The following is a 131,928-nucleotide window of genomic DNA, read 5'->3' on the forward strand; positions in this document are numbered from 1 at the left end:
ACCTAAGTCCCAGCCCTCAATTCTAGACAACACACCCAGAATTTCTTGCTCAACAGCCCAGAATCTACTTCCAGGACCCATATTAACCCCTTCTCTGGGTCTTCTCTTCTAAGGACAGACCTGCACACAAGCAAATAATCTCCAAACCCAAGGGGTGGGAGACCCACATGTGCACAGGTTCCTCACAATGCAGAGCAGAGCCAAGGTGGGAAGAGAATGGGGCTGGGTGGTATAGGGCCTGGGCATGCATTCCCTGGACTGCCATGTCCCTGTGCAGAATCCTAAGAAGTCCAAGAATTTTCTATTTGAACCTGACTTTCTAGGTCATTATATGAAAGTATATGTGTCATGTATGTGTTATTCTATTAAGCAGTTCACTGGCTTGATGTGTAGCTTCTAAAGTTGTAGCCACAGGCTGTGTGGGCCTTCATTCTTCTCTCGCTCCTACAAATTTGAGGGCAGGGCTTGGGCCTCACCTGCACCCCTCTCTTCTACATGCCACTTCTAGGGAGCACAGTGTTTTCAGTTTGCCCTTCTCCCTTTTACATCTAAGAAGTAGGTCAGCTCATCCTTGATCTGCAAACTGTATTCCATAGGTGAAAATACTTAAGCTAAACCATTAACCCTCAAGTTAACTGAACTGGGCAAGAGGACCATCACTTTCTTCGGGAGGAGTAAACAATTCAGTTGTGTCCTGCATGAGTTCAAAAGTAATGAAAATTCCTGCCGCTCTTGGAGTAGTCACTGTTGATCTAGAAGCAGAGAAGGGAGGTCAGTCTCTCCTTCGTGAAGCTGGGAAGCAGCCCTGCCTTTATTTATTTATTTATTTATTTGTTTGTTTGTTTGTTTGTTTATTTATTTATTTTATTTCTAAAGGAAGATACATGTGGAAGGCACCTGTTGGCTGGGAGCTCAAAGCATTTCCCTTTTTCCTGTCCCTAGAGAACCAGCCCCAGAGGAAATGGGAGGTAAATTGCTCAGAATAACAAGCCGGGTGAGGCTATCTAAATGGGCACTAGCCTGAGCTCCTTATGGAAGGGAAGTCTGGCCAGCTGTGCAGATTAAGGCGGGCTTGACAGAGCAGTCTGCTGTGCTGAGTATGCCGGGAGTGCGCCAGGCCAAATCTCCTGCGCACATTTCGTATAATCTGGAAGGTCTCAAAACGCTTAAGAAGGGCACCTAGGTAGGGTTACTGACATTCAGGGTGCAGAGGGATAACAGAAAGGAACTGGGCTCGAGAGGAAGGAGCAGTCAGCAGGGAGGTGAGCCCCACATCAGGCCGAGCTCAGCAGGTGGCCTCAGGATGGCAGTAAAGATCAAGCCTAAGGAAGGCTGGCTCCTGACTTCAGCCCAGCAGCTGGAAGAGTTGCTCCACAGGGAATGGAGCCCCTGGCCAACTCCAACAGTGGGCACCTCCTTAAACTCCATGCCTTAAGCAGCCTGCTGGCCTGCCCTTACCAAGTCCAGCAGGTGTTTCTGGGGCCCTCTGCTGACCACACACCCCAGATGTGCCCTGTCCCATGAGAGGAAAAGGAAAGCCTGCGGCAGGAAAGCGGGCCTCTGTTGGCCAGCGGCTCCCCGAGCCAAGCAGGCCTGGCTCCCTTTCCCCTGGGAGAAGTGGGGAGGGGCATCCCACCACAGCCTTCTATGGATTCAAGCCTGCTTTCCCAAACTGACCTCTTCCCTGCCCTCAGCTGTCTGCCCGGTACTTCCACTGGTCTTCTCTCCCCTGGCGATTTGATCCTGGCCCCAGAAACTGCCAGCAGGTACCTCAAGTAGTAGGTTTCCTGAGCAGAATAAACACAGAGGACTATCTGGACCTTCCAACCCAAAGTATTGACTTCCGGGTGCTGGGCATGGTGGGGTCTCATCAGAGATACACTCCTGGGATATGTAGGGGGCCTTTGGCATCTCCCAGGGAGTTGGTATGGTCAAAGAATCTATGGGTAGGAAAGAGTGGCTTCAACTAAAATATGAAGAAGCCTGAGCTGTAGGGCTCCACAGAGTCGATATCAGGCTCTCACAGACCTCTGTGCGGACACATTCCCAGAAGACAGACCCAGTAAGACTAGAGTGTCTTCAGGCTATGAAGGAAGCCAAGTGTCATTCTACAAGGTGGAGAATTTCACCCCTATTGCTACCTTCTCAGCCATGTTTACTGAGAAAATCTTTCCTTTGTTCTGGTTGTCCTCAAAAGGTGCCAGTATCACTCTCTGCTCATAGGAAGAAGCCACTTCTGAGCATATCCTTCCCCAGGAGACTCAGGGTATGGGTCATAAGCATCCAAGAGCTGCTAGGACAGTCATCCTTGCTGTTGCCAGGAGAACATGGGACTTCTACTGCTTATGGGACAATTGGTGTGATTGACAGCAAAGCAGAAATAAAATTAACAGGATACCCCTAACCATGCACCTTCTCCTATTCTTGTTGGTAGTCAGAGTTTTCAGAGTTCATTCTTCTACTTTCACCTTCACCAAATGCCATTTTAAAATTCTACTTTGACCTCTCAAATAAAACCCAACTGGCCTGCTCTAAAAACTCACTTCCAGAGGTGCCTGGGTGGCTCAGTCAGTTGAGTGTCTGCCTTTGGCTCAGATTATGATCCCAGGGTCCTGGGATTGAGCCCATGTAGCCTCGCTCACTGCTTCTCCCCCACCCCCACCCCTGCCCCCACTCATGCTCTCTCACTCTCTGTCTCTGTTTCAAATGAATAGGTAAAATCTTTAAAAACAAAAAAATCATCTTCCAAATAATGGAAAAGAGAATAGGTAAAGATAATTGTGTGTAACCACAGAAAAACCTTTATAACAAAGGCATTATCAATAATCATATTTAATACATACATGTTATTTCCATAGCAAGAGTGTGATGTGAGGGCAAAAACTATGACTCTGTATGTCCAATAAAGTGTTTTAAGAATACTCCGAACAGACCCTGAAACATGAGTATGCCACCACCTAATAAAGATTTTTCTTTCTAAGTTTCAAAATCTGTGCAGCTGACATGTTCAGTGTGGCTTTTTTAAGGACTGGCAAAACTAGAGGCACTTCCTGCTCCTGTCTAGATGGTCCTTCCATTTCCATTTATAGTAACAAGATAGGCATTAGAGGGACTTGAGACCAAGACTGACCGAAATGCATTGAATGCAACATCCATAGTGTTCCCTGTCTTCTGCCTGACCATGGGATTCTTCTATTACCTGCATGGTCCTTGGCCCCAAAACTAGGCAAATCACTGGGATTGAGGACAGAAGGGGCAGCCCATCTCTGTAATGAGGGGAGATGGTCTGCCTCTACTTACTACTTTCCTCAGTACAGAAATTGTCTTCCCACAGTGACATCTGTCTCTATTCTCATACCACACTGGGACCTGAGAAGATACGAGTCTCTATTCTACAATACACAGCATGTATGATTCCTAAACTTTAACAGGAAATTTGTGAGGTGTTGTTTGTTCTCTTTTTTTATTGCACCTATCAGCCTATCTCCTGGGAAGGCATTGAGCTCCTGGAGTTCCATGTTCAATTACAGTAGGCCAGCACCATAACATGATGTCTAAACCACACGGACTCTAAGCCTTATTAGACTGACTTGATTCAGATCCTGGCTCTGCCATTTACTGGCTATGATATTTTAGGAACATCACAACCTCCCTATGCCATAGCTCTGTGGAACTCATGACAGTCTTGCCTCAGAAGGCTGTCAGAGGCTTGCATGAGCTACCATTCATACAATACTCAGCATACAGTTAGTACCATAAAACAATTTGTAAAATTAATATATAATTACAAGTCTATTCATCTTACATGCCTCCCACGAGAAGATTAAAACCATTTCTTAGTAATGTTAGGAGGTCTCAGGCCCCATAGAAGATTTCCCAAGGATCTCACATAAAAGAAGCTTGAAGACTTACAATGTCAGCACCACAGAGCCAAAGTCACAGAACTGACACACCTGACATAGACCTTCATCTTAGAAAAAAACTACATAAAAATTACCCTCAAGTAAGCCCAGTTAAAATTGAATTACTCCCTGAAACTACTCTAAACAGTAATTATTTCAACAGAAGAGATTTAAATTACTTATACTTTAGAGGTGGGTTTTACAGATATCCCTATATTGATTTGGACATGGACACAACTGGTTTTTTAAAATAATTTATTGAGATGAAATTCGCACAATTGTTTTCTAATATTTAAACCACCTAGTTGAGAAAATGGCTGGAAAAAGTATCTCAAGCTTTCAGTTGCTTGCAAAGCTATGCCCAGTCTACCCAACCTGAGCCCTCCAGGCAAGATTTCACCACCTCACTGGGTAAATGAGAATGTCCTCATAATATAAATATACTAATTCCTACTGTATGAATTGTATGCTTTCTATGTGGTTATTACTATGTTGTAATAGGCAGATTTTTACAAGACCCTTCCTTGTGTTTCAGGACTTGAATGAATCATCACAAAATGTTTCTAGAGTAGAGCCAAAGGCCTTAAGTAAGAAGGGCTTAAAGATGCCATCAGTATTACCTGACAGCTCAGCTGCGAACTATGTGTGCCCTTATACTAACTTGTACTAGAAGGGAATGAGAAGCTTCCAGAGGTGCCAGAAGGTTGAGTTTTAATGGAGCTGGAGTTTGTCCTTACATGGAACCAGATATATTTGTTGGACCAGCTTCCCTGGACTAGGAAACAATATGGCACCCAGAGACCACATAGCTAAGTGCAGACAGAGGGATTGGGAGGATAAGAAGTCAGAACAAATGCCCACAAACTGATTCTAGGGCCTTGAAGAATTAGCATGAGGATTACCTGGGCGGATCAGTGGTTGAGCCTTTGGCTCAGGTCTTGATCTCAGGGTCCTGGAATCAAGTCCCTCATAGGGCTCCCTGCATGGAGCCTGCTTCTCCCTCTGCCTATATCTCTGCCTCTGTGTGTGTGTGTGTCTCTCATGAATAAACAAATAAAACCTTTAAAAAAAAAAGAGCACAAAATTATTTCAAGAACAGAGAAACTTAGAGCTATTACAGATCTTAGATATTTTCAAAGAATTTTTTTAGAATAAGAAGCCAGACATGGGTGGCTTCTTTTTAGTGTTGTATTCTCAGACATTATTTTCTTTATATATTCCCTTGTTTCTTAATAAAAATTTTCATTAATGCTAACTCTTTCAGCTCTATTAATGGAGTTTGTCCATGTTTTCCTTGGAGTGAATAGGGATATTTTATCCCCAGAGCCTTGAAAAGTAGGGAAGGAGCAATTAAAAATGAGGGAAGTTAAAGGAAAGACAAAACTCAGGAAGGAATCTGCTTATCACATCACCTAAGCATCTTACTCTAGGTACTTACCTGGTTCAAATCTCAGAAAACTCTCAATTCTCAGAAAAGAGCCTTATCTCTGCCTTCTATGACCCTCTCTTATTCAAAATTCATCTCATAACCAAGACCTTTTCAGTTGTCCCCCATTTGTTCAGTCTCTCTCAGTGCTCTCATACATGTTTCTTTCTTTAGAAAAAAAATTTATTATTATTTATTTATTTTAGAATGAGAGAGTGAGTGTGCAGGAGAGGGAGAAAGAATCTGAAGCAGACTCTGAGCTGAGTACAGAGCCCAAAGAGGGGTTCCATCCCACCACTGCAAGATCACAATCTGAGCCAAAAGGATACTCAACCAACTGAGGCACCCACGTGCCCCTATACATCTTTCTTCCTTCTTGTATCCTCAAATGTTTTTTAAAGCTGCAGTTTGCCTCTAAATTTGTGTTTTCTCTATGTTGTTTTTATAAGCATTCTGTGCCACATACATAATTTCTACACTGTCCTATTAGATTTGAAGGTGAACAGCTTCTATCTCCTTTGTAAGCCCCTGCCACATCATTTATATTAAAAAGTTCTTCAAAAGTGAAGTATCTTATTGTGCTTTTTAAAAATGCATCACTCTAAGAAAACCCAAACAGTGCATAAAAGAAGAAAATTCATAATTCCATCCCAAAGAGATACTAACCTTCAATGTTTCAGAATGTATCTCCTTGGTCTTTGCATATATAAAAATTGACAGAAAAGGTGTCTTGCTTCATATTCTGTTTTATGGCTTTCTCCTTTTATTTTTATGCTGCTACACAGACCTGTTTCAATCTTCAGAAAAGCCATATAATATTCCAAGGCACAGATGTTTCATAATATTATTGGATTACCAATAGATATTTCAATTGCTCCAAATGGACTTTTAAGTTGTACGAAAGCTGTCAAGAATGACTCCCTTGTTACAAGCTTAAATTTCTGGATAGATGGTTTTAACGACAATTAAGATAGAGAATACCAGAGAAGTAGCAGGTTTGGGGTAGATAAATCGTTTCTTTTTGCTGATTATTTTCTCTTTAAATATTATAACCATTAAAATCAGAAACCAACATGAACACATTACCATGATCTAATTCTCATACTCCATTCAAGTTTCACTAATTGTCCCAATATCATCCTTTATAACAAAAGGACTTAATCCAGGATCATGCCTAGCATTTAGTTATTGTGTCTCTTCAACTTGCTTCGATCCGAATTTTTTCCCAAGTGTTCCTGGTCTTTTACAGACTGGAGACTTTTAAAGATTATAGGCTGATTGTTTTCTAGCAAGTTACTTATTTTGGGTGTGCCTGATGTGTCCTCATGATTAGATTTAGATTGTGCATTTTCATCAGAGGTATCACAAAAGAGATGCTCTATGCTCCTGATTGCATTCTATAAAGAGGGACTTAATGCCCATTTGTCCCATTACTTGTAATGGGTGGTAATCTTGATCACTTGATTAGGTGATGTGTGCAAGACTTCTCTACTGTAAAGTTACCCTATTTTCTTTCTTAATCATCAAATTTTTGTTCGGAGATAGTTTGAAGTGATGTAAATATCTATTCATCATTTAACTTTCACCCACCATGCATCTCTTGATGGTTCTTGACTGGATTATTTTTATTATTTGGGTTGCCAAAGTGATTTTCTAATTCCATCATTATTTTACATTCATTAGTAGACATTCCATGGTAGAGCTTTTTGCTCTCTCCATTTATTATTCATTTACCTATTTCAGCATAGACTCATAGATTCATTCCCATTTTATTAAATAGGTTATGGTCTATAATTATTATTACTTATCTTGATCCTCAAATTATCCCAGATTTGGCAAGTAAGCCCCATAAAACTGGCTTCATATTCTTTTAACGTGTCTCCATTATTCTTCTAGCACTCCTTAATTTCTGACACAAAAATATATTCCAGACTCATATTGTACTTTCTCTGCCTTAGTCCCTAAAGTAATAGGGACTAGTAATTAGTAATTTCTCCAAAATAGTAATTAGTAATTTCTCCAAAGATCCCAGGTTTCTTTTAGTGGAAAATGTTATTTAGAAGCCAAGATCTGGCTACTAGGTGTGCTCACTGCTATTGGAATGTTACTCCTCCCAGAACCTCTCAGAGGATAGAAGCTAGAGATTTATATTTCTATATCGATTGAAATATGTGAAAACTGTAAGTTTATGTGTTTAACTTCCATTCTATTCTAACAAAACAACATCCATTCATTTTAGTTACCTCCCTCTCCATATCATAATTTCTTTCTCTGACAGGAGACACCTGTCTTTCAGTATTCTCAATATGTTTATTTATTTTATTAAAGCTCCATGTGTAACCAACCTTCTGTTGCTACCATCACACCCCTGTACAGATGCCCTCATCACCTCACCTACTCAGGCCCACCCACCCCTGTACACTGGCATAGAGCCCCTCCTCTCTCAACTCAGACCCTGACAATCCTGTTGGGCCATCACCACCCCAATTCACTAATGCTGCACCCTGTTTGCACTCCTATATCTGTGACAGATCACTGAAATTCCCACTCCCCACTGATGCATACTTTGTTTGACACAAGCTAATGGCTTTACACTAAATTATTCAGAAGTATTGAAAGGAGAGAGGAAAAAATTTTCCCTGATTATTTCTTAATTTAAAAATTAATACAAATATCATTAAAAATAAAGAAAGACTAAGGAAACTTTTTTTAAAAAATGAAGGATACTAAGGAGACATGTCAACTAAATGCACTATGGAATCCTAGGCAAAAATAAGACCATTATTGGAAAGTGGTAAGATCTGAAGAAGATATATAAATTAATTGTTAATAATATATCAATGCTAATTTCTTGGTTTTGGTAATTATACTATGATTATGTAAAATGTTAGCTAAGGAAATCTGGGTGAAAGGTATAGGAACTCTCAGCACTGTTTTTGCAATTTTTCTGTAAATAAAATATTATTTCAAAATAGGACATTTTTTAAAGCATGCATTCTCTTCAGGAAAAAAAATCCAAAAATGTAGAAATATTCAAACTAAAAACTGAGGACAAAAATAAGGCAGAAATAGTACCAAGTTCACAAAAACTCTCTCAGTAAAGAGGAGAGAACACTTCTCATTTCATTATCCTGCTATCAAAATCAGAAAAAGACATTTCAAGAAAACTGTGAGCCAATATCCTTATGATCTAAACATGACAATTCTTACAAACAAAAATTATTAGCAAACCAAATCCAGACATATTTAAATATCTATATAGCCCAGCAGAGTTTATTCCTATAATGCAAAGTTGTTCAACATTCAAAGAAATGAACAGTGTAAGTTACCATATCAGCAAATTGAAAAAAAAAAACTATATAGTTATCTCAATAAATTTTTTTAAAAAGCATTGACCAAAATCCAACATCTTTCTGTAATAAAAACACTCAGGTAACTAAGAATAGAAGGTAGCTTTTTCAAACTAATAGAGTACTTAATGGTGAAAAACTGAATATTTTTCCTTTAAAATTGGGAAATGGTGAGATGTGTATTCTCGCTGAATTAGTGTTCCTTTGATAGTGTGACAGGCAAAAATAAAGAAATAAAAATTAACTCAAAATGAATCATAGACCTAAACGGAAGAGCTAAAAGTATAAAGTTCTAAGAGAAAATATAAGAAAAAAAGTCTTTGTCACATTGGGTTAAGCAAATAATTCTTAAATAGGACCCAAAAAGGAAAAACTATATATATATAAAAAAAGAGTAAACTACATTTCATCAAAATAAAAAACTTTGCTCTTCAAAAGAGACCATTAAGAAAAATGGAAAAACAAGTCATAGACTGAGAGAAAATATTTTCAAAAATAACTCTAATAAAGAATTTCTATCCAGAACATATTAAGAACTCTTACAGTTCAATATTTTTTTAAACGATTTTATTTATTTATTCATGAGAGACACAAAGAGAAGGCAGAAATACAGGCTGAGGGAGAAGCAGGCTCCATGCAGGGAGCTGGATGTGGGACTCAATCCCAAAACCCCGGGATCACTCCCTGAGCCAAAGGCAGACACTCAACCGCTGAGCCACTCAGGCATCCCCTTACAGTTCAATATTAGAAAGATAACCCAATTTTTTAATAAACAAGAGATTTGAAGACACTTCACTGGAAATAATATACACATGGCCAACAAGCACATGAAGAGATGTTCAATATTATTAGTCATTAGGAAAATGCAAATTAAAACCGTAACAAGGTGGGCACCTGGGTGGCTCAGTGGTTGGGCATCTGCCTTTGGCTCAGGTCATGATGCTGGGGTCCTGGGATCGAGTCCCGGATCGGGCTACCCGCAGGGAGCCTGCTTCTCCCTCTACCTGTGTTTCTCTCATGAAGAGATAAATAAAATCTTTAAAAAAAACAAACATAAAAAGGTAACACTACATACCTATCAGAATGACTCAAATCTAAACAACTGCCACAAATAAAGCTAATAAAGATGTAGAGCAACTAGGATATTCATGGTGGGAATGCAAAATGGTCCAGCCACTTTGAAAATTTCTTTGCCAGTTTCTTATAAAATGAATCATACACTTAATATATGACCCAACAGTCTCACCCCTAGGTATTTACCCAAGAGAAAACTTATATCCAGAACATATTAGACACAATGATTTGTATGAAAATGTTTATAACAGCTTTATTTATAATTGCTAACAGCTGAAAACAAGCCACATTGGTGAATGGATAAACTATGGTGCAGTGCAGTCATCGATGGAAAGGATCAAACTACTAGAAGCAACACCATTGTCAAATCTCAAAAGCATTATGCTACTTAAAGAAGCCAAAATCAAAAGCTACCTGCATACCCTATGATACCATTTATTGACATTAAAAAATAATAAGATCAATGGTCCTTTGGGGCAGGGAGTAAGAGCAGGACATTGCAAAGATGCAAAAGAGAACTTTCCGGGGGTGATAGAAATGTTCTATATCTTGATTGTGACAGTGGTTACATGGCTGTATAGGTTTGCCAAAACTCATCAAATCATACAATTTTTTTTAATTTTTTTTAATTTTTATTTATTTTATGATAGTCACAGAGAGAGAGAGAGAGGCAGAGACATAGGCAGAGGGAGAAGCAGGCTCCATGCACCGGGAGCCCGACGTGGGATTCGATCCGGGGTCTCCAGAATCGCGCCCTGGGCCAAAGGCAGGCGCCAAACCGCTGCGCCACTCAGGGATCCCAAATCATACAATTTTTTAAAAGATTTTATTTATCTATTTGAGAAAAAGAGAGAGAGAGAGAGCGAGAGCACAAGTGGGGTAGAGTGAAAAGCAGGCTGCCGATGAGCAGGGAGCTTAATGCAGGGCCCAATCCCAGGACCTTGAGATCATGATCTGAGCCTAAAGCTGATGCCCAACCAACTGAGCCACCCAGATGCCCCCTAACCCTACACTTTTAAAACAGTGTTTTTACTAATATACATGTATGATTACTATCTAATTATATGTAAATTTAACTTCAATAAATCTGACTTTCAAAAAAATGATATTGTAATAATTACCAAAGAATAGTGGGGAAAACAGCAATGCATTCTCTTTAGGAAAAATTCAAATAATAACCAAGGTATACTTAGTCAAAAGTGAAAATCTCCTCTCTGCCTTCTTCCATCCCACTTGTATACATTCTTTCAGATAATTTACCCATACTCATTTGTTTGTAAAAATGCCAAAGTGTGATATCATGTTACGTATTGTTTTGTAACCTGGTTCACTGGTGTCCCTTTCCACTGTGGACGTCTTCCTGTTGTTCATCAACATATAAAAATCTCGATCCTCTCCCACCTCGGACATCTCACTGTCAAGGATGGAGTGGGCTTTCCATAAATGTTATTGACCTTCTCCACTTGCCACATGCACCAGTTGACTGGCCAAAGAGGGTCAGCCTGACTGTCAAGAAGAAGAGACTTTCTCCAGCAGCTGTCAGTATCCAGAAGACACTGTGTTCTTTGAACCTGTTACCAAACCAGCCAGGTCAGTTTCTCCTCCTATTTCAAAGCAAATTTCCTCTCATTCTCCTTGAATTGCCACAGCAGTTGGCCTGTAATCCCACAACAGAGGTGGGGGAAGAATATCTTTCTATAAATACAGAACAATTGTTCACATATTATCATTCCTTTTTATTTTGATCAATATGCTTATATCTTGAACTGTTCAACTGATCCTCAAGAGACTTGTTCAAGGTCACACAGGCCCTGGCAGTGGCGGGAAAGAAGAGTAGGAAGTAGCTGTGTTGTCTTCAGCCAGCAGACAGGCTGTGCCAGGCACTGCCATCCCTACCAAGCCCAGAGCAGAATGCTAGAGGCTCGGGGTTCAGTGCAGGCAGTTGGGAGAGACCGTCAGATATTGGAAAATTATCTGACAGCTTCAGCAGTGTTTTCCCCACTCACCCTTGGAAAGAGCATCTGAGTGCTCTAGACACTTTTAGGTCTACTTTGTAGCCTCAGGGAACCAGCATCTCTGACTGCTGCCTTTAGTTACCCCGACACCCCCTGAACGCCCACCTTAGTCAAGTGCTTGACAACCTCAGACTATGCTGACCACACAGGAGTCTCAATCCACACAAGGAATTCCCAAGTCCGGCTTCTCCAATTCACTGTCCTACCAAATGGAGCAAGCAGGGAATAACTAAATAGAGATATAACAGCAACTATGCTATCGTTGATCAAAAGGAGTGATTTGAAAACAAACAAACAAACAAACAAACAAACAAAAGGAGTGATTTGGGGTCATCTGACTAGGTCCTTTCCAAGCTTTCTTTGCATTCTAAGGCTTTCCCTTGTGTTTCTAACCAAGGCAACCCTGCCTGTTATGGTGAAGAGCCACATTTCAGCATCTGAGAGACTTGGTTTCAGATCCTGGTTCTGCCACCAACCAGCTAAGTGACATGGGGCCAGTTACTTGACCTTGCTCTGCTCCAGCTTCTTCATATTCACAGGGCTATCAGGAGACTTCTATGATGCCATCCAGGGCTTAGTACTGCACCTGGCACAGCTCAGTCCTGTGCTATCATTATTTCTTTTTTTCTTTAAGATTTTATTTATTTATTCATGAGAAACAGAGAGAGATAGAGGCAGAAACACAGGCAGAGGGAAAAGCAGGCTCCATGCAGGGAGCCTGATGTGGGACTCAATCCCGGGTCTCCAGGATCACACCCTGGGCTGAAGGCGGCGCTAAACCGCTGAGCCACTTGGGCTGCCCCTCATTATTTCTATTACATATTAAGAGCCTTATCTTTCTGAGAATACACACAGAAAGCTGTTCTAGCTCCAAGGATTGTTTCTTCTAAAATTATTACTGGGTAGAATAAAGGAGGATGGTATAATCTGAAGGAAAGGACCAGTGAAACAGTTCTTTTTACTTTTTACCTTAAGAGATCTGAATGATGGCCGTAAGGAGCAGTTCTCAGAGGTAATCATGAAGATAAGTGAGAAGGCATGTTCAGGCACTGCTCAAGATCCCAAAACTAACTAATTTGACAATCCATTCTTTTTTAAAAAAAAATTTTTTTTTATTTATTCGTGAGAGACACAGATAGAGAGGCAGAGACATAGGCAGAGAGAGAAGCAGGCTCCATGCAGGGAGCCCAATGGGGAACTTGATCCTGGGACTCCAACATCATTCTCTGGGCATGAAGGCAGATACTCAACCACTGAGCCACCCAGCATCCCTGACAATCCATTCTTAGCCTCAAATTTCTCCCATATCTCAGCCAAGAATCCCTTTTGAAGTACCACATAGCCTAATTTTAACTCTGCTCTGAGAAACCTTGATGTTAGAAGTGTCACCTATAGTCTCTCTGTTGTATCAATAGTAAGTTGTCACTTATTAAGCACTTAATGCTTTGCCTAGCTCTGGGCTCTAACCATTGTTTATTCAGTCTTTAAAAAACCTTGTATCACTTCCCTATTTTATGGGCAGAGAAACTTAGGCACAGAGAGGTTAGTTGCTTGCCAAAAGTCACACAGCCAGTAAGTGATAATTCCACAGTGAATTAATTCCATGGGTCCGAGGGTCAGAATATGTGATCTTAGAGTCCCTGTCAGCTCTAAATCACAGCTTTCTGGATCTTAGGATTCCTAGACACTCTGAGGCAACCAACATTTGGAACACAAGATGATCCTACTAACACTCTTCCTCCTTAGGCTTCTATATGGTGGCAGGAATGTATCGACATCCAAACAAGAGCTGGAGAGGAAGAACCAGCTCCAGTTCTTGGCAGCAGATTCTCAGCCAGACCTTCTCAAACTGGAAGGGAAAGGTCATTCCATTGGACTTTCCTACATTCAATGGCGAGAGGTTTTCTTCCCAGAATATTCTCCAAAGAAATGACGTAGACTTAACAGCACAATTTGAAGGAAGCTGAAAAGGTTGAGAGCAGAGGACTGAGGCCGGTTTGGATGGGAAGAACAGTTACAGAAAAGCCCAGAGCTGCTGTGCACAAAGCTTGAGTTCTGCCCAATGTCCCTTGGCCCTGGTTTTTTGTGTGCAAGTAAAAGCAGAACGTAGAACCTCATGAGTGCTAATAATTAATAATTATAAGGAGCTGAAAGACCAGCACAGGGGAGCAGTTTTAAGGGTCCAATGTCTGGAATCTATCACACCCGGATTCTGTTCCCTGTTAGTTCCCTTTTAAGCTGGGTTGCCTTTACTATGTTTTTTTACCCTTTCTGGGCCTCCTATCCTTACCTGTAAGGTGGGCTAAGAACAGAGTCATTGTGAAGATACAAATAGATCATGAAATCCAAGGTTCAGAGCATGGTAAGTGCTCCATAAATGTCTGGTAGTATCAACTGTGATCATAAATAAACAATATTCTTTGCAGCATTGCTCCAAAGATTCAGTAAACATTTTCACTAATTTCCATGGGTTTTCCTGGCTCGTTTGGCAAACAACTTAGAGTTCTCTCTAAGTTGCCCCTCTCGATCCCGGGAAAACTGCTATCTATGTGCTTTTATAAATGATGTGTAGACATTTTTATTTTTCAAAATATTGTCACAATACTAGTACATTGCTAGTGGGGATGCAAAAGAGCACACCCACTTTGGAAAACAGTTTGGCAGGGGCAGCTCAGGTGGCTAGGTGGTTTAGTGCTGCCTTCAGCCTGGGGCGTGATCCTGATTCTATGAATAAACAAATTTTAAAAATCTTTTTTAAAAAAAGGAAAACAGTTTTTTTGTTTGTTTTTGTTTTTTTTTTTTGTTTTTTTATTTATTTATGATAGTCAGAGAGAGAGAGAGAGAGAGAGAGAGAGAGAGAGGCAGAGACACAGGCAGAGGGAGAAGAAGCAGGCCCCATGCACCGGGAGCCCGATGTGGGATTCGATCCCGGGTCTCCAGGATCGCGCCCTGGGCCAAAGGCAGGCGCTAAACCGCTGCGCCACCCAGGGATCCCAGTTTGGCAGTTTTTAATACACTTACACATACACTTACCATAAGACTCAGCAATTCCCCTTGTAGGTACATATCCAAGAGAAAGGAAAACTTATGTTTATACAAAAACCTGGCTACAAATGCTGGTCAAAACAGGAAACAACCCAGATGTCCTTCAGCTGGTATAAATAGCTAAACAAACTAGTATATCCACCAATGGAATACTACCCAGCAATCAAAAGAATTGACCAGTGACATACTCATGAATGAGTCCCAACTGCAAAGCAAAAGAAGCTAGACCCAACAGGCTGTGTACTGTATGATGTCACTTCTGTGACTCTAGAACAGGCAAAATTACAGGTATAGAAAATAGGTCAGTGGTGGGTTCCAAGGGCTGAGACTGGCAGGAGGGGTTGACTAGAAAGAGACACAGGAGAATTTTAGGGGGTGAGGAAACTATTCTATATATCAAGTGTGATGTTAGGTTGCATGACTATATGCATTTGTCAAAACTGACAGAAATATACACTGAAATGGTCCCCTGGTAGCTTAGTCAGTTGGGCAGCTGACTCTTGGTTTCAGCTAGGGCAGTGAATCTCGGGGTTGTAGGACCGAGCCTGGCCACAGGCTCCCCACTCAGTGCAGTCTGCTTGTTCCTCTCCTTCTGCTCCTCTCTCTCTCTGTCTCTCCATCACCCCATAAATAAATAGATAGATAAATAAATAAATAAATAAAATATTTTAAATATATATGTATATATACTCTAAAAAGGATAAATTTTACTTTATGGGGATGCCTGGGTGGCTCAGTGGTTGAGTGTCTGCCTTTGGCTCAGGTCTTGATCCCAGGGAACTGGAATCTGCCTCTGTTTATGTCTCTGCCTCTCTCTCTGTCTCTCATGAATAAATAAATAAAATCTTTAAAAAAAATTACTTCATGTAAATTACACCTCAATTAAAAGAAAACCAAAAGAAAAATATTGGTGTGCACATAATCTCATTTTCTTCCAATATCCCCATCACCGAGGGCAAGTTCTCTCATTTCTGCTATGGGGAGATGAAGCTTGTAGAGGGAAGTGGCACTCCTGCAAAACCAGTACCCCAGGTTCCCTTGCTTGGAGCTACTTCCTCTCTGAATCTTCTTCAGACAAGCCAGCATGGTAGCCCCTGCAGCCACTTCTCTCTCCCATCTTCCCTTTCCTATGAATGTCTAAGGTTTTAAGCCATCAGCTTAAATAATACCATTAATTAATCAATTAATTTGTTAATTAAAAGTTTGGCACTAGGTATCTGAGTTCCACAAAGCTTCAGAGAAACATTTTCCTCCCAACGTCTCTAATTTGTTATGGAGAGGAGACAAAGGACCCTTTTGGAGGAACCACACACCCTGGGGCAGTCATATTCCTCTGATGTAATATTTGTCGGTAAATGTTCTAGCTACAGTAGGAAGGAAACTAGATCAAAGCTGAGGAATCTATCACACTAAGCACTGACTTCCACACTGCCTCTTGGAATACATTTTTGCCTTTTGGAGAGCGATCACAATGGAGACTGATTAAATTATTATTTAAAATAAAAGTTATCATCCCATTCAACCTCAAACATCCTCGTTAAAGATCTGTGATTTTTATTTGCTTTGTAACTTGGGCTTTGATTAGATGATGAAACAAATAGCACATGCAAAATTGTTTCCTTATATTCAAATTTACCCTACATAATATAAACACTACTGTATACCACTAACGGTCACCAAAGTGATCAATGGAACAAATTCCATCAACAAACCTCCAATGTCTATAAGGGAGCTAACCCTGGTGCTAACGAACAAAACATCCCCTGCTGGCTCTTTCTTATAAAAGCTATGAACCAATGCCTTTGGTTTCCTGACAAAGGAATCAAATTAGTTCAAGGACTACAAGAAAAGTATAGGCTAAACACAGATTGGCCCTTGACATAATCTCCTCCTCTCCATCTTGACCCCTAAGTCCTCAGAATTGTTGAAACACATTTTGAGAAGAATTCAGAGCCAGGCATTATTAAGCGAGGACTGCCCTGCCAAGCACACTGCGTGAAGCAGAACCCAAATAGTCTCTTCATTTTCCATCAACCCAGGGATGTTTAGGTCAGAGAGGGAAGCTCTACTCAGCCCCCAAGGCAAAGATGAAGCAATCTTCATGATTTTTCCCCCAGATACTTCTAACAGTGTTTTAACATTCGTCCATGCAGTCTATAGAGTATGATGGGGTTGAAATAAATATTGCAAAGTTCAGTCCCACACTATTGATTGTACACCACACCACATGCCAGCTATGGTGCTGGATGCCATGGATATGAGTAGGAGCAAAATGGGCATGGTCCCTGACCCCATAGAGTTTATGGCCTGGGAGATGGGGGTGCTGGTTCATATATAAATGAACAAATACCAAATCGAAACAGATGGGGATTGTCTTAGTCTATTTGTGCTAACACAAAGTACCATGGACTAGGTGGTTTATAACAACAGAAATTATTGTTCCCAGTTCCGGAGGTTTAAGTTTCAAGAGACTGAATAGTACTGTCTGCAGGGAAGAAAAACTATGGGAGGAATACTCTGGCATTCCTACTCCCTCTTTTATTCCCCCTGGGAAGAAGAATGACTCATGGGCTTGCAAATTGAGAGGAGAAACTGGCTCCCTGTGGTTCAGCCCAGGCTCCTTAATCCAGTTTTGGAGAATCCAAGGGGTCTTCCGGATTGAGGTGATGGCTAAGCCTCAAAGGATGAGAAGGAAAGGGGACAGGGGAGTGGGAGTAGTTTGGGAGAGATAACCCTCAGGGCAGGAGGAACAGCACCTGGAAACCCCTGGACACAAAAGAAAACATGGTCCTTTGGAAGAACGGCAAGAAGTTCTGCATGGCTGGATTTGTAGAGGGAGAGAACAGGAGCTAAAAGATGTGGCTGGCAAAGGAACCAGATCATGAAGGACCTTATGTGCCAAACTATGAATTCGAAGTTTTATCCTGAGGGCATTCAGAGGGATAGAAAGTTTTAATGGAAAGAGTGAAGATACTTCATTCCTGATAGATCCCTCTGGCTGCAAGGTGAACAGGCAGGAGAAAGATTGGAAGTTCCAGCCTTCTCTGAAATTGTGAGAGGACGAAACAAGGATCCTTTGCAGGGCCATAAATCTTCATCTTGGCCTTCCAGATCCAATTGTCCTGGGCCCCGGGTCTGAGCTCCTTTCAGAGGGCCCTCCTCATACAGCCTCCAACCCAACTCTGTTAACTACTCATTCTCTCTCTTCTATAGGCCTGGGTGGGCACAGAGTCCCAGGGGTGCTGTGGAATTCCTTGTAGTTTCTTTGTTTTTTTTTCCTTATAGTTTCTTTACACCCTGCCCACATATTTGTAAACAACCCCGTTATTAAAAACTCCATGAATGATCCTAATTTTAGTGTGCCAGCTGGTTCCTGCTGAGCCTTTCATGGTTACACCCCCGCCCCTAAATAAGGAGAAAAGAAGCATAAATGACACAGGAAAGGGATGGGACCATCTTCCTATGGATTATGGCTTGAGAAGTTTGCTGTTTAGGAAAGATAAAAGACTTACTGAGATAGTGGTTGTCTTTTAATAGCCCTACTGTTTGCTTGAGAATGATGTTGCTCACTTAAAAAGAAGAGAAAAATCACTGGAAGTCCTACCTCCCAGAAACAAATGCTATTAAAGGTCTACTGGTTATCCTTCTACATAATTCTCTACATATATATAATACTCATACAGATGTGTTTTATTTTGAGTGGCTCATACTCCAAATGCTATATCAAACCCACTTTTTCTCATTCATCCATAAGCCTCAACTTTGAGTTGCTGGTGGAATAATACAAGTAGATGTGCCTAGAAATAAATGGAATATAACAATCTAGAGTCTAAGAGACTCAGTCTTGGGGTCACCATTAGCGACATGGCCATGAAAGCCTCAGGAGGCAGAGGCTCACCCTAGGTAGAGGGTAGGAGGGTGAAGAGGCAAGAACCACCACAGAGCTGCTGGAACTCAAACCCTGACAGGCAAGAGTAATGAGGGGAAGCAGATAATGAGGTAGGAGGAGCATGGGAGTCCTTGGCCTTCGAGAAAGAGGAGTGGTCAACAGTAAAGAAAGCCACCACTGGGTCCAATAAGATAAGGGCTTTGGATTTAGCAATACAGGATAGCTGGTGCCCTGGATAAGAGTGATTTTAGCAAAGTGGTGGAGAGGAAGCCACGCTGTGGGAGAACTAAGGAGAAAATGGAGGTGGTGGGCCTGCCCTCCCCACTTGCTGGCCCCTCGTGTAGATGAATCATCTGGGCATTTTGTCATATTGCAGATCTGATTCAGTGGGTCTGGGGTGGGACCTGTATTCCTAACAAGTGCCACAGGATGTCGATACATACCACTGGACCAAACTTGAAGCAGCAAGGGGTTAGATTAGGTTGCCCAGTGACAATGCCCAGTCTCGATAAGCTCACAAAGGGCTTTACCCCAGACACTTAAGCATGCAGAGATGAAAATGAATTCTTAGGATCCTGGATTATTATTCACATCAGAAAAGAACCAAAAAGGAAAAGTAGAGGAAATTTCTTGTTCTTGTACGTCTAGTTCTTCTCTAAGTATGCACCTTGCTCATGAAAGTCCCTCTGTTTGGGTTACTTAATAGTGTTTCTTAAGTTCCAAACTTAGACGGACTTTTTAGTTATCTTTTTCTTTTTCTTTTTTTTTTTAAGATTTTATTTATTTATTCATGAGAGGCACAGAGAGAGAGAGAGACAGAGACACAGGCTGAGGGAGAAGCAGGCTCCATGCAGGGAGCCCGATGTGGGTCTTGATCCTGGGTTTCCAGGATCATGCCCAGGACCGAAGGCGATGCTAAACTGCTGAGCCACCCGGGCTGCCCATCTTTTTCTATTTTCTGTCTAGTTACTATATTTTTCTATTTTCTTTCTAGTTACTATCTCTACTTTAACCACATTAGGTTCAGGAACACACTCTGAGATCACAGTCCTCTGAAAATTGTCTATTTTATAGCTCAGAACATGCTCAATTTTTGTAAATGTCCTATGAGTGCTTGAAAAAATCATATTCTATTACTGTTGGGTGCAGTGGTTTATGTCTCTTAGGTCAAATTTATTTGAATAAAAAATATTGACCTAATTATATAAATAAATTTGACACCTGGGAGTGGGGCATCTGGGTGGCTCAGTCAGTTAAGTGTCTGACTCTTGATTTCAGCTCAGGTCATGATTTCAGGGTCATGAGATTAAGCCTTATGTCAGGCTCCATGCTGGGCTTGGAGCCTGCTTGAGATTCTCTCTCTCTCTTTCCCTTTGCCCCTCCCCCATGCATGTGCATGAGCTCACTCTCTCTCAAAAAAATTTTATTAACTGGGTCTTTTTTTAAAAAGATTTTATTGGGCAGCCCAAGTGGCTCAGCAGTTTAGCGCCTGCCTTCAGCCTAGGCCTGATCCTGGAGGCCCAGGATCGAGTCCCACGTCAGGCTCCCTGTGTGGAGCCTGCTTCTCCCTCTGCCTCTCTCTGTGTGCCTCTCATGAATAAATAAAATCTTTTTTTAAAAAAAATATTTTATTTATTTATTCATTCATGAGAGACAGAGAGAGAGAGAGAGAGAGAGAGAGAGAGAGAGAGAGGCAGAGACACAGGCAGAGGGAGAAGCAGGCTCCATACAGGGAGCCCGATGTGGGACTCGATCCCAGGACCCCAGAATCATGACCTGAGCCAAAGGCAGACACTCAACCACTCAGCCACCCAGGCCCCCATATTAACTGGGTTAATGGGTCTTCATATTCTATCAATTACTAAAAATAAATGTGTTAAAATCTGACTGGAAAGCCTTTCCTCTCCACCTCTCCTATGGGCCCAGGCCTTCGCCTAGCATTTGGGATTCATGGTGACCCAAATCTGACCTGGTCTCTGCAGAACCAGTTTCTGCCCCAATGGAGTTGACAGCCTAAGATTTACCTGATCACCAGCGTCTTCCCGCTTCTCTCAGATCTGGAAATATTTCTCCCTTCTCTGAGCTCTTACAGCATTCACTGCCTGTGTAACTAATTTAACATCTACACAGTCTGTTTTCATTGCAATTATTTGTGTTCATAATTTACTCCCCTATCAGTTTTTAGATTCCAAATGGACAAACACTATCCTATTTTTTGTATAGAACTGTTCTATTGAAATATAATTTCAATAAACTATAAAATTCACTCTTATAAAATGCACCATTTAGTGGAAGACTGTCTTATTTATCTTGGCATCCTCTGCAGCAGTGGTTCTCCACTTTGGCTGCACACTGGAATCACCTGGAGAGCTTTAAAAAAAATTCTGCTACTTGCTTCTTGCCCCCAGAGGTTCTGATTTAATTGGTTTGGGGTGAAGCCTGGACATTAGAATTTTTAAAAGCCCCAGAGTGATTTTAACTTGTAGCCAGTGTCGCCCTATAATGCTTTGCACATAACTGGCACCAATAATTGTTTGTCCTAGTTTCTAATATGAGTTAGCTCTAGTTTCTAATATTCAGCTAATTAACTCACCCAGAACTACTTTCCTGTCTCCCTGACAGCCCCTCAGCTCTTATAATGATCTGCTTATGCCTGTATCCCCAATTGGAAGTAAAAGGAAGACTAGGAGATAAAAGTATTTAGAAAAGGTACGTTTACTTGCAAAGATGGGCAGACTTCATTAGGATTGTATCGCTGAGTAAAAATTACAAGATACTTAAAGGAAAAGATGTAAGGGGAAGATTACCGTGGTTTACATTGGTCTCTTCAGCCCTGATGATATGCTCACATGGGAAGATTTGTCACATATACCAAATTTCTGTCCTGAAAAATGAGTGATAAATGGTTTTCATTAGGGAACCTGTAACTTAAGGGAAAAGCCTGAAATTTCATTCACGTTGGACACCAAATGTAAAAGAGTAGTTCAGTTCCTTTATCTCAGGGTTGAAAGTATCTTATTATTTTGTTTTTTTCTTTCTGTGGGGCTTGAGATACACTCTTTTTTTATTTATTTTTATTTTTATTTTTTGAGATACACTCTTAGAATGATGGCTGTGCAGTATCATTTTTGTTTCGACAGCTGTGAACTGCCTGAAGTCAGGGACCGGTCTAGTCTCCTACATTTTGGTATCCCCGTGCTGGTACACGACAGGTATTCAATAAATATTGATGGAATAAATATGTTTTAACTGGATAGGGAGCTGCACAAATTTCCCGTCTTGATACTTTTTGCAATTCTTAATTATGGCACTCTTAACCCCTGGGCACTTTCTCATCTACCTGGGCTACAACAAACTCAGAAGGGGTTTTACTTCCAAGTAAATGGTTGTTGAGGACCTGGGATCCATAAACCTAGGGGCCTCACGGGGAGCAGCAAGGACAGTCACCTCTAGACGAATGAATGCAAGATTCTCCTGGCTGGGAGCGGTCCGTCAGCGAGGCCGGTCATCCTGCCAGTCCTGTAGCGCCACTTAACACCTGCTACTGACACCTCCCCACTGCCAGATCCCAAAGGTTCGCGTGGGCATTCCGAGCCGCGCCCCCTAGGTCCCCCGCAGCAGGATACCCCGCCCGCACCCCCCCCCCCGGCCCAAGCGGGTTACGCCCCAGGGCGCAATGCAGAGCGACTCAGGCATCAGGAAGACAAAGTAAAACCAGTCGCACCAAGGAGAGGCAGCGTTATTTAGGCAGCCAGCTACTCCCCCAGAGCCTCCACCCTGTCCCCTGGGCCCGGCGCCCGGCGCTCAGACAGTGCCGGGCTCCTGGAGCCCCAGCTCCCTCCACGTGTCCTGTCTTCCCAGCAGCCTCCTCTGCAAGCCTCTGGAAGAAAACCTTCTGACAACTCGCGGTCTGCGGACTACAACTCCCAGCAGACACCGCTTCGCTTCGCTGTCCGCCCCCCTCCACAGGACACGCAGGCGCTCTGGGCTCCGTCAACAGGCTGGTCAGGCGACGGCCGTGTGCAGCTCCTTTTGGGATTTGTAGTTTTTCCGGAGCCAGCCGGGCCGTCAGTCAAACGGAAGACAACTACAAGTCTCGGCGGCCCCAGCGTGACGGACCCGGTCACGTGGCAGGGGGCCGACCGGGCGTGCGTGCCGCCGTTGATCCGGTGCTGCAGTGAGGAGGTGGTTCTCGCCCGTGTTGTGTGTGTGTGTGTGTGTGTGTGTGTGTGTGAGTGAGAGAGCGAGTGAGTGAGTGAGTGTGTGTGTGTGTGTGTGGGGGGACTCGGCTTGTTGTTGTCGGTGACTTCCCCCTCCCCTCCACCCCTCCCCCCTTCCCCGCCGCCGCTGCAGTGGCCGCTCCCTGGGCCGTAGGAAATGAGCGATAACGATGACATCGAGGTGGAGAGCGACGTGAGTCCCGGGGCTTCTTCCTTCCCGTGCGGGTTGTCAGGCGGGGACAGCGGCCGGGGCTCTCAGCGGGGCGACGGCGGCAGGGGGCCGGGCAGCCGCCTCCTCCTTCCCCTTCCCCTTCCCCTCCCCTCCCCTCCCCTCCCCCGGCTGGGACCGCCTCCGCCGCGCTCCCGGCTCGCTCCCCTCCAGGCTCCTAGCCGGAGCGGCCTTCTGGGACTGGAGGTGGGGTGGAGACACGCGGCCTTTGGGACCCCCCCACCTCCCCCGGTGGAGGAAGGTGCTGCTGCCTCCGGCTCCCACCCTATCCCGCTCAGGATCCGGGGGTCCGGGACAGGGTGCGCCCGGGATCCATTGTCCGCTCCCGGGGAAGGGGACGCCGCTCGGGACCTGCCCCCCTCGGTTGCGATCACCCTCTTCCCGTGACCCACGGATCCCGGGGGGTGAGGGGGGGCGGAGAGGGGGTGGGAGTGCCCAGATGCCCAGAGCTGGGTGCGAGGGGAGGAGACAGTGCTCTGAACCCCCTCCGGCCGGAGTCGGATCCCGGAAGGAGGGGCGGCGCTCGGGACCCCCCTGCCCGGCTACCGGATCCCGCTGGGGGATGGGGGCGTGGGGTGAGGAGGGAGGGAGGGGGGTCTGGCTGACTCCCCACCCGCCGCATCCTCCGCCGCCGGCATTTTCTTTCTTATTATTGAATGTGAAGTGTAAAAATAACTTCTATATTTTCTATTTTTTTTTTCTCTCTTATTCCAGGAAGAGCAACCGAGGTTTCAATCTGCGGTACGTCTCCTACTCTCCATTTCATTTTCATTTCCGTTCAGTTCTAGTCCTTTTTGGGGTCAGAGAGAAAAAGATTGTCCTATTGTTTTTAATACTGTAGTAAACTCTTCTGTAACCGCTAAGGTGAGGCGGGGCAGTTTTCTGGGGTTCTAGGTGGGGGGCGGGGGGGCGGGTTTTCAAATCTCCTCATCCTAGACTCTCAGGTGTTTCAGTGAGTGTAGGTGAGAGAAAGGAGCTGTTTGCAGAGAAATGACTCTTTCTGTAGTTTCCAGGTGGGGGATCTAGATGTCACTATGTAAGTGTAAAATGAGAAATGTCATTCTGAAGTAAATTGTATTATTTCGGGGCAAAGTGGTCAGATTTCGTTTGGCACAAGCAGATTCTAAACCATACATGCACAGTTATGTGAAGCTGAAGCCACATGCAAAAAATCATCTTTAACCAAAAGTCACGTGGTCATGTGACTGCTGTAGACCTATAGAATCTGGCACAACCTGGTGTCATTCTAATGCAGAAATTAGAAATGTAGAGGAACCAAAGGTTGAATATGAAAGCGTCACAAACTGCTTATTTTGGTCTGATTGAGTTGAAGGAGAGGTATAAAGAAAATGGAAAAATTGTCAAGGAAAGGTGGCATTGCAGAGATAGATTTGCTAAAAGGTGGTGGTTGAGACCATACAATGTTATCAGTAAATTTCTCAGGGTTTGGTATTAATGTTGTCAGTAGACGGTTCTGTGGATTTGGATAGATACTACTCTCGTGCCTTTCCAGTTTGGGACAGTACCATGAATAGATTAGAGAAAAAAAAAATAGACACAAAAAAAATCAGAGTCAGAGAGAGGAAGAGAAATACATCAGAGTGTCTAACATTTGACAGATGGGAACAGTACGAAGTTTATAGAATGGGGGTCAAAAATTCAGATGCCTCTGGGGGGCCCAGGCAGTAAGATCGTTGGGAATAAAGAGTGGAGGTGAGGACTGGTTCTGGAATGCACATGTCTCATCTGAAAAGGCAATCACTAAACTCCGGTGGGGTGTTGTTATGTGGGAGTAAGGGCTCACTGTTGCCAGATCTTATTTTTAAAGAAAGTCTAGAAACCCAGATTTTTATGTTATTTTTCTGATTTTTGAAATGATGTTTGGGACAGCCAGGTTGTTTGGGAACTTGTTAGAATATGCAGGATGACACTTTGGTACCTCTGGTATCCCAGGATAAAAGCAAGTCCTCTTCCTTATATCTGTTCTTTTTTAGAGCAAGCAAAGTTTCTGTAGGTTGTCCATGCAGATAGGCATTAAGAAAAAATATTGTTTATTGAGAGCTGATATTTGCTGTAAAATCTAGAGTACGCAGTTGTTCCAGAAGATTTTAAAAATTATCCCTGGGTAAAAGTCACCATAAAAGGTTTGTTTTATCTTTCCTTGATATATTGTCAGACACTTACCTTTACACGTTTATTTGGAAATTCAGTTCTTTTTTTCTAGTCACTGTGATCCTTATTGTGAACGTGGAGTTTCATGTTTGGGATCCAGTCTACTTAAAACATTTTTTTTTCCAAGTCTCCAGTTATAAAATGTGCCCCAGGGCTTGATCAGGATTGGAGGATAGGGATTGGTTAGGCATGCTTTGCAGAATCATTATTTGACTTGGAATTACATTGGCTTTCCAGTGAGAGAAAGTTTTCTTTGTGAAAGTTTGGCTTACAGCTCTTGAAAGCTTTCTGCTTTTCAAAATATTCATCCACAAGGGTATTGATGTAAATTGCTTTATTAAATTATTAAAATGTTTCCACTCTCCTAGAATGCTAATGTCATTGTTTTTTCTAGATATTTTTAGTTTGGTGGTAAGGTGCCTAGGTTTTTTTTCTCGTTGATTTTGGGAGGTGGGCAGTGGGAGTGAATTTGACCCTCTGTTTTTAATTTGACACCTCTACTTGCTGAGACTTTTAAATATTATCTGGCATAAAATAATCACCATAGCATGGAGAGAAGAAGCAATAGATAAATTTTATAGTATATCAAACAATTATCGTGAACAAGTGGGGTAAAATGGATTTTGGGTTTTTTTCCTCTGCGAATACATCAATTTCCCACCATTTAGTATAAGTAATAAATATATTTTTTAAAATTTGGGGTAACTATTCTTAAGCTTTGTATTAGTTCAGAAAAGGATGGGAACAACCAAGTATTTAGGACTATTGGAGAACTTTAAAAAAGTTGTATGGAAAAAGGTTCTGTGAGTCCTAATGGAAATAGAGACACTTATTTATGTTTTATGATGTCACTACAATAGGTACAGCCTTGCTGTGTGAGAAATATAAGATTCTCAGCAAGAACAGTTAGGAAGTGAGGCTAAGTATAACAGAAAGTGAAACTGATTTGACGAATATTTTTTTCTCTTGCCTCAGTGCAAACGGAAAACAGCTTCTCCGGTGACCAGTAAGCTTTGTTGAAGGAAATAATCCCAAACAATATTTTTATTACTAAATTTTATACATCTCACAATCCCACCAATGCTGTCTTACTGTGTTTTTGGAGGGAAGGGGTTACATTTTGAAGATAATTTTCTGGGACAGCTATGTTTCATACAAAGTGATTCTTTTGTTTTATTTCTGTTTGGGAAATTTCTTTTGGGAAAAATGAGAATATATGAGAAATGTAGGGTTAGTGTGTTAGTTGGAAAACCCAAGGCCTTTTTTAGCCTATTCTCCTTCATATCAGCTAAATGTGTTGGCAGTTACAGTATATTTGTTAACGGGTATAAAAAGAGATTTGTGCAGTTTCACTTGTGGACTTCCCTGATATGAAATATTTTTAACTTCTCAGCACTCTTAAGCAAAGAAGCACTTTAGGAATTGTAATCTCTTTAGAAGGGAATGAGCTTGGTCACCTTTGAGATTGGAATTTACTTACTCAGGAAACGACTCTCTGTTTTATCTAGAATTAAGTTGTGTGGCAGAAGTGCTGCACGCTGCGTATACTTTGTGTGTGCTTCAGAATGTTGACAGTGATGCAGAAATGCCAAGTTTGCTTCCTCAGTATGCCTGTTTGTTACAGTAAAGGGTGATCTTACGTTTTAAAATTCTTTTTCAAGATGCCCATAATAGGGAAATAGTTGATCATGGAATCCAGCTTGGTTTTCAATTAAAATTTCATGACCAGGGGATTTTTACTTTCTTAAATAGCTATAGTTTGATAGCATATTTGCATAATAGCATTCCCAAATTCTTTCAGGCCCAAATTATACTAGAAAAAAAAAAAGCCTCAAAAACACACATATTAGTAGATGTTAGGAATACGTAGCAGGCAGTCAGCTTCCAGCAGGAAAGGTGTTAGAAAGTTGAAGTTTATATCCTTCTTTTTTTTTTTTTAATTTTTATTTATTTATGATAGTCACACAGAGAGAGAGAGAGAGAAGCAGAGACACAGGCAGAGGGAGAAGCAGGCTCCATGCACCGGGAGCCCGAGGTGGGACTCGATCCCGGGTCCCCAGGATCGCGCCCTGGGCCAAAGGCAGGCGCTAAACCGCTGCGCCACCCAGGGATCCCAGTTTATATCCTTCTGTTAAGGACGTTAGTGAGTTTCTCATCCTAGCTACCTGTTATTTCATATTGTAGTTTTTGTGCTGATTAAAATGAATTAAGTTGCTAAGAAATTCCATTTTATTTATTCTGTCTGCTTGCCATCAGAAGTAATAAACAGATCTTTTCTGATGAGACTTTTGAACCTGTGTATTTTCCGCATTTGTGTTTAATAAGAGTAGCTTATTCAAAATAAGTCAACACTCTCTCTCCTCTAAAATGCAATCTTTCAATTTCTTAAAGGCAGTAAATGTTTAGTGGGCAACTCTAATTCAGTATATGCTGTGCATTTTTTATATGGGAATTAAGAAGATTCTCCCTGTAGATGGGGTTAGATGTCAAGTAGCCTGAAAGAAATAGCATTGTTCTGGAGAACCTTTTGCGTCCTTGAATAATGGAGTATTTATTTCCCCATGCTATTTGCCTACCTAGAACTTGCAGGAAATGAGGTTGCTAACTGATGCAATGCCTTGAACGAAGCTGTATTCTCTATGCAATAAGTTGGAAGGAAATAATTTAGAGAGATTCCCCTCAATTTTGAACAGACCTCCTTAGCTTGAATGACCTCCTGCCGGTTTAGCAACTTCTTGGCCAACAAAATAATGTTTGCTTTCAACATATAACAACACTTAAGATACACGTGCTTGTTAGTGTCAGAGGTGGACAAATTATAGGTGAAGATTTGTACTCTGGCTGCCAGTGTGGAAAGTTTGGTGGAAATAAAACTAAGAGGCTGAGTAAAAACCTTGGCAGAGATGTCAAAGCTGGAAGCGATTTGGTGTTGGGAGTTCCTGTTGAGCATCTGTGGGCCACGCTTCAGTATCACACAGCCCTTTAGGATTTCTGTTAGCCTGGGATGCCCTGAAGGAAGGGGTTTTTGGCAGAAACTGCAAATGGAGTGAAGTGGAAGGGTGGCAGCATCCAGTCACAGCTCCTATAGGATGTAAGGATGGAGGTATTTGAGAGCTTGCTGTGTAGACTCAAAATACTTCTGCTGTCTTCTAGAATTTTTTTGGTACCACTTGTTTTCATTATCAAACGTCTTTTTCAGTACAGGCGACAGAATACTGGCTAATTTCTGAGTTGAGTTTTATATGTTCAAGACACACAGTTCTTTGGCCCTTCCCCCAAGCCCCCCCTTTTAACTAGTTTTGAGTTTGTGGGAATATCTCAGATGCTTTACATTGAAAGTCTTTATCCTGTTTTTCATTCTCAACTCTGAAATCTTGGCCCTTTCAAAAAGGGTTGCCAGCAAGTAGAGACCATTAACAAAGCAATGATAAGCCTGGCAACTGGCCTTCCATTTGGATGATTTGGAGTGGGGGACAGGGGAGCATTATTATCAGGCTGGATGGATCTCTGAGGTTTGGAAATGTTTCCTGAACAGAATTCTCAACTTTGTGTAAAGGTTTTTCATATGCTCTTTCAAGCTTAGAGGTATCATTTAGTATAGAGTTACTTGGAGTTAGCATGTTAATTCTGCATATTTTTAACTTGCTCTTTCAAATGAGGCCTAGGGAGGAGAAAATACATCATTGCCATTGTCTCTGAGAGCTTTGAAATTGACTCTGGTTAAGAGAAGCAGCTTGAGGATGAACATGGCAGCAGGGATTGGTCTAAGATTCTACTCTTCTGCTAGTTAAATTGGGCCTGGAACCACCACAGAAATTCCATCCACTACTTCAAGAACAACAGTCCCCAGCCCAGGCTTTCTACCAGGCAGTGGACTGCTGCCTTTCCTTGTTGAGCCAACTTCTCAAACTTGGCTGGCTCCCTAGATGAGAAGCCAAGATTTCTGCTGATGGTCCACAGCCAAGTTCACTTAACAATCCTCTAACCAAAAGACTTGTCCGTTTGAGTCCTTTCAGGGCTCAGTGAATGGGAAGGGGGTAGTGCATTGTGGGGATGATTTTGGTGTTAGGTTATACCTAGCTCCACCCCTGTAGTGCAGGCCTGAGTGAAACCAAGTCCAACTTGATTCTAACCTTTTGAGATTTGCAGGACTCTCCCAGAAAGAAAACAGACAATTAGGATTTTATTTGTATCAACAAGAGGAATTGTGGGTAACTCTGCTGTCACTGCTTCTGTGCACAGCTCTTAAGCTGGGAGGAGGGCCAGGAATTAGGATGATTTAGTAGACAGGAGTATCTTGGGCTGCTGCTGGAGACCAAAGCTGGGCAATTAATTTGCATGTAAATAAACCATCTTAGGGAGTATGTAGCAAATGCTGGAATAGCTGATAGATGCCAAATGCCATCTCCACCTTCTCAGCACTTTAGGTATAGTCCAGGTTAGAGCCCAGCCCACTTACCTGTGTAGGTGACTAGAGGGGACTGTAAGTTAGGAAAGGACTAGGTACTTAAATATGCTTAATTCCTTCAAGTTTTTTCATCCTTATTGTTAGAAGGCATTGGCATTCTTCTTTTGATGCTGTGTGATACCGTGCGTGTACCTCTAGTCTCAGGTTATCTAGTGTCCAAACTTGATCACTCCCTCAGTTTCTCCATAAATTCCATGTGTTACTGAGTTCAGCAAGCACTTTGCCATGAATTCAGGCTTAACAAGATTAGGAGAGTTTTAGAAGTGTCCAGGCATCTGCCCTGAAAATGAGTTGCTATGCTATGTAGAGTTACGGCCACGATGGAAACCAGGTGTCCTTTTCAACAAAGCTATAGGTGAGACTTCAATTACCACAGCTGCTCCCAGCTGCCTCTTTCTAATATCTCAGACTTAGGATTAAATAATAGAATTTCAAGTCCTTTCATTCCCATGACTCTTGTCTTTATAGAGTTTTGTCTGTACATCTTGTCTAGTACAAGGATTCATTTGAGGCATTCTTGTGCTAAGCCAAGTTATTTACTCTTGTTGCTTCATATCTAAAATTCCTGGTGTCCTGGGTAGGTTAAAGCTACCCAAACTTTCCATATACACACTTGCTCTCTAGGTTAGCTCAGTACAACCTTGTGTATTCAGGGTCAGTTCTCAGAGTATATTATTTTCCATAATTCCCAAAGTGTGAATGTGATAAAAGTTCTTGCTTTTGACGAAGTTAAGCATCTGTGTTCCATTTGGAGGGAATGCCCTTTTTCTAGGGACCTGCTGAAGCTCTCTTGCGGCGCTCTCCAGCACTCTTGCCTGAAGCCAGAGTATTTTGCCATTGCTGATTTTGTGGCTAGTAATCATCCCTCTCCAGCTGATAGTTCTTTGTGATTCTAAGCCGAACAGGATAAAGACTTTGGTCCATGGCTATTTAGATACTGCCAGATAAGCTTGACCTGCCACAGGTGCCTGAGGAAGTTTATTCAGACCTTGTGGGTGTCAGATGATTTGCTAAGAACAAGCTTTCTGGCATAGCCTGTGTTGAAGGGAAGCCCTTGGCAGGATCACGGCGGTGGATCCACTTTTTAAAAAAACAGGAATTCAGAATGTGGTTGGTGTCTTTATCAGCTCTGTCATAATCTCAGATTCATGTATCTCGGGTCTCTAGAGGTTTTAGTTTCTATTGTATGGTTTGGTGAACAGGTCTTCAATTAGTCCCTTTTAGCAAACTGGAGACCTAGAGCAGACTTGTGGTGATGGGTTTCACATTGAAAGAAACACTGTACCAGTGACCTTACTCCTTCCCTAAGCATCCACCATAGGGAATCTTTTACAGTGGGGGTGTTAACATTTTATGAAGGGCCCCCCAGAGCTTTTCCCTGGTCACTTCCCAACCATGGACTGGCGGCTGTTTTAGCACATCAGTAAGTTGTGGGAGAAGACTGATGCTGCAGGAGAGTTACACTTTGTCCCTGTGAATAACTTTTATTTTACTTATGCATGAGCTGGATGCATCGAGCTACTTTGGATGTTCCTGTCGCAAGCCTTGCTCACCCCTTTCTCCCCCTTTAGCAGATCCTAATTCTGGAGACTCCTAACTGCCCACCTCGACAAATCCTTCCCAGCCCAATCGCCAGGGACAGCGCTGACAGCATATACTTCCAGGCTATTACCCGCCTACCTATACCAAGCAAAAGGAGTGACATGGCTAATGTGCTCTTTCTCCCATTCTTCTAGGCTGACAAACGGGCTCATCATAATGCACTGGAACGAAAACGTAGGGACCACATCAAAGACAGCTTTCACAGTTTGCGGGACTCGGTCCCATCACTCCAAGGAGAGAAGGTGAGTTTATTGAGAAAGCCGATGGCCACCACTACCTTAAAAATTGCTGTGGAGCTTACTAGGTATTTACATGTCTAGAAAGAAATGGAATCAGAGATATTCCGGTATTGTGGTTTCCTTCATTTTTGATTCTTTGGAGTATCATTATACACCTACTCTGTCTTTAGCAAATAATGACAGATGTGATGGAGCTGCTTATAAGACATTAGTAGGCATTATCGTTTAAAATTAGAATTATTTGTAATAAATTACTCATTCAAGAAATGATTATGACTATCCACTATAGTACAGAGAGTAGCCCATAGAAGTTTGGGATAACACGAAGGATTTCTGAAGTCAGTGACTCTCCATGAGAATTTCTTTCATATGGTTCAGAGTTAATATTTATTTCAAATAGACCTCTCAGGGAATGTATGTGAACCAATCTGGGCACCAATGATCTCCCATTTCCAACAGCTGTTATTTCAAGGCATATAAAGAGCATTTTAAATTATGAGACAAAAGACTAAAGGAAGGAGACATGTTCATATGAAATGGAGGGGAAAAAATGACTGGTCTTATGCTTCCCTCCACCCCACTGATGGCCTTCCAGAAACTAATGTTTTCCCTGGAGAGGTAGGCACCAGCTGTTTCTACATTTGAAAAACAAAGTTGGAAGCTTTGAGTAAAAAGCCTATGGGTTAGGGTCACTTCTTGGAATTTGGAGAAAACATCTGTTTGCACAGTTATATCCTTAACACAGAATGTAGCCAGCTGCTCTCCACAGCAGTTCACTTGTATGAAGGACCGACTGCAAAGAGGACCTGTGTTTTATTGGTCCAATGATCTACTGTTTAAAACAGCTATTTTAAGAAAAATCATTGCTCTCAGGTAGCTTTGAATGGCTCTCTTGATTTAGCTCTGTGGGTGGGAGTCCTGAGTTTTTTAGGTTCTCCAGAATTAAATTTAGAACCACTATAGTTGCACTTTGTTTATACTGCTGCTCTGGTAAGTCATGTGGTTTATACCTTATCTAAGGTGTGGCTTTCTATGTGACTGAAGCTTGGGGTAGGTCTGACCTTTATGAAAAAAACAAAACAGGCCATGTGAATACCTAGTATTGCAAAACCAGAATTTGCCATGGGTTAGGCCTACTTAGTGTGGACTTGGTTTATTGGCTTTGAACTAAGATGTTTACCTAGAATAACAACATTCCTGGGCACGACATTCTCTAAGCAGTATAGGAAATCCTTAGGATGGAGAGACTCATCCTTTTAGTCAGGGTACACACATGCAAAGGATTATCTCTTGTGCTTGTCTGAACTGTTGGTACTCAGTGCTTATTCATATGCCATGGCATCAATTTAAATGGCTTTGGTGAGCTAAATGGACAGAGCTCCCTTCTTTTAAGTCTCTCATCTAACCAGGAGCAGTACCAAGGCAGTGTTTCCCAGGAGGTGGCTTATGGCTCACTCCAGATTCACTACTGACTGCCATTCTGGAGGCAGGCATGAGAATATATATTTATAACAAGCAGTCAGGTAATTCTTAAGCATTCTTAAGTTTGAGAACTCTTTGGGAGAAGCTTGTCATAGGTGCTCAAGTATACTTTTTTCCTTATCTAGCTGATTCTGTGCTGCCATAACATTCTTCTTTAAGTCTTTAAAATCACAGTATCGTAAATCCTGCTGTCTGCTTTCTTCAAGGAAGTTGATGGTTTAAATTTGGTAGCCTTACAAATTGAATAGTTTGTCATTCATTGTGGCCCATTCATTCAGTCCATTCATCAGATGTTTACTGAGGCTCTGCTGCATTGCCAGGAACTGTTCTAGATACTAGGGAAACAGCAGTGAACAGAACATACAACTAGAAACTTTTATTTGGGTGAGGAAAAGATAGAAAGTGAATTAATAGTGTAAAATATATATAGCATGTTAGATAAGTGCTATGGAGAAAATTAAACTGGGAAGGAAGGGTTGCAGTTTTTAGTAGGGCAGACAAGAAAACTCACTGGCAAGGCAACATCTGAACAAAGGTCTGAAGGAAGTGAAAGGAAGAACCAGGCATTTATCTGGTGATGAGTATTCTAGGCCAAAGGAAGGCAAGTATAATAGCCCAAAGGTAGGAACCTGGTAGCATTGCTGGACCTGTCAAGAACAGAGGCCAAGGTGGTTGGGATGGAATGAGTGAAGGGAAGGTGACAGGAAATAAGATCAGAGAAGTAGTAAGACGAGGGGAGAGGAGTGGTCGAGGGGCCAGCTTATGTGAAGCCCATTAACAAAGCCCGAGGGTAGAAATTGACCAGGTGCCTTTCTGATTTCAGAATCCTATCTGTGTTATAATCCAGATATTTCACACTAAATATGAGTAAAGTAGCCGTGAGCCCCTTCCCATCTGAATTCCACCATCTGCATCATTTTCCTTGTCTGTCAGCATTGTTTCACAGATGCCGTAGGGAGTCTAACAGAAAGAATACTTTGTCTCTCAGTCTTCTTAGTGCTCACTAAATGTAGCAATTTTTTAAAACCATGGTATTTAAACCAAAGGAAATTGGCTAATTCTTGATTTGGATTGCGGTAATTAAGGTTGCGACATTATGTAAATAATCGTGAGTTGGGGGAGCTTTGATCTAATTTCTTACAGGGAAGGCCCTCTAGTCTCCTTTGATTTGAGCATCTTTTAAGTTCCAAATGACTTCTCACTTAATATTTGAATCATCTGTCATACATGTCCCAAGCTTTTTGTTTTTTAAAGCGAAACCAGTACTGAGTTGGATTCTAACCAGGAATGAGGGATACTTGTATAAAAAAAAAAAAAAAATAGCTTTAAATGTGAGAGCCATACTCTGCTGTTTTATTTTTACTATAACATAAACGTTATAAAAAGTGGTCACCTTTTACATTAAGTAAAAAGAAAAAATCAATAATAACCAACATCTCTGTTGCCATATAAAAGTAAGCACAATGGTTCTGTAAAGTTTTATACTAATAGAATTGGACATATGCTGTTCCTGCCATCATTACTGTATCACAGATGAGGAAGCAAGCTTGAGATCCTGATCCCTATCTGCAGATGGACAGGGACTAGAATTCAGGGCTGCTGATTGCTGAGGTTGATCTTTATACCACACTGGAGAGGTAAACAACTTGAGGATATTTTGAAGAAATACTGCTTAAATACTTAGATCTTTTTATTGGGAGCTCCCCCTAGGTAGAGCCAGTAATCTTGGCAGTATGTCATACTGGGGCTGTTATTACTAGCATACTCTTTCCTGAGGTGGGATACTTAGGTGACACTGAAGTACAGACAGTTGAGGATCACTTAAAGTCTTTAAATTTTTCTGAATCCACTTAGTTTCTCTGAGAAATAAACCTTATTGTTGGTGGTCCATTTGGGTTTTGCCATAGGTCCCAGCGTATGCAAGCCGACTCTCAAACTCTGTTGTTTGAGTCTCTTTTTTCTCATGTAGTTCTTCCACTGGACATCCCACAGGGAAAGATAGTATGGAATTAAAACCATCAGCCAGTCAACCAGAGTAAGGGAGTAAGGGCAAGAACAACTGTTCTAAGGGCTTGTGGGTGGCTCAGTCAGTTAAGTGTCTGCCTTTGGCTCAGATCAGGATCCTAGTATCCTGGGGTCCTGGGATTGAGCCCCATATTCGGCTCCCTGCTCAGTGGGTAGCCTGCTTCTCCCTCTCCTTCTGCCACTCCCCCTGCTAGGATTTTGTCTCTCTCTCTCAACTAAGTAAATCAATAAAATCTTAAAAAAAAAAAAAAAAAGAGTAACTGTTCTATAGGAAGACATTTCTCCTTTTTTAAACAGAATTATTCGTTTTAAGGGTGCTCAGTTGGGTACTAGAGAGTGTTGCCCTGTGGGTTGCTGGCACTGAGCTCATTCTCTTTATATGGATTCAAGACCTGGTAGCCAGCCAGGTAAAGTTTGCCTTTACATGGGAATATAATTTTGCCCTCTGCCCCATAAGTTAGCCCCAGCATCCAATCACACTATCTCCTTAGCATGGTTGACTTTAGTGATAAAATGTTCTATAGCAGCATTGCCATTTGTATAGTGGGTTATAGAAATTTCTCATCTTTTTAGTCTGTTCCTAAATACCTGCTTATCTAAATGGTTAATTGCTCTCTCAGGCAGTTGTACTATGGATTTCTCCTTTCTGGGTAGAGCTGTGTTAAAAAGAGATAATATAACCTGAGATGAAGAAGAAAACCAGGGTTTCTTCTAGTGAGCATTAAGTTCAGTATTCCTTCCTTTTGGGTGAGAACATGAGGGCCCTGCCGCAGTCAACTCCTACCACAGACTCTGGCATGTGGTAGTTCACAGTACATAGCTGTGGATTGAGAACACCAGAGGAAACCGTGGGCTTACTCAGTCCTTGAACAAAACAGCAACAGCTAACATGGTTGTATGCACCTGTTTAATTAAGACCCAAGACCTATGTGAGCACTGTAGAGGTTTAAAATATGTAATAGATAGTGTCTCCTCTTAAGGATCTTGTTCTTGTTGAGAGAGGATTATACCTATTACATAGCATTAATAAGGTAACATGCTGAGCATCAAATAAGAGGTTAAAATTCTAAGCTAATCTGTTTCATTTCCATTAAAGCCTACTTTTCTTAACATGTTAAAGTGTTGCTAACCAAATAGCTCCCTTATACCAAGGAACCTGATGATTCTTACAGCTAAAGGTCAGTCTCCTCTTCAACTCACTCAGCACTGTGACTGGAGCACTTACCCCAGTTTTAATTGTACATATGTCTGTGTGGTTACTTGGTGACTATCTGCCCATCTGCCACCCTGCACTAGAAGAAATATCATGAGGCAGGGAAAACATCTTCTTTTGGTCTTATTTCTTCCCTCAGTGCCTGGCACACAGTAGGCTGCAGAGCAAGTATTTATTAACCAAAGGCAGGAAGCCCCCTGTCCACCTAGCCACGTATACTGGGAGAGGCTCATCCCAGTGGACACCTTTTATGATATGCCATTCATTCAGCAGCACTGTTTCTGTGTAATATCTGGGCTGTTGAAGTGATTATCTTTTAAATGAAATGTAAGCCACAGCCCTACCCATTTCACCTCATTATTCATTAAGGTTATTTCCTAGACAGACTCCATCCAGCCTAGGCAGTTATTTTCTTCAAAATTAAGTTTTTCAATGGGGAACCTGGGTGGTGCAGTTGGTTTTAAGTGTTCAACTTCTTGGTTGTGGTTCAGGTCATGATCTTAGGCTTGTGGGATCTGGCCCCGCATTGTACGCCATGCTCAGCGTGGAGTCAGTTTAAGATCTGTCTCCTTCTCTGCCCTCCCACTGGTGCATGACCACATGTGCTTGCTCCCTCTCTTTCTCTCTCAAATCTTTTTTTAAAAATAATTTTTTCAAAAATTTAATATTCTACCTTAAATGTGTCGTCTCCATTGACCCCTGGGCTTAGCAACTATGAATGTATTGATTTATTGAATTCTTTGTACACTGTATTTATGTGCTACTGAAAACCTTCCCAGGGCTTTTCAGTGCCCATCGAGGTAAAAACTGGCATTCTGTGTCCTCTAAATAAGGTACTCACGTTGCCAGCCTTCTTTCTTTTCTCCTTCCCTTATTGCGGAGCACCCTCCTCTGTTTCTCCAGGAATGTCATTTATCGGAGCTGTTCACCTTCTCAAGGTCCAACTCCAGCCATATCACCCAGAGGACATCAGGGTTTCATAGTGAAGAGACCCCCCCCCCCCCCTGCCATGAGGGCCTCTTTCCTGCTGAAGCGCCTCCATGTTTCTCCTCACCTGGGCCTCCCTTGCCTGCCTGTCTGCCTGCTGGCTTCAAGACTCATATCTCGCAGTTCACCGCCCAGAGAACCCTGCGGTATTGGTCTCCTATCAGCCCCAGTGTGCACGGGCTTCATTCGCCTCTCCTATTCTCTCTTCCCTCTGTGGCAATCTTACCACCTAACTGAAGGGTATGCTCCTTGAGGGCAGAAGTCTTGTCCATTCTTCTAGAAGTGTCTGCAGTGCTGAGCAGGGGAGGGCTCATGCCTATGGAGAGGACTAGAGAGCCAGGAGGCTGTACTAATATTTTCCATCTTGAGATTTGGAAGGATACTGGATTAGGTTCCTAGGCTTTCCCTTCAGCATTTTTCTTTTTTCCCTGTAGCAAAATTGCAAAAAATTTAGGAAAATGGGAAGAAGAAAACAGTGTGTACCCCCTTTCTCTAACACAACTATAGCCTTTCCTTTATTCTAAGATTCTAAGACAAGTGTTGCCCTGTACATGTTTAATGTGAGCCACAATGCATTTTCAATACAGTTAAAATTTTCTAGTTGACACAATAAAAAAGTAAAATAACAGATGAAGTTAATTCTAATGATACATTTTATTTAACCTAATATGCAAAAATAAGTATGATTTCAATGAAATCCATGTATTTTATACTTAATAGCGCAGCTTAACTCAGTCTAGTCACATTTCAAGTGCTTATCAGCCATTTGGACAACAGTGCAGTTCAGACATAGCTCCCTGCTCCATACCCCATGTTAATGTCTAAAACCGGGTGCTGTCTTACAATGAGTGTCAAAAGAAACTTGCCTCCTTTTTTTTTCTCCCCTAAAAAGCTTCTGTTGCTAAAGTTCATGGAATAATTGATGGAATCTAAGAAGCAAGGAAATGATGGTATTTTCAATCTGTATATTCCCTTCTGATTTCTTTGTATGCGTGCTTTACATGACTGAAATGTTACAGCTTGTTAACACATAAGATGCTTTTTGCCCAATGATAGAGTGTTTGTATTTAGTCATTAGGCATGTTTCTTCTGTTGGCCAGTTACATTGCTTCCTGGTTTTTAATTATATAAATAATGTAGTGCTGACCATCTTGGTTGTAGGTGACTGTTTCCATAGAATAGATTCCTAGAAGCTGGGTTGCTGAGTCTATGGTTAAGAACATCTGGTTTTTGCTGTGTTGCCAAAATGCTTTCTGAGAGGATTGTTTTCATTCTTTCATTTCTTTTTTTTTAAAGTAAATGCTAAAGACTAGTCTTTTTTTAAAAAAATAAATTAACATATACTATATTAATCGTTTTAGAGATAGAGCTTAGTGATTGATTCATCAGTTGCATACAACACCCAGTGCTCATTACATGGTGTTCTCCTTAATGTATATCACCCAGTTACCTCATCTCCCTACCCATCTCCTCTCCAGTGACCCTCAGTTTGTTCCCTAGAGTTAAGAGTCTCCTACAGTTTGTCTCCCTTTCTGATTTCATCTTATTTTGTCTCCTTCTCCTATGATCCTTTGTTTTATTTCTTAAATTCCATATATGAGTGAAATTGTATCATATTTGTAAAGATTAGTCTTTTGACAGTATTTTGAGAGTTCCAGTTTTACCATCACTGGAATATTTTTGGAGGAGGAACTAATTTAGTCGGCAAAAGGTAGTAATTAATTTTGTATTTTATTACTTGTAATATTAAATCCTTTTCCACATATTTACTAGTGTATTTCCACTTTGGGGAACTGTGTGCCTCTATCCTTCATGGTCAAAGTTTGATGACCAAGTGTCACAACTTCATTTCAAACTGCCAAGGGCACAAGGAAAAGACTACAGGATTTGAAATAAGATTTTTGTAGGCCCTTAAACTAATGTCTAACTCCTAGCTTTAACTAAGCCCCTTAGAGGGCATGATAGCTCTGCCTTCCTGTAGTAATCAATAAAATGGTCCTTTAGGCTAGGGAGGGCTTGCCAGCAGGATGCTTTGAGGGGCCACGTGACTGTGCTGGCTCTGACCCCACAGCCTTCCAGCCTTCTTTATTGGCATTGATAGGAGCTCCATTTTGTAATGAATACTTTAATATAGACCCAAATTTATTGTGCAAATTCTTTAATTTTTATTTTCAGAAGATGTCTTATTCCAATGGAAATGTATGTCGGTTTTTCTGTAGCTTCCTCTTAACCTTAATATGTATAAAGCCTTGTGCAGATTTCAGAAAATATTGGTTTTATGTTCCTTAAAATATGTAGTGCAAAACAGATGTCAGTTAGTGAGGCAGACAGTACTATTTTCATTCCCCAGGATATGGCATTTTGGTTCTTAGGAGTACAAGGCAGTGGTATCATCTGCTTGGTAGGGTCTTATTTTGACAGTGAGGAGGAAAAGTGATAAATATGACCAAGATGATTACTTCTCAAGTCAGAGCTAGAACCCTAGGGAATAGCAGGGGCGTTCCTAACGTGAACATTCTAGGAGTACTTCTCTTCCTCACCTCTCTCCACTTGCTTTCTAAAACAATGTGGGTTTTTACACAAATCCAGATTACTGTAAGGAGATTTACATCTCCACAAACGTGTGAAACTCTTGCCTTAAATAAAAAATTTTGAGAGCTACTCTGTTAAGTGGGATTTAGTAACCTTGGATTTTAATTTTACCCTAATATCAGTGTTAACTACTTCAAGAATCATGTGGGACCTTTAAAAGGGTCTAATTAGAATCAAACTCTTGGGTTTGGGTCCTTTTGTGAACTATGTTCATTTCCTGCTGCAACACATGAGTTGCATTCCCTCTGACCCCAAGTACAGTTCCATTCAAGTGGGTGCCTCCGGAGGCTGGGTTGGCCCTTTCCTCCCCTTGTTCTTTAGGCAGGGATGTCATCATGCCAGTAGTGGTGGCACGAGCCAGAGAAGGGACAGGAACCTGTTGGGCACCTTGGCTACACCACACTGGGTCTTCTGTGTTGATTTTGGACCATTGTTAGGTAATGAAGCCAACAGCACTGTTGGGAGCCGGCATCTCCCCTCTGCTAGGGCTAGGGTCAGTCTGTTCTCTCATGCTGTCTTGTATCCTTAGGCTTTTTCTGTTTGCTGCTCTTCTGCTAGAAGCCTGTTTGGTTTTCACCAGTCTTTAAGAGAAAAAAAAAAAAATCTTCCTTCAATGGCCACTATTATTTACCACAAGCTACTTTTTTTTCATTTCTCATTTTTTCAGCCTAATTCTAAAAAACTAGTCTTCAGCTTCAACTCATCCCTATGCTCATTACCTCATCCCTGAGGATGATTTACCTAAACTCTGACTCCTCCAAGGAAACCATCCTCACCTGGGGCTTTATTGACCTTGTAGACAAATCCTGTGACTCTTGGATTGTCCTTTCCCTCCTGCTCAGACTCCTCTCTATGATAACCCTGTTGGTGCATTTCTGTTGATCTTTTCCACAGCTTCCTCTCTGCTCCCAAAGTAGAGGTGTCCTGGAGACCTGGCTACAAATCCTGACTCTATTACCTAATAGTAGGCAAGTTAGTGTACTATGCCTCAGTTTCCTTAATTATAAAATAGAGGAAATAATACATCAGAAGGCGGTATGAAGGTACCTGGCATTTAATAAGTAAGTACTCAGGAAGTGTTAGCTGCTGCCATTATTGTCATCATCATCATTCATATTGCCATAATGCATCCATAACTTTGGAACAAGACCTGGCAAGGCTGTCCAGGGAACTTTTGCATGGCTCCCAGAGGTGGAAGGAGAGGCTGAAGAGCCACTTTGCATTAACTCACACTGCTATGTTAGAAGCCTAGTACCTCTTTCATCCCCTCAGCCAGTGTGTGCTGTCTCAGGGCTGTGTCGGTTTCTGCTTAGGCAGAATCAGAATTGGTGCCTCATGCTTGTAAAAATTAGCAGGAAAAAAATTATCCAGGTCCTTACTAGGTATCCAAAGGCAGCAGTCCATCTGTGGATACATTGGTTTACCAAGTTCTATCTGCTCAGTCACACACACACACACACACACACACACACACACACACAGAGAGAGAGAGAGAGAGAGATTACTGATCAGCCAAAGTGCATTTCAGAAAACAGAAACTGAAAGCCTGCCCAGGGCCATTCCATAGTCTGTGCCATAAAGCCTGAGGCCACTCCACAGTCCAAACCATAAAGCCCAAGGTTCTTGTCAGGTTTCTTGTTTACTGTTCACATAGTAGAAACTCCTGAAGGCACGGAAGGGCCTGCCCACACCTTAATCCTGTGGCTGGGCACATGATCTCATATGGTTTAGAAAGCCAAGAAGAGGGGATTTTAGATGTCTAGCATTTTCTAGCTTCAACAGTTTGCTTCTACACCCTCACCCCCCTGGACTAGACATGCATGTAAATTTGGGGCAATTCTGTATTTTGTGCTTGAAAGTTTTTCTTGTTGTATTTTAGTTGGTGAGTACTCTGGGAAGGGCAAAATAAAGTTAATTGGACTATTCTTTTGGACTTGCCAAGGGGTGGCCTGGGATGCTTGTGCTCTCGGCAGGGGGTGGAGGAAAGGCTGTGCTTAGTGTTTTGGAGGGTTTTTTTGCTGGGTTTATACCAATCCAGCCTTCTTTGGGGACCTCTGTGTTCTGAGCATCTGTGAATTTTATCTTCATCTGAAAACTGGGCTGAAATGGAAACTCCCATTACTGGAAGGATCTTTTTTCCCCTCTTTGGTTTGTTGTGCTATACTTACTCCTCACTTTCACTTCATGGTTTCATGTATAACTATGTGAGGAAGAGACTGGTAGCACACAGGCTGCTACTTAGTGTGGTCATTCATTAGTAAGAGTCATCGCTGAACATTTGCAGTCTTGTTTTTTTGCTTTTTTTCCTTTTCCTGCAAATGAGTAGTTAATAAGAGCTAGTGTTGCTTTCTGGGAACTGTTAGCTGAAAAAACAGGCAAACTCAAAGAGCCTGGGATATAAATATACATAGCAACCAGGTCATTGATGAGGTGCATAGAATTTGGAGGGCTAGGTGCAGTCTGAATTTCTAGAATTTCTAAGAAATAGCCATGGAGAAAAAAAAATTATGTCTGTAGTCATAGAGCCCAGAATGTACCTGTCTCCTGGGTGCTTATAAACTTCCTCACTACTCTGCCAGCTATCCTACAGTACTTCTTTAAAATTCCATCTCTAGTATCCAGAGAAGCAGAGTATTTTAATTAGTCCTTTCTAATTATGTGTGTGTGGGGTGGGGATGTTCTTCCATTTTATCCCCTAATAATTACATCCTAGTAAGTTCCCTTCGGCAGAAATGGGAAAAGCATCTATGCAGCCAGAGTTGCAAGCCTGCATTGCTGGGTACTCTCATTCTTCCAACATAAGCTGACTTACTCAGGAAACACACCTGGCTCAGTCTCCACTCTTGTACCCTTGCTGTGCTATTCTCTCTGCCCAGAGTGACCCTTTCCCACAGATGTCACCTCAGTTGTGTGTTTGTGCGCTCGCGCCTGCACACACACACAGCAAAGGCCAATGCCTGGCATACAGTAGGTAATTGCCCCAGCCAGAAGCCATCTTTCCTGTGGCCTTTCTAATCTGTACTACTCAAGTTACACTTGTCGGTGCTGCCTTGTGATTTGCCTGCGTATAGATATATTTATCTCCTCAGCTAGATAGTAAGTAAGCTTCTGGGCCAAAGAAGCCATGACTAATACATTTTGTTTCCCCACAGTGCTCAGTACCTTGCACATAATTTGCAGCAGATAAAAATGGTTAAATATGAGCAATTTCCTTTTGAGGAAATTGCCTTAAGCATGCTATAAGAGGAAAGCCTGAAAGTTCTAGTACTTTTGAGGACTAGTAAATAAATCCAGGCCTTGCAGTCTTCTCTGATATGCTGCCCAGCCTGAGGTATAGACATTGAGGTTGTCAGGGTTTAATACAAGTGGATTTAGCTTTGCTGTCCTGAGGGTAGATGTTTTCCTTGCCCTTTTCCCCCTGTTGTGTTCTGGTGGTTTGGGACATGCTAGAAGTATGACACAAAACTGTCCAGTATTGCCCTACCCTGAGTAAGAAGTTTTGCTGCTACTGCTCAGAATCCTCAGTGGCATGAATGCCATACTCAGAACCTAGAATACCCTGCCTTGGGTATCAGTCCTCTTGGCTTTGTACCATTCTACCAGTTTGGCTGGTTAGCTGCCTGGCCATGAGTAACTCTGGCCATGTTTGCAGCCTGGAGGGACTCTTTGAGGCATGTTTGACCTCCAGGGGCACAGTAACCTGACATCCATTTTAATAGCTTATCAACCTCTTCCCCTAACAGGGCAGTGCCTAGGCTGCCCATGGCCATGGTAAAGGTGCGGTTGCTTCCTGAAATGGCCCAATCTCCTGCCCTTCCTGTGTTGACATCAAGCTCTGACAGCTTTCACTCAAGTCTCTTCAGTCAGGAAGGTTGAAATAATGACACAGCAGCACGTAGTCAGGGTTAGTCTGAAGTCTAGGGACATTGGTGAAAAGCTCTGCACCTACTCCGATTCTGAGCTGGCTTCCCTAAGAGCTTGTTCTTGTCTCTCTGGCCCAGCTGCCCATATCACTCCCTAGCAGAGAATGAGTAGTGCAAGCTCTCAGCTAAGTAGGATTTTAATGTTTTCAGACATAGCCAGGCTGAAGACTTTGAAAGCAGCCTAAATAACCAAAGGGGGATGGGAGGAGTACAAGTTCAGGAATTGGATGGACCTGAGCTTGAATCCAGGTTCTGCCAGTATCTAGCTGGTGACTGAATACACCAGTAAACTCTGAGTCTCGGGCTCCTGGTGGAGCTGCCTCCCAGTGCTGCCATGAGGTAAGCTGTGTAAAGCACTTACACATAAGCACAGCTTGACCGGCACAGAGACAGCTTCAACAGCAGTTCCTCTCCTCTGTCAGCCCCGGCCCACCTCACCCTCCTGTCCTGCTCTTGCAGAAAGGCATGGATTCCTCACTGCTTGGACGAGGTCCTTACTTTGTTCCCTTTGCTTTTTCTCCTGTTGCAACAGGCATCCCGGGCCCAAATCCTAGACAAAGCCACAGAGTATATCCAGTATATGCGAAGGAAAAACCACACACACCAGCAAGATATTGATGACCTCAAGCGGCAGAATGCCCTTCTGGAGCAGCAAGGTGAGCACCTGAGCTGGTGGGGCAGCTGGCCCTGCTGTGCTCTGGCCAGGTCAGGGCTTCGCACCTGGGCCTACAGAGTCAGAACCAGTTACGGAGTGTGTGCTCATAAGTGGCTGCGGCCCTGCTTCTTGGGCCTGAATAGTTGAGTGTTAGAACCATCCTGAGGAAGGACCTGAGCTGCCAGTGAGGGAACAGTGGAGTCTAGGGGTTGGACATTTGGAGACTTTTTTCTGACCTGATCTCTCCCCTTCTTGGGGCTCAGGTGGTCTGCCTGCAGTAGGGGTCACACCTGGCATCAGGTGTCTCAAAAGAGAGGTCCTTGGATTGGAGTGTGCTGTGTAAGTACCAGAAACTCCAGGTGTTCAGGGACAGTGAGCCCTCCCCATTGTCAATGGTAGTCCAATCAGGGCAGCCTATGGGCCAGGCCCATGCTGTTCTCCAATGCTCACACCCGCCTTTTCCTACAACCACAGGGGAAAGCGAGAGCTGATCAAGTTCTTTGTTCCTGGGGAATTCACTTCTCTTCCTCCCTCATGGAAGATGCAAGTAAAAGGAAATGCAAGTAACCACCTGGGTTAGAACATCTCAAATAAAATAAAATAAAATAAGATAAAATAAACGGGTTGACCTTCCAGGCTCAAGATGAGCTGATCCCCAAGGGACGGGCAGTGGGAGGTGGCAGTGGGTTGGTTACTGGGCTGAGCAGCCTGCATGTAGGGGCTATGTGTCAAAAGGCCCAGGTATTCTGTGTGTATTGGTGACTTGCTTCCAAGTGTCCAGCTTGTCTTTCCAAGTGGATCTTGTACAAGAGAGCTAAGCCAAAACTTTTCTTTGGCTGACACATCTTATGTCATCCTTTCCTGCTGCTGTGTGGCCTTCACACCCTTGTTGAGCCTGGCATGGCCAGGCCAGCTTCTCCTCTGTCATTGCACTGCTGGTTCCCACAGGGAGCTTATGCTCCTGTCTCTACACTCGGCTTCCATGGCAGGACGGTGACATCACAAGCCTTCTCTTTAGGGTTGGGTGGCATCGCAGAGTGGCTGGCCATGTCCACTGGGCCCCCAGGTCTGGCTGGGAAAGGAGGGAAATGAAGTGTGTGGGTGGAACAGCCACCAGAAGGGACTGACTTCTAAGCTACCCTGAGCCTCGGGGGCCAGCAAGCCCTTCGGAAGAACAGGCTGGACCCTGAGCTGAGACTTGGTTACTCCCCCAGTCTCCAGAAGACTGTAACCCGCTCGTTTGGTTGCCTTTCAGTCCGTGCACTGGAGAAGGCGAGGTCGAGTGCCCAACTGCAGACCAACTACCCCTCCTCAGACAACAGCCTCTACACCAACGCCAAGGGCAGCACCATCTCTGCCTTCGATGGAGGCTCGGACTCCAGCTCGGAGTCAGAGCCCGAAGAGCCCCAAAGCAGGAAGAAGCTCCGGATGGAGGCCAGCTAAGCTCCGCGGGGCAGGCCAGCAATACAAACTGTCCGTCTCCTCCATCGTCCCGTCCTCCTTTCAGTTCATCCTCAGAACCCTCACAACCATTTAAGAGACTCTTTTTTTTTCTCTCTCTCTCTCTTTTTTTTTTTTTAATTTTATTTTTATGTAGAAGCTCTTGGACAACAGCTCTCCTTCTCCTTCCCCATTTCCACAATTTTTTTTTCTTAATGTTTCCCTTCAGGGATTCCCTGTCCCCACCAGGAATTTTTAAACCAAAACACCCCAACTTGGCAGCTTTTTCTGTGGAGGATAGACGGCCGGCCGGACCTCTGAGCACATGGTGTCCCGACCAGCCACCAGCTCCTCCAGCCCTGCCGGGCACTTGCCCGGAGGACTCCTGCCCCTCCCAGGCCTTTCCTCCCAGGCCACCCTCACCTCCGTTTGATAGACTTTGTGAATCTGTGGACTGCTCTACTTTAAGAAGATGACCGGTTTGGAGTAATCAGAACTAATCCCCTTTCTTTTTTAAGGATTTTTTTTTTTTTTCCTAAAAAGCTATTTATCGCTCCTATTGAAAGACCAGATATTTGAAGAAGTCTGCGATATAAAAACAAGTGGGGACAGATTTGCAGCACAGTCTTTGGCCTGTTTCACTCCTGCTTCTCTCAGCCAGCCATGGGGAGGGCCGCATGACACTCGTGTGGTATGTGTAGGGGACAGCCGGCAGCAGTGAAGTGGTAGCCGCCAAGGGGTGGTTAGGGGGTGGGACAAGGAGGGAGAATCGAGTCGGGTAGAGGTTTTGTATTGAGGGCCAGTGATGATGTTTTGATATTTATTTCCTGCTACTGAAATTTGGATCTGAGTGAATTGTCCCTATTTCTGATGATGTCGGTATTGCAAAGCGACAGATTCATAAAGTAATGATCAAATCTTCCTTTCTTTCCGTGTGTATTTCTAAGAAATAGAGCCAACTGATTTTGTATGTAAATACCAAGAGCAATTTACCTGGTACTAAACCCGCACCCCAGTGCGGACCCTTCCCCACCCTCACCCTACTCTTGTTCCAACTGTCCTGGAACCCGTTCCCATTGTGTGATCCAGCCCTGGTCCTGGCTGCGGTCAGCAGATCCCAGTGAAGGGTTTTGTGTGTTTAGGCCTCATTTCTTTGTCTTTTTCCTACTCTGTTCCTGGCATTTGCTGATTTCTAGTGTGTACTCTGTAGTCTCAGTCCGTGTTTGATTCCATTCCATGGAAATAAAAAGTATGTTGTACATACTGCCCAAGAATTGTCTTGCAAGTTAAGGCTTTCCCCTTTACTATAAGACTATAAATAAAAACTTATTTTATCCTTCTTGGTGGTGGTGTCTTCTTGCCCTAGCAGAGGCCACGATGGTTAAGGGAAGGAACCCTCTCTGGAAGCCACAGGGCCTATGGGGAGACCTAACAGAAGGGTCACTTACCTGGGCTTACAGAATTGGGAGCTCCTGGAAGCCACAGCAACCCTCTTGTTCTAAGGGCTCAGATCAGCTGGGCAGGCCAGGGGATGGGTGAGCCAGTGGTGGTGACTTTGCTCATTGAATAGAAGTTTTTAAAGTTCAGCAGGGATGTGGTTATCCAGGGCAACATTTCTAGATACAGTTCCTGCTAAATAAATGACCCTTGGAGAATTGGTAGCCCAGAGCTGTGGATTTGGGTTTCTCTTGGTAATGAATGCCCAGTTCAGAGGTGACTGGTAGTCTCTAGGTCCTTTGAGTTTCTAGAGAGTTCCACCACAGTAATAGGAGGCAGCAGAGCTGCCAAGGGCTGGAGGTAAAGGAGGTTCGTTCAGCAGCATCGTGTTAGCTCCATGCGGCCTTAGGGACCAACATTGGCCTGAACTTGTTTAACCTTGAGAATTTATGGCCAGAACACAGCTCAGCTTTGGTTTTCCTGTCTGGCTGACAGGAAATACTGCTATTCCTAGACCAAGGGAGGGAATGAAGTTAAATCATTTCTTTGATTTGCCCCTCTCTTTAGAATGGTAGTGCTGGGGGTCCTGTCAACCAGATGTCAAGTTCAGAGGCTCTCTTTTTGGCTAATGGGAGTTGATAGGTAGGCCATGTTTCTACAACAGGCAGTTTGGAACCTGATCAAACCAAACCACCCCCACCCCCCAAAACTGTGATTGCAATCAGGAAAACAAGGATGCTGGGAGAACAGCATCCCATTTATTAAAGGCACTCCTTTCCAAGACAGGAAAGAGACAATAAGAAAATAAAATGGGCGGGACGCATGGGTGGCTCAGTCAGTTAAGCATTTACCTTCCGCTCGGGTCATGATCTCAGGGTCCTGGTATTGAGCCCCGTGCTGGGCTCTCTGCTCAGTGGGGAGTCTTCTTCTCCCTCTTCCTCTACCACTGTGCTCTCCCTCTCTAAATAAATAAATAAAAATATTTTCAAAGGGAAAGAAAAAAAATGGGAGTGAAGTCCGGTGATCTTTAATAAGCCCTCAAAGGCAGCATGCTTTCCTCTTTTTTGTTGCTCTTTACTGTATCTCTTTGTATATCTGGCCTTAATTATAAGTCTACACAGCTGGCTTGGGAAGCGTGGGCCTCAGAAGCAAGCTGCAGGTGAGGCCATGTGTTTGAGGTGGAAGGAGTGTGCAGCTGGGCCACAGGAGGGGAAGAGGGTAGTTGAGCCAGCACAAGGACAGATGATGTCCCCAAGAGCCAGCTGTGGCTCCAGGACATTGGCTGCACAAAGGGCTTGAGTTTTCCACTTCTCAAAATTTCAAGAAACCAGTTGGAAGAAAAGGGCCACAGTGGATAACTGGTTCCTGGGAAGATCTGAACCACCAGACGAACATGCTGTGATGGAGCAAAGCTGGTGCCACGGGGAGCAGCTGCCTGGAAAGGAAAACAAGGTAGGAGACCCACGCTGGAGATGGTGTTCACTAAAGGGGACAAATGAAAGTCACAGCTAAGTTTTTTCTGGTCTAGGAAGCCAATGTATGTATCCCCCGGGACCCACAGGCCTGCAGGAAGCCAGAGAACCTGGTGATTTGCCTGGTCACTGCAGCAGGTGGCTTCACTGAGGGTCCTGTAGAAAGCCACCTTGATCTCTTTTGCAATGGTAAGCTTGATACTTTCCTACCTTTGTGATTGCCCCAAGTGCAAGGGTGTTTTAAATGGTCTGGTTTTTTAATTTTTTTTTTTTAAGATTTTATTTATTCATGAGAGAGAGAGAGAGAGAGAGAAAGAGACACAGGCAGAGGGAGAAGCAGGCTCCATGCAGGGAGCCTGATGTGGGACTTTATCCAGGACTCCAGGATCACGCCCTGGGCCAAAGGCAGGCGCTAAACCACTGAGCCACCCAGGGATCCCCGTGGTTTTTAAAATTCTTGATACGTAGATCCAGTATATAGAGTTCCTACAAGTTCAGCAAAGAATTAGCTCAGCTCACAGAGCTCCCATCTTAGCTGGGGAAGGTTTGAAAAACAAGACTGAGTAGATGATCGGAGACGGACATAAGAGAATTCTGTTTATAATAATAGAGCGTTTTATGCTTGGATCCTGAAGTCAGACTGCCTGAGTGCAACATCCTGGCTCTGTCACTGGCTGCTATTCTCATGGGAGCCACTTCTCCCAGTCCCAGTGTCCTCATCCATAAAACGAGGGTAGTAATGGTACCAGCCCTTATAAGGTGGCTGTGAGAGTTAAATGAAATACTGCTTATAATGTGCTTGACCTCAGGCCCGAGTGAGCACCCAGGTGCCAGCTATCATGATCTGCACAGAGGACATGACCAGGGCTGATGCTAAAATGGAAAAACCTAGCTTCTTCAGCCAGCCTTCCCTGAGTATGTGAGGGTGGACACCTCATTGTCCCACGATGCTTCCACCCCTGAGATGTGTCCTATCCTTACAAGGCACAGTGAATAAAGAGGCACACTCTTTAAAACCAAAAAGGCACCTGCAGGTACCTCAGATCGAGTGTCAGCCCATGTGAGGCTCTGCTATTCCCTCCTCCTGTTCTTCAGTGGCATCTCTGAACTTTGGACACTTGGTGTTCTGTCCATGGTGTTGTTACTCCAAGTCGAGTCTCCGAGGCATGCCCAGGGGGATTGTTTAAAGGATTTCTGGGGGATCCCTGGGTGGCGCAGTGGTTTGGCGCCTGCCTTTGGCCCAGGGCGCGATCCTGGAGACCCGGAATCGAATCCCAAGTCGGGCTCCCGGTGCATGGGGCCTGCTTCTCCCTCTGCCTGTGTCTCTGCCTCCCTCTCTCTCTCTCTCTCTCTCTCTCTCTCTCTCTCTCTGTGACTATCATAAATAAATAAATAAAGATTTAAAAAAAAAAAAAAGGATTTCTGGACTCCTGCTCCTCTGACCTAAAGCATACGGTAGGCCCAGCAGCCAGAGTCCGTCTCTTCAACAGGCGCTCCCACGTGGTTCTCATGCACTCAGGTTTGACCCCCAAAAGTAAAATAATCCAGAGAACAAAAAGAAGCTGTAGGAGATGGGCGGCCTGGGTGGCTCAGCGGTTTAGCACCGCCTTCAGCCCAGGGCATGATCCTGGAGACCCTGGATCGAGTCCCACGTCCAGGCTCCCTGCATGGGGCCTGCTTCTCCCTCTGCCTGTGTCTCTCATGAATAAATAAAATAAAATCTTTAAAAAAAAAAAAGGCTGTAGGAGAAAGGGAGGCACAGGTGAGCTGAATTAGCAAAGTGGGTGTGAGGTCAGCCTTTTAAGGCTGCGCTTGGGGGAAAGGGGAGAGGTTTGGTAAGCCATCCACTTGATAGGACTGCCTTGGTGTTTCCCTTTTCCCCGTGGGGCTCTAACCCTTGAGGCTTACTTCGCCGCCCACTCTCAGAGCCCCAAGCAAGGGTGGATGGCATGGAGCCACACCCGGTTTTATACCACACTGGTGTCCTTGGGTTTCCAGGCAGGTCTATAGGCCAGCCAGAGCAAGGCCGTCTCTGTTGGCCGGGGCTCTGTTCTGGACAGCCTCCAGGAACGTGAAATGAGAGCCTCTCTTCATTCAAACCGTTTCTCTAGCCTGAGGAGGAGACCCAGGTAGGGAGAAGGAGTTTGCCAGCTTCTGCATTGGCCATACAATGGAAAAACCATGGTAAGGACCAGGACCCTTCTGAAGCACTGTTAGATCATGAATGGGCAAAGCCAGAATGTCCTCCAGTATTTGGGGTTACTAAGGCATGGACTAATTAAATTAATACAGCGCCGGCTTTCCTTGGGAAGGGGATAAAAAAAAAATATTTTCTAGTTCATTCCTGAGGTAGAAATCAAGTTGGCCTAATACCCCATTCCTGGACAAGCTGGGATAAGCAGGCTCAACTGTGTGTAGGACTGGGGTGATGGCATCAGGCAGGCCCCCACTTGAGTTTTGGAGGCTCTCCCGGCCAAGCATCATCCCCAGCTGGGGAGTGTCGTCACTGCTTCATCAGGGTCAGGGTGGGGCAGGGGGCTGGGACAGCGTCAGATCTAGCGCCTGATTGGTGAGGCCTGGAGCTCTGAGCTTGCCTGTCTGGATGGGCTCTGGGTGACACTGCTCTGGTTTCCTGAGGCAGAACACGAGGACAGCAACAGCACAAAGTGCCATTGTGAGCCGTAAAGGCCTAAGTGTGAAAGTCCTTCAACTGAGCCTGGCACTTGATCAGTACTCGGATGTTAGCAGTTCTTAGATCTGCCTGCCATCAGAGGTCCTGGGCTATGCAGCCATTTCTGTTTAAGTTTTGTTGAAATACAGAGTGAGTAAATCCCATCCTTCAGTGCATTTTAATCCTTAAAGGAAGTAAATACATGTTGAATACAAAGGGTGGTAAGAGATCCGCTTTACTTGATTTCTGATGGAACTCAAGCAAGACCACAAGTCTTACTACCTTTTGCTAAAATCTGGACTTGGGAAATGAAATAGACCTTTGCTAGCTGGATCAGAACTACTAACCATTACCATACTGGTTACTTCGCCCTGTTCCCCATCATGGTTTTAATTCGGATTTCTGCATTGCCTCGTGGCCCGTCCTGTGCCATGCATAGAGATACTGCAAAAGAGCCCATCTGTGACAGCTGGGTGTTACCAGCCAGGGCCTGCTTCCAGTAGCGCTCGAACCCTTGTGTTTCAGCCTTTCCCCTCTGGGCCCCTTGAGCTGAGCTGCCTTGAGAGGTGAGGTGGGGACAGACTAGCCTGTTGTCTCCATGTGGTCTGATGACTAAACCCCACAGCCCACATACTCTAGCTCACTCTGGCTGATGTGTGTGTGCACCTTGTGCACGCACACACACCCAGCAGAATGGGCGTGTCTAGAAGAGAGCTGAACAGGTGGCCCTGGACAATTCACAACCAGCTGGGCAGGCTCCCTCCTGTGCCCTGTGCTGGATGCCAGCTGCACCAGCAGGCCTGTTCTGACTGCCAGGGAGGGCCCATTTAGGATTGTTTTCCTCTGATGTCCATGGCAGAGTGAGGCCTTTGTATACCTGTAGCCTTCTCTGGGAAAATTTGTCCAGCACAGTCTATTAATTTTTCTCAGTAAATTAAAGGCCAGAGTTGAGAAGTGGGGGGAAGAAATCAAGGATCCAGTGTTAAAAAATCTGTGCCAGAACCTTCCACTCCAGTGCTGAACATGGTGAGGGTTTGATCCTCCTGCAACAAAAAAATAGATACCTGACAGCTACCATAGCAGGCTGGTAGAGAAAGGTACATATTCCGTAAGCTGGCTCTTGCAAGGGCCCAATGAGCCATGCAAAGTCTGGTTCAAGAAATAACCAAATGGGCATGCAGAGCTGCCACCCACACCCTCACTCACCACCAGCTGGAGGAGTCCAGCTGGCAGTGGGGCTCCTACGCACAGGCTTCCTTGAGAGCTTCATTGTTTCGTATCTCCTGGTGCCATCAACAACTCAGAGGTGGCAGGAGCAGATCTGGGGCTAAAGGGCAGCAGCTGATGGCTTTGGGCCAAAGGCCACGGCAAGGCCAGCCAGCTGAGAGAAGGAATGTCACGTCCACAGCAAACACCTCCCACAAGGCAAGGGGCAGACTTCAGGTAGAGAACTTGACCAGATTTCCCACCCAGGAAATGAGTGCAGGACTGCCCACTCTGCAGAGAGCTGCTATGAACACTTCGGCAGGCATTTCTGACTGGAAGTTCCCCCGAGGCCAGGGATTGGTCTCAGTGCTTGCTGCTGCATCCCTGTCACAGTGCCTGCCTATCACCAGGTACCCCACAAGCATTTGTGTGTGCCACGGGACTCTAGCCTCCACTGTACATGCATTTCTGTGCACTTTTAAGGCACTTCCAGGGTTGTCTCTACAGGAGTTCAACCCACAGGTTTCTGAACACTTGGACCTTTAGCCCAGCACTGTGTGAGGCACTGGGGAGATTCAAGGCAGTTAATGAGGCCTGGGCCCTGCCTTTAGGAAGCTCAGAGGAGATAGAGACCAGACTCGAGCACATGGCAGAGATGTGCACGTCTGCACTCCAGATGCCAAATGAGTTCTGAAGCTACGCTGTCCATGAGAGACAGCTGGTGTTGGGAGAGTGGAGGGGTGAGGCACGAGGCCAGGCCATTGCTTCCCAAGGTATGGTGTGCCCGCCTTCCTCCCTCCCTACGATCGCCCAGTGGAGGTTTGGGTGAAGAGAAGGCGGGCCAGAGCCTCCACTCTGCATGGACAAGATCGCCCTTCCCATTCCAGCACATTCATTGGCAACCTTGCTATCCAGGCCATGACAGCTGCTGCTCCCAAGATGGAGGGCAGGGACCTAAGAGCCCAGCAAAGCATCCACCTTCCTGGGAGCTTGGCATAGCATTCCTGGCTGCTCTCTCCATCATTGTGATTGTCATCCCCCTCACCCAGAGGGGCCACTTGCAGGACCCTTACCACTCTTCTGCCAGGTACTGGTCAGCGTGCCTGGAGGGCAGGGCCCCCTGCAGTTCCAGGGTCCCCCAGCCTTCCCCTTGACAAGGCTGTGACATCCAGCCTACTCTGACTCGGAAGCTGAAATCCTAAGCTCCTGTCACCACCTTTGTCCCATCAGCACAAACCATCACAGGTACAGCAGATGACAACTTGCATGTAGTCTCACATCCAAGATCACTGGCATGCAGTACTTTTTATTTTGGAAAGAAGTTAATGGTTATCAAAAATTGAGAGAGTAGTGTACTGAATGCTAATGTACCCATCAACCAGTGTCCATGATCAACATGCCATACTTCTTGGAAGAAGAGGGATGACAAGCATTATTATTTTGTTATTTTATAAGTAAGGAAATATGGAGATGTCAAAGGGACACGGGAACTGATGGAAAGAGTTAATGGCCAAAGCTGGAACAATCTGAGCAATAAAATAACAGTGCGGAACACAACCCAAAGCATAAAATAAATACTCGTGAGTCCATACCGATATAAACAAATGGTTAAATAAATAAATGGAGGAAAGCTAAACCTCCCACAGAAAAATTCCAAATAATCTTATGTAGATACTCCACCTTCAAGGATGTGGGGCATAACTGTCCAACCCTCTCGTGTGGGCAGTGCGCATGGACTTCCTACTGAAGGGTACGGTCTGGAAGGTGGAAGAAAGAGGAATCTCAGAGTTGGGTAACATGACACACACTGTCCAGTCAGGTGACCAAGGTTAACAACCCAGGGATAAGCCATGTGGACCACACGGGCCCTTGAAAGGACGTGAGGAGAGGGTGCCTGGCCTCTGTGCCCTTCCTTCCAAAACCCACAGCCCCAGCATAACTGTGAGAAAATTTCCACACAAATCCCAACTGAGGGCCATTCTACAAAATCCCTGACCGGTACTCCTCATTACTATCAAGGTCATTCAAAACAAGGAAAGTCTGAGAAACTGCCACAGCCAAGAGCAGCCTAAGGAAAGACTTGACTAAACGTAATGAGGTATCCTGCGTGGGATCCTGGGACAAACAGGCATTAGGTAAGAACGAAGCTCTTCAACCCCGCTATGGACTTTAGTTAATAGTAGTGAATCAGAATCGGTTCGTTAGTTGTGACAAATGTTCCCTTCCAATGTGAGATGAGATGTTACAGTAGGGAAAACCGGCTTAAGGAGTATATGGGAACTCTGTCTACTATCCTCCCGATTTTTCTGTCAATCTAAAACTACCCTAAAATAAAAAGATGGTTTTTAAAAATGTGTTCTTGTTATTATTTTGCAGGATTCGTGTTTATGCAGGAGGGGCAGAGGGCAGGAAAAGTTTTCCATTTAGCTGGGCTGGCGATGAGCGCTCTGTCCCCTCCTGCCTGGTTGTTCTTGGATGTACCCAAGAAGTGGGAGGGGACCATTAGCCACCTGGCCTCGTTCTCTGATCCTCCTGCAGCAGCTGGTGAAAAGCAGAGGGGAGGCTGTTGCCGGGAAGTGAAAGAGGATGTCCAGGAACCAGTTAGGCAGGCCAGGCCAGGCTGCAGAGGGTGGGCTGTCTTCAGTGTTGTGATCAGCTCCGAGAAAAATGATTCACCATGACCTCGCTTGGGAGTCACGCGGCGTCGCACTCTGCACTGGGGTGGCACCCATTTGGCGCAGGGAGCCTCGCTCTATGCCGAGGCCCTGGCAGAGCAGGAAAGGGCTTAAGAAGGTGAGGTGAGCCTGCCCCTGCTGGTGGCTGTCCTTGTCCTGGTAAAAGATGAGGATGGGCATTTGGGGTCCCAGTCATCCTGTTCTGGAGGTGACCCATGCACATTTAGCTACTGCCCCTGTTGCTGAGACCATCCATCTCACCTTCCTTTAGACACCTGCGGGGATGAAAGCCATGGACTTGGAGGCAGCAGATCTGGTTTCAGGTTCAGACTCCACTACTCAATAACTAGGAAACTTGGGTGATTGACTTAAGCTCTCTGCCCTGTTCCTACAGTTGTAAAACGCAGATAATACACCTGCCTCACCCACTTCATGAGGCTGAGTCAAGGATCAAATGAGGCGAGGCAGTAGAACTCTCCTAGGGGTTATTCTTTGGGTAAATGTGGCAAAGGTAGTCAGTGTCCTTCAGGCAGTGGGTAAGGACTTTGATGACCCAGAGGCCAATATGGGATGAACTTTTGCATTATTAGGAGCTGTAAGTCAGGGAGTCTGTGTGTACTGGCTTCTAAGAGTGGCTTCCTTCCAGGTTGGAAAATGGTTGGAGTTCCAGGCCACACATTGTGCCATCCCCAACAGGAGAGAGGTGCTTTTCCTCTATCATATAATATCCAGGGCTTCTCTCTCTTTGGTCCATTTTTGGCCACATGCTTGGCTCTGCATCCATCAGTGAAGCAAGGACAAGCCATTTGACTGGCTTCACTTGGGTCATTGCCAAACGTGAACAAATTCCTGAAGCAAAGACTGATGGATTAAAATAATTGGCTTAGGCCAGTCAGGGCCTAGACCTGGAGGGAGGAAGGGGATCAAATCGACACAAGCCTATTGGCTGCCACAGTTGGGTGAGGGAGGGGAACGGATGCCAACAATGTCCACCACAGGTTTCTATCCTAGTAATAATCCACTGTCATAGAGAGCAATGGTGATTTGTCTCACTAGTATCCGTGTCCCATACTTTGGTTACAACCCTAGTTTGCATCTGGGGCTTCATTCCTTCCCCATTCTTAGACTATGTGCTTCTGATAGAACCCCATTTCCCACTCATGGGAGAAGCACATGATCAAGACTTAGGTCAGACAGTGCACTCTAATCTCCTGGCCATTGGATTGCTTCTCGGAAAGGCACTTTGCTTGATCAAAGCCAGTGAAACACAGTGACACTTGCCAGGAAGGAAGACTGGGACAGCGCCAGCCGCTCGTCTGCTGAACTTCACCCCAAGCGGATGTAAGGTCTGGAGCTATGGCTGCTGCCATTTTACACTCACATGGAGAGAGCCTGAGGTTGGAGCTGATACAGAAAGATGGAGAAAGGGGGAGAGAGACCTGTTGGGGCTGTACAGCCAAGTTAATTCCCGGACATCTCAGTTTGTGAGTCAACAATTTCCTCTTTGCTTTAAGAATGTCTTAAATCATACAGTTCTCCTTCCTGTTCAAAGATAGTGAATGCCCTGAACAGTGTGTGTGGGTGGCTGGAATATTTGGTACAAGCTTTACCAAGCACATTAATCATTTGAGACTAATATACATGGAAAGCATCTCAGCCATGACAGATGTGGAAGAGAGCTGAATGAATACAGGCAGGATTTAGTTTAGATCAGGGGTAGGCGAACTACAGCCCACTGGGCCAAATCTTGCCCACCACCTGTTTTCATAAAGTTTTATTGGAACACAGCTACACTTCATCTATGGCTGTTTTGTATTACAATGGCAGATTGAAGTTGAGTAGTTGTTTGCAAAGCTTAAAATATTCAGTAGTTGGCCCTTTACAGAGAAAATTTGTTGCCCCCTGGTGTAGTTGGTAGACTAATAAAATATTAGCAAATACCCCCCACCCTCCCAGTGAATACCTGTGTCCCCAAACGGTAGCAACAGTGAGTAGCCCTCCATGATAGACCTCTGTATCATTAACCTCAGGTCTGATTATCAGCATTAGGAAAGCAAACTTTCATGGAACTGAACTTAGCCCAGGCGGTGAATGAGAGACATCCTACATCTTTGGTTAATATTTGGCCTATGCAACATGTGTATTTTAGTAGTCCTGGCCCCAGAGGGCCTAGGAAAGCCCGCCGACATAAATAATGGCCTGTCCCGGACCATTATCCTTCCCTCTGGATTGAGACACTGAAGCTACTAGAGAATTCCTGCTGGTAGCCCAGCAGCCTACTTCCACAGAGAGGTAGGATCAATGCAAACCTGGTGGGAAGATGAGACAAGCTCCTCAGTTTTCATGATGGAATGGCAACATTGTTATCTGTACATCTGACAGGTGAAGCCAATGGATTCCACTTCTAGCAACAATATAGGGCACTCGGGGCACTTGAAGCTCCACTCTTAATCCTATCAAGCTCCTGCCCCAAGTAAGTCCAGCACAGATGGTTAACACTAATGAAATAGCCAAGGTCACATAAGCAACCACCTTGCCAGGGGTTCCTAACCTCTATCTCTGCTAAGTTCAATCACCAGGAAGCAACATACCAAGATCCAAGCCCAGTTCTCAAGGGAAGGCCATTGTGGAGCTATTATTTAATATTATGGCATATGCTTTTGTGTGAGGTCTTCATGAGCAGTGGCTCCATCAAGGTTGGTACTGCATGGCCCCCAACACGGTGGCCAGCATCTGACTGGTGGTTTCTAACTCGAAAATGGTGCCATGAAGACAAGGCAGTTCAGGATATTGTTGGCTGGTATTGTTCTCCTGGGGAGTCTGCTTATCCAGCAGGCCCCCCTTCTGTGCACAGGAGGATCTAGCAGGTTGCCCAACTTACATGGGACACAAGGTGGGTCTGAAATGGATCCAAGGAGTAAGCTGGGGGCCCATCTGGATATAGAGATCTGTGGTCATTTTGTATTTCTTTACCAATGGGGAAATATTTGGGGTAACCCACCTTAAATGCTATGCAAGTGCCTTCTACTTGAGGAACCACATGATAATCTGAGAATTTATCTCCAGCCCCCACTTTGAATGCTGTGAAAGGAAATCCTCCGACTTAACTGGGAGCAGACAGGGAGTCTTGTGGTTATGCCAGTATAAAAGCCCTGAGGTAAGAATGCCAGGAAGTGACCCTTTCTTCTCCACTGAGGCAAACTTCACCTACCCCTGAAGCCAGCTCTAACCCTCCCTCCTTGATATAATAAAGCCAGCTCCTAGGAAAGCAATCCCTTCTGGAAGCAATCCCTTCTGTCTCAACCACACCAATTACTGCAACTAATCCCCTGCCACCTAGAGGCTGCTCAGCTGGTGCTGAGGGGTGGCCTTTTGTTATGCGGCAAGGGGGCATCTCAGTACACTGCTCTGTAGCCCAAGCTCTGCTATCAGGGCAATGCTGTACTAACAGGGACAGGAAATACATTCCAAAGTGAGGATACCCTCTTGTCATCCATGAAGGGAAGCCAGGGGACCAGAGGATTCTGGCGATTCCTGAGACAGCCCCCCTGCCCCTGGGCAGGACGACCACCTCCACCTGTTGCCGAACGCTTGCCCTAGGACTCAGGAGCACAGTCCCTGGCTAGAGCCAGACTGAGGAGACATGCAGACCATGAGACAGGGAGTACAGAGTGCTGGGACAGAAGCAAACCGAATTGCTCTGTGGACCTTGGGGAAAATGTAGCTTTCCCCACTGCTTGTTGGTTCACTGTGGCCTTGATGGGAGGAGGTGTCTGAAGGTGGAACTCGAGCCAGATACCTGTAGTCACTAACACCCAGGGTCTGGAACCTTGCACACAGGACACTGGCGGGCCACGAGCAGTCTTCAATAACTCCTAACACTGGACGACATTCTGAGGGAATTTTCTTGGTACCAATCACAAATGAGAGACGACATGGAAAATGTTATTCTTTTATTATTTCAAGGAGGTAATACATAGCCCAATCCGCCAAAGCAATAGGGAATTAGAGGCAGCAACAGGCAGAGTTTTTGAGAAGAGCCTCATGCTGCATCTCTGAGCTGCTGTCAGCCCGCAGCCTGTGGCTGCTTACCTGAAGGCCAGGTCAGCCACGCGGAGTTTGCTGTGACTGTAGCAGTGGACAGATGGCCCACCTCGACACCCTACTGCCCAAGAACGGGTTCCCCGTGAGCAGCAGAGGTCCTGACAGGCTGAGCAAACCGGGCGGCCCTCAGCCCTGCCTCAGCCAGGGTTCCATGGCTACTACTGCCTTAGCAGCAGCCAGCCTGTCTAGCACTTGATTTTATTTCTGTGAGCCTACAGTGGGCAGGATGTGAATAAATCCTGAGTCAAATTAAGGAAAGACTTAGGAAAGACTTAGTAGCGTTAATACTTGGGATGAGAGAAGACAACACTATCTTGGAGGGGGCGAGGCTGGGCATCTGACGGAAGAAAGATGGAAACACGCACAATGGCCACAGGCTGCAGGAGCTTCCTTGCGGACACGAGAGGGGTTTTTCACGGTACATGATGGGGTAGGGGAGGGCTGGGCACTGGGGCTGCTTCCTCGGGCACAGAATTGATAGAGGTTCATTTTCCACTCGTAATTGGCTTCCTGGGTTGAAGTCACCACTGTGGCTGAAGCAAATCCCACCCTTGCAGCCGACAGGGCCCTGGGGAGAGGTGTGGCTCAGTCCTCCAGCGCAGAGCAGGAGAAGCTCATAACCCAGGGAGACCTTTCTCTCCCAGCTCCTTTCCCCTGCAAGTGACCAAGGTGGGAGGTGACAGCCTTGGGCATGTAGTGAAGTCCCAGCATGATTTTTTTCTGAGAATTCATTTTGATGGGACCAAAGTTCCCCCTCCCCCTTGGCACAGAGCAGACACGGGAGGGCACCTTCCTGGTGACTTAACGGTGGCGTGCAAGGGGGGATCCAGCAGTGACTCCTAGACACCATTCATTTCAATACGGCTGTCCCGGCTGGAGAGCTGGTGGCGAGGGGCCGCTTCTGCCCAGCACGCACTGTTCCCCAACAGCCCTGACCAGGCCAGAGCTGGGTTCAGGTGCCGCACGGGCTGACAAGAGTTTTGGTTTTTCAGAAGTGGAAAGAATTTTTAAAAAACCACGCCAATATGTTCTCCAAACCCAGAGCCATCAGTTTTGTTTTGTTTGACAAGAAAGGACAAGGGACCACAGCTCCATAGTGGCCAAGGCTTGTGCAACACAGAATGCAGCATGTATCGAAATGTATACACCTTGGTCTGACTGGGGAGGTGGGCGAGCATGGAGCCACGGGGCCCTTGTCTTCTAGGCAGTGGCAGTCTCTGCTGGTGTCTCATCCTCATGCTCCTCAAAGCCTGGGACTGGCTTCTGCAGAAAGTGCATGGTGGCCTGGATCACCTTATCTGGTCCAATGTTGTACACAGGGTGAGTGGGCTGCTGTAACGAGAAGGACACATGCCAGTTAGTCGCCCCGGTAGTCCTTGGGAACATGCAAGCCTAGGAGCCACTGCAGGTGCTTGTAAGAATTTATCAGAAGAAGGACTCATCAGAGATACCTGGGAGATCTGTCACACAAGGCCCTGATGTTCAATGACAAGGTATTAGTAGAAACACTTAATGGTACACAGGACACAAAGGAATATTATGTCCATTTAAAAACATGCTTTCAGGGGTGGCCCGGGTGGCTCAGCGGTTTAGTGCTGCCTTCAGCCCGGGGCGTGATCCTGGAGACCCGGGATTGAGTCCCACGTCAGGCTCCCTGCATGGAGCCTGCTTCTCCCTCTACCTATGTCTCTGCCTCTCTCTCGTGAATGAATAAAAATCTTTTTAAAAAAAATAAATAAAATAAATTAAAAAAATAAAAACATGCTTTTAAATATTTAATGATAAGGGCAAATGCTTATAACATATGAGGTAGAAAACAGTTTGTACAATGTTATCCTAAACTTTTTTTTAAGATTTGTAATTTATTTATTCATGAGAGACATACAGAGAGAGGCAGAGACACAGGCAGAGGGAGAAGCAGGCTCCATGCAGGGAGCCCGATGCGGGACTTGATCCCGGGACTCCAGGATCACGTCCTGGCCAAAGGCAAATGCCCAACCGCTGAGGCACCTGGGCATCCTTTATCCTAGAATTTTTGAAAATTTTTTGATAGATGTGATTTACAGGTAGAAGTTGGATATCCACCCAAATAGGAACAATGATACAATTGTTTTAAATTTTCTTAATTATACTTTTGTATATATTCCAATTATTAAAGCAATCACACCAGGTATTTACATTTGTAATCGGGAAAAAGGACCATAACCTTATGACACAGTAAAAGTGTCAGGCCATGCTTGAATTGTTCCACCCTATCTACAGTATTCACAGAATAATTACATCACAGAAACCCAAAAGAAACTTTAGGTCTAAGGCACAGTACAACTGGAGGCTAATATTGAGGACTGTTCCATTTTGGGAAAATGAAGAAGGGGACAGAATTGCTGGAGAAGTTTTTAAAACTTCTTTTAAAAAAAAAAATTTTACATATTTATTTTAGAGAGAGTGGGGGAGTGTGGAGGGGTGGGGGAGAAGACTCGGAGTTGAACACGGAGCCCATCATGGGCCTTGATCTCATGACCCTGAGATCGTGACCTGAGCCAAAAGCAAGAGTCCGACACTCAACTGACTGAGCCACCAGGTGCCCCAAGGTTTTAAAACTTTTAAGAGAGAATACTATGAGCAACTTTATGCCAAAACATATAAAATACAGATAAACTGAATAACTCTAAAGAACAATACAAATTTTCAAAATTTACTCAAGAAGTTCTTTAAAATGTATATGAATAAATTAGATCAATAATACAGTTGCTTATTCTACTACCACCCTTCCTGCCTTAGGACACCAGGCCTACACGGCTTCTCGAGCAAGTGCTATCAAACCTACAAGAAACACATCATCTAACCTGTACAAATGTTCTCAAAGACTAAAAAAACAAAAAAGGTGGGTGGCAGAGAAGGAAGAGAAAATACTCATCTAATTTCACAAGGCTGTGATATTATCCTGAAATATGAACTGGAAAGAGCAATACAATAAAACAGAAATTTTAGATCAGTTTTTCTTATATCATACAAAAAGTCCTTAATAAAAATGCTAGCCAAAAATATACTAGCAAGCCGAATCCAGCAATGTACTACACACATACTCACACTGTCCTATGACCAAGGGCTGATCCTGGGAATGTAAGGTTAACATCAGAACATTTATTAACAAAAATACAGCAGGTTAAAGGAGAAAAATCAGGTGCAGAAAAAGCATCCAATAAAATTTAATATAGATTATGATGAAACAACACAACAACCTAGCAAACCAGGAAGGGAGGGTAAGTAACATCTTAACCTGATTGGAGGTATTTACCAAAACCCCCCAGTAAGGATCCTACCTCATAGTGAAATTGTAGACACTTTTTCATTACAACCAAAAGCAAATTAGGAATGTCCTCTATGACCACCTCTAGTCAACACTCTATGAGAGTCGTAGCCAACAAGGCAGGAACAAGAAATACAATCCTTAAGAATCAGAAAGAGAGGGAATCCCTGGGTGGCTCAGCGGTTTAGGCCTGCCTTTGGCCATGGTGTAATGCTGGAGTCCCGGGATCGAGTCCTGCGTCGGGCTCCCTGCACGGGGCCTGCTTCTCCCTCTGCCTATGTCTCTGCCTCTCTCTCTGTCTCTCATGAATAAATAAATAAAATCTTAAAAAAAAAAAAAAAAAAGAATCAGCAAGAGAGGGGCACCTGGATGGCTCAGTCAGTTCAGTGTTCAACTCTTGGTTTTGGCTCAGGTCATCACCTCAGGTCATGAGACTGTGCTCCATGTTGAGGTCGGCTTGAGGATTCTCTCTCACTCTCCTTCTGCCTCTCCCCCAACATGCACTCTCTCTAAATAAATATATTTTTTTAAAAAAAGAATCAGAAAGAAAAAGGCAAACCTCCTCATCTAAAAATAATATCACATTCTAAAGAGAAAATCCAAGAGATTCTACAAACCATTACAACTACTAAGCAAGTTCAACAAGGTGGCTGGATACAAAAATTAAAATACAAGTATCATTTCTGTACATTAGTAACAACCAGTTATAAAATATAATGGAAAAAATATTCCAATCACAACAGACATGAAAACTATAAATTTCCTAGACCTAACTCTAACAAAAGATGCGCTAGTTTCTTATAGAGAAAATGATAAGAGACCGATCATTGAAGGACGTGTAAGATAATCTGAAAAATTGTGTTCACAAATGGAAAGCTTTAATACTGAAAAAGTCAGTTCTCTCCCATTAATCTTAAATCCAATGCAAATTCCCATAAAAATTCCATTATATATAGTTCGTGCAACTTGATAAGCTGATTCTAAAATTCACAGGAAAAAGCAAAAAGCAAAGAACAGCGAGGCAATTTTGAAGAAAAAGAACAAAGTGGATGGGACTTGCCTACCTGAATTTAAGATTTTCTTCAGATAGTGCAGACAGGACAACAGGCCAAAGGAACAGAACAGAATCATGTGATATATAGAAACTTGGATACGTGACACACATGTGACACACATCAGTAGGAAAGTTATAAACTTCCATAAGTGGTGGTGCTGGTCAACTGGTCATCCACAGGGAAAAAGGATAAAATTACATCCAACCCTCACCACAGACAAAAATCAATTCCAAGAGAATTAGAAATCCAGATGGGAAAAGCAAAACTTTACACTGTTTGGAAGAAAATATATGTATGACCTCAGGGTAGGGAAAGATTTCTTAAGTACCCCTCCCATACCCTCTAAAATTAAAAGGCAATAAAACTGTTCACTAAAAAATTAAAATCTATTCAACAACAACAACAACAACAAACACTAAAAGAGAAAAGACAAGTCACGAACTGGAAGAGATTCACTACACCCACACCACAGACACAGGATGAATATCAAGAACACACAGAGAACTCCTACAAACCTATAAGAAAAGGGCAAACGATTAAAATCGCAAATCAGCAAGAAAGACAATTCACAGAAGACAACACAAATGGTCAATGAACATTTGAAAAGATGCTCAACCTTACTAGGAATCAGGGAAATGCAAAAATAAAACTGAGGTACCATTTCCCACGTATCAAATGGCAGAAGGGAAAAGTCAGACTATGGAGCAACTCCTCTGAGTGCTGCTGAGCGTAAAGTGACACAAGCACGTGGGGCCACGTCGGCTCGTCCAGTGAAGACGCAGGCGTTGTTCTCTGCAACCCAGCAAGCCTCTGCTCCCGGGGAAACTGACAGAAGAAAGTACACCGCGACCCTGCAACAGCACGGACTGAAACCATCCCAACGTGAACCAACAGAAGGAAAATAAACCGGGGTCCATCTATGCACCAGGATGCCACAGAGCTGTTAAAATGGACAAACCAGACACCTGCACGCAGACAAACCTCCAAAGCCTAAGGGTCGGCGAGAGGAGCAGTGCGCACGAAGCGCTGCGGGAGATGCTCTTGGACAAGGCGTGCTGTTTAGGGACAGACACAGCCCGGGACGCACACAGACGCGGGCAGGTGTGCCACACGTCGGCCTGGGACAAGGTTATGCCGGGGAGGGAGGGCGAGGCGGGGGGCAAGCAGGGGGAAATGTTAGGACTTGAGAAAGCTGGGCAGTGGCCACTGCAATTTCCTCCGGCTGCCAGCGCGGCTGGGCATCTCTGCATCGCCCGCGGCCGTGGCTCTTCCTTCTCTGGGCACTGCTCGGTGGCAGCCTGCTCGCCCCCGTCGGAGGCTTGGACAGTCTCAGTGGGATTCGCGCCGCAGGCCCAGGCAGGGCTGTCTCCTGCGGCCACCGGGCCTAGGGCTGCGGGCGGCACCGACCGTCCTGCCACCCCCCCCCCCCCCCCGGGCCTGACAGCTTTGGGGGCAGAGGGGACAGGTTAGACACACGTTCCGAACCGTGCGGCGTGCAGGCCGGGCACAGAGCGGCGCCGAGGCAGCACTGCGGGGAGCCGGGTCCGCAGGGGAGGCCTGGGCAGCTTCTCCGGAGGCGCGAGGCCCGCGGAGGCTCCAGGAGAGGCGGGCGCGGGAGGCGCCCAGGCTGCGGATTCCGGAAACCCACCGCCTCGGAGGGCCTAGCCACGGAGGGCTGGGTCCTGAGGCGGGGAGGAGGGCAGGCTGGCTCCCACACCTGGAACCCCAAGTTTGCCCAGAGGCAGTTGGCTCCCGCGGGAGCTCCTGGGGAAGGCTGCAAATCCTGGACGGGTGGGCGCGGTGCGCTCGCGGGCCTGGCGCGGGGCGCGGTGGCTGCTCTGCTCTCCCGGGAAGCCCCGTGCCAGGACACCGTGGAAGAGGGGTGTCAAGGCCCCCATCCCGCCTTACCAGAGCATTTTCCGGCACACCCAGGACCACATCGTGCAACATGGCTCCGCTGCCGAAGTGCTGGGCTATGGACAGGCCACTCAGGCAGTAGCACGTGTGGTAGAAGTCCCGAGACCTGCAAGGACAGGGCGGCTCTGAGAGGTGCTCCTCCGCTCCCCACAAACCCCACAGAGATCCAGGCCCAGGGGGCACTCCCGCGTCCCACGGCCCCGGGCAGCATTCCTCAGGGCCCCATCCTTCAGGCCTGCCGCACAGCGCGGCTGTCACCGTGCAGTCGGGCCCCAGGGCCCCTTCAGCTGTCTTCCGGAAAGGGCTCTCCACTGTAGTGCTGAATTACTAAATTACTACAATTTAGTAATTATAGTGCTAAATATATATTATAATATATTATATATATTATAATATATATATATATATTGCTAAATTACTATAGTTCTCCAAAAGACCACCAAAATGCATAGAAATGGGCCAAATTCTTCCCGATAAACTGCTCAGACTGACCTTGAGCTGGGCCAGGCCCTGGAAGTTGACAGTGGCAGGGTGTGTGCATACCCAGTAGCGCGCGAGGGGCACGGGGCCTAATCTGATTTCCCTTTTCTTTGTCCGTGGGGTCTAAAGATTTAATCTATGCTGCAGTGGTTGTGGTGATTATAATTTCTGTTGACAACACTCAAGGGCTTTAAAATCCTGTAACCTGTTCTACTTAAATGAGTTTAAAAGAAAAAAGGAGGAAAGAAAGGCTACCCACCTGGCAATCTGTATACCTACCTGGAAAGAGGGGTGAATGGAACCTGGGGGAAAAGATGGGCACAGGGGATGCCAGGATGGCACTAGAAGGAGATGCCCCCACTGGGGTGCTTTACACTAGTACTAAGCAGCTAGATGGAAAGGGACTCCCCCCACTGCCCACACACTCTCCCAGCTTTTAAAGCTCATCCACTATTGCCCTCTGGCTCTGAACACGCCTGAGTGGCATCCGTCTCCCCCTTCCTGATCCCCCGAGAGAAGCCACTCACTTGCCAGGTTTATCCAGAAGCCCCCCAGCGGGACACTGGCAGCACATAAGGATGTACTCCTGCAGGGCCTGCTGATGAAACATCCAGTGGCTCATGCTGAGGGCAGGGTCGCCTGCAGAAAGGCAAAGGATCAGGGCGGGCCAAGGCCTAGGCAACATCCAGCACAGTGTCAATGACATCTTTGTATTTTATTACCCATTGGGGACAGTTAAGGTTTCCCTCTATTCTTCTGGATTAATTTTGAAAATTACATTCTTGGGACACTTAATACCTTCATCAAGTCCTATGATATGTCTCTCCTGACCTCTGACTTGAGTCAAAGAGCAGCAGTGCAGAACGGCACTGGAGCCCTTACCAGAATTCTGAGGGCCGCACAGTTCTCGAGTGCAGAGGAGGGCATCTGCAAAAGCATTTACATGGGGGTTGTTTTTTAAAAAAATACACGTGTGTTAGTCCTGGGTCTTGATACCTGGCCTACTACAAACATAGCAAGTGTTCTGTAAATACCTTATTAAAAGCTAATTTTTCCTTTTCCAGTCTTTTTTGTTTCTACATATTTTTCTTTACAGTTATTATAATTTTGTATTTTGTATTTTCCATTTAATACTATAGACACACGTTTTTCTATGCTATAATCATCCTGTTGATTTTTCCTTTGTGATTTCTTCTATAAAGAGGCACATTCAATAGGTATAGGGACTTTGGGGAAGTGATGAAAATTCTAAAATTGACTAGGGTCATGGTTGCACAACTCTGTGACTACACTAAAAACCACCAAATTGTATGTTTTAAATAAGTGAATTGTATGGTATGTGAATTATACCTCAAGAAAGCTATTCTTTTTAGAGTAAACATATTAAACTTTAGGATAATTGCATTAAACATCTGTTCAAAATACACTTTTATTCTGTATCCTATAAGAAATAAAAGACTATTATTGTAAGGTAAGTGCCAGCCTATCACTAAAATCGGAATCTGAGAAGAAACTGCTGTGTTTGTTATTAGACAGATTACAGAGTAGGTCAGTTACTTGCTGTATTGCTGAAGTCTACAAGCTCAAAGTGCACAAACTCAACAAGGAGCTTCCCAGGATTTTGGAATTTGCACAGCAGCATACATAATCACAGCTGAACGCAGACATGATTACTGAGTGCTGACTGCACTGGAATCAGCCTTCTAAATCCTTCATACCCCTCCCTTAAATTACAAATCCCCATCATCATGTCATTTTGCATTTCAAAGATTCCTTTTCTCTAAGAAATCAAAAGTTTTCCTAAACAGCAACTGATGGGTATAGCACATGTAGCTCAGTTTCACAAATGGAAAAATTCAGGCCTGCAGCATGTCTCAGAGAATATATAAGCAACCAGTAACTGTCAATCCAAACACAAGCTCACAGGCCTACTGCTCCACAGAAACCAAATAACTCACTAATTTGGTCCGCATTTTATATTTTGAAAATCTTAATCATTTGTCCTTCTATTCCACTACTGTCCTCTACACATGTATGGCAGTGACCTGCGTGGAATTACTGACAGCCACTTGCCGAGTTAGGTAGGATGGGGTTTGTGTGCTGCTGTGTATCGGGCCCTTGTTATCTCTCTAGCTCACAAGATGATCATTGCCTTTAAATAAATGTATTTGCTCACTTACTGAGATAAAAGTTGTAATGCACATGGTGAAGAAAAAAGCAGAGTATAGTACAGAAGGAAAAAAAAATCCAATACATAAGTCTCCCTCCCTTCATCACTCATCTTTCTCCCAAAGCTGCCCATTGTTAAAGGGGTCTTGCTCGCTTCCAGGAAGAGCTGTGGGGATGTCAGCCCGTGTGCACACAGACCACACTTTTTAAAGATTTTATTTATTCATGAGAGACACAGAGAGAGAGAGGCAGAGACATAGGCAGAGGGAGAAGCAGGCTCCATGCAGGGAGCACGATGGGGGACTCGATCCCGGGTCTCCAGGATCAGGCCCTGGGCTAAAGGCAGAAGCTCAACCACTGAGCCACCCAGGCATACCCAGACCACACTTTTTACACTTTAGGTTGGGTTCTGGAGAGTTTTCCAGATTAGCCCATTGTATGCAACCATGGTGTAGAGAAATCGTAATTTATTTAACTATTAACATTTAAAAAAAAAAGCTTTTGTTTACTAGAGAGAAAGAGAGCATGTGAGTGAACATGGTGGGGTTGTTCATCTCTCTTAGTGATTTGTATGAGTCTCTCAGATTAATGAAATCAGCCCTTTGTCACAAATGATTTTTCCCACCTTTCTACTTGTTTTGTTTATAGAATTTCTCCTCTTTTGTAAAATAATTTTTCTTTATGCAAGAAATTCAAATTCATTGTAGAAAACCAGAAAATACAAATAAAAAAGAAAGAAAACAAGTCTCACCTCCATTTCACAACCCAGATACCTTCTAGTAATTTTCTGAAGTCAACTCTTCAATAAAAATGGAATTACATGGGTGCCTGGGTGGCTCAGTCAGCTAAGCATCCAATTATTGATTTGGCTCACATCATGATCTCAGGGCCGTGAGATGGAGCACCACCTTGGGCTCGTCACTGGGTGTGGAATCTGCTTAACATTTTCTCTCCCCATTCCCCCACCCCCTCTTGCACTCTTTCTCTCTCTCTCTCTCTCTCTCTCTCTCAAAAAAAAAAAGGAATTATATATATTATATATATATTATATATATATACACTGCTTTGAAACCTTTGATCATAATATATTATGAATATCTTTCTACACATTGTCCCCTTCTGATTTCCAATGTCAGTATTATACCCACAGCTCAAGACACTTCCCTTCTTCCTTTCTCACTATAGCTGAGAAGCAGGTGAGCCTCAAGCCCAATACAGGCTTTCTCCCAGGCAGTGAAGAAAGCTGCAAGACCCAAGATCCACAGGCAATCTTTTCCACAAAGTTCTGATGCGATTAGTCCTTCAGAACTTGTGGTACAATACACAAAAGGTCAACCAGGGCCCCTCCTTGAAGACACGGGCAGGTAGGGGTCCTGTTACAACTCTCCTGGATTTTCCTGGCAATTGCATAAGGACTGCATCTCATCCCTACCCGGGGCAGGTTTGTGAAAGGCTGACCATTTTATCAGGGGCTTGACCTCACCAGTTCCAGATAAAGAAATCATTAAGACCCCAATTTTTTTTTGCTTTGAAAATATTAGACCCTTCAGAGATTTCTTGACTTCTCTATGACAGTGATCAAGCCAGAGGCCATGCAGGCTCCAGAGTCAGGGGAATGATCTATTTTAATGCCCAGAGACTGAAGGCCCAGCGGCCCCAGCCAAGGGAGTCCAGGCAGGCTAAGACTGGGAGAATGGGAACACAGGGCAGAGGTTCTGCTGCCTTCAAGTCACTATCCAAAGTGGCCACAACTCAAGTGAAATGAAGAAAGTAAGGAAAAGGGGCTCAGAAAGAACAGCCAAAGAAGAAAAAAAAAAGCAGGGGGTGGTGGTACTGGCAGGGCAGTAGGGAAGAATCTGATCTTCCACATTTGAGCAACTAATTACCCAGTTACTAAGTCCAAAGCAAACCTTCCCTCTGGGCCAAGGGATCTTACTCCAAGAAGAGATCAGCACCCAGCAGGGCAGCTGTGACTTGCCCTCTCCCACTGGTTTCCTCAGAGACACCCTGCTCTCACGTAAAATAAACAAGAAAGATGATTCGGGAGTCAGCAGGCAACCGGAGAGCTCAAGAGATCATAAGGGAAGGCTCGCAGAAGTTTTGCTTGCTCTCTAAGTGCTCTGGTTTTGCATTCCCACTTGAAGCTCCGCAGAAATGAACACGGGTCTGCCCACTCCAGGCGTACGGGGGGAACAGACTGGCATTTAGGACTCTTTACTGGATTTAAGATACAACATCTCTAATGGCAGCAGCTATAAAATCAGTCAGAGTGGTGGAACTTCTCCCCATGGGTTCTGTTTCTTGCCTGCTTCTGCAACTGTCTTTTCGGTCACTGTTGTGACCGTAACATACACAATGTGGGTTTTCAGTTCCAAAATGACTGATACGGAACTCTGCACTGGAAACTGTGGCTTCACACCCAGCTGAGGTGGCAGTCACCATGGGGCCCAGGACACGTGCCCACCTCCTCCTTGCCTCAGCCAGTTTGGAGCAGCAACCGTAACTCGACTGAACCACTGGAATTAAATCTTGGTCTGCACGTGCCCACCTGAGGCAGGAGGTTCCATACCAGGCACTCAAAATCCAGGACAGACAGGGCTCATTTCCACCCCTCCACAGAGCACTCTGGCTTCCTGACTTGGTTAGCAGTCAAGGGAAATCGCCCAGTCCCTGCCAACAGCCCCCAGGCTCACCTTGAGCACGCAGTGCGTGGTGCAGCAGTGGCAGGAGCCTCATCCTGCCAACAGGCCCCCCTCATCTTGAGCACCGCAGTGCACGGTGCAGCCCCATCCTGCCAACAGACCAGCCTCCCCCCCCGCCCCCTTGCCTCACCTTGAGCATGCAGTGCACGGTGCAGCAGGGGCAGGAGCCCCGCCTGCCAGAAGGAGTAGCAGCCGTCCACCAGCTTGTTGCAGCGGCCCTGAAATCCACCTTCGAAGCGCATCTGCCGGCTGGTCACCCATTGCTGAGAATGACAGAGACGAGGGAAAGGCAGCTAAGTTCCCATCTCTTGGCTTCTGGGCAAATGGAGTCCCAGTGCGTTGGCTGTTCCTTCCTTCCCCTCGCTTCCACAGACGCAGAGCAGAGCACTTGAGCTGGACCCTTTCGGGGAACCAGTGTTGATCTCTGCTCTGTGCCTAACAGACACCTAACCTCCTCTTCCCGTGTTTCAGGTAGGTTCTGGTGTTGACAGAATAAAGGGGCCAAGTTGGCCTGTCTCCCAATAAACAGGGCTTAACTAGGAAATATAAGGCCAACCCACCAGTGTCCCCACTCAGGAAAGTTTATTAAAGGCAGATAGATGGAATTTTGTCTTACATCTCATCAGATGATCTCAAACTATTCCTGACTTTGACCTGACACCTGGAGAAATCCATCCAAGGTTTCTTAGCAAGTCACTTGCAGGACTGGAAGCAGAAGCCATTATCCCAGCCACCAATGATGGTTCTGTCCAGCGGACGCTCTAGCCGCTCCCCTTCTCCAGGGGAACCTGGCTGGCTAACAGAAGAAAATCTTTCACTCTGACCCTGTAAAATGGCTCTTGATGTCCCTCAGCAGTCACCCACAATGCTGCCCTTCCCTGCTTATCTCCGAGTCTCCTAAACACACACTGCTACCAAGATCAAGATAGCCGTGGGTTTGGCTTCCAGGAATGAGCAGAACCAACTGGCTGAGCAGATAACACCATCTCCGTTTCCCTCCCGGGCAGTTCCAGCCACCAGCCATGGACTTTCAGAACTGAAAGGTACGGGGTAGGGCATCCCCCTGCCCCAGGTTCTTACTACACTGAGTTTCTGAAAAGAACCACCAAGGATCCTTTAAGGAATTGGGAGTCAGGGGGCAGCCTGCCTTTCAGTTAGCAGTTGTAGAGTTTAGATTATATCCCTGTTCAAGGCAACACTTACCTATAAGAGTAAAGTCCCAAGCTCTTAGAAGAAACACATAAACACTAGACTGCAGGTGCAGGCACTAATATATCCCCAGTGAGTCTTCAATGAGCCAGTGCTTTAGGGATGACACCATTTAATGAAAGTAGGTGAAGCATCACTCAAGAAAAGAGAAAACAGGTACTACAGTGGGGAGTCCATTCTTCATTTTTATTTACCTTACAGACTAAGGTTTGGGTCCCCCCCCTCCCAGACTAATGGTTTTTAAGTCAGACTAAATAATTTTCTCCAATGCCTAAGCCCATGGGTTTATTTGGTTTCCCTCGGCTACATGAATTCATAAAATCCTTCAGACATGGGTCCTAGTTCTCCCAAAGCAAATGGACGGGAGAGAGTGTTTTGGGTAAGAAGGATACTGGCATTTATTGAGCACCTACTATATGCCAGGCTGATTTATAGATGTTCTTTCCCTTTACCTTCGGAGTCCAGAGTGCTAACCTCTCCTTTAACTGTCAGAAAGCTATCATCTATACTTTATAGAGAAAAAAAAAAATTTTCAGCTAAAACAGACAAATTTCCTAAGTCACATAGCTAGGAAGTAGTAGAGACAGGGCTCAAGTCTAGAATACTGCCACCGTAACTGAAGCTTCTGCTAATTATATTCCTTATTTCTACCTGGGAAATGGGACTATTTCATGCCTTACTGGTGATCTTATTTTTATTTTTTTTTAAGATTTTATTTATTTATTCATGAGAGACACACAGAGAGAGAGAGGCAGAGACATAGGCAGTGGGAGAAGTAGGCTCCATGCAGGGAGCCCAATGTGGAACTCGATCCTGGGACTTCAGGATCACGCCCTGGGCTGAAGGCAGGTGCTAAACTACTGAGCCACCCAGGGATCCCAGGTGATCTTATTTTGTAAGGTCTAACAAACTCCAAGTCTAGTGCACAAAGTTGGCCATTTCACCGTGACCCTTCAAGGAAAGTATACTATAGGAGGCTTCCTAAGGATGAGGACAAAATACTGCTGGTTGTGTATCTACAGAGTATAAAACAGAAACTTTCTTGGAAGCTCATGATGGGTCTCATGACAGTTCCTATGATGAAAGATGACATCTGCGCTTCGGGAGAGGAGATGAATTTCAATTGCAGCTGGTTTGCTTTAAGATGCTTCCCAGAAGACGGTGGCACTGGGTGTGTGTATGTTCATACACTAGGCCTCTGATGATAACTTAAGTTGTAAATCAGTAATCGAGTGACTCCCTGGAGCTAACAGCTTTCTGAATTCACTTTCAATATTCATCAGGAACTTAGAGTCCAGAGAGAAATGCCTGCGCTACCTTCTCAATGCAAACACCCTACTCCGCCCAGCTCACTTAAATATAGTCACTAAATGTTCACATACTGCGGTCGGTAATAAAAGCTTGGCTTCAACAGGCCTGAGAGCCCTTGTCATGATGTTTTCTCTTAGGAGATTCTTTCTAAGACACATGAGGGCTTCTAAAGAGACTGAAGCTGTAGTCTTGGAAGTAGGAAGAAGGTACTCTGGCTCATGCCAAATGTATGAGGGACTAAAGAAGACTGTGGAGTTGGCCTAACATGTTACAGAGAGTTCAGAGCGGAAAGATGGAAAGGCAGGAAGAGCCAAGACCGAGAATAGGTTTACTACTCCCACTTTCTCAGAACAGTGCTGAGCACCCCAATATATGTGCTGTGAAAAGCTTTACTAAAGGGCATTTAGTTTGTGAGCTCAGGGCAGGGACTCATGGGCCCTTCCCACAGCCAAATGGTCTCAAACCCTGTGAATCTGAGCAGTCACATCACCAAGGGCCCAGGGCCTGAGAGGGTAAGGGGGCAACAGACACTTACCAATAAGCTCTTCAAGTTCAAGTAACGCTCCTTCTTGAGGATGACCAGTGCAGCCAGACCACAGAAAGTGTAGCCACCATGGGCTTCCATCCCTGGCACCCCACCAATTCCGCCTTCCCAATTCTGACACCTAGGAGGAGATTGAGAAGAGAAGATTGAGTGGTCTGTGTCAACCAATGAGCGGCCGGCTGGAGAGGTGGGCACAAGTGCAGAACCACCCTGGATGGCAGAGAATGAGTTTGCTCAGGTCACAACATGAACCATCACAACTAGGAATGAAAAGATGTCAGCTAATTAACTTTTGGAAATGCCTTTCCCTCCAAAAAAAAAAAAAAAAAAGAGAGGGGCACTCATAAATAGTAGACTTATGTAACAAACATAGTACTTCAAATCTTTACTTTTAGGGAAAAAGTTACAAAATCATACGCACAGTAGGACAACCACAGGTTAGGTTAGAATAACATTGAAAAATAATTGCTAATTGTAGTTATCTTTTAGGCAGGTCTATTGCTGATAGTTTTTACTTTTCTCTATTTTTTAAAAAAGATTTTATTTATTTATTTATTCATGAGAGAGAGAGAGAGAGGCAGAAACACAGGCAGCGGGAGAAGCAGGCTCCACGCAGGGAGCCTGACGTGGGACTCGATCCCGGGTCTCCAGGATCATGCCCTGGGCTGAAGGTGGTGCCAAACCGCTGGGCCACCAGGGCTGCCCACTTTTCTCTATTTTTAAAAAGGTTCTATAATGAACATAAATACCCTTCCTTATTCCTATAAAAATAAACTTATCTTTAAAATTACCACTTCCTATGTATTCAAATTACTAATTTATTATTTGAATAATAATTATTATGATTATTTGGGGTTATACTCTATATTAATCGTATATTCTCTAGTCATAAAAACACACCTAATCTTTGGACCAGCAATACAGGATAATTTCTAGGAATTATCCTACAAAAAAAGTAAAAATGTATTCAAATATCAGATTACAAGAACGTTTACTGTATTCCCACTTATCAGTGAAATATTAGAAACAACTCAGGAGCTCAAGAGTCAGGGACTGGTTATATGTTATGGCATATTGTACAACAGAAAACTACTCATTTAAAATGATGCTATGAAATATACTTAAAGATGTTCCAAATATAATACTTTAAAAAGTTAGAAAGTGATAATGTACTATATAATTTTTCTGGAATTCTAGAAAGATATACACCAAAAGAGTGGTTGGTGGTAGATGATAAGTGGTTTGGATGTTCTTCTTTTTGCTTGCCTATAACAAATGGTTTATCTGTGAAATAAAGAAATTTCCTTTTTAGTATATTTTCATACAACAATGTAGGACTTTACTTCCAGTGATCTCCAAGTATGTATACGGAGTCGTACTCTGCAGGCGTGTCTGCCTCACGGTCTAGAGTACAGGTGCACAGGTGGATGAGCACTTGCTCCCAGAGTGGGGAGAACTTCCAGATGGAAGAGAAAAGCAGCAGTAAGACAGTCCGTCTTCCAGGCACCTTTCCCTAGAGGCCTGGCACCTTGGGAACTCACAGGTCTTTTTCAGGACAGTCCCGGGGCTCTGGGACATCACAGTGCAGAGGGCCAAGTCACAAATTGGCAACCATTCCCTGCACAGACGCTTCAGCGCCTCTGTCTCAAGACCTTGCTGCCACCCAAGTGGGGAGTTTTCCTTCCCTCACGTTCAGCAGCGTGGAACACAGGAATAGCTCAAGTGTGAAAAGCTTGATGAGTGAAGAACATGCCAGGGACCTCTTCACATTTTTCTTAGTTTTAACTTTTCTTAACTCATCTTTCAAGAAATTTTTTGAGTTAAAAAGAAACCCAGATAGTGTTAGAGAATAAATAACGAGAAGTTAATCTTCTGCCCACCCTAGTCCCCTCTCACCAGCAGTGACCACTGTCAGTTTCTACGCATCCGCCTTTCTCTACACACACACACACACACACACACACACACGTGAATGCACGCAATTTACATTCCACCTTTCCTCCTTTTATATGCATGGGAGCAATTTTAATAATTGTAAATCAGTAAATTTAGTAAAATTCTTTGGGAGGGACTTTCAGTTAAACCTAACACACTGAGCACAAGAACCCAGTAAAATGAAAAGAAAGGAATTTAAAAAGGGATAAACCTTCAAGGGTAAAGAGCATAGGAGAAGATATGAACACAGATAGGAGATAACGAAATTTCGAAAGCCAGTAAAGAGATAAGAAGTAACGGACTTAAGAGATTAGAGAAACCTACACCAGCCCCAGTTTCTCACCAGAAACTGAGCAGCAGGAGGCAACAGACAGCAAGATGATGTGCTCTGGTGGAAGGCCCAGGGTGAGAGCAGGAGGGAGGCACCACACTGAGCAGGGGATTATGTGAGAATCTATAATCTGAACACAAACACCACCACCACCCACCACCCACCACCCACCACCCCTTTTCCTCCTAGTATTTCACAAAGCTGGCTACCAACTTCATATACCAACCAGGAATCTGGAAGATTCTCTCAAGGGAAGCTGATAAACCCAAGGGAAAAACCCCATTGGGGTGAAACGCTGAATCCTAGCCCACTCTGGCACACAAAACTTTCCATTAGCTTTTTAGCACTTGGCTCCTAAATACAAACACCAGACATTTTAGCAGTCTCTAATACAAAAGAGAGAGACCAGAACAGACACACAAAAAGAAGCTGGAGAAGCAGACTTTTTAGATAAAGTATTATCTGAAATAAAAATATAAAATATGCCTGAAACAAGAAATAAAAAAGTATTTCTTTTATAAATGAGGATAAAATAAGCTCTGGAAAATTTAAAATAGGTTGCTGAAATAAAAACTCAACAGAAGGATTAGAAAATAAAAGGTAGGGGAATCTCCCAGAAATACAAATAAGGACTATAAGAGTTAAAAAAAAAAAAAAAGGCAAAATAATTTGAAAAATCAGAAGACCACTCCTACTTATACAAGGTGATAAAAAGAGCAAACACAGAAAATAGAGGGAGAGAAGTTATCAAAGCAATAATAAAGATTCTTGGAACTAAAGTATAAGCAATTCCATATTGAAGACACCGCTGAGTACAAAAAAGAAAGAGAGAGAGAAAGAAAAGAAAAAAAAAAATGACCTGAGCCAAAGGCAGACGCTCAACTACTGAGCCACCCAGGCACCCCAAAGCTATCAATAACATTCTTTAGAGCAATCTAACAGAATCTAGTCTCTACACCATGACTCCACAATGTCTAAAATACAATCCAATAATTACTTGACATATGTAGGAACAGGAAAATATGACATGCCAGACATGCCAACTCCAAGATACCCAGATGTGGAAATTACCACACAGGAATTTTAAAGCAGATATTATAACTATATATTTACCTCAGAGAAATGGAAAAAAATACACTTGTAATGATGGAAATCTTAACTGAGAAAACAGAAAGTATAAAAAAGAACTAAACCCAGGCAGGTTAGCTCAAAAGCCTATACTCTCAATCTCTGAACTATAGCTACCTTACTAGTGAGTATTACATACCAGATCTTCAGTAAATGTTGGTTTTTATGATTATTATCAGCCTTTTTCACAATGACACTCAAAGCCAGAAGATAATGGAGGTATGCTAAAAAATTCTGAAGGAATACAGTTTATACAGTCTCCAATTTAGAAATCTCTAACCAAGTAAAATCTCAATCAAGTGTGAGACTAGAATAAGTAATATGCACATTCTTAGAAATGTATCTCCTAAGTGCTCTCTTTTGGGATCTACTGGAGTATGTGTTTCATTAGAATGAGTAAGTAAGCCAAGAAAAAGGAGGGCAGGGGCTTCAACAAAGGAGAGAAGTGAAGTGAATTTCAGGCTGAAAGGAAGCTTCTGGATGCCTGCTGTGCAGCAAGCTGAGAGCAATCTGTCCAGACTGAAGCAGGAGGGCAGAGGGCTCCAGGAACGAGAACTCAAAATACACACACACACACACACACTCACACACACAAGAACTGATACATTACCTAAAGTGTTTCACTGTATTGAGAGTGATTTTACAGCTCTGGTAGAAAATTTGGGAATAAATTCATGATTTATATATTTTTAAAAAGAGGTAATGATTAATTCCAGGAAAATAAATATTATATAGGAAAGTAAATATGATAATAGTTTACCATCTGATTTATCTATAAATTACAATTTCATAGTAATAAGTACTACTTTGGTTAGAATAAAAATGTAACAAAAAATACAGCTTGGATATCATTCCATAATAGGACATACAAATCTATTATACTTTTTTTTTAAATCCTGAGATACTTGAAGCATCTAGGGAAGTACAGCAAATAATTTATAGAGTGTACATGTATGTACCACCTAGCTTTAATTTAGTCATATACACTTCAGGTCTTTCTTTGATCTCAAAGAAAGGAACCATTACAGATACAGTTGAAGTCTCCTGTGGAGAAGGGTAGACATCTCCTGATTTCCTTTCCTCTGCTCTCCCCCAGGAAGTAACTACCATCCTGAATTTGGTGTTTATTCTTCCCATGCATGTTTTTATATTACCACATGTGATTTTTTCCCCATAAATAATACAGAATTATTGTGCATGTTTTCAAATTTTAAGTGTGCTAATCTGCATGTTTTCACATCCTTTATTTTACCTCAGTGTTGTTTTTGAGATTTATCCATACTGATACATGTAGCTCTGGTTCACCCATTTTAACAGCTATTTTATTATACCTTAGCTTGCTTCTCCATCTTGTGCTTATGAACATTTAACGTGTTTCTGCGCTTACAAACAAGGCGTATGTTTGTCTCTTTCATGCAGGTGGGTGAGCTTCTGTAGGAGTGGGATTATTGGGTCATTAGCAAGGGCATCTTTAAGGTATTATCAAATTGCTCTCCAAAGTGGTTAAATCCACTTCGATGCCCACAAGTACTGCTTGCCCAAGGTTTTGATCCTTGCCGATCTATACAATAATATAACACTGCACAAAGTTTGGAAAAAAGAAAACTTTTAACATATTTTTGAAACACACAATGCTACAACCCCAATCCATCTCTTGTAATTTTATATTCTCTTCCATTCCTTTTTCATTTTCTTTATTTTTTCGGAATCTTGACCACCTGCTTTCTAAGAGGCCGGGACATATCCCAGCACCTCTCACCTTGCTATCCATTCGGCAGTGCCCTCAAAGAGGTCTGGAGTGATGATGTTGGTCAGAGAAGCTACGGAGGCAGCACAGTATGCACTTCTGGAAGGGGTGGAAACAGAGGGAGACAGAGTTAAACTTTAAGGAAGAGCTGATATAAGGTTCACTGAACTTCTCAGGCAGATTGCTCTCTGCCTGGTAAGCTGTAATCACCTCCTGTCCTCACTCCTGGCACATGGTCAGTCCTCCCGGGTCTCCAACTGAGAGGTTTGACATTCTATTTGGATAGAGTTGCTCACAGCGTGGCTTCAGTGAAAGAACATGACATTCTAGTCTCCCTACCTCCACATGGTCAAATCTACATCAGAGGAGATAACAACCATATCAATTCATGTCCAAGGTGAATTTAGCTCTTCTTTCAAAGGCCAATAATGGTTCCCAAACTTCCATGGTGTCATCCGGGTTTTTCTGATATGTTCATTCATTCAGATGTCAGTAATATTTCAAACCCAGGATTTCTGTTTATGGCATGGACACATTATAGGTTAACTATATTTTTTTTTTCTGCAACAGACACTCCAACGCAGGGCTCTAGATCCTCATGTCTGCTTAATCCAGATGAGAGGGACAGGAATAGATAAGTCTACTCAGATACTTTCCTTAGGCCTTTAGAAGAAGAAAGAGCTTTGATTTCAAGCACCCCACCAGTACATGTATACACACACACACACACACACACACACACACACACTTAAATGAAAAAGAAAGAGAACATCTTTTTTTTTTTTTTTTTTAATGTTAGCCTGCTTGATTTGGAATAATTCTTGCCATTCCATCCTGCCAGCCGTAATTCTTCTCAGGATGCGTTTTATTTCAGCTTCTCCCTCCTTTATGTAATATATCTACAAACTGTGTTTTCCTTCCTTCTACGCCCTTTTCAAATATCCAGCATCTCAGCTCCATTTTACAATGAAGACAAAAACTGTCTGTTCTGATTCTGCTTACAAATCCTTTTTCTAAGGGCTCCTAAGGAATATAAAAGGGAGGAAAGAGAAGAGTCCAGTTTCCATATCTTTTAATATGGACATCATACTAAGCCAAACTTACGAGGTATTCCACAGAAATCTCTGCGGAAGCTGCAAGCGTTATTATCCTACCAGCCTTTTCATCAGCCTGCTCACACTGGCCAAGGCACAGCAGAGGCTGAGTTAGTCCAGCAGGCATCAGAAGCATCCAAGAGGCCTACATGCCAAACATTATCATCAACCACAAGCTAACTTCAGAGGTCTGATCTAATTTCTTTCAGGTTTTGAGCCTCTCATAGGGGTTCCACAGTATTTGCTCTTGAACCTTAATGTAACCTCTGAGGTAGGGAGGCAGCCAACAATGTAGCCTGCCTCTCTCTAATGGAAGAACTGAGACATCATGCCAGAAGCCTCTAGTCCTAGATCTCACACGGAAATGGGGAGGGAACAAAACACACCTTTTTCATGCAGTTTCTTCCTCTCTCTATCCATCTACTCATCACATCTCTCTTTTTTTTAAATTTTTATTTATTTATGATAGTCACACAGAGAGAGAGAGAGGCAGAGACATAGGCAGAGGGAGAAGCAGGCTCCATGCACTGGGAGCCTGATGTGGGATTCGATCCTGGGTCTCCAGGATGGCGCCCTGGGCCAAAGGCAGGCGCTAAACCGCTGCGCCACCCAGGGTTCCCCTCATCACATCTCTCAAATCTGTTCACTACTCTCCATTGTCTCTGCTGTCCCCCAAATCCAAGTCACCATTACCAGGATCAACTTCCTGCCTGGTCTTCCTCCCTTCAGCCCTGAAACCAGAGGACTTTTACTATAACATGCCAATCTATTACTGCCACTGGAGAAGTTCTAATAAAAATACAAATCAGACCACATCACTATCTACTTAAAACTGGTCTGTGGCCTCCCACTGCTCTTAAACTCCCTACTTCTTAAGGAGATTTCAGGACCCCTCAAGTCTGGTCCCAGACTGTCCTTCCAGCTTCACTTCTACTGCCTATGAGGCCCTCTATACTTCAGCAACACGAAACTGCTTTCTTGGACATACTCTACACCCTGTCACCTCAACTTTAGCAAATGCTGGCTCTCTGTCTACCCCCCCCTACCCTCACAGAACGCTCCAGGTTATATAATCTAGATTAGGAGGTCAGTAATAATTACTGCTTTCCTGAGAACTGAGAAAGAATGGCACTTGCCAGGAATTCACTGCAATCTGATCACTGGCAGCACACCGGTGCCATAAACCCTTGAACAAACTTATCCCGGAAACCATTAGGAATTGTGACAGACAGGAAAGATCAAGAGACCACTCTGTCTAACTCAGAATAAGACATACTAGCCTCCAGCTGCCCAAATGTAACCCCCCCCATTTCCCCCCACCCCCATCACTGCTGCTTCTCTCCTGGTCAAACCCACTCAACAAGCACTCTGGAGTCCTGGCTGACACTTTCAGGCAAAGGACAATGAAATACCAAGCAAGAAATGATGGAATTGGGATACTTGAAACCAGGCAAAGCAAGTAAGTGTTAGTGTCTCTGATCCTATGCAAATAAAAAGCATGGCTAGAATGGAGCACATTACCAGAGGAGCTTAGGTACAGGTAACATGGCTGCAGGACTCTTTGGTGGAACAGATACATTTTACTGGAGAAGTTTTCTAGCATTCGTCTAGCAGATATAAATAAGACCACAGGAAAAAAAAACTCACGCTGGAACTAATAAGTTAGAGAATAATCACATCTGAAAAAGGTATGTGATACAATGCTAAAACAATCTGGCTTTTGCCTACTAATGTCAAAAGTTTTTAAAAGCTAATTTTTGAGATTGTGCATATTCAGTTGGACTATCTTAGAACAGAAATGAAAATATAGTGCCTGTGGGGGGGGGGGACACTTTTAACTTTTTCCTTAAGAAAGGTCAACATAATACTGCTTTTCTTCATTAGTTATATTGGTTTTGCTGGCATTTACAGGGTTAAAAATGAGACAACAGGCCCCAAATGGAGTCACTTATGCTAAGCCCCACCTCACCAAACAGATACTTAATCACAGTTTCAGCTCCCTAGAAATGAAATCTTAAACCAGTTAATCAGGAATCACCTGATCAGCACTGGTTAGGTCATGTGCCTACTAGAATCCGGCTGCGCCCTAAAGGAAAGTAACCTTGCAATAACTGACCCACTTGGTTTGCCGAGTATAACTTCCTTGCTCCGGCTCCTTTCTGCCTACAAAAGTCTCTTCATTTTGTGTAGCTCCTGGGAGTACCTTTCTATCTCCTGAGATAGATGCTGCTGATTTGAACAGATTTTTGCTCAAACTCTTACATTTGTAAAATTTGACTCAATTTACATTTTAACAATGTAGCAGATTGTTAAAATTTTAAGAGATATTGGGATATTATGTTATAATAAAAATACATATTTGGTTTTCTCCCAGATTCCTGGTACAGGGCTCCTAAAATCCTTGGAATGGGATGAGCCCTGGGTGTTATACTATATGTTGGCAAATTGAATTTAATTTTTAAAAAAATGAATATTCAGGCACAGTGCATGCAGTATAATCAAATAAAATATGAACTACCAAAAAAAAAAAAAAAAAACCACCCTTGGAATTTCCTGAGTGACTGGGTGATAGGAGAGTCTTTAGTTATTCAGAACAAGCCCAGGTCAAGCACACCTGCTAATGAGCTGACTCCTGGTGGATGGGCTGCTTGCTGAAGGGATGGACCACATGATTAGAGGGTTGGAACTTCTAGACCCACTCTCCTGAGGGGAGAGGCTGCAGAATGACTGAATTACCAATGGCCAGTGATTTCATCAATCATGACTCTACAACACAACTTCCAGAAAAACCCTAAGTGAATGGATCTGGGGAGCTTCCGGGTTGGTGAATGTATCCATGTGCCAGCCAGGAGGGTGGCATACTCCAACTTCTAGGGATAGAAATTCCTGTGCTCTGGGCCCTTCCAACCTTGCCCTACATACCTCTTCATCTGGCTGTTTATTTGTGTCATTTATAATATCCTTTGTAATAAACCAAAAAGTAAAGTGTTTCCCTGAGTCCTGTAAGCCATCCTACCAGGTTGCTGAACCTGAAGAGGGGTCATGGGAACCTCTGATTTGCAGCCGAGTCAGACAGAAGTGTGAGTAACATGGGGACACACATCTTGTGACTAGCATCTGAAATGGGGGTGATCCTGTGGGACTGAGCCCTTAACCTGTGGAATCTGAGCTAAATCTGGTTAGCTGGCATCAAAATTATTTAACAGGAGAAAAAAAAAACACATACATTTGGTGCTGGAAGTGTTATAAGAAACCATTTTTCCAATGGGTAACAGGTTTTTGGTTTGAATAGACACATTATGTTTTCTTCTCCCCCCTTACTTTCAAACCAATGGTTAGGCCAGAAAATTAATCAACTTATATAGAAGCTAAACACATTTACAAATAAGGCAGTAAGATGGCTTTGCTATAGAAAGCTCAAAAAACCATACTTTTGTGATTAAATAATAAGAAGTTAGTATAAAATCTCAATGATGTGCCACCTTTGAGAAATGACTTAGTGACTCCCCATATGCTTTAGTAATCTCCTGCCAGATGAGCGAGCTACTTACTAGGTACATCAAATAATTTTAGAGTAAAATAGTAATTTTGAGCCAACTAGTCTTATTGAAATTCTATTTCCCTGCACTCTACTGGCCCCCACGGGTTTTTGCACCTCCCAAAAGATTCTCATAGAGGTGATAGACATTCTCACAGTTTCATCAAATTCATTCAGAAAATATTTAGGAGGTCTCTACTGGGCTTCCTTCTCCTTGCCTATCCCCGAGAGATATAAAGCTCTATCCCACTATATAGTTACATGTTATGTCATTTTTATACCAACCAAATAAATTTTTGATTTTTAAAATAAAAGCATTTGATTTTGTTCTTGTCTTATATTTTGACATTTACATAGAAGTGACAGTGCCACCTAAAGACATCTGTATCATGTTTACCATGATTATGGACTGTATCACTGAAAGTCATTCTATGTCAGCAGATTCTCTACGTTGTTTCTTGGGTTTGGCAGATAAGCTCCGATGGCAGATAAGCTCTAGAATCTACTGATGCAGCAGCCTGAGAAAAACCCCACTCACCTCACATCCACCTCACCTCCAACGTGCATGAGAAAAGAGCCATCAGGTTGCTTCAAAGAGTACAAATACTGAAGAAGCTTCTCTCTGAGAAACAAATAGGCGAGAGGCAGGAGACAGCAATGGTCAGTTCAGTGTCAGCAGGCGGGGCCCTCCGGGTGTCTGGCACTGCTGGCTTTGGCTGTACCTGTTGATGACGCCATAGGCCTCCTCGGTGCCAATGATGCACAAGGCATTGACTGCTGCATATGTGGGTGCAAGGTGCGGGTACTGGCCAGGGCCCCCTCCAAAGCCACCTTCTGGACTTTGACACAGCTCCAGGAACTGACACACACTAGGTACACAGCCAAAGGGAAAACCCAAGTCAGAGAGTATTCACTTAAAAACATCAACTCTCACCAGAGTCCATGACTTTGCCCCTAAGGGGGAAAAAACCCTCTCCCACCTACTGAACATATATTGAATATAATTAACCTCTGGAAAGGGCCTCTCTACCCTGCTATTCTGAATGCCTTTCTTTCTGGGTTTTGCATTTAAGGACTCACCTAGCTGTGAAGCAAGGAGCAAACCACCAGGCTGATACAGCCTTTCATAGAACTGGAAATAATAAGTCTCATACTTCTTAGTCAAATCTTTCCCATACTCTTCACTTGGCTTGCCATCCTGGGTCTGTGGAACCAGTCCCTTCGCCCTGCCTCTGAGGTCCCTAAATTGAATTCTGCCTAAACTGTGGTGGTGCCCAAATATTGTCCACGCCAACCACCCTGGTAGGTTCTCGGCCTACCCAGAACACTTAAAAAGATGTCTTCTTGCTCCCAGGGACTTCTGACTTTTATTCCTACCACCAGCAAGAAACAAGCTGTAATGGAGTCTGCCTCCATGGTTAGGAGAACAAAAGAAATGGACTTCTATCATGCTCACCTCAATTGTGGCCAACTTTAGCAATGCTGACTCATATCACAAAAATGAATCCCGGCCTAGAGGCTTTTGGAGAATTTTTTCACACCAATCCATAGAGGCTCCAGTTCCCTCACTGATGGAAAATGTTCATTGAGGGTTTGCCTCTAAGCATGGCATCTGGTTGCCTAGAGGCAACATCCTTGCCTGAAGTCAAACCCAGGGAGCCCCTAGTTATCCAAGGTCCTCTAAAGTTCACCGGGAAGGGGTATCCCAGGAAAGTCCTGGTTATCGAGCTCTTTCCCCACAACTCAGTCAGGATCACAGGCTTCCTATTCGGACAAGCTTCCATTTAAGAGAACAAGCTGAAAATCTCTGCCCTAGTGCTCGGGCAGCCTTCTTTCCCTGGATTCTTTGATCTCATTCTTTCTTATCTACTGCTGCCACATAGAGACCACATAGAGTCTAGTTCATCCCCATGGGGGCACAAGTTTATTACTGCTTTTCTGTATCATATCTGATGACTTTTGATTTCAGACCTTCCATTATTTGTCAGGGACAGCAAGAAAAAATGCTGCTGATTCACTACTAGAGCTCTGAAGTCTTCACAGGTTAAAAAAAAAAAAATACACACTCCCTTAAATCTGCACCTCAGATTTTACTGTAGGAAACAGGAGGAAATTGATCCTCTGAAGTTGGATCATCAGAGGAGGAAGACAGTTCTCTGGCTTTTTTGTAATAGCAATTTTCACAGAGAAAATAAGTTTGTTCCTAACGTATTTTCCAAACCTTCATCAATTCATATCCTATTTCCTGGAAACAAATAGCTAATAAATTTACATCCTGACAAAGCTGGCTGTACTAGCATACAAAACAAAAGGTTTTAGTTGATATAAAACTTAACAGCACATTAAAAAAAAAATGAAAAGAAAAAGAGTCACCTAGTCATCCATTCATTCTCTTTCCCAACTCCCAAGATAGAATCCTGCCAAATCCAACACCCTGATCCTGTAGCTTAATGTCCAATGATCTGGGATCTGAATGTACCAGACACCTTTAAATCATCCCTCCATGCCAACCTCCCTCAGCTGACATGCAGCATCTGACTGGCCACAGGGCTATGTTAGGGGGCAGGGTTGGGCTTTTCTGGACTCTCAGATGTTCCCATATAACAGAACATTCTGCTCCAGAGGCTTTCCAACTCACACCTTAAGGACCTGGCAAATTGACCGTGAAGCTACCAACTGTCATTAGCAGAGTTCTTAGCAACTATGAAAACCAAAATGTGATTGAGACTTCTATCTATAGAAAGGGGGAGGAAAAATTTATCTTAGAGACCAGAAATTCACCAACCTAGTTAAAAAAAAAAAAAATCACAAGCAGGAAACATGATGCAAACACCAAGAGTGACAGACTCTATGAAGAACAGGTATTCATGCATCATTAGTACTATGACAAAAAAAGCTAGTAACCTGTTTTCTTTCAAGTCAGCAAGGCATTTCATTCTAGCTAATGTGACAATTACCAACAAAGTGGGAAACTATCTTTAAGATCAGGGATTGTTTTTTTAAGATTTTATTTATTTTTTCATGAAAGACACACAGAGAGAGGCAGAGACACAGGCAGAGGGAGAAGCAGGCTCCATGCAGGGAGCCCGAGGTGGGACTAAGTCCCACGTCTCCAGGACCACGACTTGGACTGAGGGCGGCGCCAAACCGCCACCCATGCTGCCCCCAAGATCAGGGATTTATTTCTTTATTTCCTTCCTTCCTTCCTTCCTTCCTTCCTTCCTTCCTTCCTTCCTTCCTTCCTCCCTCCCTCCCTCCCTCCCTCCCTCCCTCCCTCCCTCCCTCCCTCCCTCCTTTCTTTCTTTCTTTCTTTCTTTCTTTCTTTCTTTCTTTCTTTCTTTCTTTCTTTCTTTCTTTCTTTCTTTCTTTTAGATCAGGGATTTTCAAAACCAACATGTGTATACCACAATCACTGGAGAGTGAGTAAACAGAGACAAGCCTGGGCCTCCATATTTTTACCAAATTCCCAAATGAAGTGACTATATACAAAGTCTAAGAATCACAGGCCTTAGCTGAGCAATTAGAATCATTTGGGGTGGGGATCCCTGGGTGGTGCAGCGGTTTGGCGCCTGCCTTTGGCCCAGGGCGCGATCCTGGAGACCCGGGATCGAATCCCACGTCGGGCTCCTGGTGCATGGAGCCTGCTTCTCCCTCTGCCTGTGTCTCTGCCTCTCTCTCTCTCTGTGACTATCATAAAAAAAAAAAAAAAAAAGGTTTTTTAAAAAAAAAAATCATTTGGGGTATGTTTTTTTTAAAAAATTCAAAGCCCAGGCCATACTTAATACCAATGAAATCAGAATCACTGAGGGTGGGACCCAAGTGGCCATGTTTTTTTTTTAATTCCCATGTGGCTCCAATCAATGTACTGCCAAATATCAGTGCCTCTCAAACTTGAGTGCACATGGAAATCACCTGAGAACCTTGTTAAACTGCAGCTCTCAGAAGAGCTAGGTGGGCTTGAGAGTCTGCTCTTTCAGCAAACTCCAGGTGGCAGTAATGCCACTAGTCTGGGGAACCACATTTTGGATAGCAATGCGAAAGATCTGTACTGTCCAATAGGCAGTGACTAGCCACATGAGACCATTTAAATTTTAAACTGAATTAATTAAATTAAGTTAATTTAAAATTTAGCTCTTTGGTCACACAAGCCACGCTGCAACTGTTCAATAGCTACATGCCCCCAGTGGCTACCACAAAATAGAGAACATTTCCATCATTGTGGAAATTCCATCATTGAATCAACACTGTGATTCAAATTAAAAAGTCTATGAGAAGGGGGCACCAGGGTGATTCAGTGGTTGAGTGTCTGCCTTTGGCTCAGGGCATGATCTCAGGGTCCTGGGATTGAGTGCCACATCAGGCTCCAGAGTGGGAGCCTGCTTTACCCTTTGCCTATTTTTCTGCCTTTCTCTCTGTGTCTCTCATGAATAAATAAGTAAAGTCTTAAAAAAAAAAAAAAAAAGTCTGTGAGACCTGTGAGCTGTGAGAAGATCAAGTTCAAAACAAGAGTATCAATGATTTACTGTCAGCCTCATAAGGGGTTTATTCAGACTTGGAGGTGATGGTTGAAGAATGACCTAAAGTGCTTGATTCTAGGTATCGCTGTCACCAACTTGGACAAAGTATGCTAAAGCATGTACAGTGAACAAATAATTCCAAAGGAGCAGAGAAACACCTCCAAGATGAGAATTAAAGTCCAGAATAACAAAACAAATCAGAAGCACATAAGAATAAAACAAATGGAACAGGGACAAGTAACCAATAATATACTTAGGCATGGCAGGAGTGGGGATGAATAAAGCATATAAATTTACCAAGGGAAAGGGCTAGGAATTTAAGAGAAAAAGGACCAGAGGTTAGGGCCCATGAGTTGTGAATTAAAATGAGAACACTTGCTAAGAGCACCACAAACATAGTGCTGGGGGCGCCTGCATGGCTCCGTTGGTAAAGCATCTGCCTTCGGCTCAGGTCATGATCTCAGGGTTCTGGGTTCGAGTTCTGCATCAGGCTCCCTGCTCAGCAAGAAATCTGCTCTCTCTCTCTCTCTCTCTCCATACCCCTGTACCTCACTCATGCTCTTTTTCACTCACTCTCTTTCTCAAATAAATAAATAAAATCTAAGTGAATGAATGAATGAATGAATGAATGAAACACAATGGTGATCATAACCATATCTGGCTCAAGCCTCCATTTTCCAACTCAAAGGAGATTTAGGTGAGAGTCATAAAAATGACTAAATATTAAAAATATTAAATGGCTTAATATTACAGGCAAACACTGTGAGGAAGCTACGCAGCAAAATACACCAAGTGTACAAAAGGTAATTGCACAAACCTTCTAGTAGAGAAATGAACAGCGAAGCTCAGCTGCAGCAGCAGAATTCAGGTGAGAGCTAAGGAAACCTTCAGTACCAGAACAGCTTACCAGGGACAGGCTGCTGGCCTAGAGTAAGTTACAAATATGACAGCTTTGGAAATCGGAACAGTCATCCTTGAGCAGGATGGCTTGGAAGGTGAGGCCGATACAAGATGGATGCATGGGTATCTGGCTTCCTCTAGGACTACGTCTTCTGAATTTCACACCAGAAAACAACTTGGGCTTAGTCTGAGGGAGAGTCAAACTTCCCTAGCAGAGTACAGCACGGTTTGGGTGAATGACAGGTGGGCCTTGCCCCCATTCCAGGAGGCCCTGGCAACCTGGAGAATCTGATACATTGTGTGGCTTCATCAAGTGTGGTCAGCCTCTGGATGCTGCTGTTCTGGAACTATGGTCAAGTCTGAAGTTGGTCATTTTAGAGCAGGGCTTCTCCACCTTGGCACTACTGACATTTTGGGCTGCACAGCTGTTCATTGGTAGAACCGTCCTATGGAGGATATCCGGCAGCACCCCTGACCTCTACACCCCGCTAGCCACCAGCGGTGCCCGGCCAAAAAAATCCCTAGGACACAAAGGACCACTTAAGGTATCTTCACAGAAAGGTAAGGAACCAGCCATCGTGTTTAAAAATTAAAACGAAAAATATTTAAAGGGCTATTCAGGAGATCAGCTGTTAATAACCTTTTGAAAGGGAAATAGTAAAACACTGACACTTTCATGAAAATTTAAATTTAGTATTTGGAAAAAGTGTATAAGCAGAAAAGTCCTACAATAATTAAAGACAATTTTTAGATCTTACAGAAGCTGAAAAACCTAACTTTAACAGTGCAGTGGTCTCCCTGTGATTTCACTTCACTCTGTGTGTTATATACATTCAAGTAATTTTCAATAACAAAAGTATGGGATTCTCATTAAAGGATGCTTCCTTCCATGCTAAAATCATCAACAAATGAACTCAGTCCGGTCCCAAAATATTAATTTATTTCAGGTAAACAATTTGTGGATGCAGGCTCTCAAGAGTGGCAAACTAAAGTCCTGCCTATAAATATATTGTTCTTGAAAGGCCTGAGACCAGCAGTTAAAATCTGGCTTTGCTGGCTGCAGTAGGCAGTCACAGTAGCTGAAAAAGTGATTCTGTCCACTAGAGGGAACTCAGCTTGCCATACTGTTCCCTAAACAAATAGAAGCACAACACTGAACAAAATAAGAAAGAGAAACGTGTGTCGTGTGTGTGTGTGTGTGTGTGTGTGTGTGTGTGTGTCCTGCACTAGGTGGTAGGTGGGGAAAGAAAAGAACAGGAAAACAATAATACTGGAGGGGCACCTAGTTAAGCATCTGCCTTCGGCTCAAGCCATGATCCTGGGGTTCTGGGATGGAGCCTTGCATTGGGCTCCCTGCTCAGCGGGGAGCTCCCTGCTCCCCTTCTCCCTCTACCTTCCTACTTGTGCTGGGTGTATGTCTCTCTCAAATAAATAAATAAATAAATAAATAAATAAATAAATAAATAAATAAATAAATAAATAAAATCTCTAAAAATAATAATAATACTTGAGAGCTAAACTCTGCCTTTTAATAGCTGTATGAAGAAGGGAACAGAAACCTGATGACATTTTCAAAGCATTTCTTTTCTCTATGCAAAATAAATAAAAAAGGCAATATCCTATATCAGATTGTCTTTAAAAAGCCCCCTGTAAAGTTTTTCTTACAGAAGTCATTAAGATTTCTCTGTATCTTACTAAAAATAGTTTATTTCCTCATATGTCAGAGTTACTAAGCTCATTGATAACAGACATTATCTGTACCTAGAATAAACTGTCAGCTAGGCACAAAACAAAATTCATTATTGGAAAGTCTAAGTAATTCTTTAAAAGTTTCCTTAATCAGAAGAACCACAAGGAAAGATTTTAAGGCAGCTGGGAAGCAGAAATTCTCATTCACTATCACGTGGTTCTTGAAATTAGAACAAACTAGCTTTTTAGGTTTAACATATTCTTTTAATTACAAAACAATTAAATAAATAAAATTTTAGAACATGCAAATAGGCTTAGGGGGGAAAAATCACCTTTAACCCTGCCATCCAGAAGTATGAAGCATGTATGTATCGTTCTGGTTTTCGCTATGCACATAACCAGCTATATTTTAATCTATAGAAGTTGAATCTTTTTTTTTTTAAGATTTTATTTATTCATGAGAGACACAGAAAGAGGCAGAGACACAGGCAGAGGGAGAAGCAGGCTCCTCGTAGGGAGCCCGATGCGGAACTCAATCCCAGGACCCCAGGATCACAACCTGAGCTAAAGGCAGACGCCCGACCACTGAGCCACCCAGGTGTCCCTAGAAGTTGAATCCTTTTAACTACCTTTTCTCACTTAAATCATGAACATCTTTCTAGATAAATGTATGCATTTTTAAAAAGACATTATTTATTTATTTGAGAGAAAGAGAGAGAGAGAGCATGAGCAGAGAAGAGGGACAGGAAGAGGGAGACCCCAAACCCCAGATCATGACCTGAACCAAAGGCAGATGCTTAACTAATGGAGCCACTCAGGCACCTCGTGTGACTGAGGTGTCAATAAATATATAGTTCATAGGTGTACATTTTTATTAAAGTATAATTGATATATACCATTGTATACTTTCAGGTGTACAACACAGTGATTTGCTATTTGTATATACTACAAAATGTTCACTGCAAGGCAAGTTAATATCTGTTAACTTAAATTTTTAAATGGCTGCAGAGTATTTCACTATATGTACTGCACCATATTTTAATTAAGCTTCAAACACTTTAACACATTCTTACTGTGGATATTTAGGGTGTGTCCAGGTGTTCACTGTGCAAAGCCCTTTAATGGGGTCCTCTTCCTATCTGATGTTGCCACGAGAGCTACTCTGACACTCCCTCAGCAAACCCTTACCTATGCAACAACCTAGAAAACACTCAAACTTCATGCTGACCCAAGTGTGACTGAGGTCTTCCTCTTCAGGAACTACAACCCCCTCCTGGGCACACCTATACTTCCCTGTTTGAATCCTCCATTTCTCTTTTTCTTCTCTCATCTCCGACTTTCCCATTCTCCCCAGTATACATCCTAATCGTGTATGTGTGGGGGAGAAACTTCCCAAACAATCCACAACCCCCAACTGGTATTTCAAAAACACATGGGCCTTTGACAATTAAATTCCTGTTATTGCAGAAACTGGGTCCAATTCTACTTCCAGAGCTAGAAGCAACTAGGCTTGCAGCAGCAGCATCATGAGGACAATGCATATTTTTCCTCTCCCTCAGAGAGCTTCACACACATCGCAAGGGTTAACTGCCTAATTCTTTATTATCTTCCCTATCCACAGTCATCACAAGACACCCTGCTCAGGAAGGCAAGAATGAGACGTTATTGTTGAGACAGAATGAATGAGACAATGTGTGGTTCTGTTCTTCTGACCTGACAATATGACCCGGGCAGGGGCACTGGGACCAGGGCAGGGCACAGGCTGGCCTCCACGGGTCCTTTACATGGTTATTGTTGTGTGCTGCGGGAAAACAAACCTGGCTCATGGGCCTTCCCTTTCTGACTCCTGTCCCTCAGAGCACCAGAAGAGCAGATGAACTCAAGATGCTGCCAAGGGAGTGTGTGCTCTTTCTCTTAGTGAGATCTGGGGCGTTGGATCCAATTCCTGGCTGCCCTTTTCCATCCCAGGTACCCCTAAGATTAGAGCGATGATTAGTTTCTTTTTTAAAATATCATTGTGATGAGCTTCTAAGGATGAGGTGCCATAGCCATTCCCAGAACACCATCTGCACTAGCAGTTTGAGAAGAATCTTAGTTGCTTAGATCTCATAAATCAGAAGTTTAAGAAAATGGTGAGTCAAGGCATTTGCACACCAAGAGTCTAACACATCTAGTACCATCAAGAGCCACACTGTCCCCAAGGCATTGATGAGGAGGAGGGAGGTCTATAGAGGTGTTTATGGAAGGTGGGGGCATTTTTGTTCATTGGTTTGGCACATGCTTCCCCACAGAAGCTATTCAAATTCATACTGTACTTTCTGGCAAAATCATGTCTCTCAGAATTGATGATGAAGAATTTTCTCAAAGACCAGAGCAAGAGCCAAAAGAAAAGGCCACAGAAGAAACCAGAATCCTTCGTTTGGGAGTTCAAAGTCTTGTTCTACCCACGAGCTCACAATAGGCTTCTGAAGTGGAGGAGTTTCAGGAAGTCACTGGGGTCAAGGGGAGGGCAAGGGTATCTTTGTAGCGTGATGTGTTTTTCACTCAAAATCAATAAAACAGAAACAAAATAAAAAGAACCCCTGACTCAAAATAGGATTTCAAAGAACAGTCCAGATTCCCTGGAGCCAGACTCACTCTGTGGCCACCATCTGGGGGATGGGTTCATCTAGTAGTTCCAAGCTGTGCAGGATCCAGTAGCAGAGCCATGGGCGGCTGGCATCCAGACACTGAGAAAGGCACAGGGGAAAAAACACACCCCTTATTCAGAATCATTCCAAGATGCTGCTGACAAGGCAACATGTGTCGCACCCTGGCAGCCCGGAAAGGGGGAGGAGAGCACCTTATGAACAATAAGTGAATGAAGGACGCTCTGCTTTATGGCCCCAGCTAGCAGCTGAAATGACCATATGTGCAGAAAGGACAATGGGACAAAGTTTACCTTGAACCCTCTGGGTCCTTTCCTGACAAGCACCAAAAGAAGGCCAAGGGGAAGAGCACCCACATGCTAGGAAGTTAACCCATGCTATTTTCCCAGTGTAGAACCCAGGAGACCTAGACTCTCAGCGATTTCCTGGATTAACTCATTCATTGATTCAACAGACAACAGATATTTAGTACCTCCTTGTGTGTGCCAAGCATTGTATTAGATACAGGGGGTACAGTAATGAATAAACATCAGTTCCTACACTTGAGATGCTTGGGATAGAGAATGTGTGTGTTCATCTGTGGAGGAAGAGGGCTCTAGATGGATGCATTTAATCATGAGCTACCTTATGGCTTTCTGGGTCAATATGGCACACAACACACACATATGTGTACCTGAATTATGGTATGTGCTGCAATGGGCAGTAGCAGAGTCCTGAGGGAGCACATGAGGAGCTTCATTCTGCCTAGGGGGCTGGAAAAGCTTCCCAAGATGACACATGGGCCGCTTTGGATCCTAATTTAACCCATAAACATGTACAGACCATCCAAGGCAGGCAGGCAGATAGTATTATTGCTCTAGTTTTCCAGATTAAAAGCATATAAATGAGATCCAGAGAGATTAACTTTTTCCAAATGACAAAAGACCTCAAATGTTAGAGCGGATATATGAAGCCAGGCTTCTGGACTCTCACTCCAGTGCTCTTTCCATTGGTCCAAGCTACCCTCTTCATAAATGCACTGACTGTCCCCAGCTGTGGCTAGGCTGCCACCTAGGAAGCAGTTGGTGTGGATCCTGCCTGCCTGGGTTGGAGTCCCAGCTCCTCTTAGAGCTATGTACTTCTGAGCAAATGACTTAATCCGGCTATATCTGCTTCCTCATCTGTAAAAAATACTGACCTACCTCACAGAGTAGGTGAGATAAGGCATGGTAAGCTTTTAGTACTCCATTCAACTGTTAGCTGGTATGGTATTAACTGTATCAGGCTCACTGTACCCTAACAACTGAGGACTTGTGTCAAGGATTGAAAATTTTGACCCCAAGGCCAAGTCTAGCCCATAGACATGTTCTGCTTGTTCCTGGTAGCGCTTTGTTTTTTAAGTAGAATTAGTTGCAACATTTAGGCACTGGGAAATTCACACAGAAATCTGGATTTCTGGCTTAATTTGAAAAAAGAGAGAGACAGAAATCTGGCAAACCTGGTTCTGCATTCCTGGATAGCAATACCTGGCAGGAACAGAGGAAAAGCATGGGGCCTCTAGTGTGCCTCAGTCTCCCTCTCAACTGCTCACTTCTCTTATTTTTGCTACCTGCTTGGGTCTAGAGGCATTTCAGTTGGCCAATTCCTATTATAAATAATCAAATGTAGACGTCAAAATAAAAAGCAAATTAAAAGCAGGGCTATGCGTGTAAAGTTAGGCAGGATGACTGGAGCCCTCTGGTTCATATTCAACCTCTGCCTACTATATTCCCAACACCCTTTCCCCTCCTCCACCACCACTGTCGTCTCCTGAGGCCCCTCTGTGGAACCCCAGGGCTCCAAGGAATGTGATTTAAAATGTACTCTAAGTGTGGGCATTTTCATAGTATTAAATTGTGGAAGTCCTCACTGGGATTTATATACTGATCCTTTGGCCAGCATAGAAATTAGATCGGCTTATAGGGCAAAGGATTAGGGATGGACTGCCTTTATCTAGCTGATCAGGAATGTCCGGGAGAAAGCACGTGAACCCCTCACCATGATCTAATGGTGCAAGAAAGCACCATCCCTTCTAGGGTGCTCTGTCCTTCCAACAGGAGGACAAGACTAGGAGAGACCTGGTTCTGCCCTTGTAGAAGTGGGAGTCCCAGCTCTGCAGGACTGGGCTCCTGTGTACCTGGCTCCTGCCACAGCCACGTGGTACAAAGAGTAACTTCGCAGCAGGTCAGGCCCATACATGTTTTACATTCCAAAAGAAAAAAGGAGGGCCATCTAGATGATCATCTGGTTGAGTTCCTGGGCAGCGTACTTACCTCATAGGCATCTGTCAGCTGTCGAAGACCTCTTTTCAGATAATGGAAGTGCTTCTCCCTTTGCAAAATCAGCCTGGAAAGACAAAGAGCTTGAAAACCTAGTCTTATACTTCTGCTTCCACCCCACTACAGAACGCAGTGTGTGTACAAGCACATGCTCTCTGCTTCAGGACATCTTCCTCATGGTCACCAAGTAGATAACCAGCATCTGCAGTAGCTCAAGGGCAACAAAGCCAGACAGAAGAGGTCAGCACCTGAATGTCCCTAACATGTCTGAAAACCTGCTGGCCAATGTTTTGGGTGAGTTCCTCTCCTTCATGGTAGGTGACTTTGGGCTAAGTGAAAAGCCACAAGGAACACACATTGCCAGGCAATGAACAAACCATACAGAAAGCTCTTCCAGGGTCTAACTGTGAACAGATATTCTGTGGCTCCCCATCCTGGGACCAATTCCAATGTGAGCCTCACCACTTTGGTTAGCCTCAGTCATTTCAGTCATTTCTTCTGGGGTCACTTATCCGAGGTGGGTAGTTTGCACCCTACCTGCTCCTCAGTTGTGCACCTATCACTCCCTCCGTGAAATTCCACTTCCTATGTGCTGACCCACTGCCCTGGCCAGAGGATCCTACTTGTATACTGTAGCCAGCTCGTCTCCTTGGCACTGACATCAGTAATTCTAGCTATGAGATGGGGTGTGGCGCCCACAGCCCCCCGTGTAGGCAGGGCAGAAGGACAGGGGCCGCCCTTTTTGCCTGACCTCACAGAAGAGGCCTATGTGGTTATGGGAGGAAGGGAGAAAGAACAGAATGCCAACACAGTCCTTGTGCTCACTAATCACACAAGTTAAAAAAGAACCACTCTCTATTCTGGGTCATCAATTCAAAAACCGTTTCTTGAACCCCTACTGTGTTTTGGCCAGAGTAAGATCATGAATGTAGCCTTTACCTCAAAAAGTCTCCCAGTACGAGTAGCAACAATATGAGAAACAAATGGGTAGGTTTCATAGAGGAAACTCACATAAAATACTACCAAGGCTCTAAGTGGAAAGGCTGGGGACATCTCATTAAGAAAGGAATGATCAGGGCAGCTCGGGTGGATCAGCCGTTTGGCGCCGCCTTCAGCCCAGGGCCTGATCCTGGAGACCTGGGATCGAGTCTCGTGTTGGGCTCCCTGCATGTTGCCTGCTTCTGCCTCTGCCTGTGTCTCTGATTCTCTCTCTCTGTGTGTGTCTCTCATGAATGAATAAATAAATAAAATCTTAAAAAAAGAAAGAAAAAGAAAGAAAGGAAGGACTGATCAGGAAAGGCTGTGTGGAAGCAAGAGAATACCAGGTGGGTGGCCCCAGTAGAGGGAGAAAATGTTTACAGGTAGAGATGGTGAGGAGGTGGGGAGATTGTAGCCAGAAGGAACAGAAACGAAAAGGTTCAGACCAGTACTGTCCAAAAGAACCTTCAGAGATTATCAAAATGGATCTGTGCTGCCCAAAAGACAGCCACTGGGCATGTGTGGTTACTAAGCATTTGAAATGTGTTAGTGTGACTGAGCAACTGAATTTCAAATTTTACTTTTTTAAAATTAAGTTTAAATAGCTGCAGGAGGCAAATGGTGACTGTATACACAGTGTAGGTATAAAGTGTGCAAGAGGTGTGGAGTATCCGGCCTGAATATTAGGAATGAAAGAAGAGTGGTCAAAAAGGCAACTTAAGCCCTTTTATAGGGATCTGGGATGCCAGCTGAGGAATTTCAACTCCATTTAGTAGGCAAAAGTAGTCTCTAAAGGTTGTTGTTGTTGTTGTTGTTGTTGTTTTCAAATAACCTGTTTTTTTAAATCTTTTCATTGAAGTATAGTTGACACACAATGTTAACATTAGTTTCAACCTAGTAATTTAACAAATTTATGCATTAAGCTCTGCTTACCCCAAGTGTAGCTACCATCTGTCATCAGACAACAGGATTACAATACTATTGATAATATTCCCTATGCTGTGCTTTATTCATTCCAAAACTAGAAGCCTGCATCTCCCACTTCCCTTCATCCATTTTGCCTTTTCCTCTACCCTTCCCCTCTGCAACCACCAGTTTGTTCTGTGTATTTATGGGTCTGTTTCTGCTTTTTGTTTGTTCATTTGTCTTTTAGATTCTATACAAGAGAAATCATATGGTATTTGTCTTTCTCTGACTTATTTTACTTCACATAATGTCCTCTATGTCCACCCATGTTGTTGCAAATGGCAAGATCTCATTCTTTCTTATGCTTGAGTAATATTTCATTGTCTATATATACCACATCTTTGTCCGTTCATCTATTGATGTACACTTAGGTTGCTTCCATATATTGGCTATTGTAAATAATGCGGCAATAAACACAGGGGTGCATGTATCTTTTCGAATTAGTGTTTTTGTTGTCTTTGGGTAAATACTCGGCAGTGGAACTGCTGAATCATACAGAACTTCTATTTTTAATTTTTTAAAGAACCTCCATACTGTATTGCACAATGGCTGCAACAGTATGCATTCCTACCAACAGTCCATGAGGGTTCCTTCCCCCTCCATCCTCACCAACACTTGTTATTACTTGTCTTTTTGATTCTAGACATTCTAATGGGTGTAAGGTGAAATTCTGAAGGTTTTGAGCTGAGAAAAAAATGACCAAAACTATGCTTTAGAAAAATTATCTGGCAGCAGCATATTCAATATGTATTTACAAACTGGACCAAGCGAAAGCTCTAAGTGTGGAGAGAGGTGAGGTGGGAAGACTGGGTAAGGCGGTGCTCAGAGTCACCAGGGCAGAAGTACTGAGAGTACGTAGGGCTCAAATCAGCGTGGTGACCCATGGGCAGGTGGGCTGTATGGCAGGGAAGTGTATTTGGTGAGGATGTCAGTTGCACTGCTGAAAACACATGTAAGACTCAGGAGAGGGCTCCAAGTGACACAGAAAGACCATGAGTCATTTATCAGCACACAGGTGACAGATGAAGCTGCAGGAATAGAGGACAAGGCAGAGAGAAAAGTCTGAATGCTGAACTGGGGGAAGACCCATCCTTAAGGGCTTAGAGGAGAGAATTAAAGAAAGTCGTAGAAGTAGGAGGACGACAAAGGCAATGTTGTGTGACAAGCACAATAGAAGAGAACTCCATGGAGGTATTTACAGTCTTAAACGCTATAGCAAGACAAAAAGAGAACAAATGACAAAGTGGCTGGTGACCTTGAAGAGAGTTCAGGGAACAGTAAGGGCGCATTCCAGATGATAAAGGAAAAGAGAAAGCCAGACACAATTTCTCTTTCAAAGAGATCCAAGGGTCAGTACTCTGAGTGCCTACTCTGTGCAGGCTGAGTGCCCCCAGTGGAGTGGATGTTGACTCTGCTCCCTAGAGCTACAGCCCAGACGTGGACACAGACAAGTTAATGGCAGGTAAGGCCTCAGCAGAGAGAGAAGTCTAGTAGGCTCTGGCAACACACACAAAGGCATGGAGGACCAGAACAAACTACCCAAAGGGCACAGCATTGCATCAAGGGATGGAGGAGACCCAAAGGACATGAGTTAGCCAACCAGAAAGAAGGGGATGGGGCAGGTGTTTTGGCCAGGAAGCAATGCTGCATGTTTATGTAGGTTGAGTTAGGCCAGAACAGAAGCACAAGGTAGAGAGCCGTGAGAAATCAGACTGCAGAGGTACAGCGGCATCAGATCATATAGCACTTGTAAATGCATCAGGAGCACTGTGCTACCAACATCAGATGACCCTTGGAAAGTCTATGCTCAGTAAAAGAAGCTGTCACAGAAAGACCACATGTTGTATGATTCCACTTATATGAAATGTCTGGAAAAGGCAAACAAACCCACAGAGACAGAGTAGCTGAAGCTGGTGCCAGGCGCTGGGCGGGAATGGAGGAATGGGAGGGTGATGCCTAAAGGGGACAGGGTTTCCCTGTGCAGTAACGAAAAAGCTCTAAAATTATGAGCTTAAAAAATAAAAATAAAAAAAAATAAAATTATGAGCTTTATACCATTATGTGGTGATGGCTGCATAACTCTATCCATGTACTAAAAACCACTGTATTGTACACTTAAATGGGTGAATTGTATGATATCCGAATTGTATCTCAAAGCTGTTACAAAAAAAAGGGGGGGGAAGTAAAAAAATTTTTAAGGGAGTCACTGAAGTATTTTAGGCATAGGAAAGACATGGACAGATCTGCATTTTCTAGATCCCAGGAGCTGCAGCATGCTGAACAGATTGGGGTGTGGATAAGACTAATGGCAGGAAACCAAACCCACAATCTAAGAATGTCTGTGAGGTATGTGAGGGAAGAAAGACAACAGACTGGCAGCCCAAGGAGGGACTGGGGATGGGATTAGGGGGAGGCAGGTAGTTCAGCCAGAGGAGAGGTTAAAAAAATGTTTGAGAGCAAAGATGCTGAAAATGCAAGATCCCAGAGGAAATCCACCAAAGATGGTCCTCAAAGAAGAGGCAGGACGGTTGGGGTAGAGAGTTCAGTAGGGGGGATGAGTCTGGCAATACGTATGGATGCTCCATTCTCAAAGATTGAAATAATGAAAGGAAGTATGAAGTTAGACAAACACAGGACTTGGAGGTAGGGAAGAAGAAAACTCATGTGAGACTGCTTGGAGTTTCTCAGGAGTTAGGGGAGAAGACTGATCACTGGGGTGAGTGTGTTAGGGAGTCTACAAGAGATGAGTTAGGGGAGACAGCAGTAGTGAAGGCCCAGATAAAGCTTGTAATATAACTTCCGCTGAAGCCACTCAGCAGGCAATGTCACATGACTTCTTCTTGGAAATCTTACTGGACCCTGGGCAGAAGCAGGGTTAGGGATGCCATGGTAAGGACTGGGAGGATGGGAAGAGCAGAAAAGCGAATGAGACCAGGGAACCTGTGACAAATAGCCCATAAACCATGCTGGCACAGGCTGAGAAGCAGAGAGTGGCCAGGACACGAGTGCAGACAAGGAGAACCAGGAGGGTCCATGAGACCATCAAAGAGGGCAGGCTGAGAAACCCAAGCCAGGTGAGGGCAAGTACAGAATCTGGAGGCAGATGTCCTGACTTCTAACTCGGACAGGACCCATTCACAGTGTGCGTTTTCATAGGTCAATTCTTTTCCATCAAAGAAACAGTCATCGAAGGAATTTGAATACACCAAATACTTTGAGATGCTAAGCCATAGAGCAAAGAAGGGAAAACAAAAGAGAACACCAAGTCACCTCATTTGGAAATGTGAGGAAAAAAAAAAAGGAAAGGCAGGTAAGGGTGTAAATAAGATTTTGTGATCCTAAGTACAATGCGAGCAAAAGAGACCAGGTAAGACAAGGGGTGCACTAATTGCAACGAGCTGGTCAGTCTGCCTCTCTACTCCGCTGCCCTGTCCCTCTGAGGAGAGCTCATGCCTGTAGCCTTGACATCTGTGTCCCACACAGAGCAGGCTCTCAACATCTATTAGTCACATGAACAGAAGAAAGAATAAAAGAACAAACACAAGGCCAGTTTCTGAAGGCCTGACAAGACTGTTCTCCCTAGATACATGTCCCTTCAATTTAAATGAATGGCAAACCTCCAGGGGAGCTCAGGTTCACTCCAGGAGGGCAAGGAGAGGGGTGACTAGACTGGTTCAGGGGTCTGCTCCACCAGCCCTCAGGTGTACTCATGCCCTCCACACTGAGGAGAGCCGCCTGCCGCAGGCTGACCCTTCCTATGGGACTGAGAATTCTGAGAGGGCCCAATTACGCACCTAAGCAAACCCTTCCTCTAGCTGGGAAAATAGAAGCAAGAAACCCAGAGAAGAAACCTTTTCCTAATCTTCTCAGGACTCCTCTCTCTGAACAAGCAAGGGGCTTTTTAGTCAGTACAAAGTAAAAGAGCTCAGAAGCAAATGCTTTTCTGCCTTGGGCGGTTAAAAGATCCCTGCTGCCTCTGCCCAGAAACACCTAACCTGAGGTGGCCTCCACCACCTCTGATGCAGCTCCGGGTTGGTCCATAAGGTAGGCTCCCCCACAGCGCCCTCCCAGCTGAGCCTCACTCACAGCCAGGCCCTAGCAGCCCTGCCGGCAGGAAACTGATGAATTCCTCTAACTAGTGTTGCCTGAAGACTAGTCACAAGCAGGAGAAGAGAAACTCTGCAGAGACCATCTCCACAAAGGAAACTATTCTTTCATTTTTGCCCACTTAATCATAAACACACACACACACACTAATGCTGCTGTGCAAGGGTTATTCTAAAATCTTGTAAAAGGTGTCTTTGTTTATGTAGAGCTTCAAGGGCTTTTATGCTGACTGAACTTTAACTTCTCCTCTGAGGCTTATGATTCTTTTAAATTGAAGGGACATATATCCAGAGTCTTTTGGTCAGCCAGAAAGGGTACTGAGAATCTTATTGATATGGACTGAACTGTGTCACCCAAAATTCATACCTTCAATCCCTAACCCCCAGTGTGACTGTATTTGGAGACAAGAGTCTTTATTTTTTTTTTCATTTTTTTATTTTTTTTTATTTTTGGAGACAGTCTTTTTTTTTTTTAATTTTTATTTATTTATGATAGTCACAGAGAGAGAGAGAGGCAAGGCAGAGACACAGGCAGAGGGAGAAGCTGGCTCCATGCACCGGGAGCCCGACGTGGTATTCGATCCCGGGTCTCCAGGATCGCGCCCTGGGCCAAAGGCAGGCGCTAAACCGCTGCGCCACCCAGGGTTCCCTGGAGACAGTCTTTAAAGAGGTATTTAAGGTTAAATAAGATCTGGTGACCTTATAAGAAAAGGAAGAGACACCAGGGAGGAGTACATATAGGAAAGGCCATGTGAGGACACAATGAAGAGGCAGCTATTTGCAAGCCAAGGAGAGAGACCTCAGGAGAAACTGACCCTGCTGCCATCTTGATCTTGAACTTCCAGCCTCCAATACTGTGAGAAAATAAATTTCTTTTGCTTAAGCCACCTAGTCTGTGATATTTTGTTGTAGTAGCCCTAACAAACTAATACCCTTACTATTCTCTTATTCTCAATTCACTTCTGTCCAAAAATCTTTTCTGTGTAAGGTGTTAAAATAGAAAAGCTAGAGCTCTTTCCCTTTTCTTCCTGAACAATTCAGCCCTAAAAGCCATGCCATTAGGTAAAGCAGAACAAACAGGCTCTGTGGGGCAGTGGAGCGGGGAATGCAAGGTGTCAGTGCTCAAGTGGATGGTAATTCGTTGTAGCAGCCAGAATAGACTAAGACACATTCCCTGATTTCCCAACCTAAATTACATCCTCCCTATTATTCTCTCAGAGCATCCCATTTGCTTCCTTGACATTTATCCCAGTGGTACTATGTATTTGCCTTTGTTTAATAACTACCTCCCCCTTGAAACTAAGAACCCAGTAGGCACAAGGCCTGGGTCAGCCTTGATCACCCTGCATCCCAAGAGGAAAATGACATGTGAGTATGTGTGTGTGTGTGTGAAAGAGAAAGAGAGAGAGAAAGGGAGAGAGAGAGAATGTTTATGCATCTCGGATTTCTTACTAAAGCTAATGTAATAAATGGAATGGGTAAATTCCTAAGTGTGTGGAACAGTGAGAATAACCACAGGGAAGGAAAAATTAACTCTCATGGGAAAGCAAGCTACTGACAAAATTGTTAAAAGCATGGCCAAAAAGCTCCTTAGGAGGGACTATCCCACTCCAGGATAGGATGCAGGTTTCATGGTCTTAGAGAGGGAAACCACTTCTGGAATGGGGAATAATTGTAGAAGGTACAGACATTCAGCTTCAGCCTTGACTTTCAGCTAAATCTGGTAATTAGCCCTGGCACTGGCAGGTTCAACAGGCAAATGCCTCCCTCAGCATCATTCCTGGCATCCCCAGACCTGTGTGTGGTCAATGGTCCTAGGCGTGTATGCGATACTATCACACTGTACCATAACCTCAAAATCAGACATACCATGTCGTTTAGATTTATTGCTGACATCTGGATATCCATTTTAGCTAAAAATGAAGGTTTGTTGCTCCATTATGTCAGACTTTTAAATTTTGACTTCTAAAATGTTAAATACTTAAATTGTGATAATAATTTAAAATATTCCTAAATTTTCAGGTTTATTCTTCTATCATCGGAGTCTGTTCTATGATGGTGATCTTTGGCTTGGGCCTTATATTCATATGTTGATCTATATTAGCCATTCACTTAGCCATTCTGCTAAAATGTGTAATATATCTAATACTAATTAGCATGCTGTGATAGAATGAGATGCTTATTAGCATTCTTCAAAACACTCATTTTCATAGGCAACAATGATAAAATGGGAAATGTCAAGTTCCTGAAACAAACCCAGAGCCCTGATAGATGCCACTTCCAGAAGGATCCAAACCCAAGTGGAACATTTTTGTTTCCTACCCACACCTGACCTTAGACCAATGAATTCAGGGGATTTAATTATTTTATTGTCCTCTACCACCACTCCCAAAACTCCACTTCTCCCTCCCAAACTATATAACCTCCCATTCTCCCTCACATTTCAGTAAGAATAAAAGAAAAGTCCAAGGGTCTATTCTGATGATGGGTGAGAAGGAATGTCAAATGATCAAAGATCCCTTTGGAAACATAGGGAACATGTGTCCACAGAGCCTCAGACAGCAGACGGTGACTCAGAGCCCAATCAGGTGAGTCACTGGGGATGCATCTGCTAGACACAAAGCCCCTCCTAAAGCAATCACACCCCTCACCACTACCAAGTCCTGCCACCTCTGGAGAAGCCTCACCTTTACCGGGCACAGTTGGTGTCCACCTGCCCCCCTCAGTTGTTGCTTCACTTATTTGCAAAAACACTCTGCTTTAACTTTAGCATAAATATCAGATGACTACACATATTTACACATATCTTTTTATTTTTTCCCACTTAATATATCTTGGAGATTATTCTAAGATAAGAACTATGTTCAAACAAAAACTTGGAAGGAAATAAATATTTTTAAAAACCTATTTCGTAAAAATGGTATTTAAGTAGTGGTGACATACAGTGCTATGTTAGTTTCAGCCTCGAGCTGTTGAAACAAATAGCTTCATTTCCCTAATCTCCAGCTGTGGCTCCTGATGAGCAATAGTTCATTTATTGAGGACTAAGCTTTAAATACAGAGATTCAGTTCAGCAGTCTGGGGCAAGAATCCTCTAGTTAGTTGGTATTTTCCCTCTTTCCTTCCCCAGGAAAGAAAAATGAAGATGACCTTCCTGCCTGCCTTTCCCTTTTTCCAATTGTTTTCTGCCTTGGCTAATCAGAATTTTCAGAAGAAAATTTCTTTGTTAAGGAAATAGTGGCAAAATATGATGGTGGTAAAAAAGACACAAAGTAAACTCAGGCTAGAACCATGCATGATGTTCCAGTAAGTCAAAGTACCCAGAGCCTGACCAGCCTGGAGTTATCCCATTTGGTCTCTGAAGCAGGGCGCCCATGGCTCAGGCCCCCTGCTTCCCAGCCACAGTGAGTCAGCCAGCAGCCCTACTGCCCTTTGTTCAGAGGTGGTCAAGGCAGAGTGCTATATCACTGAGAGAAAACTATGATCACACACAGTTTCAGATTCCTAATCCGTTCTGATGACTGGAATATGACACAGGATGATTCTGGAGAAACAACTTGGCACTGGGAGAGACATGCTAACAGGGATGAAAGAACCTCATGAAATCCTAGCGTGATATAAACTAGCAACAAGAAAAAACAAAGGTTCAACCTAAGTAATAAGTTTCTGCTTATAATCCCCTTTTTGGAATTCCTGACATTGAATTGCTTAGAAAACTTCAACTTGCTAAGTGCCAAGAAAAACAAAAGGCACTGTATTTTCTCCCTGGAAACTTCATCCTTGGGAGTGGCTCCATAATTACCAGTAAGAGCCAGGCTGGGAGAAGCTCAAACTCGTCCCATCTTCCCAGTCAAATCACAATATACATCAAAAGAATCCATCCTTTGCCACCCCCTGGACTCTACAACTGTTTCAAAGTGTACTATGACAAGAAAACCTTGAGAATTCTAATCTGAACACCAGAGCAGCAGGTTACAACTGAGCAACAGAAACATAAATGTCCTCTCCCCATCCTCAGACCTCAGAGTTCAGGCCTTGAAGAGTATCCCCGTGTAACACTCGATGGTTCAGTTCGAGAAGAGCACCTCCTTCAAACAGCTTTCCAATAGAGGAAAGAGTTGGGCTCGTGAGCTTACCAGGCAGCCACCAGGTCAAGAAACCCATCTCACAGCCAGACTTATCCCCTGAGGCTGAAGAGGCTCAAGGAGGAACAAAGAAAAGGCTGGCACGGGAGGTGGTGTCTCCTAGACCCCCTCCAACGCCTAACCACAGCTTACCTTGGAACAAGGTGGTTGAACTTGTAAGAACTGAAGACGTCTTGGATCTTTTCTTCTACTTTTGCCTGGTAAGAATGTAGGAGATGGGAGAGAGAAAACAAATACAGATGAGTCCCCTGTCAACTTATTCTTCTTGTCACCACAAATGCCCATCAGCTACAGTTGCTTGGTGTGGTTTTGTACTTCATGGGACTGTGAGACCGGATTCAGGGGCTCCGCAGGATGACAGGCTCAAGACAAATGAAACAGAGAGAACCATGATGGCATTATAAATGACTTCTCCAGTAAACGATCCACATATCTAAACTAATGTCGGTTCCAGGGTGTGGTACACTGGGGAGTTATTTGGGGAGCAGGCGAGGCATTCTGCTTGAGAGAGTCATTCTTGCCTGCTCTATGAAGTTGTTTAGGTGTTCACTTAATTGGCCATTCATAAACACAAAATTAATTCTTGCTAAGGATTGTACTTCTTATTGTCAGACTGAAACATTTAAATACGGACTGAATGGTATTAAAAGTCCCTAAGGGATTTACAAGAACATCAGTTATTGAAACACCAAAGAAATAGCACATCTATCTGGTCATTGATCCTTTGTCACACACAAGACTCCACAGTCCCATAACATGAAGGATCTCAGAGAGTCAGATCACAAAAAAATCCAGATCACCTGTTTTCTCTGAAGACCTACCACAACGTGGTCATACAGTTCAGCTTCTAAAAAGAAAGGATACAGCAATGTAGAAGTGGGTTAGTTAACAGGATACAGGGTTTCTCCTTCACTGGCATCCCTGTTCTTTGTAGTGAGGCATATCCTTGTTGAGATTTCAAGATACATAATGATGTCCTCTCTGGGAATTTCAAAATGTATTCTCTATTTCTGAATCACCTACTGAACTAGAACATCTAGGCCCCTGACACGTGTGCAAGAATTATTTGTGATGATGAGAGAAGCCATGATGTGAATCATCTAAAATGGCAGCCAATCTAAAATTCAATTACACTCAGTTTCAGGATATACTTGGTATTTGCCTCTGAACATGAATTTGAGGGATAATCTGGCTAAGAATTCATAATACTTCAAAAAACAGACTGAAGTCACTGTAAGGATCTGACTCAGGAGGAATACGGAAGTTGTCCCAATTCTTCATAATTCTTTTCCTTTCCAGACTCTCAAGACTAACATAAACCACCAGCCTAAATGGAACACAGACTGCATTTCTCAATGACGCCTTTCTTAGCTGCATGCTGAAAGGGACAGAAAAATCTATAAGAAACATACGTCAATGAGATCATGCAATAAAGATTTGCCTATAATATACTAAAGAGTTAAGGGAATTGACGAATTCTGAATGGAACAAAACCAAGTGGGAGGAAAATTCACTTCCTTTCCCCAAATACAAATCGATTCAAATCCACATGACTTAATAATATTCCAAGGCTAATAGATGAGCCCATCACCTCCTTAGCATTCTGACACTGAGATCCTTAGAGAGAAAAGGGTCCAGAAAATAATTTCTTCATGAGGACACCCACCTTCAAGCTCCCCATCAGACAACATAAGCAGCCAAGTACTAGGTAAAGAAAATGGAGTTTTGCCACTAAAGTAGAATACCTAACAGACATAAAGCAGAAAGTGCTTAAAATGTTCCCAACACAGTATCATTTCTCTTCATATTTCCTAATCACTTTTCTGCAGAATGAACAAGCAATATTCTAATGCAGTTAGTAATAGACTCATTGAAAATCTAAGTTATGAATTCTAAAAAACACCTAAGTGTTATGGGTCAGCTGTTCATAAAAATGGACAAATAACAATTCCCTTTATCTAAAGAACTGGTATATTTTTCTAAGAACTTCATTGAGATATCATGCACACACCATTCAATACATCCATTTTTTTTTAAGATTCTATTTATTTATCCATGAGAGACACAGAGGGAGAGGCAGAGACATAGGCAGAAAGAGAAACAGGCTCCATGCAGGGAGCCTGATGTGGGACTTGATCCTGTGACCCCAGGATCACACCCTAGGCCGAAGACAGACACTCAACCGCTGAGCCACCCAGGCATCCCTAATACATCCATTTAAAGTGTATGATTTAATGGCTTTTAGTACAGAGTTACGCATCCATCACCACAATCAATATTCAGAACATTTTTACTGCCCCCAAAAGAAATCCTGCACCCCTTAGCAGTCATGCCCAACCTTCCATCCTCTTAGCCCCTGTCAACTACTCATTGACTTTCTATCTTTACAGATTTGCCTAAACCTGGATATTTTATATAAATGTAATCACATGACATACAGTCCTTTGTGACTATCTTCTTTCACCTGGCATAATGTTTTCAAGTTTTTTCCATGTTGCGTATATACTATCACTTTTTTTTTAAGATTTTATTTATTTATTTGAGAGGGGAGATAGAACACAAGCAGGGGGAATGGGAGAGGGAGAAGCAGACACCTCGCTGATCAGGAAGCCTGATGTAGGACTTTTTTTTTTTTTAAGATTTTCTTTATTTATTCATGAGAGAGAGAGAGAGAGAGAGAGGCACAGACACAGGCAGAGGGAGAAGCAGGCTCCATGCAGGGAGCCCGATGTGGGACTCGATCCTGGGTCTCCAGGATCACACCCTGGGCCGAAGGCAGTCGCCAAACCGCTGAGCCACCCGGGCTGCCCCTGATGTAGGACTTGATCCTAGGGCGCTGAGATCATGACCTGAGCAAAGGCAGATGCTTACCTGACTGAGCCACCCAGGCACCCCACTTCATTTCTTTTTATTGACAAGTAATATTTCATTTTATGGACACATCACATTTTTTAATCTATTATTCATCAGTTGATGGGCATTTGGGTTGTTCCCATTTTGGGGCTATTATGAATAAAGTTGCTATGAACATTCTTTTTTTTTTTTCATTTGTTTTTACTTAAGTTCGATTTGCCAACATATAGTATAATGCCCAGTGCTCATCCATCAAGTGTGCTATGAACATTCTTGTATAAGTTTTTAGATGGATATATGTTTTCCTTTCTACTTAGGTATAGGTATATATGTAGGAGTGGAACTGCTGGATCATATGGTAACCCTATGTTTAACTCTTTGAGGGACTATCCGACTATTTCCCAAAGCAATCATAGCATTTTACATTGTCACCAGCAATGTATGAGCATTCTAATTTCTTTACATCCTCACCAACACATGCTACTCTCTGTGGTTGTAATTACGTCCAACCTCATAGGTGTGAAGCAATATTTCACTGTGGTTTTGAATGCAATTCCCTGATGGTTAATGATGTTAAGCATTTTCTATGGGCTTACTGGCCATTTGTATATTTTCTTTAGAGAAATGTCTATTCAGATACTTTGTTCCTTTTTTTAAAATTGGATTGTCTTTTTATTGCTAAATTTTAATAATTCATATATATTCTAGATACAAGTCCGTTATCAGATATATGATTTAAAAAAATTTACTTCCATTCTATGGGATGCCTGGGTGGTTCAGTTGGTTGAGCAACTGACTCTTGGTTTCAGCTCAGGTCATGATCTTGGGGTCATGGGATCTAGCCCATGTCGGGCTCCCCACTCAGCAAGGTATCTGCTTGAGACTTTTTCCCTCTGCCCCTCCCCTGGTTCATACTCTCTTTCAAAATGGATGAGTGAATCTTTAAAAAAAAAAAAATTACTCTCATTATGTATGTTGTCTTTAGGAACTGGTATATTTTAGAAAAACATCACCTTAGAGCACACAGTATGGTTTCTAGAGTACAACTTTAAAACTAATACTTGCCAATAAACTTGCAATTTTTTGACAAATAATAATGGATTAAGATAAAAATTAAGAAGAACTCATCTGGGGGAAAAAAAGAATCAAAGTAATCTCCAAAACATGCAACTTCCTTTTTCGCCTTCCCTTCTCCCCATATAGCCTGCCAAGTGTTATATAAAATCTGAGTAAATTTGTTACTGAGAAGACGCAAGCATTCTTCGCTCCAATTTGTGTAGCAGAAGGAATGGAAAAAAAGTTAGTTGTATACAAAGGAGTTACCAAAGCAGGTGTGAGACTGCTATCCTTAGAAAGGCTAGCTTGAATGGCTGACCCCTGGCTGGTGTCTAGAAACCAGAATTTGGGGAGGGTCCCCACCATTCCAAGAACTGATGAGTGGCTCACTGTGCCACAACTATAAACAACCTTGTTTATGCTGAACAGCTACTTTTTTCTCAGAGTCTGGAATTTTGAGAAGTGCTAGGCGGAAAGTGCATATGTAACTAACCTCCAGTAAAAACCATGATGACCAAGTCTCTAATGAGCTTCTCTGGTAGACAACACTTTGCATGTTCTCCACTGGGAGAACACTTCTCCACTGGGAGAAGACTCTTGGAATCTTGTGTCTGGTTTCCTCCAGACCACGCTGTGAGCCTTCCACTTGCTGATTTTGCTTTGTAGCCTCTTGCGGTAATAAATCATAACCATGAGTACAACTATATGCTGAGTTCTCTGAATCCCTGTAGTAAATTAACTAGGGGTGGTCTTGGGGACCTCTAACACATTAGCAGATTTAGAAATTTAACCTTTGGGATAGAATTAAGGGAAGTAGTCATAACAACTGCTTGATATCTATAGGCAAGATCTATAACAATTTCTTTTTAAAAATTTATCAAAATTCTCACTTTAAATATAGGCAAACTGACATTAAGTATTAAAAAAACAAAGTTACCTCAGTCATAAAAACTCTGAACACTATATAGCTTTCAAATCAGAATTTTTTTAAAAAAATCAGCTTCAATACTACAAAGAGATGCTAAACCATGCCCACTTTCCCTGAGCTCTCATTTTATCTTGGATTTCCAGGCTTCCTTTCCATCCCAAAGGAACAGATTATTATATTCTAGTCAATCTTTCCTTTCAGCATGAGAACCTCAATAGGCAAGGCAGTCACCAATGGGGTACAATACAAAGGCTGATTAACAGCCCCATAACAACAGATAACTTTCTTTTACATAAATAGTGAAGGGCCCATAGGTTCATTTACCTTGGATACAGGGCACATGGTTCATGACCATGTTAATGAAAGTGATAGGACCCTTTTGGGAGGAGGATGACAGCCTAAAGTATCTTATCTGTTTCAGAAACATTGCTATATGAAATGTTATACAAAAGGCCACCAGGACTAATCACCAGAAGATTTAGTCCAAAGGGATTAGCTCTTCAAAATTCTTTTTTTTTTTTAAGATTTTATTTATTTATTAGGGAGAGAGAGAGAAAGAATGGGCAGTGGGGAGGGGCAGAGGAAGAGGGAGACGCAGATTCCCTGCTAGGCAGGGAGCCGACATGATGCATAATGCCAGAACACTGGGATCATGACCTGAGCCAAAGGCAGACACTTAACTGAGCCACCCAGGCACCCTGTTCTTCAAAATTCTTAAATAGCCTGGAAAAAAAGTAACTTGGACTAGTTCAAAGTACACACACACACACACACACACACACACAGAGGAAGAGAGAAAGAATCTTGGGACAATTGGGGAAATTTAAAAACTTTAAATGGGATATTAGATAATGTTATAGAATTATTATTTTTTATTTTCTTAGGTGTGATATTATTGTCTTTATGTGGGAGAATGTTACCCTTTAGAGATGCATGCTTTATTATTATTAAAGGTTCAGAAAAAATATTTGTCATATGTATATACATGTGTGTACACATGTATATATACACACACACACACACAGAAAAAAAATAATGTCCTGGCTAGATGATCCATTGCCTTATCTCCTCCTTTGTCCTTGACTAGGCTGTTTCACACTCTGCAGATGTAGAAGTTAATCTGTAGAAAATTATAGTAATGCAAATAATTACTGCCCATAGATATGAATATGGTACCTGGTAAAATGCAATCAATGATCACCATATGTATAGTGACCAGTTTTGCGTGCATTTGTAAATTCACCTCAGCATTCCTTAGCTGACTGTGGATGTGTGTGCCACTTTGAGTTCTCTTCTGAACTAGTTATCATATCTTACTGGTTCCATAAGTTAAATAAAATCTTAGATGTGTTCATTTTATATTTGTATGAGTCTCGATTTTATCCTCTTTTAAAATTTATCATTTAACATGGGGCAGCCTGGGTGGCTCAGCGGTTTAGCGCCGCCTTCACCCCAGGGCATGATCCTGGAGACCCAGGATCATGTCGGGCTCCCTGCAGGGAGCCTGCTTCTCCCTCTGCCTGTGTCTCTGCCTCTCTCTCTCTCTGTGTGTCTCTCATGAATAAATACATAAATTAAAAAAAATTTATCCTTTAACAGTTTATATGAAGGACAAAGATTAGGTGGGAGGTAAACAGATGCTGTCAATTGTTCTGTATATTTGATATTTTTTTATAATAAAACGTTAGAGGGAATTATTAAGAATCAAATCAAAACAAAACACTTAATACCCAAATTTCACCATGACTACTGTATGTAGACATAAGAAAGATTTCTGAAAAATCAAAATACATGCAGACACACAGACAATGCATTCATATCCCAACTTGGCCTTGACTTTTGTACTTCTGTGGCCATGTTTGCATTACCCAGTTTTAGCAAGAATCCTACCAAATTGGGTTAGTCAGAATTCCCCATCCTTAATATCTGATCATCCTCAGTATCTGAGGATCCTCCCCCATCCCCTAGTGATATCTGATCGCCCTGGCCTCCTTTAGAAGGAAGCTTGCTAATAGGTTTAGCCAGAATTCCTCCTTTCCCCTGACCATTCCTCTTAGTAAGTTTCTATCCACCAATCCCTCTACCTTGCTCCTTGGCTATAAATTCTCCCTTCCCTTTGTCATATTCAGAGTTGAGCCCAATCTTTCTCCCCTACTGCAAACGTCATTGTAGTAATAAAGTCCTGAATAGAGACTTCCTTTAAAACAAGTGTCACAAATAACTTTTTCCTTAACAATACCACCCACAACTACCGGCAGAGTGACTAAAGTTGAAAAAACCAACAACACCAAATGTTGGTGAGGATGTAGAGCAACCAGAACTCTTATTATACAATGCAAGTAAGGGTATAAGATATACAACCACTCTGGAAAAGGAAAGCAGTTTCTTATAAAACTCAGCATACACCCACCCTATGATCCAACAATTCCACTTTTAGGTCCTTCCTCAACAGAAATGAAAACATATGCTCATAAAAAGACTTCTACAGGAATGTAACATTTACAGCAGTTAATATCCAAAATCTAGAAATAGCTCAGTTGTCCATCAAGAGGAGGAATAACAGTGTTAAAAAGAAAACCACAGGCCCAAAATAAAGTAACTTATGCTAGGTCACCAAGCTGGGGCTTAATACCTAACCTAACTGCACTTTCAATCTCCCCCAGAAACGTAATTCTAACCAGTCAAGAATTTTCTGGTCAGTGCCAATAAGGTAACCCTGTCACATGGGCCCTCTCGATGGATGTGACCATGGGAAAAGTGACCTCACCCACAATAAACCTTTTTTTCTGAGTGCCTTTGAAAACTTTTGCCTTTCTGTAGCCCTTTGGTGCTCCTTTCTACTTGCCAGATGGAATGCTGCCCAATTAATGAATTGTTTAATAAAACCAATTAGATCTTCATATTCATTCAGTTGAATTTTGGTTATTTATTTTTATTTTTTAAAAATATTTTATTTATTTATTCATGAGAGACACAGACTGAGAGAGAGAGGCAGAGACACAGGCAGAGGGAGAAGCAGGCTCCGTGCAGGGAGCCCGATGTGGGACTTGATCCCGGGACTCCAGGATCACCCTAGACCAAAGGCAGGCACTAAACCACTGAGCCACCCAGGAATCCCCTGAATTTTGGTTTTTAACAGATTAGGTGGAGCATCAGGATCCAAAGCAAACTTGTGGTGGCATCTGGAGATAACAAGAAATAGGTGTGGTACCTTGCAAACCCTTTTGAGTTCACGGTCTTTCTTGCCATTTCTGAGGGCTGCTGATGAGGTCCTGTGGGTGGAGCTCCCCTTCTGACTAGCTTTCCAGTCTGGGGTTATTAGTTGGTCTAGCCCCAGTCTTTAGCCCTAAATTCAATCTGCAATTCCACATTCCCAGTAACGGAGTCTGCTGATTTAATCCAGACTGGAAATTGCTGGCAGCACATACAGGGCCTTCTATTAGCCAACCTGCAGTAACTCCTAAACCTCAGCCCTCAGTTCTGTCTTCATATTCCACGCTGGGAACTACATGTGGCAGCTGCAATTCTCGATTTGTTTGGAATCAGTCAACAGTTCCCCTTCTTTGAGGTCTGCTGGTTCAGTCTTTTTCCTGGGCCCCTAGTTCTTTGGTTCCTGCTGGTGTCCATGTTTCCATTTCCTCAATACTATTTCTGTTGATGTGCAAATGAGGTAAAGGCTTAACTAAAAGAAAAATAATAAATTTATAATCATAGAATGGATCCTTAAAATCCAAAGAATTAAGTGCTTACCTTCTAGCACATCTGCTTCTTTTATACTTAAGAACTATGGTCCCAGAAGCTATAAATGTCTACACGCCTGTTTTGTGTCCTAAAGAACTTAGTTTGGAAGAACTTAGTTGTCAGGAACCCCAAAATAATGCCAAACAGAGTAAGGCCAGACAGAAGCACAGAATAATTTCCATCCATGGATGACTGATAAAAACCAACTAATGTATTTGGTACTTTCTCTTCCACAGCTTCTATCTAAAGCTAGTCTAGGGACACCTGGGTGGCTCAGCGGTTAAGCATCTGCCTTTGGCTCAGGGCATGATCCGGGGGTCCAGGATCCGGTCCCACATCAGGCTCTCTGTGAGGAGCCTGCTTCTCCCTTTGCCTGTGTCTCTGACTCTCTCTATGTGACTCCCATGAATAAATAAATAAATCTTTAAAGGAAAAAAAAAAAAGCCAGTCTATTGATGTGGCAACTTTCATATTATAAACTATCATGTCCCTTCTTCCTGTATCTCTCCAACTCTCCCAGAGGAGGACCCTTCCAGAAAGTGGATTTGCTGTCTGAGACTCATGCTAATGCTGAAAATCCAGTAAAAGAATCATTAGTAGACCAAATGTAAGGCAAGGATTTCCACCACCACCCAAAAAAAAACCCTCAGGAAAAACAAATCACTTCATAAGCAATCCTTACTATGTACCTCTTTTACAGGGAATTCTTTCAATTCTTTATTTTAAATACAAAATACCAATTGGGGTTGACAGAATCAGCCAAAAACAACCTCAGTCAATGTCTTATTTTGGCTACTTATAGAGGTAACCTGATGGTATCAAGGAAAGATGACAAATTAAGCAGAGATTTAGCAACTACTCCTGAGGATATGAGCTCACACTTCTACATTTAAGTTGCCACTGTTGGAAACTCTTTTAAAGATCATTTTAAAAAGTAAATAGAAAAAAAAAGTAAATAGATGGGACACCTGGGTGGCTTAGTGGTTGAACATCTGCCTTCGGCTCAGGGTGTGATCCTGGAGACCTAGGATCAAGTCCCACATCGGGCTCTCTCTGCATGGAGCCTGCTTCTCCCTTTGCCTGTGTCTCCACCTCTCTCTCTGTGTCTCTCATTACTAAATGAATAAAATCTTTAAAAAAAAAAAAAAGTAAATAGCAGTTACGTTGTGGTGATCACAGATATACAACAACTGGACACATTGTAGAAGAGTACTAGTGTTACACAAGTAGGCACCTGTAACTTGGGATAAAACATTCTTACCCATATTCAAAAGGGATTTATCTAAAAAAACTGAAAATGTGGTCTGGAAAAATATATTAGTTGACCCAAAATGTGGCTCCAGTATGATAAAAATACTAAGGTCAATGATGTATGTGATAATTTTGGAGAAAATTTTTTTATAAAGAAGAAAATGATATTTCTAAATTAGTGTGATTTTACAAAGTACATGATTCTAAACAGGTACATGTACCTAAATTTAAAATGTAAATTTTGTAAATAGACATTTGATTTGTTTACCTATGTACTTAAAAATACATGTTTTTTTATTTTATTTTATTTATTTATTTGAGAGAGAGTGAGTGAGCACAGAGAGGGAGTAGCTGACTCCCCACTGAGCAGGGAGCCCGATGAGTGGTTCGATTCCAGGACCCCGAGATCACAACCTGAGCTGAAGGCAGACACCTAACAGACAGCCACCCTCAGGTGCCCTCAAAAAAAAATACATGTATTTTCAAGTTAGAAAAAACTGGGGGGACTTTTAAAATAGGGACATTGGGGGAAATTTGATATTTGGAATTGTCTTAAGAGTTGAGCAACATGATATATGCTAAATTTCAATAAAGCAAAACTGATTCACCATAGCTAGCCTGTTGATCATGTAGCCACACAGAGCTCTAGTCCCTTCTATCAGAAGCACAAAAAACTAGTAAGCTTGATCATATTTAGTGACTTGTTTCACCTCCATTTAATAATCTTTCAGAGATTATAACTTGAAACAGGCCCATAGTAGGCATCCAGGATTCATTCCTGGACCCCTGATGTTCCCTCTGTCAGGATCTGCAGTGGCACAATGCTTGACACTTACAGTCAGCTCTTCAGTCTGTCTCCATCCCTCCCCACCATCCACCCCCAACCCCACTAGCTTCACCCATCCAGCTGAACTAATTTCCTCCCACAGCCAACCTGCCCCCTCCTCCACCGGAATAAGGTGGAGTCTTCCGAACATCTCCTCTGACTGGAATGGCTGCCCCCCAACTCCATCCTTTACAACCCAACATTCTCCATGAAGTTGTCCTAACCACCTCAGCTCACAACATATTGCTTCTACTCTCCCAAACCCTTGTGCAATGCAGTCATAATTTAGCACTTACTTACATGCTTTTGTAAATTATTGTGGTTGCTTCAGGCACATTCTTTTTTTCTAAGAGGAACGAATTTTGAGGGCAGGAACTGAGACTGATAATCCTTCTAGATACTCTTCACAGTTGACTGTCACTTGACTGAATGCTGTCTAACAACCTCATGCCATTTCAAGTGAAGTATGCTTCTGTAAAGCACTGCTTTTGGCAAACTGGCGACCTCTGAAACTGTGCCAGTTTTAACCTACTGGCCTGAAACATCTTGCTTTCTAGCACTGTAAAAAATTCTCCATGCACCAACCCATCAGCAAAACAGCTTGTCAAGGTAGAAATCTTTTAAAATACCCAAACCTGACCACTGCCCATTACTTCTACTACCACAGCCCTGAACTAAGCTGCCATTGTCCATCACCTAGAGTATTAAACAGCCTCCTAACTGGTCCCCCTGCACCCATCCTCCCCTCCTCACAATCCCAATAGTGAGCAACATGGGTCTGTTAAAATGCTACTCAGATTGGGTCAAAACTCTAAGATCATGCATTAGTCTGACTCGTGGCAGGAAACAGATGGCACAAAGTGGGTGATCTGAGTGGAGTTGATAAAGGAACTAGTTACACAAGTGTGGGCAGGTGTAGGGAAACCACACAAGAGAGTGCAGTACTCTAAGGCAGGCAACACAGGGTACTCGATCCCCTCCTAGGCCTGAAACGTGTGAAGAGAAGGGGTGGGCAGGGTGCCAGAGAGCAACAATGGAAGGCACCAGCTAAGAGTTGTGACTTAGTCTAGAGACCCTCCAGACCACCCAGTCTGTCAGGAAAGGAGTAAACATGCTGAGTAAACATCTCAATCTCTCTTTCTCTCATCTCCCCTATCAATATCCCCCACGGCCAAATACACCCAGAAGCCATAAAGCAAGGGAGCCTATCCATGAAGGTCCACCTCTTGGGGAACATCTGCAGAGCAGATGGAAAAGGGTACAATGGATCTGGGGAGGTAAAAAGATGCTATCTAGCCAAATGGCTTCCCATCTCAATCAGCATATCTTAAAGTATACTTACAATGGTCTGGAAGGCCCTACATGATCTGACCTCATCTCCTATTCTCCTGTTTACTAACCTCTCCTCACACTGACTCTCTACTCACCAGGCACTAGGGAGGCCTCAAGTCCTTCATACTTGTTGCTTTCTCTGCCCAGAATGCTTCTCCCCCAGACACACACAGCCTGATCTCTCACTTACTTCAGGTGTCAGCTCAAGTGGCAGGCACATCGTCAGAGGGTTTCCCTTACCACTTTATATAAAAACCTTTCCTGCTCCTACCCCATGAATTCCTGGCATACTTCATTTCTCTTATCCTATTTCTTTTTCTCTACAGCACTTCTTATTAAAATTAGATAGATATATAAATGTATAGATAGATTTTTTTCCTTTTTTTGTTGACTGCCTCCCTGGCCTAGAAGAAAAGTTTCATAAAGGCACCAGCTTGGCCTCTTTTGTTCATTGCCTTACATCCAGTACCTTGAACAGTGCCTGGCACATAGAAGACACTCATTTGCTGAATGAATAAAAATGTGAGTGAACAGAAGAATCCATAGCTAAGCGCTCTTTATACTATTTATAGGTTTAAATAATAATTTAATTTAAATAATTTAACTAATATAATAATTAAATTTAAATTAAAAATAATTTTACTTTAATTTAAATTGATAATCAGAGAGGAAACAGAGACAAGCATCTGTTCTTATTGGTAATGGCACAAAATTGAACTCTGTCATTAAATCCCTATGAAAAAATGGACAGAACCAAAAGAATAACTAGTTTCTTCTGTAGACAATGCCTCCTAACAAGGTTGGTATTTCTTATGATATACCTCATCATTAACCTACCCACCTAGTACCTCTCTAAGCTTCAGTTTTCTCATCTGTGAAATGAAAAAGGATTGACTGATACAATGTATGGAGAGCATTTAGCACAGAACTGGGACTCTGTAAATGGATACTGCTATGATTATTAGTAGTGCTGAAACTGAGGTAACCATCTATATGAGACACTACATCATCTTTCTACTCTCTAGAACTGTTTATCCCAGACTTTAAAAATATGAACTGGAAGAATGACATGTTAAAGACATACAGGATGCTTTATTATCTATCACATAGTTGGGCCTACATTTGAAAGACACCCTATAATAACAATGTTCCATATCAGAGCCTAGCCTTGTCCTTGGCTGACCCTTTGACAGCCCAGAATCTTGTTGCATCCATTTTTGCATCACTTATTACACCTAGACACTTAAAATATAAGTGCTAGTATTTCCTGGCAGGAACTAAGCAGGGGTGCTCTACTGGGGGAGGGGGGGGTAGCAGTATAGGAAAAGAGAGCATAGCAGTAAAACTTCTGATAATATTCCTGTTTTCTGACTTGCCCCTTGAACCATGGAAATCTCTGTCCTGTACACTAAATTAATAGATGAGATTCTGATTTCCTTTCCTTTCCTTTTCTTTTCTTTTCTTTTTTTAAGATTTATTTATTTATTTGAAAGAGAGCAAGAAAGCATAAGCATGGGGGAACAGTAGAGGAAGAGGGAAATGCAGGCTCCCCATCAAGCAGGAAGGCTGATGCGGAGCTCAATCCCAGGACCCCGGGATCATGACCTGAGCCTAAGGCGGACACCCAACCCAGCTAAGCCACCCAGGAGGCCCTGATTCCTTTTTCTCCACTAGAATTCCGTCCATATGCCTATCTGCTGGGTCAATTAACTACATAAAAAGTGACCCAATAGTCTCACATCACATGAAAAGGAAAAGGCTTGACCTGAATAAACTCTACAGTCTGCCACTTAGGAATACTGCAAAGATCCTGTAGGTTTTTCATTGACGGGAGATTTCTTTGCAATCTTTTGCAAAAGGCTTCTGTAGAAAAACACACTGATGGCTTAACTAAGCTGGGGAGCTACATTCAAAAGGTAAGGGTTAAAACCCATGTGGCATAAATCCCCAGTTACAATATTCTTTCTGCTATTATGTGTATAACTGTATATTCAAGTCTTTTGTTATAAATGCATAATTATATTCATAGTCATAAATGTAAAATATGGTAACTATCACTACTAATTTTGCCCAATTTCAGGCTTCCAAGTTCGGGTGTGAAAGTCAAAGCAAGTCTCCTCGGTTAAGCCTGGGTACTATCTTACTAAGAGATCTAACTTTATTTGTTAATACTACAGCCTGACACTACTTGTTAGTACTAAAAAGGATCATCTCAACCACTTCTAGTGACGGGTGGGCATACATTTCCACAATGACCTGGGAACAATTCCAAATGGAGAATGAAAAGAAAAACAAAAGAGTCCACTACACCGACTCCTCGAACACGTGTCGAAGGGACAGGTGCGAGGCCTCAGTGAATGAAGGGTGAGTGGTCTAAAATGTATACTTTTATTATGGCGCTTTCCAAACAGTATTGTTTTCCTCAACAGGGCTGTGCCACGCTCATGATCAGAAGCTGTTTTATTTCTTTGTATTTCCAGCGTTTAACATTGTGTCCATCACTTTGCTGGGGCTCGAATGATTGAATCCCAAAGCGCCCACTCACGAGGCAGGCCCTACACCTGGCACTGTGGCTCAGAAATTAAGCAGATCTGGAACGGCAGGAGCGCAGTCTGGCCGCTCCTCCTCACCTCCACGTCGCAACACTACGAGCAGGGTCAGGGAAGTGCACCATCCATCCGACAACCTCCCACTGTCCGGGCGGAATGAAACAGGCTGTCCGGCCGGCCCGGGCTGCTTCGGTCCTCCAGGCACAGCGCACGATCCTCTCCGCTTCCTTCGGCAGAGAGGACCCAGGTACTGTCCTCTCCTCCAAACCCAACCCTGACGCCGACCCGCTCCCCAACCCGGCCCCACAAACGCTCCATTCCCCAACCCGACCGAGCCTGGGCGCCCAGAGCTTCCCAGAGGGGAGGCGCCGCGGTGCACTGTGGGAGTGGTAGTTCATCGGTGAGTTCCGCACGCCTACGGCCCTGCGGACGGGACTCCCGCTCCCAGAAGCCCCCGCGTGGGCGCCTCGCTCAGTCCGGCCGCCTCACCTGTTCTATGGACGTGACTGTTTCCACCGAGTCGTCCTGCAACCGCTCCCGCGCGTGCTCGGGCCTCAGACTGTACAGCGGCTCGGACCAGACAGGGGAGGAAGATGGAGGGCAATAGTAGGTGAAGGAACTCGGAGAAGCCATGGTCAGGAGAGCAGCGGGCGGTGTATAGGACTCCCTTCGTCAAACAACAGCGCGCATTGAAACTCGAGCGGGCTAAAGCGCTACGGAGAGCGGGTCGAGTCAAAAAGACTTTGAACGCGAATCGCTCTCCACCCACCCACACAGCTTCGGGGAGAGGGTTACTGGGATGCTGCTGCCCCCCATTGGGCAAGAGGAGCTGCTGCAGGAGGCTCAGCTGCCTGGAGCGCAAGGAAGGAGGGATGTGTCTCTCCAATCTGGATTTCATTTCCGAGAGATGGTGTAGGACTCCTCGGGTCGTTATGCAAATTAACACACGCAGGCGCGCACACCTCGACATTGTGCTAATTGTCGCCTAGTTGCAATGGCAGTCGTTCGCAGTTTCGGATGCCCAAGAACTGTGAAACTCAAAAAAAAAATTTTTTTTGACAGATCTCCTGACTCAGACACGCTATCACTAATAGAATTACTGTGCACCTTTGGGTGCGTGCGAGCCGCCCAGGAGAAACCGTCGGCTTCTCAACGAGGGAATTGCCTTCTCGGTGCTCAGTGATGGAGGGAAGGGGCATTGTAGTGGTCTCCTATTGTCCCCCAGGGAGCCACAATACAGTAGTAGGGTCTAAAGCGCAGTAAAAGGAACAAGTGTAAGTGAAACGACAAAGGAAATACTCGTTTATCAGGCAGTTTTTTAGGGAGCACCTACTATATGTCAAACAGTGTGCTAGGCCCTAGGTATACAAAAGTGAACAAAACAAACAAGCTCCCTGCCCCCTAGGAACCTTATAGTCTAGTGGAATTGACAGAATTAATGAATGAACGCAATAATATATGAAGACTTGCCATAAATGGTATGAAGGAAAATAACAGTCTACAAGAGACTGAAAGGAGGACTGGACTAATTAGATTGGGTGGTCAGGCCCAGCCCCTCGGAGGCGTCTCTCAGACCCAAAGGATGACAAGGAGCCATCCACATGAGCAATATGGGGAAGAGCTCCACTAGAGGAAGCAACAGTAAGTCTGAGAGAACACTGCCACAAATATACTTATGTATGTGTTTTAATTCTAACGATTTAATCTGAAGGTATTCAGAATAAACACAATTCTTATTGAGTAGGATTAATCATCATATATACCTCCATAAAAATGTTAAAGTTGTGATTTTAGGGAAATCCTGTCTTTGGACAAGGAATAGAAGAGACTCTCTTTCAGGGTCCTGAAAGGACTACGTCCAAATTATAATGCCAAGAATTGGGGGAGAGGGGCAGAAGATACTGTAATAACAGGCCTTCCAGATAGACTTGGCCCTGTCCAGACTTGGACAACTTCCTGCTCAGGGTATTTTACTCTGTTGCCACTCAATTCCAAGTCACACGTCTGGAACCCAAGGAACTGTGGTGTGGCATTTCACAACTAACCATTCCCCTTTTATCCGTCTCTGGTGTTAAATAGAAGCTCTGAGAAAGATCCTTAAGATGAGGCTGGGATGGCCTAAAGTCCTCAGACAAGTAAACACTATCACCATGTTCATTTTAGTGGTACTGTTGCTAAGTTAAGTCCTGTAGGTGGCAAAATGTTTCTAAATCTGAGAATAAATGACACTGTGTGGGTTAGGGTCATGGATATGGCTGCACTGTACTTCCCTCTCTGTTGGCATCTTATTGTCTTTCTCTTGGTTCTGTTTTGAAAAGAAAAGACAGTCTGATAAAGTCTGAGTCACCTCTAAAGATTCAGCCTTCTTTGTAAAGAGTTCCTTTGCTGGCTAGAAATTTACATTGAGCTACTGAAAGAGTTGCTGGAACAGTTTTGTAACAAATTGTTATATCTGTTACAGGTGCACCTAAAGCAATTGCAAATTGTATTGGAGAAATAGAAACCCATTTTTGAAATGCAGTGTCTTCTGCAATGGGATCTGAAAGGGGTATGGCAAGAGTCTCCTGCAGAATACCGTCTATTCAATAGGTATTTGTTGAGTCCGCATTATGTGCTGGGCACTTATGAGCTAAGTGCTGAGGAGACAGTGGTGAAAAAACAAAAAACAAAAAACTCATGATTTACCAGAAGAAACAGACATTAAACAATCATTACAAAGTTGACTATTTCATTACAGTTGGGGGAAATGGCAGGCACATAGGCCATGGTGAGATTATATAATGGAAATTTCCTGGAAGATCAGGAAATACTCACATGAGAAAATGAGTTAATTAATGCAGCGTGAAGGGACATCCCAGGCAGAGGAAACCCAGCAACAACCAAAGAGCAAGTGAAACAAGAAATGAAAAATATGAGGAGTTTGTACTCTGCATAGCATTGAGAGGATTGTTCATATGTTCTCATTCATTTGGGGAATATAAATAATAGTGAAAGGGAATATAAGGGAAGGGAGAAGAAATGTGTGGGAAATATCAGAAAGGGAGACAGAACATAAAGACTCCTAACTCTGGGAAACGAACTAGGGGTGGTGGAAGGGGAGGAGGGCGGGGGTGGGGGTGAATGGGTGACGGGCACTGAGGGGGGCACTTGACAGGATGAGCACTGGGTGTTATTCTGTATGTTGGTAAATTGAACACCAATAAAAAATTAATTTATTAAAAAAAAGAGAGAGGATTGTTCAGTCTTGGATCATCAATTGCCCACCAGTTGTCCTTCCTCTAGGTTTGATAAAAACCACTGGTTCAAGAAGAAGAATGAATATAAATACTGGCAGTATGGCAAAGAATTATATGCTTACAGGAGAAAATAATGATAATAGCAACTGCAGCTTGGACTGCAGATTGTTTGGGATTATTTTACTCAAACCCCTTGTATTTTTCTAAATTAAGCTGTGAATTGTAATTGTCTCCTCAAAAATAATATAAAATGTGGATAGTAAGTACTATTTTGTTCTTTCAGGAGCAAGAAAACAAGAAAAAAAATTAATGACCCAAATGAACCACTAGAGGTCGTTCCTGACCCCAGAGTAAGCTTGCAGAGTCCGCTTTAAACCTGTTCTCAAGGCATTGCTCACAGAAGCCCATATGTCTGCGTGAATTGTTTTCTTTTAATATCTTCTGAAAGAATATAATAATACACATTTTGTAAAGATTAGAAAATGGAAAGAACCCATCTGTTATCCTGCTAGATAATTAATTTCCTCCTCTACCAACATCTGTGGCCTCCTGTTCTGTCCTCCCTGTCTGTCCTGTTTCCTTGGACAGAAGACAGCAGCCCAGCTCTTACAGAGGGGACCGCTTCCACCTCCTCCCCCATGCCCTACCCGTGGATGTTACAGTTATCCCTTGCCTCTCTTAAAACATCAAGTACGTTATCCTTGTACTTGATTTTGCCCATCACCCTCAAACAGGCTACTTCTCCATTCTTGGGAGGAGGGGGACATTTTTAAACCTATTAACTCCACTCTCCTTTGACTACCTTCCCATTACCCATTTCCTCCCTACCAGTGTCTCCAATTCCTCTCCTCCAAGTACCTCCTGAACCCATTCCCATCTGGCTTCCCCATCAGTTCTTGTCAAGTCCCAGTTAAACTCCATGTTGCTAAGTCCAAGGGCCACTTCTCAGTCCCCATCTGTCCTCCTGCTTGACTTCCTAGCAATATTTGTTATTAGCAGTTCCCTTCCTATGGTGTCTAGCACTAGCCTTTGCCTCTTCTTCGTCTTCCTGACACCGTAACTTGGGAGCATCCCCAGGACTCTGTCTCCGCTCATCACCTGCGAACTCAGTCTCAGTATTTTAAATACCACACTGTTGGATTGAAAACTCCCCCATATCTCTAGCCTGGGTCTCTCTCTCTCTCTCCTGAACTCCTACTTCGCATCTAATATCCTGTTTGCACTTCCACTTACATGTCGAATAGGCGTCTCAAACAGTATGTCCACCACAGAGCTGCTGGCCTTCCCTTCCAGACCCATACACACAGCCTACCACATCTGTTGTGCTAACTCCATCCCTCCACTTGGAGTCTGTCCTTGATGTCTTTGTCTCACTACCCATAAGTCTTGTTGAAGACATATCCAGAATCTGACCACCGCGAATCGATTCCACCGCTAGTGTCTGGTCCAAGCCACCATCATGTTACTTGGATGACCTGAGCCGAAGACAGATGCTTAACCGACTGAACCACCCAAGCACCCCAAAATCAAGGTCCTTGACCATGGCCTAGAAAGCCCCAAAGACATGGTGTTTACTCCTTGTACTTTCCAGCTTACTCATTCTGTCCCTCACACTGGTGTCTCACTGGTCTGTGCACAGTCCAGGCACATGCTGGCCTCAGAAGGCTTATGCTCACTCTCCCTTCTCTGCCATGTTCTCTGCCCACAGGTATAGACAAGGCTTGTCCACCCACTCCTTGCAGTCTTTCCTCAATTCTTTAGCCTAACTCAAATTCCTTTCCTATCAAGCCTTTCCTGAGCTCCCCTTCAAAGCTGAAATGCCGCCGTCTTGCACTAATACTGTGTTTACTTTTCTCATGCATAGCACTTACACTAGGTTGGCAGCATTATATTTAACGTATTCATTTTAATTACCAGAAGATAAGCTCTCAGGGCAAAGATTTTTGTACATTCATTGCTTATTCTCTGGCACATAACAGGCATTGGGTAAGTTAAATGATTTGAGTGATTTCTAGTCACTGTAATAAACATTTTGAGCACTCATTTCTATAACCTACTGTAGAAGATAAAGACAGTGAACATAATACTGGCCTTATGTGTCAGGAGCTCACTAGCTAATAAAAACAGGCACTGTATAAATACAGAATAAATAAATATATTTAAGTAAATATAGAACAAAATACTTAAATACATATAAACAAGACATAATACATACACAAAATGCAGTGGAGGAAGAAGAAAGCAGTAGTTAATTTTAATCTATTTAATGAGGATAGCACCTTAATATGTAATATTTGTGTTTAGCGATACTTTCTTTTTTAGAAAATAGTTATTTCAGAGGGGAAGTGGAGGAGGGGAAAAGGGAGAGGGAGAGAGAGAATCTCGAGCAGACACAGGACTCAATCTCACAACCCTGAGATCATGACCTGAGTGGAAACCAAGACTCAGACACTCAACCGACTGCACCACCCAGGCACCCCTCTTTAGTAATACTTTCAATAGAATAAATATTCTTTGGTAATAATTTTTTAAAGACTACATTAGAGTTTGGAAATTGTGAAATTTTATTTTCTATTACTTTCTGTAGCATACAAAAGGAAATATAAAAAGCTTCAAATTATTCAAAAAAGAATAGTTTTCTGAATATAGTGATTTTATGGCACAGTGAATAACTGGGCTTCTCAGAAATCAATAAATCATCAATTATACTTGTATTATTTTATTGTCATATATTGATATAAAATTAATCAAATTATATATTATTAATCATTACATATACTCTATTACTGAATACTTGTACAAAAGTGTTGACTCTTAGTCCCCTTTGATCACGGCAAACACTATTTTACCAGCGGATACAAAATTGAAGCCAATTAAGGAGCATTGTTCACAATGAGAAGGCTGAGAAATGATTTTTTTTTTAAGGTTTTATTTACTTATTTGAGAGAGAGAGAAAGCCTGAGCAGGGGGAGGGAGAGGGAGGAGCAAGCTCCCCACTGAGCAGGGAGCTCTATTTGGAGCTTGATCCCAGGACCCAGGGATCATGACCTGAGCCAAAGGCAGACTCCCAACCAACTGAGCCACCCAGGTGCCCCTGAGAAAAGATTTTAAAAGCTGTTGAGAGACAATGTCAGGGGTACACACTCCAGAGCACACCTGTGACTCTCAACCTAGGCCGTGACTTTGAAAATATAGAATCTCCCAGGTACCAGCCCAGGCCCACAAAGTCAAAATCCCTTGGTCCAGAGACCCAGTACATGCATCTTTTTTTTTTTTTTAAGATTTTATTTATTTATTCATGAGAGACAGAGAGAGGCAGAGACACAGGCAGAGGGAGAAGCAGGCTCCATGTAGGGAGCCCAATGCGGGACTCGATCCCAAGTCTCCAGGATCATGCCCTGGGCTGAAGGCGACAGCGACGCTAAACCGCTAAACCTCTGAGCCACTGGGGCTGCCCCCAGTGCATGCATTTTTTAAAGCACCACATGTGATGCTGATACACAGGTAGAGTTGGGAGCTGCCAGGAACCTTCCTACACGGCAGAAATGCTGGCTGTCCACCAGAGTTCTGCTCCCTTTCCATAGCAGGTAGTCACAGCTGGGCACTGGTTGTCCAACAGTCCCTCTGCATTTAGGCAGGGCCTGCTGACTGAGTTCTGAACAAGGGAACACGGGCAAGAGTGATATCCACCACACCCAGGCCTGACCCCTTAAACCCGACCGGATCCTCTATTTCCTTTCTTCCCCTTTCCCCCAGCAGGATGTCAGTGCCCTGGGCAGGCCTCCATATTCAAAAGAACTTCAGGCTCCGTGTTCTAAAAGTTCAAAAACTCAGGTAACAAAGAGACCTTCAGTGTTTTCTTCTACTGGACAGATAGCCATAATCCCTTTAAAGATTTGAAATTATTTTCTGGACAAATATTGTGGCCTCTTTCAAATTGTATATTATTGTTACTCCTTTCAAATAGTCTTTTCGTATTGCTGACTTATGACTCCAGGGTCAACTCTCCCCTCCCCTGTTGAGGTTCCCAAAGTTTCATCTTCCTTACAGACTATCACGGGTCCCCTCCTCTCCTGCTGTGTACAAGGCAGTCTTAGAGGGGGTCTCAGGGGTATAGTTAGAAAAAGAAAGCCTATAATCTTGAAATGTGGGGGACTGGAGGGTGGTATTTCCCAATCCTTGCTAGGCGGGCACTTTCCTCCATCCTTCCTACGAGGCTTTGCTTATAAAAGAGCATGTCTTGCTTTTAAATGGAGTCCCACAGTGGGAGTCCTTACTGAAGATAGCAGAGCATCTGCCACCCTGGGCGCTTAAATGCCTTTGTAGCACAGAGCCACTCCCATTCCCACCTCCTTGCTGCCCAACACACTTTACATGAGAGGGATGTCTTTATGTGTGAGTGCCTGAGATTTTAGGATTCATCTGTTACAGTATCTAACATTGCCTTAACATACATAAAATGACTTCATTCCTACATAGATTCCTATCTGTAGGTTATATCTTGTCCCCACTCCAACCGCCAAACATAACTTTGACAGTAAAAGACTGATATGACATACATCGATTGGTTGGTGGTTACTAGTTATGTCTTCTCAACTCTAGTCTCATAAAGGGAAGAATCTTCTGAGGTTTTCCCATCATGAAATCCTCCCATCGACAATCCAATCTAGACCACTTTAGATACTTTAAAGAGGTAATTAAGGTAAAATGAGGTCATCTGTTTGGGCCCTAAGGCAATGTGACTAATTTCTTTGTGAGAGGAGAAGAGACGGGCACAGAAAGGCACAGAGCAGGAACAGGAAGATGGCCAGGTGGAAGGAGGGAGGACTCAGATAAATCCAACCCTGCTAACACCTTGACCTTGGACTTCAGCCTTGAGCACTGTGAGAAAATAAACTGCTGTTTAAGCCACCCAGTATGTGGTACTTTGTGATGGCAGCCCAAGCTAATACAGTCCTGAAGCCAGTGGCCTGGACTCCAAGGACAACCTGAAGTGGTACTCTGGGTCATTCTGTGTTGGCTTGAATTACCATCAGAATTGTTTTCTTTGGTCTCCAACCCCAATATGCGTCCCTGACAACTTGTCCTCTTCCCTCTTCCCTTGTCATTTCAGACTCTTTCCCCCTTTCTCTATCTATTAGAGATAGAAGAAAAGGATGGGGCACCTAGCTGGCTCAGTAGGTAGAGCATGCAATTCTTGATCTTGGGGTTGTTAAGTTTGAGTTTCATGTTGGGTATAGAGATTACTTAAAAATAAAATCTTAGGGGGGGAGGGGCAAGATGGCGGAAGAGCAGGGTCCCCAAATCGCCTGTCCCCACCAAATTACCTAGATAACCTTCAAACCATCCTGAAAATCTACGAATTCGGCCTGAGATGTAAAGAGAGACCAGCTGGAATGCTACAGTGAGAAGAGTCCGCGCTTCTATCAAGGTAGGAAGACGGGGAAAAAGAAATAAAGGAACAAAAGGCCTCCGAGGGGGAGGGGCCCCGCGAGGAGCCGGGCTGAGGCCGGGGCGAGTGTCCCCAGGACAGGAGAGCCCCGTCCCGGAGGAGCAGGAGCTGCACCAACCTTCCCGGGCGGGCGGAAAGGGGCTCGCAGGGAGTTGGAGCAGGACCCAGGAGGGCGGGGATGCCCTCGGGCTCCCTGGGACACTAACAGACACCTGCGAGCGCAGGGGAGTGCTCCGAGCTCCCAAAGGGCTGCAGCGCGCACGGCGCACGGCGGGACCGACCGGAGCAGCTCGGAGGGGCTCGGGAGCGGCTCCGCGGAGGGGGCTGCGGGGCGGGAGCGCGAATCCACCAGCGCAGGCCCCGGAGCACAGGGCGCCGGGACACAGCCCAGGATCCGGCCTCCCCCGGGACAGGCAGAGGCCGGGAGGGCCCAGGACAGCGAGGACGCTCCTGCCCCGAGCTGAGCAGATCAGCGGCCCCGCCCCGGAGCCTCCAGGCCCTGCGGACGGAGAGCCGAGAGCCCCGAGCCCCGTAGTTCCTGCGGAGGCTGAATCCAGGCTTCCAGAGCTGCCATAGCCACTGCGGCTGTTCCTCCTGGGGCCCGACGGGGTAAACAACCCCCGCTGAGCCCTGCAGCAGGCAGGGGCAGAGCAGCTCCCCCAAGTGCTAACACCTGAAAATCAGCACAGCAGGCCCCTCCCCCAGAAGACCAGCTAGAGGGACCAGTGATACTCCCCCGTGTTCCAATACAACTTGTTTTTGGCCACTCTGCACTGAGCAAAATGACTAGAAGGAAAACCTCACTTCAAAAGAAAGAATCAGAAACAGCCCTCTTTCCCACAGAGTTACAAAATCTGGATTACACTTCAATGTCAGAAAGCCAATTCAGAAGCACCATTATACAGCTACTGGTGGCTCTAGAAAAAAGCATTAAGGCCTCACGAGACTTCATGACTGCAGAATTTAGATCCAATCAGGCAGAAATTAAAAATCAATTGAATGAGATGCAATCCAAACTAGAAGTCCTAACGACGAGGGTTAACGAGGTGGAAGAACGAGTGAGTGACATAGAAGACAAGTTAATGGCAAAGAGGGAAACTGAGGAAAAAAGAGACAATCAATTAAGGGACCATGAAGACAGATTAAGGCAAATAAATGACACTCTAAGGAAGAAAAACCTACGTTTAATTGGGGTTCCCGAGGGCGCCGAAAGGGACAGAGGGCCAGAATATGTATTTGAACAAATCCTAGCTGAAAACTTTCCCAATCTGGGAAGGGAAACAGGCATTCAGATCCAGGAAATAGAGAGATCCCCCCCTAAAATCAATAAAAACCGTTCAACACCTCGACATCTAATAGTGAAGCTTGCAAATTCCAAAGATAAAGAGAAGATCCTTAAAGCAGCAAGAGACAAGAAGTCCCTGACTTTCATGGGGAGGAATATTAGGGTAACAGCAGACCTCTCCACAGAGACCTGGCAGGCCAGAAAGGGCTGGCAGGATATATTCAGGGTCCTAAATGAGAAGAACATGCAACCAAGAATACTTTATCCAGCAAGGCTCTCATTCAAAATGGAAGGAGAGATAAAGAGCTTCCAAGACAGGCAGGAACTGAAAGAATATGTGACCTCCAAACCAGCTCTGCAAGAAATTTTAAGGGGGACTCTTAAAACTCCCCTTTAAGAAGAAGTTCAAGTAACTCTGAACGTGAATGGGCTTAATGACCCCATCAAAAGGCGCAGAGTTTCAGACTGGATAAAAAAACAGGACCCATCTATTTGCTGTCTACAAGAGACTCATTTTAGACAGAAGGACACCTACAACCTGAAAATAAAAGGTTGGAGAACCATTTACCATTCAAATGGTTCTCAAAATATACCCTAAAAACTACAGAACACTTCTGAAAGAAATTGAGGAAGACACAAAGAGATGGAAAAATATTCCATGCTCATGGATTGGCAGAATTAATATTGTGAAAATGTCAATGTTACCCAGGGCAATTTACACGTATAATGCAATCCCTATCAAAATACCATGGACTTTCTTCAGAGACTTAGAACAAATTATTTTAAGATTTGTGTGGAATCAGAAAAGACCCCAAACAGCCAGGGGAATTTTAAAAAAAGAAAACCATATCTGGGGGCATCACAATGCCAGATTTCAGGTTGTACTACAAAGCTGTGTTCATCAAGACAGTGTGGTACTGGCACAAAAACAGACATATAGATCAATGGAACAGAACAGAGAACCCAGAAGTGGACCCTGAACTTTATGCTCAACTAATATACGATAAAGGAGGAAAGACGATCCACTAGAAGAAAGACAGTCTCTTCAATAAATGGTGCTGGGAAAATTGGACATCCACATGCAGAAGAATGAAACTGGACCACTCTCTTGCACCATACACAAAGATAAACTCAAAATGGATGAAAGATCTAAATGTGAGACAAGATTCCATCAAAATCCCAGAGAAGAA

The 131,928-nt window shown here is 43.7% G+C and overlaps 2 protein-coding genes across 5 annotated transcripts; one reads left to right on the forward strand and one right to left on the reverse strand.

Moving 5' to 3' along the window:
- Window positions 1–22,814: 22,814 nt before the first annotated feature.
- On the forward strand, window positions 22,815–47,287 carry MAX (MYC associated factor X). Of its 4 annotated transcripts, XR_008661683.1 has the most exons (6): window positions 22,815–23,114; window positions 23,865–23,891; window positions 31,527–31,634; window positions 44,386–44,509; window positions 44,983–45,083; window positions 45,764–45,891. XR_008661683.1 is itself a non-coding variant. In XM_055304253.1 (5 exons), exons 1-5 carry the CDS (start codon window positions 23,079–23,081, stop codon window positions 45,949–45,951), a joined length of 483 nt encoding a protein of 160 aa, XP_055160228.1. In that variant the 5' UTR covers window positions 22,826–23,078; the 3' UTR covers window positions 45,952–47,287. The 4 variants fall into 4 exon arrangements, 3 of the variants coding, with proteins under 3 accessions (XP_055160228.1, XP_055160229.1, XP_055160230.1); XM_055304253.1 differs by lacking the exon at window positions 44,983–45,083 and having other exon boundaries at window positions 22,826–23,114; window positions 45,764–47,287; XM_055304254.1 differs by lacking the exons at window positions 23,865–23,891; window positions 44,983–45,083 and having other exon boundaries at window positions 22,826–23,114; window positions 45,764–47,287.
- Window positions 47,288–59,347: 12,060 nt separating this feature from the next.
- Window positions 59,348–121,507, reverse strand: FNTB (farnesyltransferase, CAAX box, beta). The gene is made up of 12 exons (XM_055304112.1): window positions 121,255–121,507; window positions 106,362–106,426; window positions 96,029–96,101; window positions 93,727–93,818; window positions 84,706–84,852; window positions 84,522–84,605; window positions 79,364–79,450; window positions 74,202–74,331; window positions 71,277–71,409; window positions 66,803–66,914; window positions 65,787–65,901; window positions 59,348–60,845 (listed from the first exon to the last, which is right to left on the reverse strand). The coding sequence occupies exons 1-12, from the start codon at window positions 121,396–121,398 to the stop codon at window positions 60,714–60,716; spliced, it is 1,314 nt and encodes a 437-aa protein (XP_055160087.1). The 5' UTR covers window positions 121,399–121,507; the 3' UTR covers window positions 59,348–60,713.
- Window positions 121,508–131,928: the final 10,421 nt, after the last annotated feature.

This window comes from Nyctereutes procyonoides, unplaced genomic scaffold (genome assembly GCF_905146905.1).
Source record: "Nyctereutes procyonoides isolate TBG_1078 unplaced genomic scaffold, NYPRO_anot_genome, whole genome shotgun sequence".
NCBI lineage: Eukaryota > Metazoa > Chordata > Mammalia > Carnivora > Canidae > Nyctereutes > Nyctereutes procyonoides.

Excerpts from the sequence above, each read along its gene's own strand:
- MAX (XM_055304253.1), top strand. The coding sequence starts at position 23,079 with ATGAGCGATAACGATGACATCGAGGTGGAGAGCGAC. Across the intron at positions 23,115-23,864 it reads ACATCGAGGTGGAGAGCGAC|GAAGAGCAACCGAGGTTTCA; the intron begins GTGAGTCCCGGG and ends CTCTTATTCCAG. Across the intron at positions 23,892-31,526 it reads AACCGAGGTTTCAATCTGCG|GCTGACAAACGGGCTCATCA; the intron begins GTACGTCTCCTA and ends CCATTCTTCTAG.
- FNTB (XM_055304112.1), bottom strand. The coding sequence starts at position 121,398 with ATGGCTTCTCCGAGTTCCTTCACCTACTATTGCCCTCCATCTTCCTCC. Across the intron at positions 84,606-84,705 it reads GCCTATGGCGTCATCAACAG|AGAGAAGCTTCTTCAGTATT; the intron begins GTACAGCCAAAG and ends TTTGTTTCTCAG. Across the intron at positions 79,451-84,521 it reads GGAGGTGAGGTGGATGTGAG|AAGTGCATACTGTGCTGCCT; the intron begins GTGAGTGGGGTT and ends CACCCCTTCCAG.